At 34.8% G+C, this 144179-nt stretch overlaps 8 protein-coding genes across 13 annotated transcripts; all 8 read right to left on the reverse strand.

Moving 5' to 3' along the window:
* Positions 1-2924: 2924 nt before the first annotated feature.
* LOC128224752 (uncharacterized) lies at positions 2925-11617 on the reverse strand. Of its 2 annotated transcripts, none has more exons than XM_052934766.1 (5): positions 11427-11617; positions 7755-7927; positions 6226-6297; positions 5507-5905; positions 2925-4266 (listed from the first exon to the last, which is right to left on the reverse strand). In XM_052934766.1, the coding sequence occupies exons 1-5, from the start codon at positions 11437-11439 to the stop codon at positions 4030-4032; spliced, it is 894 nt and encodes a 297-aa protein (XP_052790726.1). In that variant the 5' UTR covers positions 11440-11617; the 3' UTR covers positions 2925-4029. The 2 variants fall into 2 exon arrangements, with proteins under 2 accessions (XP_052790726.1, XP_052790725.1); XM_052934765.1 differs by having other exon boundaries at positions 2925-4275; positions 11427-11615.
* Positions 11618-18228: 6611 nt separating this feature from the next.
* Positions 18229-24459, reverse strand: LOC128223576 (uncharacterized). The gene is made up of 5 exons (XM_052932852.1): positions 24352-24459; positions 21278-21450; positions 19989-20060; positions 19259-19639; positions 18229-18414 (listed from the first exon to the last, which is right to left on the reverse strand). The coding sequence occupies exons 1-5, from the start codon at positions 24368-24370 to the stop codon at positions 18229-18231; spliced, it is 831 nt and encodes a 276-aa protein (XP_052788812.1). The 5' UTR covers positions 24371-24459.
* A 5456-nt stretch (positions 24460-29915) lies between these two features.
* On the reverse strand, positions 29916-50557 carry LOC128223114 (uncharacterized). Of its 3 annotated transcripts, none has more exons than XM_052932371.1 (5): positions 50315-50557; positions 35737-35909; positions 33601-33672; positions 32833-33213; positions 29916-31393 (listed from the first exon to the last, which is right to left on the reverse strand). In XM_052932371.1, the coding sequence occupies exons 1-5, from the start codon at positions 50325-50327 to the stop codon at positions 31181-31183; spliced, it is 852 nt and encodes a 283-aa protein (XP_052788331.1). In that variant the 5' UTR covers positions 50328-50557; the 3' UTR covers positions 29916-31180. The 3 variants fall into 3 exon arrangements, with proteins under 3 accessions (XP_052788331.1, XP_052788329.1, XP_052788330.1); XM_052932369.1 differs by having other exon boundaries at positions 29916-31429; XM_052932370.1 differs by lacking the exon at positions 50315-50557 and adding an exon at positions 42538-42639 and having other exon boundaries at positions 29916-31429.
* Positions 50558-56099: 5542 nt separating this feature from the next.
* Positions 56100-68741, reverse strand: LOC128224461 (uncharacterized). The gene is made up of 5 exons (XM_052934300.1): positions 68313-68741; positions 65445-65614; positions 58818-58889; positions 57936-58319; positions 56100-57486 (listed from the first exon to the last, which is right to left on the reverse strand). The coding sequence occupies exons 1-5, from the start codon at positions 68323-68325 to the stop codon at positions 57478-57480; spliced, it is 648 nt and encodes a 215-aa protein (XP_052790260.1). The 5' UTR covers positions 68326-68741; the 3' UTR covers positions 56100-57477.
* Positions 68742-69385: 644 nt separating this feature from the next.
* LOC128224005 (uncharacterized) lies at positions 69386-78535 on the reverse strand. The gene is made up of 5 exons (XM_052933583.1): positions 78277-78535; positions 76250-76422; positions 73712-73783; positions 72939-73325; positions 69386-71714 (listed from the first exon to the last, which is right to left on the reverse strand). Exons 1-5 carry the CDS (start codon positions 78287-78289, stop codon positions 71631-71633), a joined length of 729 nt encoding a protein of 242 aa, XP_052789543.1. The 5' UTR covers positions 78290-78535; the 3' UTR covers positions 69386-71630.
* Positions 78536-86359: 7824 nt separating this feature from the next.
* On the reverse strand, positions 86360-93450 carry LOC128224006 (uncharacterized). Its single transcript, XM_052933584.1, has 5 exons — positions 93137-93450; positions 90858-91030; positions 89878-89949; positions 89059-89442; positions 86360-87237 (listed from the first exon to the last, which is right to left on the reverse strand). The coding sequence occupies exons 1-5, from the start codon at positions 93147-93149 to the stop codon at positions 86989-86991; spliced, it is 891 nt and encodes a 296-aa protein (XP_052789544.1). The 5' UTR covers positions 93150-93450; the 3' UTR covers positions 86360-86988.
* Positions 93451-106928: 13478 nt separating this feature from the next.
* On the reverse strand, positions 106929-114317 carry LOC128224007 (uncharacterized). Of its 2 annotated transcripts, XM_052933585.1 has the most exons (6): positions 113980-114317; positions 112928-112985; positions 111849-112021; positions 110634-110705; positions 109887-110207; positions 106929-108309 (listed from the first exon to the last, which is right to left on the reverse strand). In XM_052933585.1, exons 2-6 carry the CDS (start codon positions 112944-112946, stop codon positions 108073-108075), a joined length of 822 nt encoding a protein of 273 aa, XP_052789545.1. In that variant the 5' UTR covers positions 112947-112985; positions 113980-114317; the 3' UTR covers positions 106929-108072. The 2 variants fall into 2 exon arrangements, with proteins under 2 accessions (XP_052789545.1, XP_052789546.1); XM_052933586.1 differs by lacking the exon at positions 112928-112985 and having other exon boundaries at positions 113980-114316.
* A 10635-nt stretch (positions 114318-124952) lies between these two features.
* LOC128224008 (uncharacterized) lies at positions 124953-135020 on the reverse strand. Of its 2 annotated transcripts, none has more exons than XM_052933587.1 (5): positions 134838-135020; positions 130476-130648; positions 129563-129634; positions 128752-129135; positions 124953-127184 (listed from the first exon to the last, which is right to left on the reverse strand). In XM_052933587.1, exons 1-5 carry the CDS (start codon positions 134848-134850, stop codon positions 126936-126938), a joined length of 891 nt encoding a protein of 296 aa, XP_052789547.1. In that variant the 5' UTR covers positions 134851-135020; the 3' UTR covers positions 124953-126935. The 2 variants fall into 2 exon arrangements, with proteins under 2 accessions (XP_052789547.1, XP_052789548.1); XM_052933588.1 differs by lacking the exon at positions 134838-135020 and adding an exon at positions 132598-132802.
* Positions 135021-144179: the final 9159 nt, after the last annotated feature.

Below are 144179 nucleotides of genomic sequence, written 5' to 3' on the forward strand. Positions count from 1 at the left end.
AAAAACTATTTCAACAAATAAATTAGATTCAAATTCGGTTACTTAACGATGCGCATTGAATTATTAAATTGATGATCTGTAAAAAAGGAGTTTCATTTAATATTCCGAATGAGTGTTGATCGTGGATAATGTGCGCTGCTTTCTTGTTTTGAATGGTCAGATAGTGTTCATTTCGTCAGAATGTGAGCTTATTTCTTTAATCAAGAGGGATATATTTTTCAGTGTGCTGCAAGTATACAACGGTAATCCATTGTTTACCTCTTATTCACCATTTTATATTATATGTGAATATGGCTATTTGTACGTTTAAACCAGAGTGTACCTTATTGTAAGCTTTATCAAAAATTACCCAACTTGCAAAACAATTATAATGCACAGTTGCGAGTCTATATAAGCGGATTAAAAACAACACTCGTAAATAGTGTGTTCACATACATTCTTAATCGTTATAAATATTCCCTGGTTTAAACGAAAGAAGAACTCATACCAAATACCATAGTACTCTGTCTACATATCCCTATGAAGAGAGAATAGTCGTCGACACAGAAAGTAAAACTTTATCAACAAATCAGTTACATAAGATTCATATGTGCACTGAGCTCACGTGAGCTAATGTTACCAAAGTGTTTTGTGTTTATATGTTGCATTGCAGAGCAAACACTAAAAATTGGATTTTTAAAAAAAATATGGTACCCACAAACTTCTTAACTGACCGAGATCTGTGGTTATGTTTCTGTTTGTTATTTACCCCATTGGGATTGACCCTGTAGTTTCCGATATCTTATCAATTTGCGGCTGTTGTGCCATGCTGTCAAAATCTTATTCTGTTTACAAGTGAAATCAATTTCCCTACATAAAAATCTTTGATATTTTGATACTGTGTTGGTTTGTCATTTATTTGATTCAAGCGTTTACCCGTAGCGGCAACCAATATCAAACTAACAGCATGATGAACACATTATCAGTTCAAGAAATGTTTCAGTAAATGTTGTTGTCCGGTGAGCAAAGTTCAAATACTATGACATTTAGAATTTATTTAAAATAATGCTGTTCCTTTGTAGAGTCTATTCATGTAAATATAGTATGATACAATTTACATTTATATTTCGTATTCTGAATAGGCATAAAAATTCATGAAACTTAAACTGGAAAACCACATTTGAACAGAAAGCAAAGAACAGCAAATTATATATATGATCAAAAGTAATAAACAAACACACCTTTAGACAAATACGTCACTATTGTTTCATTTCCTTAGTACTCTTAACAGTTGCATTACGAACAGAGCTGTCGTAGGACAGCGCGCTTGACTATACGCCGATTTGTCTTAAAAATGAATACAATAGTTCGGTAATGTACAAAGTAATAAAACAGACAAATTAAAAAGTAAACAAAAAAGCCGGAATGCGACGAAATCAGGTTTTCAATGATTGGCAGGAGAACTTCAGCCTTCATTTTCGGATTCAGTTTTAACTGTTTTTACTATTTTTAGTAATAGTGACCTTGACATTGACCCTAGAGACGCCAAACGCAATCCCATGAGATCAATAATCTATTCCTTTATACTACGTTTGGTCGTAATATATCAACCCTCTCTTAAGTTCATCAGTACCAACCATTTTTTAACAGTGACCATAATCCTGGGGTTCCAAGATGCAATACAAAGAAGGGTCTCAATAAACTCTTCTTTTATACGAAGTTTGGTCATAATATGTCAACCTAGCTAAAATCTTTCAGTACTAACCATTTTTCTATATTAAGTAACAGTGAACTTGACCTTGACTATGACTGTCGGAGTCCCAAACACAATTACATGAAATGGGTCTATAAACTCTTTCTATATACCAAGTTTGGCTGCAATATGTCAACCCTAACAAAAATATTCAGAACCAACCACTTTTTTTGTTTTCAATTACAGTGAACCCAAACGAAATCCTAGGAAAATCTCTATAAACTCTTTCTATATACAAAGTTTGTCAAACCTAACTTTAATTATGCTATACAATAGGTGAGATTGACGCCGCCATCCTGCTTGCCCGCGCCATCAACGGCGTGCTTCATTCTTATAACAAGGTTTCACTTGAGTTAAAAGTGTAAACAATATGTCTGTCAAAAGCAAACAAAAGAACAGAAAAAAGTCAACCAAGAATCCATATTTTGTATTTAGGGTGAGTATGGAGTTAATTGAATAAAGGGTTAAGAAGTAATAAGTGAAAATCCCAGCTTCCCTCAAATTTTTGACCAGACACAATGTGCTTTTAAACTTTTACCTAAGTTCCTTAGTCAAGCAGGGCCCATAATTTGTATTTTTGGCGAAATGGTGTTATGTAACCTAATAGTAAGATGGTCGTCAACAAATGTGTAAAGTATAAAATCAATTAAATGAAGTAATTTGTAAAAATACCAACTTGCCCTAAAACTTTAACCCGACACAATGTGCCCTAAAACTTAAAAGTCCACAAGTAAATACGGGCCATAATTTGTGTTTAGGATAATATGGAGTTATGTAAACGCATTGTGTGGTGATGGTCCTAAGCAACTGCGTGAAGTAGTAAGTGAATTGAATAAAATTGGAGTAATAAGATAAAATGCAAGCTTGCCCTAAAACTTTAACCGGAAGACAACGCCGTGGTAAAGAATCCGTATTCTTCAAATAGACGAGCTTAAAATGTCAAATGTGTTTTTGAGCAAAACATTGTGAACATTCAGCAAAAAATCCTAAGTGTGTAGTATGGCAGATAATGAGGTTAGAAGAACATTTCACTAGCGCGTATGTTGCAGACTACATGTTTTGTTTTACCCTACCATTTTTGTTGACCAACTAATCAGATTAACAACTCTAAGAACAAACCAGAGAACAAGTTTAATTAAGTAAACAAAACACAATTTGTATTTAGCGTAAGAAATTGATATAATGCAGCAAGAAAAATGACGAAAATTACCAAAACATATCCACTGTGATATGAATGTCACACGTACGAGAATTAGAAGTAACAAATGTTACATGAACTAAATATCACTGATATAATACAAGTACAATACTAGTTATTTTTTTAAAGTAAGACAATATTTGATTCACAATCTGAGCGATTTCTTAGTACTCTGTCTTTTAAGCATAATAATTATCAACACTTTTAAACTACATGAGTATGTGTTTTTGATTAAGCAAAAGACTGGAAAACAACAGAGAACAATTTTATTAAATAAACAAAACTGAAATATTCCTTTAGCGTAAGAAATTGATATCAAGCAGAATTTTTTTACCAAAACATATCCCCTGTGATATGAATGTCAGACGTACGAGAATTAGGAGTCACAAAATAATGCGACATATACTACATATCATATACCAATATGATATGAGTTATGTTTTTAAAGTAAGACAATATCTAATTCACGATCTGGCAAAAACCTAAAATGGAACGCATAATAACAGATATAGACATAAACAATATTTCAAATGATAACAAAACATATCAAACATATATATTGACAATATTCTGAATATATTTTATACTTCAAACATAAATACGGACAGTTTGAAAGCTACATGTGCAGACAAGCATCCCACTATGTTGTTTGATGTTGTTGATCTCATTGTGTGGTCAGCATTGAAAGCTACATGTGCAGACAAGCATCCCACTATGTTGTTTGATGTTGTTGTTCTCATTGTGTGGTCAGCTTACAATAAATGTAATTTTAATTAATTTTAATGTATTTTAGAGATATATACGTCAGAAAATGATTATTTTGAGGCGTTAAGTCAAAATGAAACTTAAGCTCTATAAAGCTTTGTGAATATCATTTTACAGCACTACATACATGTATTCAAAGAAATAATACTACATATCTGTTGACAAATATGTTTTAGATATAAAGTTAAATTACACAAATAAGACACGGTTTTACGAATATAGTACAATTGTTTCACCTTTGGATTTTATTTTACAAATATGAGCTTTCATTATTATATTCTCATGTGACGATAAATCTTTGCAAGAAACAAGCTTTTTGATTCGATCACTGCGACTATTTCACATTGGGATTGGCTTCAGTGTATGGTGGAGGGCTGACTGACTGTCCACTCATTGCCTCCATAGATGATGGAATAGACGAACCCATCGAGTCAGTTGTAACACCACTAGCTTGATGGGGAGGTGCAGACATGTCATAAGGACCAGTAGTGTACGGTTGGTATTGGGGGAGCTGCATCAGTTTGCTGCTGTTTAACGTCGTTTGCTGAGTATCCACTGTAGCATTGCCGAACTGAAAACCCTAAAGCAATGACCAATACGTATTTTTCTGGTAACATCATACATTTCAGTTCAACTTACAAACCACCTTAAATTTGTACTCTTTTTAAGTTGTGCATTCTTTAATAATCAGTACCAAAAACATTGTTACAATAAGATATAAGTCATGAAAATGAGCATGGTCATATATTAAGCAGATTCAATAGTATTAAGATACGATGAGTAGTGCGTTACACCACACATACAAACAGTGTTTTTGTTTTTGCGATAAAGATACACTGTACGTCAGTAAATAGAAACGACAAAGATATGGCGACACCAGGTTTTCATTATATGCAATCAGGAAAACTGGCATATTAAGTTTTGGGCATCCAGTTATTAAGCAGAATTTATTTTATGTTTTAAGTATTAGCTTCCTGAAAGTTGTGTCCTAAACCTAATTTATGAGTAAGGTTTTTTACATAAGCCTGAAATACACTAAAATTCATCACCCTCCTAAAATATGTTTGACATACTAAGCTTCACCATTATAATGAACTGGACACTAAACTTACAGCTTTTTCTGTATTTTGATACTGCAACTTCACACTTCTGACATCAAAAGCAATGGAAATTTAAGTCCTACCACAAGCTTGTTTGTCTTGATTAGTAAAGCAATCCCAATGTATGGCTTGGCAAACGTTTGATATACAACAGGTTTTATCACTAAACATCAATTTATTAAACGGTATTGAGGTTAACATTATAAGTTTTTTATTAGTACCAATGGCCTACATTTCGGTCCTACCGACCGAAAAAGCATTCAAAATTTACCTCTTCATATTGTCTTCCTATACAACATGTCTCGTCCCTTCACTTTAGTTCAAATCAAAGTAATTGAGTATAAATACTTTTTAGAAACATTGGCATCGATCTAAATTCCGTGACAAATACAATGCCAATGTACTTATTGGTAGAACCCAGAAACCATATTTCTATTTTAGAGGCTTTGACCAGGCCAATATCAAAAGCAAGGACAAGGTGTATGTCCATATAAGTACATTAAGACCAAGTTTCATTATCGCCCGCCTATGACTGCACGCCTGACCAACGACATAGGCCAAGCTAAATACAAGGCTTATTAGGGAAAAGCCTTGTTAACAAGTCATACTACCATTTATAGGAAATTTTGTTACAGTCGAAACACCACTTAAGTTCTTTTAAACAAAACACTCATTCCTATAAATAGTAAAAATGATGTACCGCAAACTTACGTTAACCGGAAGACCGCCTCCGTTTGTAGATATATGTGGATTTATCAAGTCTGCCATTCCAACTCTTTGCTGAGAGCGATCCCTATCAACTTTATTCATGAAGCAACAACCGTACTTGTAAACTAGACAAAACGAGTAAAGGTTGCACATCGTCAGGAAGGACGTGATGATCAGCGTAAATGCAAATAGTGTGTCGAATACAGGCAGCTTATCTTTCGTGTTGGAGTAGGAGGAGCGAGAGCGATATTGGGATGAATGTGTATCGTAATACATGTCATCTCCGTAGTCATAGTATCTTTTTCTTGATTCTTCCCGAACGAGCCAGCTGTACCCAAACATAATGACGTAGCACATGTTGCTCATGAACATCCACACATAGACACCACAATGTCCAATTGCCTGAAATAAGTTGATTGCTCATAAACATTTATATGAACTCGTTAGGTTCTTTCCCACATTTTCTTTGAATTTTATTTCAAATTCCGATGAACTACAAATCTTTAAAATACCTCTGACAGTACAAAAACGACGCTTGTGATTGGTTAAATGACGTCGATTTAACAAGTGACGTCATTGACGCTGACGATGATCAAGCAGCCAAGTTCTTTTGACATCAATTTCAACACCCGGACCGAACGTTTTTTTAAAACTGATTTGCCGCAATGCCAAATTATTTTATCCTTTAATATGTAAATAATTAAAGACACAATTTAACATACTTTCTCAACTTTTGTGTTCCTTGAACAATCCGAGTAGCAGCAACAACTGAAGTTTAACGGGCTCAGGATACTCTGAAAGAATATGATCCATAAAGTAGTATCAGTGTTACTTGATAGTAGTCAAAGTGCCTGCTAAAATATTAAAAGAACAAACAATGGGTTTTACTGTTTACATGATGAGAAAAAAGCGACGAGGACGGTTGGTTGTAAAATAAACGGCAGTATTGATATGGAGGGAAATTGTATGAATTGTTTGTCAATTAAATGGTGTTTGAATCTGTACATATCATTTAAAACTTCATTTGTGACAATTAAGAATTATGAATATGAGTTTATGTTAATATATCATATAAGTGTTCAAACATATAAGTGATTATCAAAATTAATATTGTCATAATGAATAAATTACAATATAGTTCGATGATTTTGAATGGCACTATTTCAGTTCACCATTCATATATGGTAATGACAACATTTTATTGTTGTTATGTTAATACATTTGTAAACTATGTATGTGGCACAAGCAACTGTACAATTTACATGTAATCAAATCTGTTTTGTTCTTTTGTATAAAAATGGTTACATTTAATGTGAACAAAAAGTTTTGAAACAACTTGTTCTATTCAATCATTATGGATCCATATGCCCTAATTTTAGGTAACTGGTTACGGCTACATCATTAACATACAAAAACAAGTACGAAGTTTTACATATTGTCTTGAAGTGATTTTGCAAAACATATATATTTTTGCTGTTGTTTATCATTTATTATGGTCATTATTTTATCTAAACCACCAATCGATAACTGTAATGAATTTTCGAACAAATTTTAATTCTGATTTGTAAAAAAAACAATGCCAAAAATTCGAAAAGTAGGAAGAAAACTCGCAAAAGAATATATCATGTTCCTGGTGTTTATCTGTTTTTAGGTATTATCATATCTGAAACACAAAACGATAACTGTATTACATTCACGGACACAAATTAACTCGAAATTGTCAAAAATACAATGCTAAAAACTCGAAAGTATGAAGGAAGCTCGCAAAAAAAATAATGTGTTAAATGCAAAATACCATAAATATATCGCAAGAGGTTAAACTCGTTTCAAGTTGAATTATCATCACCATTTTTGCGATTAACTCGCTAAAACAGTTCAATAGTTTCAGAAATATGGATCTGAGCATTTCTATTCAAATTGATTTTCTTAAATTTGGAAAAGAAAGTCGTGATTTAATGATGAGAAACATTTGTTCTGAAAGGTTTCGAGTTCATCGACAGAAAACAAATAAAAAACAAGTCTCATTGCCAACGACACCAAATGAAGCAATAACTTGTTTCACGAAAATGCAATGTTTTGAAAAAAGGGCAAACAATGATACTTTTCAAACATATATATTGACAATAATAGACTTACTTGAAAAGTACCGTGTTGCTCTTAAAAACACAAGTTTTATAAAGAAAATATTGATTTTGTCAATGAGTGTACAATACAATACTTACACTAGATTTGACCTTCGGTCGTTACTTACAATGATTGCTGTGAAGATCAAGAATACACCAAGCATAGGTTCCTCCACTTCACTAAAAGCCACGATACAAAACACAATGCTGAGGAGAGCTAGTATTCTTGTGGCCCATGAGGTGATACGGATCCATATCTTGGTACGTATAGTTGATCTTGTGTTCTGTGCACTTCCGGCAACTGAAATATTACAATGATAGTCGTATTCGGAGTGTTAACATTCATTAAACGCTATTTGTCAGTGTAAAGTATTCAATTCATACGAACTAAACATTGATTTGTAAAATGAAAATATTTCTGTACACAAAACACAGCTACGAACGTAGCGTGACTCTTTCATCCACACACTTCTCCGATAAACGAGTTAAGAAACTTTGTTGTTATAATTATTTAATTGTAAGTTATAGAACTGAACACAGAGTACTACTGGGTTAGTTTATTTCCCCACATCACATTACACATATCAACGTCAATGAAGTAGACTATGATAACCCATGGTCATTTTCCATTATTTAACATTTGCTTGGCGGTTTATATAAGTCTTTTTAACTAGTTGAGATTTGTTACAGTTACAAAAAATGGTTTCAAAATGTAATGAAATAATCAGCAATTATATGGTTTAAAACATATTTGGATAAGTACGATAACATCTAAGAATATATTTAGATCTAATATTTGTATACAGGCTGCATTTATTCAACAAATGAAATTCGTCTTCTAAGACATAACAATGTAGGCAAAGTCTTTGTTCCAAAGTCGTAAGTTGAAAGCCGACTATTAATTATGTTTGTGAAGTGTTTTCCCACAGCACTTAATTATGTAATTCCTTTAAAATTTACAAATTCGTTTAAATTGCCCTTTTTTATGTATTGGGACTATAACGCTCAGTCCATTTTTCTGGAAATACCCTGTTATTAGTAGTTTATGAAATAGCTTTCACTGAAAAGACGATAGTCCATCTTTAAAATACATCAAAACTTCATTCAGTATCCGATCTGGATCAGCACGTTTGCCCAACCTCAAATTTGTATACCTTTAAGAACGTCTTCCTCACTGAATAAAAAATCTAGTTCAGAAACATTATATTTAATTCATTTTATAAAATAGTATTATTAACGATTAAAATGTCTTCGTCTGGCTGAAAAAACACACAACAACATTAGGATCATTCATTGCCTGTAAGTAGGCTGTAAACGATTCAAGAGATATATTGTCAGGAGCTTTATGAGTTGTTCCATCTTTTAATAATTTCCAATAGTCCTTTGCATTTTTATTTTTAGCATTTATTTATTTATCCGTCTGCTGATTTTATATTTTGGTAGTTATAATTTCGAACGCTGCTTTTGAATACAGTTTTCGCCCGAATCATTATAGCCTCATTTTCCTCAGTTTTTATATTTTCTGTAATTATTTAAAGCAGTGAAAAACAACCTTCGTAAATACCAGAAGTAGATAGATTAACATTAAAATCTGTTTTACGTGAAAACAATGGTAGGCAAATATTATCGGTAACCTTCGATAAAATTAAATTCGATAAACACGAATCAATATCAGAATTATATTCCTATTTTTCAACTGATATTTCTATCTTATTCATAAATTGCGTTATTTTCTATATTTCCGTGTATATTTGATGACCGTCCTAGTGCAGATTCAATTAAGCAGTCGTCTGTTAAAACATTCGGTCCATGAACATTGAAAATTACAAATTTATAATTGTGCCCTTTTGGGTAGGGTTTTACATTTTTTTCGCAGTAATTGAACTCTTTTGAAAGAGTGTTATATATTTGGCCTGTATATAATATATTTCCATGATTATATTCTTGGACAAATCAGGCCTTTATTCATTTCTGGTAAACTAGAACTCTTAAATAGATGGTTATCCGAGGTTTAAGGAGATATTTAAGTGCTTCATATATTCTCTCATAACAAGCTCTTACTATTTATGGTGTCTCTTGCACTCACAAAACAAGCCTAAATAAGAAAGTATAAATCACTTTCAAGCAAACTCAAACTTCATTGGATAAAATCCATCATTGCTGTCTGCGTTATAGTGTAAATATTTACTTAAACTTGTTATCAAGTGCTATTTTGTCTAATCCCAAGGGAAATAATGGTCTTGAATTATAACTTTTGAGAGTTTCGCTGTTATTTGTAATAAAGCTGCACTCTCACAGATTGAACGTTTTGACAACTTTTTTATTTGTTGTTTTGGAACGAGCCAATTTTTGCGAAAATTTAAGGAACCCAGTTATATAAGACTGTGGGCAAAAATTAGAGCGCAGATTGTTGTATTTGAAAACAAAAAATGAATGTTTAATGCATTTTTCTTAAACCGTTAGTAATGGTTTAAGCCATAAAACATTAATTTTCGAACAGAAATATATAAATCTGCGATCTGCTCTTTTGTCAGCATCTTTTATCATTGGTTTGCAGATATTTACTTAAAAATTACTCTTTCCAAGACAAAAAATAAAAAAAAGTTGTAAAAACGGTTTATCTGTGAGAGTGCAGATTTACAATATCTTATTAGATCAGAATAACAGAGTTTAACTTGTTAACTGAACACCAAATGAAGAAATTGACAAGACAGTGTAAATGTAGTGTTTGGCAAACGGTATATAACGTTCGTGTTTATGGTCAACTCTATATAAAGTTCGAGTCTATGGTCAAGACTATATAACGTTTGTGTCTATGGTCAAGTCTATATAATGTTCGTGTCTATGGTCAAGTCTAAATAACGTTCGTGTCTATGATCAGGTCTGTATAACGTTTGTGTCTATGTTCAAGTCTTTATAACGTTCGTGTCTAATGTCAAGTCTAAATAACGTTCGTGTCTATGGTCAAGTCTAAATAACGTTCGTGTCTATGATCAGGTCTGTATAACGTTTGTGTCTATGTTCAAGTCTTTATAACGTTCGTGTCTAATGTCAAGTCTCAATAACGTTCGTGTCTAATGTCGAGTCTATATAATGTTCGTGTCTATGGTCAAGTCTAAATAACGTTCGTGTCTATGATCAGGTCTGTATAACGTTTGTGTCTATGTTCAAGTCTATATAACGTTCGTGTCTAATGTCAAGTCTCAATAACGTTCGTGTCTATGGTCAAGTCTAAATAACGTTCGTGTCTAATGTCAAGTCTCAATAACGTTCGTGTCTATGGTCAAGTCTAAATAACGTTCGTGTCTATGATCAAGTCTATATAACGTTCGTGTCTATGGTCAAGTCTATATAACGTTCATGTCTATAGTCAAGTCTATATAACGTTCGTGGCTATAGTAAAGTCTATATAACGTTTGTGTCTATGGTCAAGTCTATATAACGTTCGTCTATGGTTCATACCAGAACGAAACAACCAACATAATGTGAATTAAATTCAAAAGAAAAATGCTACCGACATAATGTAACTGTGTCCCTTTTAATCATATTGATTCATCAAAATTCAACAATTGACGTCATTATCTAACATTATAGCAACATATGACATTCATCAAATAAAGCGAACGATGCGATATGTTTATGATCAAAATATGTTCGCACGATATGCCCTTCTTCGCTATTCTCAGCTATAATTATAAATTATATGTTATGAAATTATGAAGCACATGTTTTATAAACATCGAGAGTTGCCTTTATGTTAATTGTCATATAAATAAATTACAACTGTTACAGTTACTTACTTTGAGCAAGCATGATCGTTGTATCTGTAATTTTAAGACAGTATTTGTATTTGATTTAAACTGACAAATCCTTCTTAAACAATAATCCCAGTAGTTTAAGGTTTAGAACATCGTCTATTTTCTGTATACGACTTTTAGTTGTACAATACTTTACAAGTGAGTGATTAAATTGATTTCTTAAATTTTCCGCAAACTATTGTGTCGGCACTTATCGTAGTGGATACACTTAGCACGTTAATGCGTCCAATAGCTATATTTAAGCATGCATGTCACGTCATCCATTGATTATTTATACTGTAAAGACACTCGGTATAAACAACTTTACATAGTACGATGAATCATATACAGTTCATACCGAATAATGGAAGAAGTCACAAAAACATTGCAAGGACATAGCTGAGCGACATTTCGATCTGGGTACTAACTCATTTTTATGTTGAAAGTTGTGTTATGCAGGTGCCTCTGTCCGTATCGCGGCACTAAACACATAGTTAGTCTACACAAAACCCTGTGTGAATTCAGCTGGCAAGTTACAATATTAAATGTAGCACGTTAGCTATGAGTGTTTTGAAGAATATTACAGCTACAATACAACTCAATGTCTCAAATTAAGCAATATAAATTATTATAAATATATAACAGAAAAGATTACTGTAGCTTTGAAATCGCGTGCAATCGCCAATCGTCACAGCATGCAGTGGTGTCAATAACGTCGGCTAGTCTTAACATTAAGTCACTTTGTTGTGCAAAACACGACCAGTGGTAGATAAACCAGATTAGAGAGGTAATAAAAAATTATTGGCGAATTAAAATGTAGTTGCCAGATGACCTGTGATTGTTCTAGAGATTTTTCATATTCTAGATTCTATAAACGTTTTTTGTTTCGTCCGCAATAACGCAGTTTCCCAAATTATTCGGGAAAACAAGACATATAATGTGTACACTATGATCGACCTTTAAAATAAGGGAGCTTCAATGTTTGAAACTATAGAAAGGCAGAAATGATTCTGTCCGTAAAATGGCTCTGTTCTGTTATATATTGTGATACTATTTGGTATATTTAACGTGTGCAATTGTGATTGTAACAAAACCTAAAAATGAAAAAAAAAACACAGTCAGGCTCCCATCCATCAGTCAGTTAGTGACGACACTTGAATCCAACATTTTGAATAAGGACATATAGGGATCCCATTCGCTGCATTATTAAAAGCAAGTCGCATCCTTTTTTTCAGCCATTCGACTTGAGTGAGTTTGACTTCTGAAAGGATTGCCGATGAGGTTGAGAACAGAACCAATATATAAGTCAATAGAGAGTCGAGGATGACAAACAAAATAAAATGAGATGAGAAATCAATAGAGTTATGCCTTGTCGAATTGAAAGCTTGGACTAGGAGAACCAATGTAAATTTTCAAGTTTGTCTTCTGGTATTTCGAATGGTACCTAGCATTTTCAGAACAGTACGGTTAAGGCGCTAGTAACCTCCATTGCCCTGGGTAGTCCGGGTCTTCTTATACTTGCTTGCTTGCAGAGTTACTTGATGATAATACCATTAAATGTTTTGCCCTGATTTGAATAGATCTGCTCAGGAAAATAATAGTAAACAATACATTGATCCAAAGAGCTTTGGCTGTGGCAACAGCTGTAGTATTTTGTATATCGTATTGCCTTCGTTCGCAACCCTGGTTAAATCAGTAATGACTAGAACATCCCCAAAGCCACCCTTGGAAATAAGTTGTATAAGTCGAGAATTAACCTTTGGGAGTAGTGGAGAGAAACGAGTGACTGGAGTCTTGCGGCAAACACAATGCTAACAAGAGGCTCGATTGTAATCAAAATCCTTCTTCATGCCAGCCAAATAAATCTTTTTGCGTGCTAACCAGAGAGACTATTCCTAGAATAACCAACATGAACAAGAAATGCCATTAACAACTCGATAAACTGTTGGAGTAACCAATTGACGAATTTGCTGGCCATCATATTTGGCGGTCCAGATTGATCTTTTGCGTTTTATCTTAATTAAGAATTGTTGGGATAAGAGTGAGGTTTTTGCACATAAACTGGTTTAAACCCCCAGTAAATTTACATTTTACTGACCGTTCCAAGGCGGTACCTACCAATTCTTGATAAACATACCAATTATTTATATACAATGGTGCTTTCCCCTGACTGCAAATCGTCACACATCTTCGTCATGTGGTACAGGGGTAGTAGCAAGAACTTCAACATAGTTGATATAAGCAACTGCAGCTGCACAAATGGTGTTGCTAGTCTCAGTAAATATTGACATCTGATGTAACCTGCGTTACGTTGGTGGAACCTGACTTGTACTGAAAGAAGGTAAATGTAGCAAGAGAAGTCACCTGACATAATTATTGTCGGTCTTAAGAACAAACTTATTTGCATAAAGATAATCATGAAAATGTCTGTTATTGATCATTTAATTGCAGAAACCTCGAGCTTGTGGATTGGTTTGTATTCTTCGGCAGAGCGAAGACCTCTATTGGCATAAGCAACGACCATTTCAACACCAACTTAAAAAAAAAAAACGCTGTACAAAGGCCACCAGTGTTAGCCTCACAAAAGACAACAAAAGAGAAATACGTAATACCAAGTATAATATGTTCAGTAAGTTGAGAAATCAGGGTGTCAAAAGCAAGATCTTATTGGTCTCCCTCTGCCTGAGAACAGGAGTTCTGGATTTTGTCCTTTGTGACTTTTTGGACATAGGATGACCTTCTAAAATACGGTCCAAAGGCTCAGCTATCTTGGCTTTATCTTCAACAAAGCGGCACTATTACCATGTGCATCAAAGAAATGCACTTAGATCTTTGATGTTGGAAGGGACTAGTAAATTTATGACAGCTGACGTCTTTTCAGGATTTGTTTGTATTTCTTAATGACTATCGAGCATACGATGGTCTATGTAGAATCGTATTCTTCCATGCATTTTTTACTGCCAAGAATAATGTTTGAAGAGTTTGGACTATAAGAAGGACGAATGACGTGCGAATCCACACATCCGACATTAAAAACAATCAAATACCAAAGAAATATAAACCCTGAGTGACAGATTTAAAATAAATATATATTTAAACTATTGCGAGGCTTTTAAGGAGGCTTGGATTGAAATATTGGTAGTCGTAAAACGATTGTAAGTATTCATTAAACACTCTTAATATTTACACGTGCACTTGTCATGTAGACCAATGATTTTCAAATAATCCAAAACTTTTATTTATGATGTAATGAACATAATGAGTGTTTGCTGATAAACATAATATTGATTTAGACTGACAATAATACATAATAAAGTACTTTTTTTATTTCAAAATGGAAATTACAGTCATAAAATGTTCATGATTGTCGATGTGTTTAGATTTAATGGTGTTTTGAGTGAGGAAATCATTTTGATATTCTGTCATTTGCTGAAACAGGCATGTGAAATGTAAATAGTGTTCTAATATACCTGCTCTATAGCTCAACGGTAGAGCGTCTCGGAAAATCCCGGGTTTAATCCCTTACTGAGGCAAATTTCACTACGTTAACAAAATATACAAGTTCCCTGGCACCCGGCATTCGATGGTAGCAATGGGAAATATGGAGTACTCAGTACCAAATAAAGCAAAGATAGTTGTAGGTTTTTTTTGCACAACGGTTAGGCATTTCTGGTGAATTTATTCATGCTGAAAAATCCCATCTTGTTCCTCCCGATGCCAGATAAGTCAGGAGAAACAACCCGCAACTTCTTATTTATTTTATTTTTGGGTGTATGAATAGTAAATTATTTGATTTGGTTAAAGCGCAATTATATTGGTATGAATGCAAGTCTTTTAATAAACAAAATGAAAATCTTTATAGTCAGAAAACAACGTCGCATAAGGTTTTCGGTAAAATGTACAAACATGCGTTGTCTACGTCAATTATTCCACAAATTAATGATTTAAGGTATGCAAGAATAAATATCAGCATGTGTTTCCGTTTCGGATCGAAAATGCCCGCCCTCGAGCACGCAAGCCTCGTTACCGGCGTTGGGTGTGCCCTTGGGTCGGATTTGGTCGATATAAATTGTAAGTACTGTATATCAGTGCTGTACAGCGGGTACATCAAACAACCAAGATGTATCTTCGAAAAAAGTCGGATCTCCTAGTAGATTACTATGTTTCTTCAACTCTGCTTTTATCTAGATGCGAACGTTAGTTGAAGTCATTCCTGTTATATTTCGCAGAAGAAAACAAAACACTGTAATTTATGATAGCGTCACGTCGGGATCAAACCATATTGTAGTCAATCGGCAATGGTGCGCCCTTAGAAACTCTCAGAACAAGCAAGTTGGCTTACTTAGTTTAAGCTGAAGCATACAGTACGTTTTTTTTTACATTTTTAAAACTCCGTTAATTTGTTAAACTCCGCTGCGAGCTTTATTGCTATTGATCGATAATAAAGATGCCATTCAAAGCTTTATTGACATATGCGAATAAACGTTTTTCCATGCCTTTTCATATTAAAGTTATTCCCCATAAAGTTGTCGGCTTCTTTGTAGAGTCTTTATCGTGGCAATATAACAAAAAAAAACACTTAATTTCTTTTATTCTTTATTGGTAAGACAAGTAAACTTAAGCCCTTGAAAAACACAGAAAGAAAGAGAAAAGCAATATTTATGCAAAAAGCTACAAAAACAAGCTCAGTGTTATGTTTAAACATAAACCCGGTTTAGTGGCACTGGGCAAATGCTAAAGACATAGAACTAAAAATCACAAACAAGAAACATAGAAGAACATAAATTTGGACGGACATTTGGCACAAATACTAGTATATTCATGCAAAAACACAACAACAAAAACAACAAATATGTTGAAAAACAATGTAGGCGTCATGTTGTGCAATGTTTAAATCAGTTGGTTAGTTTCTACGTTAAAATCCCCATTAGGAACATGCTTTAGATATTTGTTTGGGGCTTACATAAACCTGATAAAAAGGATTAAAATGGATTATGCACATTTTTCTTTCGCTGTCGACTGTTTTTATCATCATCTTGAACTACATAAGAAGCACAAAGAAGAAGAGGAAGGATCGTTTTCATCAAGCAATTTTAACTTAGAAATAAATTCTTTAATTCTTAGTTGAATTTGATGAAATCTTACTATGTTTTACACCATAGTTATAGAAATAAACAAGGAAAAGATCCAAATAATAAAAGCATACACATACATTAAATAAAAAGGTATTGCAAACGTTTGATTTGTGTTCACTAAACTGAAAATATTCACTAAGAAGCTATATAAATACGGTCGAGGGACAATAAAAAAAATTGATAGTACAAGTACAAGCCATACAATTGTATAAAAAATCAATAAATATTGATGTTTTAACTGATCAATAATTGCAATTTCGATTATAACTAATTGCTGGAATATAACAGTGTGAATATGGTTTGTTTAGTTTAAACGTCATATGTTTAACAATGATTGTGAAGAAAGCTATGATAGCTTACACAAAGTTGATCTCGTTAGCACGATGTTGCGCGAGAGTGTGGTCTTGTGTTGTGGGGGGGGGAACCTGAGTACCCGGAGAAAACCCACATGTCCGGTATTGTGAACACTTACAAAACTCACATGCGCCCGGGCCAGGAATCGAACCCGGGTCGCCTTGGTGAGAAGCGATAAGCGGACAACCTATGTATTGTTAGGAAAGCAACAATGGATAGCAGAAGATAACGTTCGTATCTCGTTTAAATTCTTTATGTGCATACCAGTGTAATATGTATTATTTGAAAATCCTCAATGGCTTGCAGAAGATTAGGTACGTGACTATGTTAGAGTCTTTATGAATATATAACAGTGTGAACATGAAGATAACTTTCGTGTTTAGGCTAAGGTTTATACGTGTTGCTGTATCTTACCATTTAAATTGTAGAACAAATCAGAGAAACATTTAGTGAAAAGATCAGAGAAGACATAAAGGAACACATAAGAAAATAAACAGTAAACAAATCAGAGAACAAATTATATTATAGATGGATATGTTACTACTACAAAACATACGTGAATTACGAGTCACAAGTGGACATATTACAAATATCGCTGATATTTTAAAAGAAACGTGTATAAGAATTAATGAGACATCAATAAAACATTTACATTACGTCAGATCAATTTAGGAGAACTCTGTCTTTTATACAATTCAAAATATTATATAATGTGATTTCTAAAAGCAACAATAAAATGAAAAGTACAAGCCATAGGTCATACTGCAATATTCTGCATATTCAGAACAGATATAAAACACAAACAATATTTTCAACAATAGCATTACCTTTCGAACATTGACATTAAACAATCACTGAATATATAATACACACGGAAATAGGAAAGAATTGAAATATACAGGTTTGTACAAGTAAAACATTCTTTTCAGTTTTATTTTCTTTCTATGTGGTCTATTTTTGACTTCAGTGTTTAGGTTAATTTTAAAAGTTTATTATTCAAGTCAATATGCAACTTATAAACTTTAAAGGTTTGCCAATATTAAATTTCAGCGCTACACATATGTATTCACAAAGAAATATTACACACGTATTTAGACAAATGTGTTTAGATATATTAATACATTACACATATAAGGTATGTGTACACGAACTTACCTAAGAAACAGACTGGCTTGTTTAATGATATTGTTCAAATCATTAACCTTGATTTACTTTAACAAAAATAAGTCGTTTTCAATTATTCCATTGTTACTGTTCACTGTGAACTTTATCAAGAAAAGATCGTTTTGAATGGACCACCGCCATTTTTTTCACCATTATAGCAGTTTTCGCGAATGCCAACCACTTTCAACAGCCATTGTGGATGCCGAAGACACATCTACATAGTCAGTTGCAACACCAATATTTTTGGTGGAGGGTGCGGTGATGATATCAGGCCCGGCAGGACATTGCTGGTACTGAGCATATTGCACCCCTGGGCTGGTAAATGTTTGCTGAGCATTCTGCAAACCCACAAAAGATAAGTAAGAATTATCTTTTAACATCGAACAGTTTATTCAGCTAAGCCCACAGCATATATGATGTTCACCAGGCCGCGGTGAACATTATATAATAAAAAGTACCAACAATATCTGGATATAAAAGACCATTAAACCAAAGATACTAATAGTGATTGTGTTTTTGAAATAAAGATACAGTATTAGTTAATACATAGAAACGTCACGCCACAAGCCTTTGATTGATGCGACTTGAGATTACTCAGAGATCCCCAATGCAAATTAACACAACAGGTTTTATCACTATAAATCAATTTAAAGTTCATTGAGCTTGTCATATGTTCTATTTAGTAACAAAATACTAAAAGGGTAGGTCTCTAGCTTTAGCTTCTAACGCAGCAAGTTCCAATAATACACTTAAATTTGGATCGTTTTTCCATTGTTAGTAACGTTGACCTTGATATTGATATCAATGACGCCAAATGCAATTCCAGTTTACTTCACATCAGCTTGATCTATACCAACTTTCAAATCTAGAAGTTTTTTAAAGAAGATCGAGTGATTGAACGTACACCATGTTTCTTTTGTAACAATGACCTTTACAGGAATAGCAAGCTATATCGTTACTTGAGTCACACACCAAATCTACCTGATTAACGCCCAAAGCCTGCCCGCCCGATTACCGAGATACCCCAATCATATAACCAGGGATGCTTGTGAAAAAATCTGGTTAAAATGTCATATCAAACATTTTAAAGCATATTGTACATACAAGAAATATAAAGTCCCAAAATAACAAGTTATTCAACACAACATCTTTATTGTTAAAATGATTTAAACAAGGTCTTACGTTAGCCGGAAAACATCCCCCGATTGTAGATATCTGTTGATTCATCACGATTGCCATTACAACACCTTGATCAGAGTGATCGAATTTCCTCATGAAGCAACAACCGTACTTGTAGACAAGACAAAACGAGAAAAGGTTGAAAATCGAAAGAAAGAACGTAATGATTAGCGAAAATGCAAATATTGTGTCAAATAAAGCCGCCCTGTTGTATCCAAAGTTGGGGTAGTAAGGGCCATATGTGGATGAATATTCGTCGTAATATATGTCATTGTCGTATTGGTAGCTTGATACTGTCCATACGTACCAGCTGTATCCAAAGATAATAACATAGCCCATGTTGCTCATGAACATCCACACATAGACACCCCAATGTCCGATTGCCTGAAACAAGATGACTAATGTTGCTCATAAACTTGAACTCCTAATGCACTTCTTTATGTGAAAACATTTCTTGTAAATTTAATTTTAAATGATAAACCATAAATCTCCAAAATATCACTGACAGCAGAGAAACGACACTTGTTAAATGGCGTTGACGAAAAAGGGACGTTATTGACGCAAGAAAATAGCGTTAGTATAACAATTATAAACATATTTAAAATTTGCTGCTCCTCTTTGTATGAACATATTTAGTCAGTGATGAGTCGTGAATTCCTTCGAGCCGCATTTCTAAACCATTCCCTATTTAAAATTGAACACAAACAACGCATTCAGACAAAATGTTACATACTTGTTCAGTCTTTGTGTTTCTGGAACAATCCGAGTAGCAGCAACAGTTAAAGGTAAACGGGCTGATAACACTCTGCAAGAAAGTAATTAATTCATTATTATCAGTATTAGTAAATCGTCTGCTCAAAAAATATCTAAAAGAAACAAAATGTATTTAGAAGTTGACATGCAACGAATAAATGGACTGACTTATTTTCCACTTATTGAGTGGCGTGTAGGTCAATAGACCAAACGTTTTGCCAGAGGAAAGACCAATGAACTATTGATCGAAGCTGAAGGTCAGGAGTGTACAATTTTTGGTAATCATCAATAGGCTATAAAATATACCAGACAAATTCTACACCGCTCCAGTTTTTTAAGTAAGTTACACTCATTTGAATGAACCAATTACTGGCTTCATTTAATTGGGTCTTCAAACATTTCTTACATATGGTGGCTCTCAATCGATACTCAGTGTATTGTCTTTGCAAACACAGATGGTGTCATTGTTAACAATTGTAACTATTTTGGTATAACACTGAAATAAATTCATAAGTTTGGTTATTAAATCTAAATTCCCTAACATTATATGGTAAATGTTTAAAAGCAAAGGTACTAGTGTAAACCTAGAGTTTGCTGTTAGTCAATCAACTTCTTATGATGTATTTGGCGATTTGGTCGATTCAGGTATATACGTATTTTAAAGTACATGGTGAAACATATTGGTTCAGCAAGACCCTTCTCAAAAGATATTAATGAAGCACTTTAACAATAATATGTTTATATATATACCATGAATATACAGTGCACTACCTGCAAATGGTTCAATCATTTCAAATACACTGTTGTTCTAACTTTAGTCACCTATGATGGCGTCTTTTTTATCAAACTACCACTTCCCGAAACCATTTACCTAGTCCAAACTGAGTTCTTTTGTTGACGAAGCGTGTGGAGGTTATCCCGATTGTGGTTGAATTATTATTTGCGAGGTAATAGCTTAAATTTCCGATAGTGTCAAAAGGTCAATGAGGCCGTTCGATTATAATGTTTTCTCAAACATGGTGCTACTTAAGGTCTGAAAGGTTTCTTTCAAAAACAGAAGCATACCCCATAATTTCTTCGCAGAAACAAACATTTCGGGGAAAATAAAGAATTAAGCATCAATTTAACACTCGGAACATAATTTCGTAATATTGAATATAGAAACCATTACTCAAGTAAAACTTATTGAAAATAAAACAATATACTTTTTTAGCCATTGAATGTACAACAAATGTATTATAGTGTACTGGGCTTCCACATATTACTTACAAAAATTGCTGTGACAGTCATGAATATTCCGAACGTAGCTTCATTAAGTGCGGCAAACGCCACGATACAATTCACGATACTCAGGAAAGCTAGTATTCGTGTGGCCCATGTTGTGATACGAATACACCTCCTGGTACATTCTGTGAATATTGTGCTCTGCGCACACTCGGCATCTGAAATAGAGTTAAATTCGCATTCGAAATGTAAACATTCATTCAAAGCTAATTGCCAGTGTTAAGCACTCTCTTGATATTAACGAAACACAATTTATTTTGTTTGTAAAATAGAAATGTTTTAAACACAAAGCACAACTCCGATTTTAGCACATCTTCAGTGAGCAATAGTAATTCCTGCTTTACGATGTTCTATAGATTAAGTGTTAAGTCAACGATAAATGGTTTTGATCTTCTGACCGGATGAAGTTCAGGGTCATGCAATGTAATGGTTTATAGGTTTAAGTATACATTTACCTCAAGCAATGGCATGGACTATCGCAGACCCTTTTACATATTTATCTACAGTAATAAATACTCCACTTCATTTGAATACAATCATTAACGGATGTTTTATTATACAAAAGAAGAAATATATTGTTTGGAAAGAAATATTTTATTGGACACCTTATTATTTTAAAGTGAAAAGAAATAAAGAAAATCAGAGCTTCGATAACAAAAACATTATTGATTAAATGTATAATCTTCTCGTATTAAGGTTTGCTAACTATTTGCTTTCTTTCTCTTTTTTTGAACAATTATGTCATCGACAAATGAGTGTACAACTAGTCACGAAGTAATTCTTTTTCAAATTTGTGTAAAGTCGATATTGTCATCAATTAATCCTTTAAATATTTTATGTATCTAAGGGAGGTAATCTGTGGCTAGTGCCGAATACAGTTACACTTGTCTTTCATGTGAATCAATTTGTAAACAGTAACCAAGCGTTATGGTATTTAAAATGCAAGAGGTTTACATCGTAATAAAGGTATGGTTCAACTGTAATTCATTCAAACAAAGACTGTTCAAGTTTGAAGTAAATTCAATTATATGCTATTTTATACCAAGAGAGGCAATTTGCGAACAATCAGCCAGAGAGTTATGCTTTTTGAAACTCTGGAAGTAGTTATAGCAGTAACAGTAGTAGCAGTGAAATTGATAAGGCGGACATTGATTACGAATAACACGAAAACTGTCTGGTATGTTGTTATATTTATATGTAGTCAATGATTGTAACATATCGGATAGTGTTTTAAATTTGCATGTTTGTAACATATTCAGCCGATTTTTAATATAATTTAATAATCTAACTTTTGGAAATTTTCTGGCATTTATTAAAATAAAACACCCACAGTGACACGAAAACAACAGCAACCGCAATGGACCTTGTACAGAGTCAGTAATATCTGCTAAATCAAAACTCGATGGCAAATGAATATCTTTTCGGCAGTATGTATCTCGACTTCACAAGGCTAGCCTCATTAAGGAAGTACAAATCACTCACAAGAAAACTCGAACCTCATTGGATAAAATCCTTTACCATTGAAATCTGTGTACCGAGCGAAAATATTTGCTTAAACTTGTTTATTACCACTTGGGTTCATTTTATGGGTTTTATGTGATCAAGATGTTAACCATTATATTATTCTTAAAGCCTTTATTGTACTTTGTTAATATTTTAGTACTCACCAAAAAAATACGATACAAGAACTTATACACTTTTTTCCCTTCTGATATTTTTCATAAATATTGATTTAGAATTTATGTAAAAAACTATGTTTACCTCCGATAATGCAAAGATGCAATTTACAATTCAATCAGTATCAATTGTGACCACGATCTGCGTCTCTAACTGCACACAACGTCGTCTCATAGAGCGAATCAGGGTCATCAGTGATATCACTGTTCATTCTTCGTGCACAAAATATGTAATTTCATTTAAGCATTTAAGAATACGACATCGAACCTTGCGATCTAAGACGTCAAATGAATGTGCAATTGGAGACAGGTCATGCTAGAAAGCAGGTCACGGAAAAAAAACCATTGAAATATCCTTCTGAAGATAGGTGCTTGATACTCGAAGCTAAGACACCAATCATTAACTTGTTGGATCATAGTGACTGTTGCAAATACAAGCGATATTCGCCGATAAATAAAACGGTGTTTCACTGTTGTTGAGTCCAACAGTGGTGTCGACGTACCCAACCGACGTTTACGACGACGTACAGCAGTCAAGCATGGTCCAATATATTGAGATATATGGTCTCGCCCTTATTCCATGTTCGGTATGGCTATTTCTCAACGTTTGGGCACATATCCTGGCATTTGTATGTTCAGGTGTTATAGCTGCGGTAGTCGTTACCGGATAAGAAATATAATGTAGATGTGTCATCCTCATATAGCGGTATTGTGCAAGAGTCTTAACTCGCGATGTGCCAGATCTATGGCGATCATTAACTGTGCGAAACGATCGATAACTACCTGCCTGACGATATATTGGCACAAACGTGCACCTGCTTAAAGCATACTAATAGCCCGAACAAGTTCATCAGGAAACTAACGGAGCACTCTTGTAACATAAGTGACCAAATTGATAATGTGTTTTTGTACACATGAATTTAAAACCCTGCACAAAATAATCTACATACACATACACTCAACATGTAACATGCACCTCGATCCTCGAGAAGCACGTGTAATTCTAGATTTAGGTCATTCACTTATATGCGTAAATGAATTCAGGTAGTCCTATGATTAACATAAACGAAATATAGAATTTAAATTAGTTTTTAAGAATATCTACCTATTTTTAAAAAACAATAACACTATGGAAATGGTAACGTTTTTGATAATTATGAAAGTATATTCATATATTTTAACAAAACGGTGTTTTAGATTACAATCAGAACGCATTTTCTCGCTCTGTGTGCCAATAAAGCTATGTAATGGAAATATTATCATAGGCTTAAATGAGAGGATTATCGTTCATTAATATATCTAAATGTTTCAATGTGTATTGTTAACATCGAAAGTTGAACTTAATTAATTTCAAAATATATAAATGTTTTTGTTATTACTAACCTTGAGTATGCATTATCATTTCTGTGTAATCTTTCTTCCTTGTTCCCTATTCACTAGAACAAGTGAATGAAACTGCACAAATACAGTATGCACCCAATAGTAAAAATCAGATTTGAGTTTTTCAGTACTTATTTCAAATAATTATTTGATTCAAAAGCTATCCTAAGTTCCAATGCTAAGGCATTTTGTCTTCTAAAAAGGGCGTCGACTCTTTATCTTAGCGAATAACATGGATATTCTCTCTTATCAGTGGCTATCGACAAATGAGTGATAGTTTAATACTAGTTGGCATATTTTATTTTCTATTACAGTACATTTCATGTCAAACATAAAGTATTTTTAACCTAAACAAATGCAAATGAATATAAAGGATATTATTATAGGACGCTTTTCTGGTGACCTGTATGACGTCGGGTCCGGTATGTAAAGACATAAAGCGTACGTGTTTAGTCACCCTAAGATGAAGGTCATTAGAAAAAAAGTCATTTCGTAATATTGCATTTACTTTATACTTTTCTATTTAATCCTTGTATTATCTGACTTTACTGCTATCTGTCAAATTATCACCAATAGATTGGCTGGCGCGTATCAATAGTTTGTGTTTTTTGTGTATAGAAGTTAAGGGAGGCTTCTCTAGCAAAACAAGTCAACAAATGCACAATTTTACTTTACTGAGAAAAATCAAGAACATGGTTCATATCTCAGCAAAATTATTTAATTCCTTATACAAACACAACAACCAACTGACACAGAACAAAAAGATATTTAAAAAACGGTACTATTTTAAAGAGTATAAACACAAATCATTGTTTATAGTTCACACGTAACGGGCCATTTCAAAAACAGTAAATGATTTGTTGATGATCATTATATGCTGAAATGAGGGGAGTTCGTTAGTCAATCGTTATTTTTATAAATTCGCCTTCTTTTTTTATTTGGCGAGCTTTTCTATTTGTTGATGGTAATGTTACAATACATCATCCTCAAATTGGCAACCAGTTGACTTCATTATATAGATAGATCGGAAGTAAGGGTTCTTAGCTTAAAATGTTTTTCGTGCTCATCTAGTTTTTTTCGTATATATTATTTGCCTGAATATTTACCTGCTTAGTAAAATTAAGTCATGTTATGGCGAAAGCAGTTCCTTGACTACACACGGCGATTTAAAGATTAATCATAAATATCAGGTAAAATTCATTGTTGAATATAGGTGAACGACCTGGATCTAGAACACCCCAGTGCTGCTCGGGGAATGAGGTGCATGTCACATGCTGGGTGTATGTGTATGTTGATTGATTTGTGCATTGTTTTAAACTCAGTTGTAGAAAAACTTAAAAACACATTATTAATTTGGTTACTTAAGTTTCAAGCGTGCTCCATTCGTCTACTGATGAACTTCGGGCTTTTGGTATGCTTTAAGCTGCTGCACGTTCAGGTCAGTCGCATGTGTCAATATATAGTCTGGAAGATCGTTATCGATCACTTCGCTCAGTAAATGATCGTCATAGATCTGGCACATCGCGAATTAAGACCCTTGCACAATAACGATATATGAGGGTGATACATCTACGTAATATTTCTTTATTCGGTAACGAATACCGCAGCTATAACACCTGGACATACGAATGCCATGATATGTGCTCTAACGTTTAGAATTAGGCAAACCGAACATGGAATAAGGGCTAGACGTCCATTTCTAGCACACCGGATAGGCATTTCCGGTGAATTCAGCCGTGCTTGAAAACTCCATCTGGCATCCCCCATGCCAGATGAGTCACGCGCTGTGACGTAATACTTTTAATTTCTTTTATTTTACACTCTATGTGACCATAATTATGAAATTTCCACAAAAATATACCTTAAAAACAAAACAAAATGTCCCTTAAAAGACCTGATACTGAAGGAACTTCTCGACGTATGTAGTGAATAAAAATTACTGCGCGTCATGACCTCAGTTAACATTATCGCACGCGCTTTTTGTTGAAAATATAAAAATGCGCTTTACTATGTATTTTCACAGGATGAATGTAATTTAAGGTGTGCTAGAAAAATATCAATCATGTGTTTCCGTTTCGGATAAAAAATCCAACCCTCAGGCACGCTGCGTGGCCGGTAACTCGGCAAGCCTCGTTACCTGGCAACGCAGGTGCCCTCGGGTCGGATTTTTCTATCTGGAACGGAAACACATGACAGATATTATTTATACTGGACCATGCCATACAGCTGAACGTCGTCGTAATCGACTGGATTTGGTACATAAACCCATAAAATGAAGCCAAATGCTAATAAAGGATTTTATCCAATGAGGTTCGAGTTTTCTTGTGAGTGATTCTTACTTCCTTATTGATGCTAGCCATCTGAAGTAGAGATACATACAACTGATTTATCACACGCGGTTAGATAGCCGCAGATATCAATTTACCAACGTGTTTTGATTTACCAGGTATTACTGTCTCTGTACAAGGTCCAATGCAGTTTTTGTTGTTTTCGTGTCACTTTGTAATTGTTTTAAAGAAATGCCTTAATTTTCCAAGAGTTAAAATATTAAATTATTTTTAAAAGTGGCTGAATATGTAACATACATGCAAATGTATAAACATATCCAATGGGTTACAATGATTGGCAACATTTAATTATAAAAGGTACCAGACATATTTTGTCGTAATGGATATTCGTATCATAATCAATGTCCGCCTTTTCAATTTCACTGCAAATATAGTTACTGTTATAACTTCTTCTAGAGTTTCAAAGAGCATAACTCTCTGGCTGATTGTTCGCAAATTGCCTCTCTTAGCATAAAATATTTTGGCAAATAATTGACTTTACTTTAAACTTGAACAGTCTTTTTTTGAATGAATTACAGTTGAACCATAAATTAATTACGATGTAAATCTCTTGCATTTTTAATACCAAAACGCTTGGTTGTTGTTTACAAATTGATTCACATGACAGACAAGTGTAACTGTATTCGGCACTAGTCCCAGATAACCTCGCTTTGATATATACATGCTTAAAAGGATTAATTGATGGGAATATCGACACATTTGAAAAACAATTAGTTTTTGATTTGTTGTACACACATTTGTCGATGACATAATTGTTCAACAAAGAGAAAGAAAGCAAATAGTTAGCAAACCTAAATACGAGAAGATTATACATTTTATCAATAATATTAATGTTTTTATTGAAAAAGCTCTAAATTTCTTCATTTCTTTTTACTTAAAAATAATAAAGTGTCCAATGAAATATTTTGGCAATACTCACACAGCCATTATTGATTGTATTCAGGTGAATTGGAATATTTAGTTCTGTAGATAATGCATGTTAAAGGGTCTGCGATACTCCATGCACATTGATACAGGTAAATGTGTACTAAAACCTATTAACCAATACATTGCATGACCCTGAATTTCATTCGGTCACTAGATCCAAACCAATTATCGTTGACTTAACACTTATCTATAGAACATCATAAAGCAGAATTTACTATTGCTCACTGAAGTTGGGCTAAAATTGGAGTTGTGTTTTGTGTTCATAAAAATATCTATTTTACAAACAAAAATTTGTTTTGTTTATATCAAGAGAGTGCTTAACACTGGCATTTATCTTTGGATGAATGTTTACATTCAGAATACGAATTTTACTCTATTTCAGTTGCCGAGTGTGCTCAGAGCACAATATTCACAAATTACCACATTGGATGAAAAAATGTCGAAATCAATGGTCGTTATGAAGAATACCGAACGAAATGGCAGAAAACACCGTATTTCTACCTTCCGAGACGATAGTAGATCACAGTATTTTTAAGCACTCGCCAATCATTTAATACTTCTGTGATTTCAGCGATTGAAAAAGAGGATATTTGTTGAAATCAGTGTAAGATCGTATTTCATTTCACGAGGGGGCCCCCAAAAAATATTTTCAACAAATTTTATTTTTATTTCATGCATATATCGTGTTTTTTCAATATATTTTCCCACTAGAGTAAATGTCTGTGTCCTCTTTGCGAAGGGAAGTAACTGCGGCATAATCGCTATTTCAAAACTACCTCCTCTTCGCGTGAGCAGTCCGTCCACTAAAAAAAGTCCCACACTCTTTGGAAATGGTTGTTGGAATTGAAATTATGTTTAGATAAAACCCTACTTACATCAACGAAACCTATCATGTTTAACATTTTTTGAGGCACAAAACAAATATTTAAACAAAAACATTTCGGAAATAATAAAAAAGTATCGCATAGAAATACAATTCAATGAAACTTGAGCATGTGACATTTTTGAACATTCAATAACAATTTCAAAAGATTTAAATTAACAATGATGGACTTATACAAGCGTGTATTCGTAAAAGCAACGGAAGTTTAGTGTTTTTCTTGTGTATATCTAGTCAATGTTGCTCTCAGATTCTGAATCTTACGGTATTTTTTTCGGGGTGAATTTATGCTCAGTGCTGCCGAAGGATGTTTTGTTGTTGACACAGCGAATTAGTTTCTGATATATTAAAGTTGAATGCCACGTTCCCGTGTGTTTACGTAGACCCAAGAGGAAATGTCGAGGATGTGCCCGACGATGATGTTGAGAGGGATGCAGCGCAGACTTTGAAAGTTTTTAAAATGAAAAATGAATTGTTGAACTGATAAATTTAAACTGGAAATTGGTCGAATTCAAAATGCTTGTGCATGCATGTACGCGGTTAGAGTTTGTAGGAAGAAATGATCAACTTTAATATAAGCACATTTGATTTTGACAATTAAATACAATTCGGTCAATGTGTATATATAACGTAACTACAGACGACAACAAACATGTACTTGTGACATACATGTATTTTTCAAAGTCAAGAGAAGCAAATCTTATAAAAAGATGGAAAAAATAGTCCCGAGTTGTACGGAGCTAGGATTAGTAAATAATTCTGCGATTTCAATTTTCAATTTCCAATTTCCAAATTTTCAACCTCTCAAAATTCACTTGCACACCTATCCAGCCTCCTCGTGGGACTAAATCCACTCACCACCGATATTGGGTTGTAGAGTAAAAAGCCCAGAATGGACCATTTTGTAAAGAACCAAAGTTACAGTCAAAAGGTTCCGCCCCTACATGACACTGTCTGTAATGTCAATTCTAGAACCGCCCTTGAATTGGGCATTTATTTTGTTTATCGCTGAGTTTGTGAAGGTCTGCGCCCGAGCTAAAAACAATACGATCTACAAGGACAGTCCCAAAAGCGTAAACTTTAACCAGGATATTAATTAAGGGCACACTGATAAATTTCAAACAAAAAATGATCATAACGTATAAAGACAACAGACACATTACAGAAATATCAAATTATCATCATATAAAAAAAATGTCGGGGCAACCACCCTTGAAATAATCCTTGATACACCGTGAAAGTAAGATAACTCAAGGAAAGAGGACGTGATCAACCTGTTTATGAGCACCCCCCCCCCCCCCCTATCCCCCCCCAAAAAAAAACAACAAAAAAAACAAAAAAAAAAACAAAAAAAACACAACAACAACAAACAAACAAGAAACAAACACAAACAAAAACAACAACAACAAACATGCAAAACAGCACTTTATTGTGTCAGAGTCAAATTGATTGTACTAAGATATGAAAGTTTTTATGTAACACTCTAAATGTTTGAGAGGTCCTCATTACTTATCAGTAATATAAGCCGAAGTTAATCAACATCAACTTGATGGCAATAAAGTAAAATCAAATCAACTTATATATTAGATTCAATAACGCAATGAACAATCCGTTTGATTTGTTTTGATGTTTTGTGACGTTAAGGATCTGTGTGTGTGTGTGTGTTTATTTCAGGCATTTATTATTTGTCACAAACTACCAGATACATTAATCTTTATTTAAGGCTGGGTTTATGATAACAAAAACCGTTAGCGCATTGAGCTATTTGTCGACATGAACAACATACAAATATATCATAATTAAACATAACAATGAACTTGTGACACGGAAATAAAAGCTTTAAATAGGTAACATATTTGAAAAGCATTTTCGAATAATACTTATGCAGACAATTATAAAAAAGTAAGAACGATAAGGACACAGTATTCAATGATAACACCAACTAGTTTTCCAGGCTCTCCGGCCAGACCAGTCGGTGTAGGCCTGTGAATATTCAATAAATGTAAGAAAAACAAGTTTTTGTTTAGCGTATGATACAGAGGCAATAACAGTTTTAACATATTACTATCCACTCAAATATATTTTTTTTTACAAATACGAGAATGAGGAGTCACATATAACTGTAATTATACGGATATGTTATAATGGGTTTTGGAAAAGCAAAACATGGGTAACATGCAGAAACTACGTCGACTGTTAAGCGTGAGAACAGATATAATGCAAATCCAACATTTTAAAAGTTAAATATTCTGAATATAGCTCACACATGAAAAAGGAAAATCTTTGAAAGATGCAAGTGTATATAAGCTGTACACAATCTTGTCAGTTGTTTTAACCGAATGTTTTTATGTCATTTGGAGATATATTCATCGGAAAATGCTGTTTTAAGGCGTCAAGTCAAAATGCAATTTAAGCTCTGCAAATCTTTGAAAATATCAAAACAACGCAACTTAAATGTAGTCTAAAAAAGCATATCGGTTGACTCATATGTTTTAAACATATATTAATACATTTGACAAATAATACAGGAATATTATCAAATAATGCAGACTTATTTACTTTGCATCACATTGTATTAAGCGTAAGGATCAAACCTGCTCGTTTCTTTTAAAATTCTATCACTGTTATTGTCCGATTTTACAATGAATTCTGGCAAGAAACTAGCGTATTTATTAGTTCAGGGTGAGTGTTTAACATTTAGATTGGCTTCTAGATATGGTGGAGGGCTGACAGGCTGTCCACTCGTTGTCGCCATTGTTGATTGAACGGACACGCCCACCGAGTCACTTGTAACACCAATGGCTTGCTGAGGACGGGAATACATGTTATACGGTCCGGAAGTGTTCGGCTGGTATTGAGGGTACTGTGATCCATAGCTGGTAAACGGTAGCTGATCAAGAAATGTTTCATTGGTTAACTTCAAACCCTGCAAACCGTGCGGAAATTAACTGATTATCATTTTCCGATAACTGCGAACAAAGCTTACAAACTTCAATATATATTTTATTTGTACAAAATTCCTGATGTGCGTGAAATAAAGAATACCCAAAATATGTCAATGTCACATATGAGGCAGATTCGTTAATTACTTTGAACATACCGATAAGCAGTGCGTTTCATCAAACTTGTGTTATAGTGATTTAATTTTTGTGATACAGATATACTATAACGAAGTTGTAAGAAACGTCTCAATGACGTCAACACCAAGAAGGATATTGGCAAAATTATGTTTTTGTTATCAAGCTATTATTCAGAATTAATTTGATTATTTTTGTAGTTATAGCTTAACTGACCTTTATAACTCCTTAATATTACACAGGGTAGGGTTTTGCATGAGCATCATATTTTATTAAATTCATAGCCCCTAATGCAATCCCAAAATACGTTCTGATTTGCAACAAAACAAGTTTTATAACTATTATGTACTGAAAACCTTGACTTCACTGACAACAAACGCAATCGAAATATATGTCTTCACATAAGTTTCACACACAACAGAGTGCACACTATCAATTAAAACCGAACTAAACGGATGGATCAAAAACCATCTTTCTAATTTTAAGTAACAAAGGCCTTCATTACACTAGCCTTTAAAGCAACGCAAAGGCACTTATTCACCTTAGGTTCTTTTGCAACAAGGGTCATTTGTACAAATACACGGTATCTAAAATAAGTAATAAGATACCTTTGTTTATCTGATTGAAGTAACAGCGACCTTGACTTTAATCGCACAAAAACTTAAAAAAATCTAAAAGTATGTCTTCACCGGCTACCTACCCAAATGTTACGTCATTGAACATCTTTATTTTCAAAGGTATTAAGTTTAGTATAATTAATTGTTAGTTTTTAGACGCCAAATGCAATCAAAAGGTACCTCTTCAAATTAGCATCTCTTACCACACTAATGTTCTTATTCAGTTATTGAGTGAAAACACCTTTTTTGATATTATCTAGGAGCGTTGACCGGGCTTCCTGTATACCGAATTTTAAACATATACATTTTTCTAAGAACATCTCGAGTGGAAACTGTTTTTTATGTTAAGTGACTAACACCAACACGAAATAAATTACAAGCTACATGTGCACATAAGCTATATACAAACCAAATTTCATAATCGATAACCACCTATGTTACATGACGACAAATACAAATCTAATAAGCAAGAAATAATTGTTGCAAAATATTTTGATTAAAGATGATGCTATCATTTAAAGAAGATAATGATATACATGTTTTTCATTGTCGCAACGCCATAATTTGTCTATTAACAAAATGTCCATTCTTCAAAAAGATTAAAACCACGAACTTACGTTAACCGGAAGACCTACCCCATTTGTAGATATATGTTGATTCATCACGACTGCCGTTTCAACCCCTTTCTGACAGTGATCCCCATCGACTTCATTCGTGAAGCAACAACCGTACTTGTAGACAAGGCAAAACGAGAAGAGGTTCAACATCGAAAGGAAGAACGTGATGATCAGCGTAAATGCAAATATTGTGTCCAATAAAGCTATGTTGTTGCTAGGGTAGGTGTAGTAGTAGTTTGAGCGATATTGGGATGAATGTACGTCGTAATACATGTTGTCTCCGTAAGCACCGTAGTTTTTTCTTGATGCTGACCAAAAGTAACAGCTATACCCAAACAAAATGATGTAGCCCATGTTGCTTATGAACATCAAAACATGGACACTACAATGTCCAATTGCCTGAAACAAGATGACTGATGTAGCTTATACACATATATTTGAACTCCTAATGCACTTCCTAATATGCAAGTATTTTTAAATCCTTCGATGCTCAAACAGCAAACAAAAATAGAATACGTTAACATTTCATGAAACATATTTGCGCTTTTGTCGGATTATTGCAGGGAAATAGTCACATAATAAGTATAAAATATAAACATTAAGTGTTCTAGATGTGCTGCTCATCTATGTATGCCAATATAAAGTCAGTGTACATTTGTTAGGCTCTACGAATATTACTTACAACACCCTGGCCAAGCGCTTTTATACACCGATTTGCCGCAATACTAAAACATTCAATCATTGAATATGCATAAAAACAACGAGTTTAAACAAAACATTACATACTTTCTCAGTCTTAATGTTTCTTGAACAATCCGAGTAGCAGCAACAACTGAAGTTTAACGGACTCATAACACTCTGAAAGCGAGAAATAAACACATGAATCCTGTGTGACTTGATAGTTGTCTGCTGAAAAATCTGGAGAAGAAAACAAGTGAGTCTAGTTTTGGGTTAGGGTTCGTATTTTTGTATACTATATATGCTTGTGGTTTTAGCTCATTGTCGTTTGTGTCGTTGCCATAAACCTCTAAACAGGTTTTTTATTTATGTTTACTGGGATGTCCGTGTTGTTTTTATTGTATTGTTGATAAATTGGCATGAGGAGAACAAAGCGACGACGGCGATCGTTTGTAAATTTAACGGCGGACGTAATATGGAGTGAAACAGTATACGCGTATTGGCTGGCCTTTCGTTCAACAACCAATTCTATTTTCCAGAGGTTGGGGAAGGACCTATTACCTATTTTTGTAATCATTATTAGTGTTTAATTATGAAACAAAAATATTCCACCGTTCCAATATTGCACTCAATCGGGTGTATCTCTCTAGGCATTGTTTCCAAAATTGGTTACTATCAATTGCATCTTTACGCACTTGTTAAAAAGTTACAAACATTGGGGTGCTCACGTAATTATTCAGAACATAATGCAATTCAATCATTTAAGTATACACACACTTTTAGCACAATCGACGACGATGTATTACCCAGTTAATCTGGTTTAGAGGTTAAATGCAAAGGGAGATAATCCCCTCAGTAAAGGTGTATCTTTTCGTTGAATGCGAAGTGTTTTCGTAGTATTTCGTAACAAAAGGGTAGGAACCGTAATGAGAAATGGGTATAAGCAAACGAAGATGTCGACATTGATGACTCTTTTAACTGTTTGGGTGTATCAATGGATACATTCTGTAGTTATACTCTTAAAACGCAAAATTTATTTGGCAAAAGTTTAAAAGTACTTAAATCTTTGTTGTCAAATTCAACATGGTATGATTATAAACTAAGTGTAGTTTTGCAGTTATTGTGTGACTATGTTTTATTTTTATTATTTCAAATCGTTTCTACATTAGCATTGTTCCGACTTGGATCGTCTTTGATGGCATCGTTTCCATTGAACTGCAACTTCCTAAATTTCTTTTTCTCGGTAAGATAATCTTCAATGGCATAAGAAGCTAGTGTAAATTCAAGTTCAATTAAACAATAATTTCGGAATTAATTGCGATGTATCGGCTAATAACATTAGATCACGGTAGTGTCAGAAACAATTAGTTGCCAGAACACGAATTGTTAGTTAAGTGTTCATACATCAATCGTAATACAATGAGATTATCTACTCTGAAAGTGTCAAATTTAAAGGCCATGGACCAATAAACAGATGACACAATGACCCTATGCTTTGAGACAAGTGCAATAAACAAGGCATGCACAGCAGGGAATTCGCATCCCGAACATTCCTTAAACTTTGCCTGAAGTTAAACTATTATAAGATATACATCCTCAACCCTCGTTACACTGTTCTTATAATGTCATCATGTTTGGAATGACTAGACCTTTCTCAGATAGGCATATTTGTTGCTGCTTTATTTGAATACAGACTATGTATTTTAAAGACCAACACACGCTGGGTGATGAATTCCCATATCATCACATTAAAAATCAAAAGTCAATGATTATCAAACTATAATCTACTGTATTCAAGATTAATGATTTACAATTTGTTAAAAATTTGAAAATTAAGGCGACTTTCAACATATAAACACATGTTAATTATAATATTCTCCGTTCAATCAAACTAACTATTTTGTTGTTTTTGTGAAACGTATTCAAAGCTTTGGTTGATTGATGGGGCCTACAGACCGGTATTTCTTAAGTGAATATCATATTACCCAGTACCGACTGTGACGAAAAACCCGGTATCAGAATAATATGGTATCAGAAATAGTGATACAGGCTTTTTCCCAATATCGATACCAGGTACCGGATTATAACACCACCCTTATTAGGAACATGTAATACTGAATACAACCCATTTATAGAAAACTATTATCGGAATGAAAATCATAAAATAAAAAACAACAACTTTATTATGTCATTAAGTGAACAATAAAGCGCAAACACAGGAATTGACCTCTGCGTACTACTTACAAGGATAGCTGTGATCATCATGCAAATTCCATACACAGCGTCTCCTACTGCCACAAACGCCACGATACAAAACGCGATGCTGAGGAGAGCTAGAATTCGTGTAGCCCATGCTGTGATACGGATACATCTCTTGGTGCGCTCAGCGGATCTCGTGCTCTGTGCACTTCTGGCAACTGAAATATTAAGTGACAGTCGTATTCTGAATGTTAACATTCATTTTAATGTATTTGTCAGTGTTTTCTATTATCTTGATATCAAACAAAATAAGCACTATGTGTATATAAATTAAGTATTTGTTTAAAAACCACAGCTCCGAAAGTAGCATTTTTAGTCGACATTTAAACTACATATACAAATTAAGAACTACTATGTGGTTATAATAATTTATGGTTACTTTTAATTCTGAATACGATAATGTTAAATATTGTTTGTTTGAGATTTCCCGACCAATCAGTGCAAATGCACTCACTCAAATTTAAGGACATCTATAGTGAGCAATATTAAATCCTGTTATTTAATGTTATACTAACCCAGTGAACTGACAGTGTTTTCAATGTGTCAAGACTTAAACAGTGTGTAGGCCACACTTGTATCGATTTAATTAGCAGATTTTTCCACTATACATTTAACCCCTTTTAATGATATACTACAATAGTGTCATCAGGCATCACAATGTAAGATCATTGTACATCGGAAACCTTTATACCAATTCTTTCAAGTTGATGCAAGACATATTTGGATTTATAGTTCTCAATACAAGTGTATATTCAGACATTTTGTATGCGCGTAGAAGCACTCGCAAGTTTTAAGTTCTTGGACTTTTGATAAATTATTTGTTTCATGAAGTGATGAAAATGGATAATTTTATATCTACGTTCATTATTATGTTGTAATGGACTTGAAGATGCGCGTAAATTATACTTAATAATATGATAGCGAATTTGGAAAACTGAATTTCTTTGTGTATTTTTAGGCGGGATTTATAAATCGTGGTATCAATATTGGTAATTCGTGAACACTTGTCAAACTATCGGCATTATGTAGGATTTAACTGTGGGTAGTAGTGAGAACGACAAATTAACGTTCGCTAATCGATGAAAGCGAGCTGGGTATTTCCTCATTTTGACAGAACAATGTCTGGCTAGCGTGTGTGATAATTCGCATTTTGAAGCATTTTCGTATTAGACTGTTTCTCCCGACAATGATACCGGTTTTAACGTGTACATAAAGGACCACTGCATCTATGAGCCAGTTTGTCTTGTAGTTTACGAAGAAGTTATTATTTTTAACGAGAATTGATCTTTGTTTACTTTTTCGCCGGGCGAATATTCTTCACTTGTTTTATATTACAGTATAGGGTACTTTTGAATTTTGACAAACTTCATTTTATGTTTATGGCAATGTTTTATATTGATGCTATACATGTTCAAATATGTGTAGAATATAATTTTAGCTTGTTGAACTGATTTATTATAACTTTAATGAGCCTTTCTTCATCAAGTCACTGTGTATGCGCTCACTAGCGCTCTGGTAGGCCGTGTTACGCAATTCGAAGAGAGTAGGAGGCACATGGACCGTCTTTTGATACTGATACAGATCACCTTGTAACTGTTTCTAACCTGGCACCGGATTGTGATAAAGTGTCTCTCGGCGATAAAAACGATGCAGTGCAAAATCATCTCAATTTCGACGACCGTTTCCAAGACACCAAACGGAGGCTACAGAAGTTGACATGGAGCCTTTTTCACTTAAGCAATCGGATGAGGAAGAGTCGGGGAATCAAAATTCCGTGATTACTATGTTATGGATATTGAGTGGGATGGCTTCCATATTGTTCGTAGGAAACACCACACTGAACGGTACTGTGCTTTTGGTTTAAACAGTAATTTAAACACATAGCTTTCAGTATCTGTGGTTCCAAAGAAAAGTCCGGATTTGAAATCGATCCAGGTGTTCCCTTTACGTAAAATGTCTTGGAAAGCGTTCTTAAAACTTTGCCTCGCGGACGACGAAAACACTCGGACGGATTTTGGCAAAACTATGTGACATTGAAGCCTTGGTAGGCACATGTTTCTCAATCGGGAAACGGACGCCATCAGACGGTCATGGGTACTTAATTTCGGGTATCCGGAAACAAGATACGCATGCGCGGTGGCCTACAGGACGTCCTACCTAGAGTTCGTACGAGAGGAGCGGCGAAGACCGCAAAACGGGACGACGGACGGAGCGGTGGCCGGAAGAAGAGATCACGGACAATCGCATTAATTCTCATCGATCGTACTTGTAAATTCACTGTGCATTCATGATAATGTATTTTTTAAAAATGTGTGCCGATTTATGTATGACTGTATTTGTGTGTTTCTGTATGACTGTATTTGTGTGTTTCTGTATGTTTATGTGTCGAGAGGCGGTAGGTACCAAATGCTGTGCGGGGGGCTCAGCGCAGCGGCCAAACCGATCATCAGCGCGCGCGAGCCGGGCACCGGGTACGCCGCCATGCCGGGGCTCCCGTTTTATTTTTGCACAAGTGCCAGGCTCGCAGCTGCTTGCTACTCGGGTGTAGAAGTGGACGGAAAACGCGAGAAAATGACAAAGTCTCAACGCGTGCACACACCGTCGGAAATACTCTAAGACGCACAGACGCTAAATAACAGGGACAGACGGTTGCTCAGTTTTGGTAATGATTGTGATATATGGGCATGCAATTTTATTTAACAATACTTAATAATTGCATAATTATGGGTAACAACACATTTGTTTCATACGGACGGTCAACATGAAATGCTTGACTGTATTGTTGACTATGAGATTGCAGATGATTGTTTTTTAATGTTTCAAGGTTTATTGGGAAAAGGCCCGCTCAGAGCATATTGAACGGTATACGTTATGAAGTGAAAATGATCTAGACTCGTATATAACGATGGCATTGATAGTATGTATAATCGTTTTATGTGAAAATTTAAATGCATGCTTAGATAAGGCTCTTTCAAAGAAAACGTTTGAGGCTCATTTGAAACCGTACTGGTTAAATGAACTTTTTAATCTCCATGCGCGCGATAAATAGTGCGGGGCAAGTAGGCCTCAAATGCCAAGTGTGATGAGAACGTTAACTATAAGGCGGCCGAAGCTCTATTTAGGAGGATTTAGGCGTGTAGCCAATGAGTACATGATAATGCTTGATAAAAACCTGAAACTAGCTGCTAAAACTGGCAATGTTCGATTTTGGTAAAAAGCAAACTCAAGTAAAAAACCGTCCCAACCTAAGATAGGATGCAGTTTGAAATTCGGTGATAAGGTATGGTTTAGCGGAGAATAAATTGTTGAAAAGTGGGGATTGTACTTCAAAGACCTTTATTCACCAACCGATTGACCTACGAAACCTGGTGAATTACGAAAAGAAACTCTAGAGCGCGCTGTCGAGCAGAAATTTAATGATGTTTTATTATGTACCTGTGTAATAGTCCCGCTTGGGGTAGTGACATTATCAATGAAATCCCTTCATCGCGATAAAGCCTTTGGGACAGACAGGATCACTCATGAACATTTGTTACATGCAAACTACATTGTATCCCCTTTGTCTTGCACATATATTTACCAGTATGCTGCGGGCCGTACATAAACCAGATAAAATGAAACGGGGAGTTGTAATAACTTTACATAAGGGAGGCAACAGGAGCAGAGATAACAAAAATACCTACCGCGAGATCACTTTATCTTCGACGGTGTTTAAGGAATATGAAATGGTGTTACTAGACAGATGCATAGATAAAATAATGTCTACTTTTCACATACAGCAGGGTGGATTTCAAAAACAACTTGGCTGTTTGATGACGTCGTTTTCCCTCCGTGAATCCTTAAGCTTACCGGGTACGTTAGTTTCAAGGTCAATCCCAACTGATTGTAAAGCGTGTAATCTGATTGTCGAAGGTCATATTGAAAACTTAATTTTGTTTTTTCCACAAAAGACAAGAAGAACGTAGGGCTTTGTGGGATAGCAACATTCACTGTTGTGGCATGGAAGTTTTTAACAAATTGTCATAATTGTTTGATGTTTCACCCAATTGCTAAGGCGTTAATTCATATTATTGCAGTTAAGAACTCGTGAGTTGAGTGCATATCAGACCCTTGCTACTGGTATTAGTGATGTTCTAATAATACTGTTTTAGGCTCATGTAACCATGTAACATGTCGTTTTCGTGTAACTTGTTGCCACGCTATGTATGCTATGATTATTGTAAATTAACGTTTACTATGTTCATAATATCTGTATATCTATGTATTATAGTCTACTTGTAAATATGTTATGCCCTTCATTACTAGAGGAATAAAACGTATCTATCTATCTACCAAACGCTTTTTGGAGATTCAGAGTTCCTTTAAGCATGCATAAATTACGCGTGTAATAAACGGAATTGATTACTTCAGAATTTAAACGTCTGTTTTGAGGGTACGTTTGATCAAGGTATTAAGTACTGACTGTCCACACAGTGCGCAATGATTTAGTTAATTAAGATTTGAAGGTTGCCGTGCACTCTTAATTGCTGGAATGCAACATTGCTCTTACTTTTCATACCTTAATATTGATTTTAAAGGAAAGAATAACTATTGCATAGCAACCAAATTACCTAAAGATGTATAATTTTAATTGAGGCTTGCTCTATGTTTCTTGTCTGTGAATTTGTGTTCTATGTCTTTGGCGTTGCCACTAAACCGGGTTTATGTTTAAACTTTTTGCTACTGAGCATGTTTCTGTAACTTTTTGCATATATATTGTTAATTATTTGCTTATTTTCATTTCTGAACAATTGTCAGCAACAAATTTGAATACAACGGGTCACAAAGTATTTCTTCACATGGGTAAAGTTAATTATGCCATCAATCAATTCAGCAAGATTAAGTTTGTAAGTTGGGGGATTTCCGGACTTAAGGCGGTTTCAGTTGTACTTTTCGATCATGAAAATCAATACGTGAATAACAGAGTTATATAACACATTTTATAACATTTACATTGTCATCATTAAAAACTTCATATTCAATCAATTCCGTCTAAAACCAAATTATTGAGCAAAATAAATTAACTGCTAACATACGTTTTACCATGGGAGGTAATTTCATTTCAATAAGCCAGCGAGTTATGCTTCTTGAAATTAGTAATAGTTAGCTTTCAATATGTCGAGCAGTATTGATTACGATGAAACTGTACAATATAACCTGCTGTTACATTGGTAGCCTATCATTTTAACGTTTTGGACATTGGTTTGCAGTTCACAACATATTGTTCTTGTTTGCAAGTGTGTGACATATTTTGACAGTTTGAAATATAATTGAATAATATAAAACTTCAGGAAATTCAGGTTTATTTAAAAGCTTCTTCAAATAATATTTGACAACACAGTGACACATACCACGCCATTCGCATAGGAGCTTACAAAATTACAGAGGCTGCTTTATCTGGTAAATCAGAATTCATAGGCCGATTGAAATATGTGGTTTTATAGACATATGCAAGACGCTTACACATTTCCTCATAGCAGTCGTCACCTGTTTCGTAGTTTTAACAAAATGCAATGTGTTTCTCAACTTCACAGGCCTAGCCTCAATCAGAAAGTACATGTTAATCAAAAACAATCAAAAACCTCATCGGGTAGAACTAATCAACACTGTTTTCGTAGCGTTGATATTTGCTTAAACTAATTTATTACCACTTTGCTTTATATGGGTTTTATGCGATCATGCTATTTTACAATATACCACTTTTTTGGTCTTAAGGACTAATATCTTCTGAAATAACCCTCTGCAATGTAATCATTAGTTTGCCATGTTTGTTTTATTCTTGCATTCTACGTTTCATTTTATACATGCAATGAAAACAATTGCATGGATACTAGTTATAATTATTATTATAATATTTTGAGATTGTTTAACAGTCGGTATTTTATCCAGTATTATTACAAATATATTTCTTATTTAATTAACATTTGTAAAAGTCCGTTTCAGCGCTTCCGTTCTAGTGATATAACATCGATGTTTAGGTACTACTATGGGCATTGTTTCCATTTACAAACAATTACGAAATATATATATAAAAGGCATCGTTGCCACGACGAAATGCGAGAAGTGTGGTCTTGTGGAATGGAGGGAAGTGGGGCTGGCTCAGTGCAAGAAGAAAACCCAACAAGTATGTACACCAAGGCCGGGTGATCGTTGTAAAATGAAACAATTACTGTAGTTCTATCTTAGTTAGTCGACTTATATATACGTCAAAGATGGATGCTTAGTGAGCCCGTTTTATTATAGTTTATTTGAAAATCACATAACGCAATCATTCTTACCAGCAAGACATTTTGGCATAGAAAGAATATCACTTATCTTATTTCAGTTGTTATGTAGAACCAAAACCACAAACTGTGAACACATTCACTATGTTTCACTTGTTTTGCATATTCGTAATAAGTATTTGATGCCTTTCCAAATGCTTCCATGCGCTAACCCGGCTTCACAATTCCACTTTGCTATAAAAGTTATGATGAAATGGCAAGCTTTGTTGAACATCTGATATCTTGAAATATTATTTGATGAGCCGAATAAAACCATGAAGATGGAATAACTAAATAACCTTACAAAGCTGCAAATTAATTCAAACCATCACAAAAAAGGTACAAGCAAAAGTAGTGTTCAAAATGATTTCGCTCCTTTCGATCTATTTATTATTTATTTACTCAAACTCATATTGTTAACATCGAGTGTTGAACTCACTTATTTATTATACAGAATATCAAAATGATCAGTGTAATTTCTTACCTTGATAAATCATAATTCGGCGTAATTTGTCTTCCTTGCTCCTTAATAAGTAGCAATTTTTGAATGAAACTGCACTAATTCTTTTTCAACAATGTACCCAGAATAAAAACAAATCAGAATATGTCCTATGCACTTAAGGTTTGATACCAAAATGGTGTGGTAACTCACAATCTTAGTTAGCGGATACAATTGTTGATTTTCTCTTATCAATTGCACTAGCTCAAAAGCTAAGTATATTACTATGGGAAAGTGGGTACATGAAAATCCTATCAGTTAGGCAAAGACTAGCATAACATTTAAAGCTTTCTGTTTCATTCCATTACATTCCAAACATAAATAATGTATTAAGGATAATAATGCAAAGTGAGCAAAGAGTTAGGTGTGCAATAGATGGGATACTTTTATCGAAATTGCACTCACATACAAGGCAAATGATTCCCAAAACAAGTATGTCAGTTAAAGCACTTGGGCCATATTTAATAAGAAACTAAGATTGAACATAAACTTAAGATTCTAAACTAAGTGTTTTAATTCGGCTATATATTTAGCTGACCGATATGCTAAATGGAAACACCATCTGTCTTAAACATAATCTGAATTTAGAAAAAAAAACAACAAAAAAAAAACACTGCAGTAAAGCAGTCGAAAGTTGCCCATAACAACTGATTCACCCGTATTCTGGTTCGAAATCACTTGCACTGCAAAGGTAATAGAAATATATCCAACTGGAAAGATAAATGAGCATGAGTAAGAGACCAAAAATGATGTACTGGTTAGCGACCTATTATTCGCCCGTACCACTTTTTCGCCCACCCATTAAAAGCAGTCAAAACGAAATATTTTACACAAATCAGTATGGCGTTTCATTGCGGCATCATTTTTGACAGAAATCAGCTGTTTTTTTTGCGTTCAAATGTAAGTAGTATGTGGAATTTGACCCAAATAAACATTGTTTACACTTCTGACCTTGTAAGTTGAATGCGGGGATTACGTCATCACGCGCGCGCTCATTTGCATGAGGCCCTGTAAGGATTTTTTAATTTTCATTATACCTTGCACTATCAGACGACATTATTGATTTGTCATTATAAAGTAAAAATAAGGTGTTAAATTATACAAATACAATAAATTGCTGTATTTTACGTTCAATTTTAGAAAAAGCAAATGGTAAAACCTGAAAACGGTGAAGTAATCGCTGGATTTTTCGTCTAAGGGAAGCAACTCAAATTTGAATTAATGATTACATTCTTATACGGACATGCGTTGTCCCTCTTCGGAAGTCTATAAATAACCATACATAGTGTAGGTCATGTTTCAAGAAGGAATCCCGGTAGCTTTTTCAATTTCTGCAAAGAGGTGGCTTACCGAGTAGGTGCTGTATCATTTTAAACATACATAAACAGTATGTAATAGTTAACATATTATATTTATTGATCGATTGTCGTTTGAAACGGTCGCTAGACTGGTAAAATAAAATAAACATGTTTAAAGATATAGTTTAGAGAGAAATACGAGAATTAGAACACATGTCTAAGAACTGTAAGAGACAAATAGTGTGTAAATACCGCTATGCACATTTCACAACAAATCTCTGGCTCGAATTCCACAGACCAAAGTGACGGCGGGGAGCCGCTTAGACTAGATAGGGAAAAGTTGGCACCTTGTGTTACGGCTCGTTGCACAGCACTTTGTGGAGACCAGTATATTGGAAGATCTCGTAGCAAAACTGTGCTAGTTGACGTTTACAACGCAGAAAATGAAAGTGATGTGTTTAGAGTTTACGATTTAATAGACGACCAGAGTAATACGACTCTAGGAACAACAACATTGTTTGACAAGTTGTGTGCCAAATCAGAATTTACAGTCTATACATATTTGTCGTGCTCGGGTCGTACGTCCAGAATGGAAAGAATATCTAAAAATCTTCGCATACGTTCTGTGAAAGGATAAACAGATATGGAAATCCCGTCTGTCATAGAGTTTGATGAAATTCCACACGAGTCGTCTGAGGTACATACAGCTGACATGGCTAGATCTTACAGACACTTACGGCATTTAGCCAGTGAAATACTAGAGCTTGAAGACGACTGCAAAGTGCAACTCTAAATTGGTAGAGATGCTCCAGAGATTCACCACGTGATAAGCCAAGTTACCGGAGACCGTGGTATGCCATTTGCTCAACAGTTATGCTTGGGCTGGGTTATTGTGGGTGAAGTTTGTTTGGGTAGAATGCACGTTCTGGACGTGTCTGCTCGTAAGACATATGTGTTACTGAATTGAAGGCCATCCCGTCTGCAACCTTGCAAGAACAACTTTAACGTAAAAGAAGAGAAACTTTTTACTTCTCTTACCTCCTTTCCACAACAAGATTACGAATGTTGTAACATTTTTATACGCACCCATGACGATGATAAACCAGGACTGTCTTGCGAGGACGGAGAATTCATTGGTGTGATGGACCAGACAATGACTAAAGATGAGGAATGTTACTTCACTGCTCCCTTGCCCTTCAAGCCCGACAGAACAAGTCTACCATACAACAGACAGTAAGCCTGGCACAGAGCCCAGATTTTAGACAGAAGCCTCAAACGAGATGCAGTTGAAAGAGAACCTTTTAGTAATTTCATGACAAAGGTATTGAATACTGGAGCCGCCTGCACGAGACCTTTCCAAGTCCTTTGAATAAGGAAGTGACGATAATTGTTCTCTACATCGTAGTCTAGGTGTGTCTTGGGATATACTAAAAGATGTTTTGACATTCCGAATTTCCCGCGTCAGTACTAACCTGTATCCCCAGAGAATGCAACTTGGAAAGAACTGCATGTCTACTGCAACGCTTCTGAGAAGGCAATCGCGGCGTCAGCTTACATAATTTACAGATCTCTGAAAGGCGAAGATCGCTCTAGCTTTGTGATGGGGAAGGCAAAAGTTGCACCTACTAGTGGACATACGATACCCAGATTGGAGCTTTTAGGAGCTGTGTTAGCTGTCGAAAATTACTAGTACTATTCTAGAACAAATAGACTTAAACTTCAATCAAATAAAATACTACAGTATGTGCCAACTCACCTGAATCCAGCTGATTGTGCTACTAGAGGTGTGGCAGCGATAAACATGGCTGAAAGTCAGTCGTTGAAGGGTCCTACTCAGATGCATCTTGAAGAAGATAGTGACTTTCCTTTGGTAAACCCCGAGTTAGATCAGAAAATTCGCATAAATGTCGCAGCGAAAAAAGTATCCTGTGCTGAACAGAATATAAGACGTAGTACCTTAGAGACCAAAAGGTTCGAACGTTTCTCTAGTTGGGCTAGTATCAAGTGTGCTATAGCATTCCTACAAAGACGAGTAAACGTAGGCCGCCGTCAATCGCCGTCTTAACATGGTGAAGAGATAATGGACTTTAGAGATAGAGCAGAAAGTCTGATCCTCCGGTCTGTTCAGATAAAAGGTTACCCAGAATAGTATCAGTGCCTAGATGGAGGAAAGTCCATACCAAAGAAAAGTACGATAGCTGCACTCAATCAGTTCATTGATGCTAAAGGAGTTCTACGTGTGGGCGGTAGACTAGAAAGGTCCGACTTCACCAGTTATGAGAAACACCCCGCTATTGTTCCAAAGAAGCATCACATCGCAACTCTACTTGTACGATATTACCACGAACATGTTAAACATCAAGGCAGACACTTGACAGAAGGAGCCCTTAGTGGTTACTGGATTGTCGGAGCAAAACGTCTGATCAACAGTGTCATACATAGTTGTGTCCAGTGTAGAAAACTCCGTGGTAATCATGCCAAACAGATCATGAGTGACTTTCCGCGAGATCCCTTAGAACCACCACCTCCGTTTACCTACGTTGGAGTCGATGCCTTCGGACCCTGGAACGTTACTGCCCGTCGAACAAGAGGTGGCACAGCTAACAGTAAGCGATGGGGTTTATTGTTTACATGTCTCACAATCAGGGCAAACCATATAGAGGTAGTAGAAGAAATGTCAACTTCTGCATTTATGAACGCGCTACGAAAATTCATAGCTCAACATGGGAATATCAAACTCTTCAGGTCGGTCATAGGCACAAATTTCATTTGAGCCATTCCGGATCTTAACGTGAATGTCATCAATGTTGAAGACGGCTGTGTGAACAAATTGTTAAAACAAAAGGGAGTACTATTGGTATTCAACCCACTCCATGCTTCGCATATGGGCGGAGCATGAGAGAGGATGATTGTTGTAGTCCGGCGCATCTTAGATTCTATTCTGTCAGAGGCATCCTGTAAAACCCTAACTTCCGACGTTCTTACAACTGGCGGAAGTCTGTGCTATCGTGAACGCGAGACCCATAGTGCCTATATCGACAGATAGTAGTGAACCGGAAGTTCTCAGCCCTTCTTCAATATTGACCCAGAAGATTGACTTCTGTACTCCTAACTTCGAAAGTATGAGTTTGAAAGATATCTACAGAGCTGAATGGAAACGTGTACAGGTTCTTGCGGACAGATTTTGGAGAAGGTGGAAGAACGAATATTTACAGAACCTTCAGCCTAGACGGAAATGGCAACAGGAAGTGGAAGATATTCGTGTAGGAGATGTTGTTTTAGATGTTGAAGCGATTCAAAACCAGTGGCCATTAGGAATCGTTGAACATGTTTCCCCCAGCAAAGTAAAGTGAGAAAACTGAATGTACGCATGCGTCGCGAAATAAAAAAATGTTGTTCTAATAAGGCCAGTTTCGGAGATCGTGCTGTTGTTGCGCATTTAAAAAGTTTTCAGATATTATTTCAGAGTTGAAGGAGATAAGTGATGATGACATTTTTCTAGTTGTGTGATATAACTGAAAAAAAGTTTGTATTTGTCTGTTGAAACTATCAGGGGAATAAGGCGTAATTTCATGTTTTGGTGATATATTAATATGTTTGCCTTAAATATTTGTCGTTATAAGTTCATCTAGTCAAGTTTAAGTCAAGTGAATTTTTGAATATAGTTATTCACTTGTCATTTGTATAATTTTTACACTTAGATCTTGTGATTAAAATTAGAAAGCTACTTGAGATACTACTGATAATAGTATGTAATATATAGCTTGGCGGACAATATACATGTTAAGTATTTTTTGAAGATTTAATATATTTGCTGTTAAACTTCATATAAGAATATCGTTAAAGAAATTAATTGTTTTTTTTATTCGAAAATGCTCATTATTAGTTTTAAGAATCATAGAGACAGTGTTTTGCTTAGTTTAATGGTAATGGCATTTGTATTAAGATAGTTTTAGTTTTATTTCATAATACAATAGACAATATGTCCATGAGTATACATATTATAAAACGTACATTAATTGCAAAATAAGTCATAGGTCGTAAGACATGATGTATTAACAGCGAAGAGGGTATGTTTTTTACTCATAATACATATGAAACGTTTTTCGTAATTCAAACGCTTTATACACATACATCGCTAAATTTCTATTCACAACAGCTTTCTGAGAGGTCATCAACTCAATAAACTTAAACATATTCCGTCTTTTAAAGTAATATGGTTTGATATACATTTCTCGTAGTTCAGCATACAATTGACATTGTATTAAGATATGACCCTGTATTATTGTATGTTTTGCTATAATTTTGAAACTTTTAAGTACATATTCGTACTAGATTTGTACTGATATATTTTGTATGGGTATTTGAATTTGAGAATATCAGAATATGTTGCATATTGTAAGTCGTTTCGGTAAAGTATAAGTCTTTACTATGTATTTGCCTTATTTGATGTCGTATTACATATATGGGTGTACTTGAGGTTTTATCTTTTTCGGATGTTATTATGACGAATGTAAGTTATTCCTTTACATGTCGCAACGTTCTGGATTTTTTTACTCTGGCTATTTTTTTATTAATATTGTTCAGGTTATTCGTTCTAATTGTTTTAGAATATGTAGCGATATGTTACCATATCAGACGGGGAGAATGTTGTAATACAAGGGAAGTAACTCTGCCTACTGATTGTTAGTTTCGGATCTTTAGGTTCGTTATTTTCTTTAGGTTCATTGTTTTTGCTTATCGTACTTACTCGTCGGACGTTATTCCTGGCGCCTTGTCAATTTTTCAACTTGTTTCTGTCGTGTAGTTCCCCACGGTGGAAGTTTATGCATTTCTATTGTTCATTTACATCTAGTTATTCATTTCCCGTAGTTTTCTGTTTAATATTTAAGCTTGCATTAAAAACTCCCTCGTGGAATTTGTTTTTAGGTCGAGATTCGTCCTAATACCTTTCGTACGAATGTGTTTTTGCTCCATGTAAATAACTTAAACTTATTTGTTCAGCTTCTTACTAAACTTATGATGTGCGCAAGTAACATGAATAAATGGTTCATCTGTACTGATGTTCAGATGTTTTATCCTGCAACAGCCAGTACAACAACCCTCCTTTAAATATCATTGTCAGCAATTTGCCGACCCGCTGGTGAATTATTCCGATCTTAAGGACATATACAGTAACATTAGTAAATTCATTTTCATGATGATCTAAGTCAACGATAAGTTTTGATCTACTGACCGCATGTGACCCTTTGATCTTACAACGCAGTGATTAGGGGTAATTAGTATGCAAAGAAAATGGACGCGCAGTGTGAATCTTATCCTTTTAACCAGTAAAGTGTTTGATATTATATTTTTCTACTGGCCGAGCCATCGTTTAAGTCTGAAAAATCACCTATTTACTCATTAAAACAATAATAACTTACTGCTGATTCAGCACAAAATACGTACGGCTGATTTAAATTATAATTGGACAAAACAGTATTTTGACTACTAACGCTGATAAAACATCATTGGATGTAAACGTAACTGACGTGTCTTAACGATTCAAATAAAACATTCGACTAATAGAGTTTTTCATCAAAAGAGAAATTTCCGAATATTAAAGTTTCGTAAAGCGGTATTTTTAGCAACGCGAAAGTCGTTCTGAGGCTACACACGGTACTAGCATGATGCGGGATATGAAAACGACAGTATGGTGAGACAGACTTTTCAATACGGCGTGCTAATTTTTCACTGTTGGATATGGAAAAGGAAATTGATAGGCATATAATACATAGGAATCTTATACGAAATTTTTCGTGGCCTTGAATTTGGAGCACCTAAGGTCAAGGTCAAGCTATAATATGTAGGATGATTTGAAGGAGAAATTTCATGGGTTTGCATTTAGGGCACCTAGATTCAAGTCAGTATCACTGAAAGTATATAAGGACAAAACAGCTGAATTTAAATCTCACAACCAATGCTGAATTCCTTCAGCCAATTATTAAAAACCTGGTTTCCTCGTATTGTTCAGATTTAAACTCACATTGAATAAACTGTAAAAAAACTAAATATGGTTGAGTAGCTAATGCCGTGTTCCACTCCTGTGTGTACTGATCTTTTTAAACGTAGGTAAATAAACAGCACTAAAAGCAGTCAAAGTACCAATCAATACCATGTTGTGTAACAATGTTTTTAAAAGTATTATTTCTATTCAAATGTAAAACTATCACGGCTCTAAATGAAATATATGAAACGGTTTATCAGTATTTTTCATTATCTGAAACCGATACCTCAGTGTATGTTCCTAACATTTCCATTTCCTAACATTTACATTTCCATTTCCTAACATTTACATTTCCTAACATTTACATTTAACAAACAAAGGATATCTATCCAATTCGAACAGAACTGCTGCTCTTGGCGTTTAAGATTTGATGTGTTTACAAAATTTAAGGTATAAAAATTGAGTTAAAAAAACTTACATTGATTGTGCATTCCTAATTCGGTGTATTTAACTTCCTTGATCCCTTTATAAAGTACTTGGATTTGTAAAACTGCTTAATTCCGTCTTAAATCAATTGTTATTAAAACAACTGCTTTTCAACCGATTCTTTTATCTAAGGCACAAATGAATTGTCACTTGCATTCGATCTTATTACAAAATGCCGCGTAAAATTTGTTTCATAAGGTTAGTTGAACAAGCGGTGTCTATTTATAATCAGATGGTCACGTGACAGCGCAAAAAAGCCTGATCGTTTTTATTTTTCTGAATATACATGAAGTGAATTTAATAATAAGCATGACCTCCTCTTTGAATTGTAGTTTTGTTTCCACAATACATGTGTATTTTAAATTAATTTAGAATAATTCCTTTCAACCGATAGATTATTAAATAAGATACAAATGGATATTATGTCACTTGCATTCGATCCAATAACAAGATGCCGTGTAAATTTTGCTTTATAAGGTTTGATGAACACGCGCTATTTTTCTGCAATCAGTTGGTCACGTGACCGCGCAAAGGGGACAAACTTGTTTGTATTTTTTGTATATACATGAAGTGTAGTGTATTTAAAACCTTGCATGACCTTCTCTTTGTATTACAGTAATGTTTCCACAAAACCTGTGTATCTTAATTACTTAATAATTAATTGCTGGATTGAAAATTTTAAGATCGTTTTGTTTCAAGTCACTCAGTAAACATGAACGTTTGTAAACAAGCAGTTGCATCATAACGATCAGTTGATTTATTACATTCGTTCAATAGCTAACTATAGTACTATCGAAAAATGGCTGACAGTTAAAACTACTAGAGGGAAGAATCAAGACTAACACTGAGAAAATGTCATGGTTATCTTATTCGGATGTACATGTACCTCTATTTAGATTTAAGTTAATGCTTCATGGAAATTACAAGGGCGGCTCCAGGATTTGGCGTTTGAGGGGGCGTACTTTAGGTGCGGTTCATTTGACGCCTGTCCCCTTCCCCAGAAGCCAAATAAATCGGCTCTGAACATGGTAGAAGGGTGGTGGAGGACGTCCATAAGATTTATTTCGGATACTTTCAGTCTTAAATAGTTGGTTTGAAGTATTTTACGCGTATTTTTTGTACCATATTGACATATAACGCGCCCTTCCCCCCTCCCTTAACACTTAGACCAGCTTGTGAGTCGCTTCTTATTCTCGTCATGCAAATCGTTATATATATGGGTGAAATGATATAATATAATATGATATAATTGACCTGGTATGGGGCAACCAAGTATGTCAAATTCTAAATCATATTCCAACATTGAAAAGCACTTATCTCTCAAAAGCTGAGTTACAGGTTATAGTAACAGGTAGAAAATGTGGATCACGATCAAGCTTATGCTGACCATTGCATTGCGGGACGGTTTGAGACATCACCAATCAAGGTTCGTGTAGTAGCCGGAAAGGTGGCTTTGGTTTACGCCTTAACCTTGTGCCTCTAAACAGCGATAATGATTGATTTTTGACGAGTGGGCTTGGTCCAGTACATTGCGTTGTATCAGTTCGATCCATCCGCACACTTGGGAAGGGCGCTTCTGTATGCATATATAAAACTGACTAAAAGTTGCAGTTGTAAATACTCATTCATACACTTCACCAAAAAGCGTGCATATTATATAATTATAGCAGGAAATGTCCCAACCGAGTGTAGTCAATTATGTGAATAATGCATGGAGGTCCGGCTATACGTAGACAATTTTGTGAATAATGCAGGGAGGTCTGACCGCTTGCAGCCAGTTTTGTGAATAATGCATGAAGGCCCGGCCATGCGTAGCCAATTATGTGAATAATGCATGGAGACCTACCGTTTGCAGCCAGTCTTGTGAATAATACATGGAGATCCGGCCATGCGTAGCCAATTTTGTGAATAATGCATGGATACCTAACCGTTTGCAGCCAGTTTTGTGAATAATGCATGGAGACCCGGCCATGCGTAGCCGAATTTGTGAATAATGCATTGAGATCTGACCGTTTGCAGCCAGTTTTGAAAATAATACATGGAGATGTGACCGTGTGTAGCCGGTTTTGTGAATAATGCATGGAGACCAAACCGAGGGTAGCCGGTTTTGTGAATAATGCATGGAGATCTGACCGTGTGTTGCCAGTTTTGTAATTAATGCATGGAGATTTGACCGTGTGTAGCCAGTTTTGTGAATAATGCATAAAGATCTGACCGTGTGTAGCCAGTTTTGTGAATAATGCAAAGAGATCAGACCGTATGTTACATGTTTTGTGAATAATTCATGGAGATCTGACCGTGTGTAGCCTGTTTTTGTGAATAATGCATAGATATATGGTAGCCAGTTTTGAAAGTAATGCATGGAGATATTACCGTTTGTAGCTACTTTTGTGAATAATGCATGGATATCTGACCGTGTGTAGCTAGTTTTGTGAATAATGCATGGATATTTTACCGTGTTTAGCCAGTTTTGTGAATAATGCATGGAGACCAAACCAACTGTAACCAGGTTTGTGAATAATGCATGGAGACTAAACCGAGTGAAGCCGGTTATGTGAATAATGCATGGAAAGCCGACCGAGTGTAGTCATGTTTTTAATTATGCATGGAGATCTGATCTTGTGTAGCCAGTTTTGTGAGTAATGCATGGAGATCTGACCGTGTTTAGCAAGGTTTTGTGAATAATTTATTTATACCAAACAAAGTGTAGCCAGTTTTGTGAATAATACATTAAGATATGACCATGTGTTGCCAGTTTTGTGAATAATACATGGAGGTCTGACCGTGTGTAGCTAGGTTTGTGAATAATGCATGGAGAACAAACCGAGTGTAGCCTGTTTTGTGAAGAATACATTGATATCCGACCGAGTGTAGCCTGTTTTTTTTAATTATGCACTGAGATCTTACTTTGTGTAGCCAGTTTTGTGAATAATGCAAGGAGATCCGAACGTGTGTAGCCTGTTTTGTGAATAATGCATGGATATCCGACCGAGTGTAGCAAGCTTTTTAAATTATGCATTGAGATCTGACCTTGTACAGTCAGTTTTCGGAATAATGCATGGAGATTCGAACGTGTGTAGCCAGTTTTGTGAATATAGCATGGAGATACGACCGTGTGTAACCAGTTTTGTGAATTATGCATGGAGATCTGACCGTGTGTAGCTAGTTTTATGAATACTGCATGGAGACAAAACCGAATGTAGCCAGTTTTGTGAATAATGCATTGAGATCCGACCGAGTGTAGCCAGTTTTTTTAATTATGCATTGAAATCTGACCTTGTGTAGCCAGTTTTGTGAATAATGCATGGAGATCCGAACGTGTGTAGCCTGTTTCGTGAATAATGCATGGAGATCCGACCTTGTGTAGCCAGTGTTTTTTTAAATTATGCATGGAGATCCGACCGAGTGTAGCCTGTTTTGTGAATAATGCATGGAGACCCGTTCGAATTCGATTGAATACGCATACTCAGAATTACTCGGCTGTTAGATACCAACTAATAGGCTTGCTATTAGTTGGTATCTAACACAGTCTCTCATGATTGAAAATCACAAAGGTCATTTTTTTACGTAGACCTGATTCCATCGCTGATAAATGAGTTCCATTACAAGAACGAAATAATACAGTGCACAAACAAATGATTACATTGTAAATGTATTCTAATCAAATTATGTTGTTTTGGTCATTTCGAACCCACAGGGAAATTTACTGAGGGCAATCCCCAACCACTATACACGTGAAGGGTGTGCGAGATGTTTTATTAATTCTACAGTTTAAAGTAACACTTGGACAATTTTTGTTCGGTGTGTGTGAGGGGGGTGGGGGTGGGGAGTTATTAAATATCGATAATAAAACAAAGATTGGACTATTTAAGCGGCATAGACTGCCCTTTGTTTTATTTAAAATGGTCTTGTAAACGAAAAGTCATCTTTTATCTTATTTAAGCCTTTATTTAAAGCTAAATGTTGCCTTCCGAAGTAGCATATATGACGTAATTTATCACGTGGTATACACACACTGATTTAAAGACTTATAATCGCAGACGTGTGTACCGTTTATCAAGATTGATGCTACTATATTTTTAAAGGTATTCACAGTTATGAAACCTTCGAAGACGAGTGCAGATGAAAGGTCAGTATCAATTTTTGTTAGTTTGCTAAAATGCCTATCAAGAATTGATTATGCATATTGTACTAATTCACAAAATGTTTATTCATTTCTGTCTGAAAATATCTTTTTCGTATTATTAATTTGATGATGTATTTCTGCTCATGTCTGCAATTACATAATAAAGCAATACTTGTGAAAGGTTTGTCAATATTACCCAAATAACTCAATAGTCACATTGGAATACAACAATTGATTTTTCATAATAATGAAGCTTACTATCTAACTATTTTTTAATATTGGGATATAAAATTATTGCCTAAACTTGCGTTTTTATGCAAGCATTGTTTAATGAGATTGCAATCTTACTTTGTTTTTTGAAAAAGGATTTGATATCGGTTATAACAAACAACTTGTTATACAATCTTAGCATTTGTTCACACGCTTAGCACAAATCATGCAATGTAAAACATATAGCTAAAACCCGAATGTACAGCAGTCTTTTTCTCTTAGAGAGTACTCTGTTGCGTTAAAATTTATATTAAGATAAAGAACCTACAGTAACTTACCTTTTCGGAATCTGTGGCTTTTTGCTCTATACAATATACAAGTGTGACGTCGCAAACCACGTGACATGAACACGCTTATTTCATAGTCTCATTGAAGTGATGTTGATGCGAAGATGTATTAATTAAACAGTTCTTTAAGCTGCACTCTCACAAATTTACCATTTTCACGACTTTTTATTTTTTGTCTTGGAAAGGGCAGATGTTTGCGTAACTATCTGCAAACCAGCTATATAAGACTGCTTACAAAAGATCTGATCGCAGATTTTCATATTTCCGCACAAAAATTGGATCATGTTAAAACGTTCAATCTGTAAGAGTGCAGCTTTAAAAGCTTATTGAGATTCTAAATGAACTAATGAACATGAACTAGGAGAAGACCCATCCTACGATTTCACACAGTGGCTTGAAGGATAGAAATATGCGTTTGTGTATAGAGGGCAAATCTTTTACATCAAAGCAAGGTCATTAATCTATTGTGGTTGGTTATGTATCACATTACACCACTTATTGAATAATACCTGTTTTAATTGAATGCAGAACTTATTTAAAATCATATTGCCTCATAGAAGTGATGTCGAGGCGGGGAAGTAATTCTTAAACTATTTAGAAAATCTTATCATGCAGACTTTAGTCATGCGATCTTAACTGAAATTTCCAATGCAGCTGTCAATATTGATGCGAAAAGTTATACATCATAACCATCGGTCAATCTAATGTCGTGGAAACTACTTTCAATGTTTACAGTAGTTTTGAATAGTTCACGTGTTGAACTTGTACAGGCACTTATGACCAATTATGCAGACATTACTCACACGATTTTAGCTGAAAATATCATTTCGACTGTATGCACCAAAAATATCGTATGGTTTAAAACTGAAAAGGTACATTTGAGTCACCCGTTTATACGACATAAATAGCTCGTTACATGATATGTTTACAACTACTGATAAATGTATTGCGGGTATGTTCATAAATTCGTTGAAAAGGTGTAAATCATATTTCTTGATAAAAAACTAAACTGAGACTGACATTTGAGTATCCCGGAGCGTGTGAAAATTAAAGAAGCGCCCGAAATTTAAAACGCTAGATTTATCTCTCAATACATCTTGTCTGAAGTTAATACATGCAACCTTGCATTTCTATTTATAAATGGGTTGCCAAATGACCTGTACAAGTCACATGCAATTAAATGAAATACAATTCAACAGTTTAATATAAACACAACTTAAAACAAACGTAAGTTCATCAAAAGGTCTAGTAAACAGAATTGGTTTGCTCGCTTCGGGTCAAGTCTTTTCTTGATATATGTTTCCATTTTATTATGTCGTAGCTTAAAATTATATTGAGCGTATCTTTCGACAATTGCCACACTTAATAAAAGTAATGGAAACGTTTATTGAACTTGTGTATCTGTTTCGGGTTTGTCTTTTTTTACTTCATTGTGTTATAGTTATGTATTTATTTATGAATACGCTGCAGGTCAGCTTATATGCTACTGATATAAGTGTTGTACAGAACTAAGATACTCAATGAGTTCAACAAATAAGTTTGTACTCTTTCATTGTAGATACTAATGTTTATTTAACCTTTTCAAGTACAATGCTTGAGAATTATTCAATACGTATGATAAGATTTTAACCGTTAATAGCTGCAAACACAAAAATATTAAATAATTGGTGAGTGCAAAAATATTTACTGTGATCTTCTATCTTCTCATAAGGAAGAAATACCATGTTTTCTGTACATTTCTTCAAGTTCTACTCGGTATCCTTCATAAAAACCACTGGTGTCGACACGTATTCATCGTTTGTGGTAAATTTTATTTGGGAGAAAGCGTGCATCTTTAAGATAATTGATCGTTTCTTAAATTAACAAAGTAACAAGATACATAGAAGACTCGGTTAGTGCCGTAGATGGAGAAATTTTATTTAGCTAGGCTACGGAACTAATCGGGTTCGCATTCGGCTCACCGGATATATTCCTCAGACGTGCCAGAATAACTCGCTCTATCCACAGCACTAACCTAGTATTCTCTAATTATATATACTGATGAATAAAGCGTGTATTTAAACAAATAAATGACCAACCATCACGAAACAAGAGTGCCATGAGGCCAACGCCAACGATTGCCTGTTGTTTTAAACTTTTTTTCAGTTAAAGGCGAGGTCAAAATTAAGCACAACGACCACGCCGACATTGACACCAAGGGCACGCGCGCTCAATATTTTTCTACAACACAAAAATACTTATAATGAGAAGCGTTTATTTCGATCTCTGGGATGAATTTCCAATTGGATCAATTCTCGCGTAAGGCGGTGGACTATTAGGCTGTCCACTTGTCGTACAGTCAGTTGTTACACTAACAGCTTGCTGTGGAGGTACAGCTATGCATAAAGGTTCAGCATGATATGGTTGATATTGAGGGTACTGCACCAAAGGGCTGGTAACCGTTTCTTGAGCACCCCCTGTATCATCGGGGAACTACAAACCCTGCAAAAATGGTCTGATAAGCATTCTCTAATATCATTAAACAGTTCTATTCAGATAACAAACCACCATATTTTATTGTTATAGACCAAGTTTCAAATCCATTGAAAGCCTTTCCATGAAGCTCAAATTATTAAGCGTAAACTATTCTTTCTTTTTATAGTAACAGTGGCCGTTAACAATCCATCGTCAAAGCAATAGCAAGCTACATCATCATAAAAGTAATAAACATACACATATCATAATCGGAATTTGCATTGTTAATGCATGCCGGTCAGTGCGCAAGACTGGCGAACGACGTATGCAAATCTAATATCATGGATTGTGTGTGTGAAAAACCTGGTTAAAATATCGCGCCGAATATCTCACGAAAATTGCGATATACTGGTAATACATTGCCACAGCACTGCATGTTTTTGAAAGTTTACAAAAGGATAAAAACACGAACTTACGATAACCGGAAGACCTTCTTCCATTCTAGAAATCTGTTGATTCATCACGACTGCCGTTTCGACCCCTTGCTGAGAGTGAGCCCTATCTATTTCAGCCATAAAGCAACAACCGTACTTGTAGACAAGGCAAAACGAGTAAAGGTTGACCAACGAAAGGAAAAAGGTGATAATCAGGGACATTGCAAATACTGTGTCCAGCAAGGCATGGTCGTGTTCCGGGTAGTAGTAGGCATAACTGTAATAATAATAGTTGTCATATCTGGAACCTCTATAGTTGAAGCTATATCTAGATGATTTCCAAAAGTACCAGCTGTACCCAAACATTATGACGTATCCCATGTTGCTTATAAATATCCACATACAGATACATAGCTTTCCGATTGTCTGAAATAAAAAGAAGACTTATGATGCTCATTTACATGTATTTGAATTTTTATGCACTTACTCATATGGACACATTTCGTTTATATTATTTTATTTCAAAATCCAATGAACCAAAGCCATTGAAAAAAAACTCTAACAGTAAAGGAACGTCGAATGTGTTAAGTCAAATGCCGTTGATGAAACCAATAACGCCATTGACGCTGCCAATGTTCAAACAGCCAGACACTTCGTCATACTTTTCCGGAAGCGATATCTCAGCAATTTAGTTTGATTTCAGATCATTTTGCATTTTGTTTACATTAAGTGTTTATATAAACTTTGAGTATTTTAGATTTGCTGCTCATCTGTGTATGAACACATTTTGTCAGTGATCAGAGAGGAGGGCGCCAAATGTTTACAAACAACGATGACCTGCACTTCTTAAACATGTAATCCCTTAAAGTGTACACAAAACACGATAAAATACTAAACAATGCTTCAAGACCAAAGCGTTCATACTTTCTCAGTCTTTGTGTTTCTTGAACAATCGAAAAAGCAGCAACTGCTGAAGTTTAACGGGCTCAAAGCACTCTGAAAGAAAATAATTTATATATTGTTATAAGGATTAATTTATATAAAGTATTGGGTTTAAAAGGTTACATGAGGGGAAAACAGTGACGACGATGACGACGGTAATAGTGTGTAAATATGGAGCGAAACACTTAAAACACATTCAATGGCTTGTCTGTCATCATAAAAACTTTTTGCTGGTGGTCAGCGAAGAACCAGGGTGCCATTGCCTGTGGCCGATCGGCATAGTATTATTTGGCAATTCTAAATTAGTCACTAAAAATAAAAAACATATAAGCAAGACAAAATAACTACACTAATCTTTAAATGTAACTGATTATATAATGGCTGCATCTAAACGTATCCAAAATAATTTTACACAATGATTGCACTCGATCGGGTCTCAAGGCACGGCCAACAATAATTGTATGTAAAACTACAGGAAAAAGCTCAGTAGCCAAGAGTTAAACTATAAACTGCATACAATAATTCGCGTCTTTTTACACTTTTTAAAAACAAGTTGTTACATCATTTGTTTACGTAATTATCTATAAAATGCAATTCAATCACACGCAATTTGAGCAAAAGTTGCGAAGGTACGGTATCCATATATTACTTGTACATGTGTACCTTATCAAACAATGACAAAACGATGTGTAAATTCTTACAGTGGACTCCACGCTATATACATCGTTAATTTTACAATCACCCGAACACGTGTTTTGTCCGTGCAGTAAAGATGTCGGCCAAAAATCACATTTTGTTTAGTTCAGAGAACATTGTTTCCAGAAAATTATGGTCTTTTAGAAAGCGGATTTTGGATAAGCAACAATTGTCGCAGTCGCAGGTGTCTTCTTTCTAGAAGTATCTAGAAGTATTTTGAAAGGGATGAGTCATTTTCTTTCCGAAAAGAATGCGAACGATGCAGTGTAAAAGTCAATGTTTATTTTTTAGGCAAAATAAAAGAAGCTAAATGTTTTTGTTCATGAATATTATGCTCATCCGTTAGCTGATGACGATGAAAAGAAAATCTATAAACCCGAAGTGAAAGCGGACCGTAATAGTTGCGTCAGGAGAGATAGTCCCGACGGCGTCGCATTGTATCATATTCATGTTGACACCAGGCAACAACAGTGTCAGAGCTACATTTTCGATTTATGTTGTCAGTGGAGGCGTCCGGAACTATGTTTTCGCTGCGGGCGTTCGGAACATTTAAGGGGTCGCCTATACGGCTGCGATTCCCGGTGGTGGTGTCACGACATTAAATGAAATTAAGCTGATTAAACTTTTGTTGTGGAGAACTTTCGATAAATAAAATATGTCAATTCAGTTGAAACACCGGTCGGTAGGTTACATTCATATTACGAACATTGGAAGGATGCAGATACCAGTCAATATATTTTAGATGTTGTTTGGAATGGTTATAAATTATGTACGTGAAGTTAGCGGCCTAGCGGCCTAGCGGCGTGAAGTTAGCGGCCTAGCGGCCTAGCGGCGTGAAGTTAGCGGCCTGGCGGCCTAGCGGCCTAGCGGCGTGAAGTTGGCGGCCTAGCGGCCTAGCGGCCTGGCGGCCTGGCGGCCTAATTATATTTTCTATTTCCAAGCAATTTTTAATGAGTTTTTTTTAGACAATGATAAATCAAGGTTTTTTATTCATATAGTTACATAGCGGCCTTAAATTGTTATCTATTCAGAATATTTTTCTTTACCTTTTATTCTAAAACAATTTTAAATTAACTGTTTTATGCACAAATTATTACTCTGAAGCGCTTTTCAACTTTTTTTCAAAAAAGTCGATCGAGCGCTTCAGCGGCCTAGCGGCCAAGCGGCGTGAAGTTAGCGGCCTGGCGGCCTAGCGGCCTAGCGGCCTAGCGGCCTAAAATGGTATCCTATTTCAAAGCATGTATACATGCATTTTCTTCTAAAACAATGACATTTTAACTGTTTTTATGCACAAATTAACACTTTGAAGCTATTAGCGAATATCAACAGTCTTCTTTTAAGAGCGTCGATAAAGCAGTCAGCTATTTCAAAGCATTAAACATGCCTGATCTTCTTAATCAATGATATATTTACTGTTTATATGCACAAATTATCACTCTGAAGCGTTTTTCAACTTTTTTTTCAAAAAAGTCGATCGAGCACTTCAGCGGCCTAGCGGCCTAGCGGCGTGAAGTTAGCGGCCTGGCGGCCTAGCGGCCTAGCGGCCTAAAATGGATTCCTATTTCAAAGCATGTATACATGCATTTTCTTCTAAAACAATGACATATTAACTGTTTTTATGCACAAATTAACACTTTGAAGCTATTAGCGATTATCAACAGTCTTCTTTTAAGAGCGTCGATAAAGCAATCAGCTATTTCAAAGCATTAAACATGCCTGTTCTTCTAAAACAATGATGTATTTACTGTTTTTATGCACAAATTATCACTCTGAAGCGTTTTTCATTTTTTTCGCCCAAAAAAAGTTGATCGAGCACTTCAGCGGCCTGGCGGCCTAGCGGCCTAGCGGCCTAGCGGCGTGAAGTTAGCGGCCTGGCGGCCTAGCGGCCTAGCGGCCTAAAATGGTTTCCTATTTCAAAGCATGTATACATGCATTTTCTTCTTAAACAATGACATATTAACTGTTTGCATGCACAAATTAACACTTTGAAGCTATTAGCGATAATCAACATATTTTTTTCAAAAAAGTCGATTAAGCAGTCAGCTATTTCAAAGCATTAAACATGCCTGATCTTCTGAATCAATGATATATTTACTGTTTATATGCACAAATTATCACTCTGAAGCGTTTTTCAACTTTTTTCAAAAAAGTCGATCGAGCACTTCAGCGGCCTAGCGGCCTAGCGGCCTAGCGGCGTGAAGTTAGCGGCCTGGCGGCCTAGCGGCCTAAAATGGTTTCCTATTTCAAAGCATGTATACATGCATTTTCTTCTAAAACAATGACATATTAACTGTTTGAATGCACAAATTAACACTTTGAAGCTATAAGCGATAATCAACATATTTTTTTTCCAAAAAAGTCGATTAAGCAGTCAGCTATTTCAAAGCATTAAACATGCCTGATCTTCTGAATCAATGATATATTTACTGTTTATATGCACAAATTATCACTCTGAACCGTTTTTCAACTTTAAAAAAAAAAGTCGATCAAGCACTTCAGCGGCCTAGCGGCTTAGCGGCGTGAAGTTAGCGGCCTGGCGGCCTAGCGGCCTGGCGGCCTAAAATGCTATCCTATTTCAAAGCATGTATACATGCATTTTCTTCTAAGAAAATGATATGTTAACTGTTTTTATGCACAGACTAGGCATGTTCACATGCTTTGAAAAGCTGACTGCTTGTTTGACTTTTTGAAAAAAAGGTTGATAATCGCCTCAGAGTGATAGTGTGTGCTTAAAACAGTTAATATATCATTGTTTTAGAAGAAAATACATGGATACATGCTTTGAAATATGAAAACATCTTAGGCCGCTAGGCCGCTAGGCCGCCAGGCCGCTAACTTCACGCCGCTAGGCCGCCAGGCCGCTAGGCCGCTGAAGTGCTCGATCGACTTTTTTGAAAAAAAAGTTGAAAAACGCTTCAGAGTGATAATTTGTGCATATAAACAGTAAATATATCATTGTTTTAGAAGAAAATGCATGTATACATGCTTTGAAATAGGAAACCATTTTAGGCCGCTAGGCCGCTAGGCCGCCAGGCCGCTAACTTCACGCCGCTAGGCCGCTAGGCCGCTAGGCCGCTGAAGTGCTCGATCGACTTTTTTGAAAAAAAGTTGAAAAACGCTTCAGAGTGATAATTTGTGCATATAAACAGTAAATATTTTATTGATTCAGAAGATCAGGCATGTTTAATGCTTTGAAATAGCTGACTGCTTAATCGACTTTTTTGGAAAAAAATATGTTGATTATCGCTTATAGCTTCAAAGTGTTAATTTGTGCATTCAGACAGTTAATATGTCATTGTTTTAGAAGAAAATGCATGTATACATGCTTTGAAATAGGAAACCATTTTAGGCCGCTAGGCCGCTAGGCCGCCAGGCCGCTAACTTCACGCCGCTAGGCCGCTAGGCCGCTAGGCCGCTGAAGTGCTCGATCGACTTTTTTGAAAAAAAGTTGAAAAACGCTTCAGAGTGATAAGTTTTGCATATAAACAGTAAATATATCATTGATTAAGTATATCAGGCATGTTTAATGCTTTGAAATAGCTGACTGCTTAATCGACTTTTTTGAAAAAATATGTCGATTATCGCTAATAGCTTCAAAGTGTTAATTTGTGCATTCAAACAGTTAATATGTCATTGTTTTAGAAGAAAATGCATGTATACATGCTTTGAAATAGGAAACCATTTTAGGCCGCTAGGCCGCTAGGCCGCCAGACCGCTTACTTCACGCCGCTAGGCCACTAGGCCGCTGAAGTGCTCGATCGACTTTTTTGGGGGAAAAAATGAAAAACGCTTCAGAGTGATAATTTGTGCATAAAAACAGTAAATACATCATTGTCTTAGAAGAACAGGCATGTTTAATGCTTTGAAATAGCTGACTGCTTTATCGACGCTCTTAAAAGAAGACTGTTGATAATCGCTAATAGCTTCAAAGTGTTAATTTGTGCATAAAAACAGTTAATATGTCATTGTTTTAGAAGAAAATGCATGTATACATGCTTTGAAATAGGATACCATTTTAGGCCGCTAGGCCGACAGGCCGCTAACTTCACGCCGCTAGGCCGCTAGGCCGCTGAAGTGCTCGAACGACTTTTTTGAAAAAAAGTTGAAAAACGCTTCAGAGTGATAATTTGTGCATAAAACAGTTAATTTAAAATTGTTTTAGAATAAAAGGTAAAGAAAAATATTCTGAATAGATAACAATTTAAGGCCGCTATGTAACTATATGAATAAAAAACCTTGATTTATCATTGTTTAAAAAAAAAACGCATTAAAAATTGCTTGGAAATAGAAAATATAATTAGGCCGCCAGGCCGCTAGGCCGCTAGGCCGCCAACTTCACGCCGCTAGGCCGCTAGGCCGCTAGGCCGCCAGGCCGCTAACTTCACGCCGCTAGGCCGCTAGGCCGCTAACTTCACGCCGCAAGGCCGCTAGGCCGCTAGGCCGCTAACTTCACGTACATTTATAAACTGCCATTAAGATATTTTCAAAATCTGTATTTTGAAATAATAATAAGTGAGCGAAGGACAATTAAGGATTTGATACAAGTAAATTTAAAACTTGAAAAAGGGCTTAATGTGAGCCTCTTTTTGTGGTAAATCTGTTCACAAATGCGTGCGGAAAAAAGGATAAAACAAGACTTGTACTTAATCGTCGTCACATAAATCCAGAATTATTTAAGTACAAATGTTGCTTAAATGATCAATCAGCAGCAAAACGAATGTGATTTTTTATTTGCATTTGATTTTCGGAGTACATAGCCATTAGTGCATCTGTGTTGTGCAAATTTCTCTTAGTTTTTTTTGCTAGACCATTCAACTAATCCTTTTGTGACTAATTTACTTTGTTTAAATTGAGGGAGGTAGTCGGCAATTAAAACAAAGGTTATCGCTTTTTACTCGCAAGGAGCGCAATGTGTGCAGTCAAGGCAGGCATAAAGGATCGCTGTCTGAAGCGTCCGCGTGTGGCAAATTCTTTTAAGGCCTCTTCTGTTTGACTATTTTGAAAAACTTCGAAATAATGATATAACCAGCCCCTTTTGTTTCGTAAACGTCTGGTGTTGCATTTGTCCGCTCCCATGGATTCCGATCAATATCATATGGACGCTTCGGCCCAAGTTTCTTAAACTTTGTAGGCAGGTCGGTGTGACCAGCACCTAAAGCCTTTTGATTTTAAGGTCATTTGGTCATAGTCGTGGTGACCTTTCAGCTCAGGGATCTTACACGTTCATGACCATGATACGAATTGTATTTATTTTGAGGTCAGTGGGTCATGTCGACCTTTAGTGGAAAATCACTTTACATTCATTATCTGAAGAATACTTTGGCTCAAGGACCTTGGACTTGGTATTATTCTTGGTCATGATCAACAGATAAACAATTTCAGTTTTGAGATCAGTGGGCAGTCTTGTTATGACTAGCAAATAAACCTTATTGTTTTCGAGGTCAATAATTGAAAAAGAAGTGTACCTGAAGATTTCGACATTTGAAGCAATACCTCAACCATGACAAACACCCGAGTTATTATATCACAATTAATTGCAATTTACAAGCACACAGCATAACGCCGTTAGTGTCAGATACTGAGCCCGTACTACTTATTCATTTAAATTTATTCGAGAGTAAATAATGTTAGTGTGCTGTAATTATTTAAAAACAATGACAGAAAATTAAAAGAAAACATCAACATTTTTAACGACATAAAGTTAAAACAAATATTTAAACACATTTTATGGAAAAATGATCAAAGCATGCATACATCAATTACCATCCGGACAAAAACCAGGTCATATAATTATGATATATATATAAAAAAACATTATCTGAATGAACACTTCTAGAACTAAAAACAATGAAGTTTTATGACTGAGTGAACAATAAAACTCTTTCACTGACTAATACTACACGCACTACTTACAAGGAATGCTGTGACAATCATGAAGATTGCAAATGCAGTTTCATTGATCACAAAGGCCAAGATACAAAACACGATACTTAGGAAAGCTAGTATTCGTGTGGCCCATGCTGTGATACGGATCCATCCCTTGGTCTGTTTATTGGATCTTGTGCCCGGTGCACGTCCGGAAACTGAAATATTACAGAAATATAAAGAAAAAAAATCGAACTAGGAATGTTTACTTTTATTAAAACTCTTTGTAAGTGAATTCACTTCATATAAACTTAACATGGTTTGATTAAATTGAAAAAAAACAACAGTTGTCAATGGGGCAATGATAAAATATTCGTTAATGGAGAACAGACTATAAGTATCTTCCATGGCCGAGAGTGTAAGATAGGTTCATTTCGACCCGAGCGTAGGGTGTTTTGCGGAAACGAGGTTTACCAAGTTTCCGCAAAACTCCCTGCGCGGGGGTCGGGATGAATCTATCTCCCACCTCAGTTAAACAAAATTAAGTAAAAATGTATTTTTTGCTGGAACTATTTTGTGCTTAGTGAAAATATTGCGTATGGATATGCGGTAATTCCTGGTTGTCATGGATATGCGCACAGTGATTCAGATAATGATAATAGTCAAATCGGTATTTAAATAGTTCTAAGAAGGGTAGAGCAGTATTTCCTGAAAGATGCGTGAAAACTGTTTTATGGTGTCATTTTAAGCGAGAAATAATTAATCAGAGTTCCATACGTGCATCCGTGGGCAAGCTAAAAATTTCTAGCATGGTTAAATTATTGGATCTACTTATCTGAGGTGGGAGAAAAAAAATACAATCATGGTCGGTCAACAGAGACTTCTACTGGACTGACAGTTCTACATAGTGGTTTGGAGAAAGGATTTGTTTAGAGTTTTGATTTGAATTATAACTGGACAAAATATTATTTTGAATACAAATGTGGAGTAAACCTCGTTGGGTGTTAGCGTAACAAACGTGTCTTAAAAAATGTTGAAATAAAACTAATAAAGACTTTTTCATAAAATCTTAAATTTCCGAGCATCATACTTTCGGCTAAATTTGTAATAATTGATTTTTAATTAGTATGCCATGCTTTAATGTACATTTTGGAGACATGTACAATAAAGCATGTCATTTCATCCAACAATTGCCAATACTGTGAACTGTTGACGCATGAACTTATGATTTAAATGTTTGTCCCAATGTATTTGAGTTTAACCTGCATTGACTTATTGTATTGTTACCTAATAAGCCTATATGAATTGTTTATTCCATGAATGGACTTCGGAGTTGTTCCAAGAATGAACTTCGGAGGTGGGAGAGCGTAAATATAAAAGGATATGCCGATCATTTAATTTGTGCCGATTGTAAAGCTTCTAGCCGTATCATCCGTGTTATTAGTTCAAGCTATAAGCAAAAGTTATATGACCTGATTTGTTTTAAGAAGAGATCTTTCGTTCCTACTGCAGTATTGTTGCATTTCGTTGAAAAAATAAATAACCCAATTTCAAAGTGGTTATTTTAAACGTGATTGAACAAACTCGAGTTAAAATGAGTAGAAGTGGTAGCTAAGTACATTTTTGATCACTCTGGTAATTTTGCCATGACTTTACCTTTATATATTTTGGAAAAATTGGGAATAATACATGTATACAGTATTGTAATATAAAGTGGGGAACATAAAATGAAACTATGTTTGGGTTGACATATTGCGATCAAACTTGGTATACGGGATGAATTAATGGAGATCTTTGAAGGGATTGTGTTTTAGGCCACTGGGGTCATGGTAAAGGTCAATATTACTTAATAATAGAACTGTTCGTACTGAATAAAGTCAGTTACGGTTGAAACATTGCGACCAAATTTAGTATAAAGGAAGCGACAATGAAGATCTTTCGTAAGATTGTGTTTTTGCCGAACGGTCAAGGACAATTTCACTGTTATAAAGGAAATAAAATGGAGGACTTTCATTGAATTGCATTTTTGGCCCTTAGGGTCAAGGTCAATGTCACTAAAACGAACAAAAACAGGAAAAATTCACGTTGAATAATCTATAAAAGTCTAATTTTGGTTGACTAGCTGCGGTTGAGTTTGAATCCTGGTGTATACGAATTTTTTGTTTTAATGGAGGTATACAATCAGCATTGAAAGCAGTGGAAATACCACTTAATCCCATGTTGTGTAACACTTTTTTTAAGGTAAAACTAATTATTTCTATGCAGTTGTACAGCTTGTGACTGTTCTAAATAACATATGTGAATAGGGTAAGCAGCATTTCTTTAAATTTAAAACCGATACCTCAGTACACTGTCCTGACGAACAACGGATATCTATTCAGTTCCACCAGAACTTTACTAGACTCTTGAGGTTTGACACCCATAACGTGTTTACAAAATTTAATATATAATGTATGAACTTCTTTATAACTGTAAAATCCTAATATTTCTGAATCTTTTATTAAATACACACATCTTGTTCTTGTTTACATTACCGATTTCAAAACTCATGTATGAGAATGATTTTAAACATTATCTTAAATACTTGAAAACAGCTATTGGGATCCTTAATAATTCGTATGATGAAATGATATCATCGTATATCTTAACACGTGCTTTAGCGAATCAAAATAAAGCAATTTAGGAATAGTAAGAAACGTAAAACAGATTAATCCTGTCTCAAATATACCGTATAATTATGGCGCGCAATACAGTTTACACATGTATATTTAATTTTAACATGTTCGCACGCTTTGTTTGATCTGCCATTCTAAATTTTATTTTAATGTATTTACTAAAACACATAACGTGTGTTGCCATTGATAGTTGATCTTATGTAATGGATATATATTTAAATACTGTGTTAAAAAAACTTACTCTGAGTGTGCATTCCTAATGCGGTGTATTTAATAACTTCCTTGATCCCTTTGTAAAGTACTTTTATTAAATACACTTTTAAAATCTGTCTTAAATAAACTGTTATTAAAATAATTGTTTTAAAATAATTCCTTCCAACTGATGAATTGCGACAGAAGATACAACTGTTTATCTTGTCTTGCAAACGATCCCAATAACAAGATGCCGTGTAAATATTCCTGTATAAGGTTTGTTGAACACGCGGTGTTTATCCACAATCAGTGGTCACGTGACCGCACAAAGGGGACTTACTTTTTTACTTTTTATATACATGAAGTGTATTCAAAACTAAGCATGATCTTCTCTTTGTATTGTAGTTTTGTTTCCACAGTACATATGTATTTTAAATTTATTAAATTCATAGCAGGGTTAGACCCGTTTGAAGATGGAGTTGTTTAGTTTCAATCTACTCAGTATACATGAATGTTTGTAAACAAGCAGTTGCGTCATCACGATCAGTTAAATAAAGTGAACGCTAGCTATAGTTCTATTGAATGCTTGTTGACAGGTAAAACTAATAGAGGGAAGAATCTAGCATAACATTGGGTAGTTTTCATGGTTAGCTGATTAAGGTATACCTATATTGAGTGTCTTAAGTTATTGCTGCTGGAAGATTACAGGGGCGGCTCCAGGATTTGAAGTTTGAGGGGCGCATCTTAGATGCGCGTAATTGTGCGCTCGTCCCCCTCCCCAGAAGCCCCATACATGTGAACTGAACATAGGAGGGAGAAGAGTGAGGAAGTCCTCCCATTAGATTTGTTTCGGCTGCTTGCAGTATCAAATGGTGCTTAAGTGAAAATATACATACTTTCCATTCCATATTGACATAAAAGCGACCCTTCCCACCTTTATATCCCGAATCCGCTCATGATCATCATAAAAAGCCTTAAACATATCGGTTAAATCTCTGTAATATTACTGAGCTGTCATGCTCTAAACCGGGTTTGAAATTTATACCGGATGTTGTTATATGATAAAACAAACACTAAAACAGGAGAAAATTGCTTTAATACAATTATATCGATATAGTCAGATAGTGGTTATCTGTGTAATAAGGTCAATTTGTTCAATGTATTCATGCCCAGTTCAATTGCAATAATGCACTAGTTGTTATTTGGAGTATCAATACATTCCATTAATTTATTTCATGTTTATTAATTATATACGCTAAAACACAAGTAAATAATTAATAATAAAAATAGAAATATTGGTGAACTATTTATTTACAAGTGTATCATTGACAGTCTACGTCTTTGGCGAAAGCAACTGTGCGTCTAAGGCGTCCGAGAGTAAGTAAATGGGTATTTTAAATAGAGGTGTTTGGTAAAAATAAATTAAAATTTAATAAGTATCCACAATAGCATGAACAAATCTGATAAGGTTTTGATTTTTTTAAAAATGACCATTCTTAAAATATTTTTTTCGTATGACACCATTCCAAAATATGCTCTATTTAAGATCTCTGTGATGCCCATATATGACTTTACACTCACATACTCATGAACAATGATAATTACATGTTTTGTTAGGTAAACATTGTACGGTTTGTATAATTCCAAATTCTTACAGCATATACGAAACAGCATATAACATTACAATGTCACTAAAAGGAAGTTAAATACAGATAAAAAACATATGGAGAGCCGTGAATTATTTAAAGCCGATACGATTTTTATCAAGTAGTGAGTGCTTCAAGTAAATGTTTGAGCATATATTCGAACCATTTGTGAAATATGTTTTTCTTTGATAAGAAAACGATTGAAATATTGGATGACAATAAGCCAAACGTTCTTTTAGGTTTTTTCCGAAGTCATTTTTAATTATATAAACGCAATATTTTTGTTAATATCAAATGAATGTGTTTGGCATGATGTGCTCTTTAAAAAGTGAGTTCATTAGTCTTTATCAATGGGAAATGTCAACAATTCATTTAAAACGCAATTCTTAAAGCTGATCGATTTTCCAAGTACTGTGCTTTCATATAAATATGATCATAATATCATATTATGTGTTTTAATAGCAAACAAAAGGTCACATGCAGATCTGAAACAAACACAAGAAATTAATGTGTATACAAATAAAAACAAATGAAATCAAACTTAAACACGAGCATTATATAAAAAAATACAAATATTTTTATATAAAACTGACATCACATTGATTATTTATTCGATCACTGCGATAGCTTCACACTTGGATAGTTTTCCGCGTATGGCACAGGATTGACCGGCCGCAAAAATATTGAAACCACTGTCAGATCAATGTTTAAAAAGCGGGCCGAATGTTACATAGTGCAACAAGGTTACATGTGACGCTTAAGAACACTATATAATGCATAAACAGTACATTCATTATTTTACAATTATATAAAAATGATTTCTGACGTTTTCACAGAACAAATTTAAATATTCTCTGATAATAGTTGATAGTTCAATAGTTTTTTGTTCAGGCATATCCAAAAATAAGGTGGTAATATTAATTTTCACCGCCTAGGTCAATTTGATACAACTTTAAAGAATAGTTAATCAGAAAAATGGTTGTTTTTATTTGTATAGAAATTTCAATAAACATCACAAGCACTATAAAACATGAACAAATACCACATAACAGGTATTTACAAAGAAAATGTTACGATTTAAAACATAAATAAAACAAAAGCAATATAGTCATGTGCTAGCAAGGAAAACAATCGTACAAAACATATAAACATTGAACATATACCAATAACATGTCTTACAAAGTACTAAAATAAATGACAAAAAATTGAAAGATAAAGAATAACACATTTTTGTTTTGTTATTTGCTTACCCAGTGATCAATTCAAGACTATGTTGTTTATATTTAACTTTATAGAAACGTAGAAATATTATGTATATAATATGACAACTATGTTTTAAATATCGTATAACACCAATAACTTACGTTTAATCGGTTTAATATAAAACCTCAGATATGTTGTTTTTGCCATCACAATGTTTTAAACAAAAATATAAGATTTGCATGTTTAATAAATATCTTTAAATCATTGGCATTGTTTCAACTTTGGAGTCTTTGTAAGTTATATCTATTGTCACATGTTCCGGTTTAATTTTGCTCGAAACGAGCATTGGGATTCGATCACTGTAAAGGTTTCACATTTGGATCGGTTTCAGCGTATGGTGGAGGGCTGATTCGCTGTCCACTTGTCACCGTCATTGTTGGTGGAAAAGACACGCCGACAGTATCAGTTGCACCAACAGCTTGCTGGGAAGGTGCAGCCATGTAATAAGGGCCGGCAAGCTATGGCTGGTATTGAAGGTACTGCACCCCAGTGCTGGTAAACGGCTGCTGAGCATCAACTCTAGCATTTGTAAACTGCACACCCTGCAAACATTGATGAACATAAATAATTATTTCCTAACACCAACCACTCCTTCTCGGCTAACAACCCGCTATGATTGTTATGCGTTCCAAGTTCGTGTTGTAAATTATATGATTGTTAGTATTAAAGGTATGTCAAATTTAAACAGAAATTCATTTAAGTGATATATTAAACAGATTCACCATTGTCTTGCATTACGATAAAAAGTACGTTACACCAAACATATTTATGGAGATTTTATTATTTGACTATAATATAATATAATATAATATAATATAATATAATATAATATAATATAATATAATATAATATGACCTCATAACGGTGAATCTAGGAAATATTGCAATTTAAATTTTGAATATCAAGTTATTAAGTCATTCATAACCACATGTTATTCTTAACTAAAGTTTTCACAGAAGTCTTCACATACGCTTCCAAAACAACAAATTTTAACTATCGATCAATTTTAACTATGGGTAATGATCAAAAACATTTTTTTCTTTATTCTAGCAACAGCGACCGTTATCTTGCTAAGCCGGTAAGCAACTCCATAACACCTTTCATCTGAGGTTCCAACGCAACAAATTTAATTAATATGCATCGACCTTGTCTAAAGACGTTAAGCTTAAACGCATTATTACTAATTATTACTAGTATCAAACCTTAACTGAACACATGTGTTTCTTTTACTACAGGTTTCTTCACTTAACATCGATTATATGGTTATTAACTAAGTTATTTAGCTTACCAATTTTCATTTATTAATAACAGTGATCTTGACCTTGACACTCAAAACGCAATTCTAAGGTATTACTTGACTTGAGCTTTATACTCACCAAATTGCATCTTTATTACGTGAAACTCTTCCTAATTTAAGTAATATTCACGTTGATCTTTATCTAAATGACCCGATTTTTAATCAAAATGTAATTAGCTTGCTATATACCAAGTTTCAAATCTGAAGTTGTTTAAAATTAACTCAGGTTGTTTTAGTTACAGTAGCTTTGACCAGACCAACACCAAAAGTAATCAAAGTCTGTATTCTACATGGTCACTAAGCTTCATAATAGGAAACCACGGTCGCCCGCCTGACCAACGACGCACCCAAGTCTAATTACCCGGATTTGTCGTGGAAAAATCGGGTAAAATTGCCGAGCTTAACAATTGAGATTGGGACCTACTACGTCTGTTTTTAAATGCTAAAACGATTAAGAACACGAACTTACATTAACCGGAAGACCTCCTCTTGCTGATATATGTTGACTGATCACGACTGCCGTTTCAATGTTTTGCTGTGAACAGTTCTTATACACTTCATTCATGAAGCAACAACCGTATTTGTAGACAAGGCAAAACGTGTAAAGATTTAAAATCGATAGGAAGAAAGTAATGATCAAAGTAAATGCAAATATTGCGTCCAACAACGCCTTGTTGTCTTTGGAATATGAGTTGTAAGAGCGACTTCGTTGTGGATATTGATCATAATCTGTGTAATCTATGGGGTAGTTATTGTATTTGGATGCTATCCAGAAATACCAGCTGTACCCAAACATCATGACGTATCCCATGTTGCTCATAAACATCCACACATAGACACCACAATGTCCGATTGCCTGAAATAAGATAACTGATTTGACTTTGAACTATTTCCATTTTTAATGAACTTCTAAAAACAGTACTTTATTTGTTAATTGGTATCGATAAAACAATTGACGTCCATTATGCTGCCGATATTCAATCAAACAAATATAAACTACGTCCAAATGAATTGGAATTGATAGTTTTCAGCAATTTAGTTGGACTAGATTTACAATTATATAATATTCTAGATTTCTTTTTCAAATATTTAGTCCTAATTAATTGATTTAGATATGTTGCCCTTGAGACATCACAAGCAGGGCCCTGATAACATGTTTTCAAACACAGATGAACCGCAACTTAAAGCATTCAATCTTTCAATGGGTACATAAACAACGATTGAAGACCAAATAATACATACTTTATCAGTCTTTGTGTTTCTTGAACAATCTGAGTAGCAGCAACAGTTGAAGTTTAACGGGCTCATAACACTCTGAAAATAAAAAGATTTATACATTTTTATCAGTATTACTTTATGGTAGTGTAGTTGTCTGTTGGGGTATTTAAAAAATGAAAGCGTAGTAGGTTTTTTGTTAATTGACATTAGAAGAAAAAGCGACAACGAAGATAGTTTGCGGAAATCAATATGGAGTGAAATGGTGTACACTTATTGAATGGCGTGTCGGTGTACAGTAAAATATATTACAAGTTGTCAGCAAAAAACCTTTAGTGTACGATTGTCCGATGCCCATGGGTATTTGTGCCCCGTATTTGATCATTTATTGAAACTTAAAAAATCAACATACAATGCAATGGATATCACCGCCCGAAAAAACAACAACAACCGTTATCATGACTTCTTTAAAAATGGCTGCACTTCAATTTTTTTCTACCATTTCTTAACCAATAGTTGCACTCGATCGGTCTCAATGCACTATCACACAAAACTGGTTACACTCAATTGCCCTTCTACTCACAAAATGTGTACTTAATCAGAGAACAACAAAATGGAAAGAAAATAATATTATTTCTAACGCACAATTTGGTTCAGGAGAAGGTAGGTCTACACTCGCTGCAAGTTTATATGTCACTCAATTGTTTAGGTGTGACTTTGAATTACACTTGTAGCTTTAATCTTATTACCCAAACTTTATTTATTTTGGCGAAATGGGTATATGCCTTTTACTGATAAGTAAGTATGCATATATTTTAAATCTGATCCAAACTGAGGAAAAGTGGTTATTTAGTTATTCCATGGCTAATAGAAGATTTTATGTTGAAACTCTACTTTTGTTAAAGGAAATAGGTTGTGCAAAGTTAAGAACCTTCTCACAAGATCATAAATGATGTAAAGATTCACAGTTAAACCAATCATTTGGTCGGTATTATTGAGGAATGTCTGAATGATGAATATTTACATCAACGAAAACGAAATGTCAATGAAAATGCGTTTTAAATCGTGTACAGAGTTTTTAAAACTGTATTCGAGCTTTCGTTGATGTCAGACATGTAATATGTAAAATAAATTGTATAATATATATTCGTTTAAGAGAAACCGATTTAAAAGCTGTTGACCTATTTCGTTTGAACTTGCAAAGCTGCCTTATACACAGAACAGAATTGATCGTTTTACGTAAAGCAATTATAAATCGGAAGCATTCAAGATTCTTTAAAGTTACTTAATAAATGAATATAATTTTTATATAAGACATGAGACACATTCAAGTTCTGTAATCAATAGTTTATAACGCTAACGTTTACAACTTTAACGACATGCTTCTCCTCTTTCATATTTTGAATATTTAGCGTAAGATTTGTTTATGTTAGGGACTCATATATAATAAATAGAGTGTTCTTACATCTACGTGATAATCAAACATCAGGGTTTTTTCATAAAAAATACTTTGTACAATGGTGAATAATTGCAATGATTAAGGTCATTACTTATTATAATAGTTTTGATGTCGCCCACGGTATTGTAGAATCGTAATGTTAATATATTTATAAATTATTGAATAGTTATGAAACTAAATATTATGTTTGTTAAACACAACAAACTATTAAGTTAAGTCGTTCTAAAATAGGTTTCTGGTCTCTTATGAATAAAACAGAAGGTTATATGGGATGACCACGCAGTGTTTAAACAAGTGTTTATTACAGTATACAACAATATCCAGAGCTACCTCCATAACTTGTTGGAATAAATAGGGTCCATAATTTTACTAATGGCCTTGAAGTAATGTTGGTCTGTTTAGTTCTGCTAGTGTTATTTATTGTTATGGGTATTATTATGTTTGAAACACAGATCGACAACGCAGAATGTATAATTCATGTTTGATTTTCAAACAAAATTTAGTTCGATTTTGTAAAAGAATATTAAAAGCTCGAACATCAGGAAGCCAGTTGAACAAAACTTTGTCACTAGCGTAATACCATCGGTATATCGTGCCGGATCCGTAAAATGGTTTAAATCGTTTCCACAACAAAGTTGTTCTATTTGTTTCCCCTTTGGTTGCTAATCATCATAGGAGTAACACTTCTTGGTTACATTGACCTAGTGTGTTTTCTGCAGACGCTTGTGGAAACTGTCCAGAGCAGTTAAATGATCATTTCACAGTATTTGCGATTTACCAGCCTAAATATTACAGTAGTGTCAGAAGTCAAAATCTGAGCCAATCTGATCATGATGGTTTCTTTTAATTTTAGAATTAAATATCCTTTTAAATTAAATGGTTTATTTATTCTGAATGAATTCATTTCACAAAACAGAACATTAACAGGAAAGGGTGTGATTTTCAACGAAAGAAAATAAAAACATGACTCCTGTCCAAAATAATACATTTTTCGCAAGTACGCACCATTCATAGAATACATTTCTTTTTTTGTAATATACTTTATTTTAACATTGAGTGTACAATAAAACGCATTTCAAAGAGTTCGGTCTGCGCACAGTACTTACAAGGATTGCTGTGACCATCAGTAATATTCCGAACTCAATTTCTCCCAGTGTCACAAACGCCACAATACAATACACAATGCTGAGAATAGCTAGTATTCTTGTGGCCCATGCGGTGATACGGATACATCTTTTGGTACGTTTAGTGGTTCTTGTATACTGTGCACTTCTTTCAACTGAAAAAATAAAGTGATAGTCGTATTCGAAATGTAAGTATTTATTTAAAGCTGTTTGTCTGTGTTAAAGATGCACACTTACTCTCAAATAAGATGATTTACTATTAGTACAATTGTTTTCATTTACTGACAACGGTTCTTATGAAGGATACTTAGTTGAATTTAAAGTAAAGGTGCATAAACACTGTATTTCTACCTTATGAGTTGATATTTGATCACTGTAAATATTTTAGCACTCATCAGTCATTTTGTATGTGTGCGTTTCAGCGACTATATGCACGGTTACAAGCTTGATATCAGTAATTAATATTTTCCATAAATTCATTATTTAGTAAGTAGTAAAGCCTTATTACTCAAAATGTTTGTTATATACATGTGTGTGTATTGATTTTAAGTACGAGTGTCACTTTAAGTATTCATTTGATATAAATTAAACTTAATTTGAATTGTTTAATTTATAGAAACATGTACGTGCACAAAACACAGTTCCGAAGGCAGCATGGCTCCTTATCAACGGGGCAAAACAAATACTAAAATCGTATTCTAAACGGGTTCTAGTCGAAAAATGACGAGCCTTGTGTCAGAAACGGTGACGTTATTTCAATCCAATTCAATTCATTTTATTTAAGTAAATAAAGGCCACCGGCCCAAAATACACAAAATGTACAGAAAACAAACATAGTTTAGTAGTTGCAACATACGATTGACACATTTATCATGTCTAACAGATGGTATACATAGATTGTTAACTTCAATATTGTATTATCATTTTCAGTAGACATTAAAGAGTAGAAATCATTTAAACTATTACCAGATGAATACCAGTTAAAAAGATATTGTCTACGAATAATATCGAATTTAGGACATTGAAAGAATGCATGATATTCACAATCAATAACTGTCAAATGTTGATTCAGACAATATATACAAAGTCTCTCATCTTGCGGAGTATTTATATATCTTCCAAGTTCAATATTCAAGTTAATTAGACAGACTGACAATCCTTTAATGGAGGTTAGGAGATAGCAATAAGATTTGAAGTAAAACTGAAAAATTATTTTTTTAAATGACCTCGTTGCTTTTTTTTCATTGTTCATTAAATCGATATATATGATGCCGATGTGTCTAGATTAGGCAAAACTCTATAAATGCTTTTCGAACAACTCTAATAATATAGCTTATATATGATTACTTTTATTTCTAAATAAAATCTGCGTCTCAAATATTAAAACAAATTCTTCAAAACCAAATAACCATCATTCGAATATCGTTTGTATGGGTTTGTCCGATCAAGTTAACACGATATTGGGTTATATATAGTGAGCAATAGTTCTATGGTGTTGTATTATAGTTAAGTATAAAGTCAACTATTTTTTCATCTACTGACCGAATGGCCACGCCACGTAATTATTAAATGTTATTTATATGCATTTACCAAAGTAAATGGGCATGGTGTGTCGCTTACCTTTTACCCAGCTTAGTGTCTGATATTATATTATCACTACTGACCTAGCCACTGTCTTTACCTAAATCTCACCTGATTAAAATCAGGAACAATTGACTGCTTATTTATCAAAATAAATAAATAGGTGATCTGATGGATAAAAATCAATTAAGCAGAAATTAAGTAAAGCAACTGAATTCGCTCTTAATATTTATGCAAAAAACTACAAAAACAAGCTAAGTAGCAAAATGTTTAAACATAAACCCGCTTTAATGGCACTGGGCAACCGCCAAAGACATAGAACATAAAATCAAAAAAATCACAAACAAGAAACATGCAAGAATTCCATTATATTTTTAAGATCACATATATTACACACTTATTAAATTATATTTAGTAAAATTACTCACCTTGAGTATGCATTTTTAATTCGGTGTATTTCGTCTTCCTTGTTCCTTGTTATGTTGGACTTGTATTTAAAAGACTGCTTTAATCCGTCTTAAACAATAAACCCGGTAGTTAAAATAAAATGTTAATTTAAGTATATGCTCTAATATTATTTTTTAATGTCTGTTTAAAAATAAATTCCTTCCACTGAAATATTTTGCAAGTTGATATCAATGAGTATTCTCTCGTATGAATGGGGACCAATAGCTAAATATAAAACTATCGGAGAATAGGTGTTTTGTGAAACCTACCAGTAATCGGATACTTGCTTTACATTGTATAGCATACTTCGATCGCCTGAGTTTATTTAAGATAAAGCGCTAATCGATAAATAGCAGAGACAATCAAGGCTTTTACGTTAAAGAGGGTGCACTTTCAATGCGCAATTTAGGGCGCTCGGCCTCTTTCACATAAATCCCCCAAAGTGGATGTGATTATGGTAGTTGGTGGGCCAGTTTCCACCGTTGGCTAATTTAAGTTCAAAGTGGTGCTTTTGATGTAATTCATAAATATCTTTCATTCTATACTGACAAAAAAGCGCCCCATCCCCTCCAATCCTGAAGCCGCTTATGAGTCTCTTCGTAGTTTCGCTATTGTACAAATCGTAACACATATCGGTTCATAATCTTTCTTTGGATGCCGATTATATAAATCACAAGGTATAGTTATAGCGCCGCTTACTTATTATTGGCGCTTTATGTATGATTTTAGTGAAGAAGTGTGTTAAACAGCGTAAATAACGCAATCATTTGTGCTGTTCCATATTGATATTGTCTGAGCCATCTGCAAATCTCACTTGTTTGGTGTTATAACCCAAAACTACGACTGTGTAACAGGTTTCACATGCGAAACCGAAGTTCTGATTAGCGCAAATCACCCTTTCTTTAACATACATACAAAGAATAGAAAGTTCGATTGAGACTAGTATAATACTGTATACCACATCAAAATAATTTTGGACATTGCTTAGTAAGCAATAGTGTCGTTGCCAATTGCAGGAAATATATAATTGTCCCTCGACGTCAAATATTGTTTACAGCAATAACACGTAGTTTTTGAAACCACAACGTCGCCACAATGTAGTTTCAACGAATATAAGTGAAACTGAAATGATATGAGTTGATCTAAAGAAGCGGCCACAGTAGGAGTAAACACATAAAACGTTGACAACCACGAGCAATGGTACAGAACATGTTTTGTATCAGGGTTGCCTTCCTCTGAAATCGATGCGAAATCAAATTGTTCTTTACAGAGTGCTGTTGTTTTTTAATTAAGTTTATTTACTTGGATATATTATTATAACCAATAACGACAAACATAATATCTTGACAAAATAGAGCTTTCCATTTAATTCATTTTCATTTAAACTTCTAATTTAAACTCTTAAGTCGACTTTGCATTGTTAAAAATGCTTCTTATTCAATTTCCAATTTTATATTCATTTTATACGAATACGACAAGAGGTGTAAAAATTATATTAAATTTAGGATCGATGAATATATCTATTCACAGCATGAAGCGACAGTGTTACGAAGGTTTTCTTGTTCATACAGAATGCCTATTCAATAACCTCCTATAGAAAAGAATACCACTTCAATGTTCTCATTTTGAAATCCCACAAAGAAGTAGTGGGAAACAGATGAAATTTAAGAAACGGGTAAACTAATATGAATAATGAATTGTTCTTAATATAATGAAAGAAAATCTTTTCAAATAAACTCGTTGTTCACTGGTAATGACATCTTAAACCTTTATTTACAAACTAAATGCCAAAGACAGTATTTCTTTTAAAGCAACCTTTAAACATATTATCATTCTTTTAACAGATTCAGTCCATGTTTTTGACATTCATTTTTCCTACGTTCTTGTCAGTATACGTTTCGCGAGCTGATCTCTAAGTTTTTACTTAATGTTTTAAATAGCATTAGGTTTTCTATTTCATTAAATATTTTGCCAAACATATTTATTATCTTTACCTAATGTAAAAACAGAGGAAAAGGTATAGGTGTTCCAACAAGCGGGGTATTTTATTTTGTGTACACTGACAATTCAATAACATTCACACAGGCACTGATTCCCTGATAAGCCATAACATGATGAATGGCTCAAAGTTCCTTTACACAGTGATGAATGTTTTTGCATTGTAGTAATGTCCGGAGTCAATGCCACTCACAGCCCTCTACACGAGTAAACTCCCATTCGTACGTCGGTAGAACAAACAATACCGAACTGAAAAATAAATATTCGTTAACTTCACAGAAACAATCGTCTATTTGTATTTACTTTTAATAATGATAATAATAACAAAAAATAAATAAATACCGCTAAAGGTTTACAATGAGACGATCTTCACTGTACCCCGTTTGCTAATCGAATAAATTTCAGAATCAGTACATAACCCAATACTTGTAATTTCATCGAGGCAAATATAAAACTAATATAAACTACAGTGCCATATAAAAGCTACCTTACATTCGTGTTTAACACTATCAATTTCGATAATAAATACATTCAATATGAGGAACAAGTGTCCTAAAGAATTCATCTCAAATATTCGATATCGATAACAGCATAACCATGTAAAGTCAATATCAAATAAAAAAATAAAATAAAAAAAAAAACATTTTTCATTCAGTCAGTAGTTGACCTGGACATAAGAAGGACCAGTTCTAGTAGGATAGTAGTCCTTGAAATGTCACTCTATGTGTGGACATTGTTTTTATGTTTTTATAAAAATGTACGAAATACATTGTTATTAACATTCACTTACTATGTACTACAGATGAAACCAGCAGAATCCTCTCAACGTTTGCCCTTAAAGCACTTTGTGCAATCAATATATTGCAATAGTGAAAGCTTTAGCATACACAATATTCCATCTCCCTGAACCGTTATTTTAAGCCGATTTTTCCAACTTAATAAAACTGCTTTCGTATTGACGAATGATACTTGTGCCCATCCACTGTTGTAGCAGTTCCGGAAACGATCCACTTTGTCAACCAAGCATTCTGGTAAAGCATCTAGTAAGCATCTAGTAAAGTAAATATTCGTATATATATATATATATATATATATATATATATATATATATATATATATATATATATATATATATATATATATATATATATATATATATATATATATATACATACATATATATATATATATATATATATATATATATATATATCATTATTTACATATTTGCTAGTACTGGTGAAGCCACCGTGTACTCTTATTCACATTTGACGATGCAATGATTAATCAGCGATGCCGCTTTTAATATCTTTGTAGCATTATTGACATATTTACTAATACTGCTGATGCCACCGTGTACTATCATTATTCATCTCTGGCCATGTCGCTATGTGTCAGCGATGCCGCTATTTCTTTTTAACAATATCTACATATTTACTAGTACTGGTAATGCCACCATGTACTATCATTATTCATCTCTGGCCATGCGGCTATGTGTCAGCGATGCCGCTTTTAATTTTTAACAATATCTACATATTTACCAGTACTGGTAATGCCACCGTGTACTATCATTATTCATCTCTGGCCATGTCGCTATGTGTCAGCGATGCCGCTTTTTATATACAACAATATCTACATATTTACTAGTACTGGTAATGCCACCGTGTACTGTCATTATTCATCTCTGGCCGCTATGTGTCAGCGATGTCGCTTTTTATTTTTAACAATATCTACATATTTACTAGTACTGGTAATGCCACCGTGTACTATCATTATTCATCTCTGGCCATGCCGCTATGTGTCAGCGATGCCGCTTTTTATTTTTAACAATATCTACATATTTACTAGTACTGGTAATGCCACCGTGTACTATCATTATTCACTTCTGGCCATGTCGCTATGTGTCAGCGATGCCGCTTTTTATTTTTAACAATATCTACATATTTACTAATAGTGGTGATGCCACCGTGTACTATCATTATTCATCTCTGGCCATGCCGCTATGTATCAGCGATGCCGCTTGTTATTTTTAACAATATCTACATATTTACTAGTACTGGTAATGCCACCGTGTACTATCATTATTCATCTATGGCCAGGCCGCTATGTATCAGCGATGCCGCTTGTTATTTTTAACAATATCTGTATATTTACCAGTACTGGTGATGCCACCGTGTACTATCATTATTCATCTCTGGCCATGCCGCTATGTGTCAGTGATGCCGCTTGTTATTTTTAACAATATCTACAAATTTACTAGTACTGGTAATGTCACCGTCTACTATCATTATTCATCTCTGGCCATGCCGCCATGTGTCAGCGATGCCGCTTTTATTTTTAACAATATCTGTATATTTACTAGTACTGATAAAGCCACCGTGTACTATCATTATTCAACTCTGGCCATGCCGCCATGTGTCAGCGATGCCGCTTTTTATTTTTAACAATATCTGTATATTTACTAGTACTGGTAATGTCACCGTGTACTATCATTATTCATCTCTGGCCATGCCGCTATGTGTCAGCGATGCCACTTTTTATTTTTAACAATATCTACATATTCACCAGTACTGGTAATGCCACCGTGTACTATCATTATTCATCTCTGGCCATGCCGCTATGTGTCAGTGATGCCGCTTGTTATTTTTAACAATATCTACATATTTACTAGTACTGGTAATGTCACCGTGTACTATCATTATTCATCTCTGGCCATGCCGCCATGTGTCAGCGATGCCGCTTTTATTTTTAACAATATCTGTATATTTACTAGTACTGATAAAGCCACCGTCTACTATCATTATTCAACTCTGGCCATGCCGCCATGTGTCAGCGATGCCGCTTTTTATTTTTAACAATATCTGTATATTTACCAGTACTGGTAATGTCACCGTGTACTATCATTATTCATCTCTGGCCATGCCGCTATGTGTCAGCGATGCCACTTTTTATTTTTAACAATATCTACATATTCACCAGTACTGGTAATGCCACCGTGTACTATCATTATTCATATCTGGCCATGCCGCTATGTGTCAGCGATGCCGCTATTTCTTTTTAACAATATCTACATATTTACTAGTACTGGTAATGCCACAGTGTACTATCATTATTCATCTCTGGCCATGCCGCTATGTGTCAGCGATGCCGCTTTTAATTTTTAACAATATCTGTATATTTAGTAATACTGGTAATGGCACCGTGTACTATCATTATTCATCTATGGCCATGCCTCCATGTATCAGCGATGCCGCTTGTTATTTTTAACAATATTTGTATATTTACTAGTACTGGTAATGTCACCGTGTACTATCATTATTCATCTCTGGCCATGCCGCCATGTGTCAGCGATGCCGCTTTTTATTTTTAACAATATCTACATATTTACTAGTACTGGTAATGCCACCGTGTACTATCATTATTCATTTCTGGCCATGCCTCCATTTATCAGCGATGCCGCTTTTTATTTTTAACAATATCTACATATTTACTAGTACTGGTAATGCCACCGTGTACTATCATTATTCATCTCTGGCCATGCCGCTATGTATCAGCGATGCCGCTTTTTATTTTTAACAATATCTGTATATTTAGTAATACTGGTAATGGCACCGTGTACTATCATTATTCATCTATGGCCATGCCGCTATGTATCAGCGATGCCGCTTTTTATTTTTAACAATATCTGTATATTTAGTAATACTGGTAATGGCACCGTGTACTATCATTATTCATCTATGGCCATGCCTCCATGTATCAGCGATGCCGCTTGTTATTTTTAACAATATCTGTATATTTACTAGTACTGGTAATGTCACCGTGTACTATCATTATTCATCTCTGGCCATGCCGCCATGTGTCAGCGATGCCGCTTTTTATCTTTAACAATATCTACATATTTACTAGTACTGGTAATGCCACCGTGTACTATCATTATTCATCTCTGGCCATGCCTCCATGTATCAGCGATGCCGCTTTTTATTTTTAACAACATCTACATATTTACTAGTACTGGTAATGCCACCGTGTACTATCATTATTCATCTCTGGCCATGCCGCTATGTATCAGCGATGCCGCTTTTTATTTTTAACAATATCTAAATATTTACTAGTACTGGTAATGCCACCGTGTACTATTATAATACAGCCCTGGCGATGCCGCCATGAATTAGGCATGCCGTGTCGTACATACACATCGACATAATATGTAAAATATGTATGTTTACCTTGGGGATGAACATTGTGCAAGTATGATTAAAATATCTGTTTTGTAACATTCGGAATGCCGCCATTAACCAGCGATGACGCTTTTTATAACATCTTTTGCGCTACTGCTATTTACATGAATAATTGCTTGTGAAAATACAAAGTAGTCTTCATTTAAAATGACACGTATACTTCCTCTAAAATGGGAAGCAAAACATGCAAACTCAAATGATCTTCAAATTGTCTTCCTTTATTTTTCATCAATAATGCAAGCATTCTGAGATGCCAAAACACCTCTGGTGTTGATACATTTAACACATTAACTCTTTTCAATTTTATTACTATTGAAAAATAAATCACGTCTATTAAGTTAAAAATTAAATATAAACTTCCATTTTGATAGGGAGCCGCCTTTTAACAGCAAAAGCTGACTTGTAATCTTCTAACGGAAACCTGCAACAGTCGGTGTTACACCATCGAAGGCGCAGCACGTGAACAGGAAGTGACGTCAGTGAAGAACAATAGCTTCCTCCAGGTGATACTGTTTGACCTGTTTATGTGTTTACGGGCAGGTGGTGAAACCGTCGAGTCCGTATAGCTCCGGGCTCGTTGGTTTGAATTTTCTCCTACATGTGTAGCTTGCAAACCAGAGAAATAAACAAAGGCTGTCTATTGCTCCGGTCTCGTTGGTTTGAATTTTTTCCTACATGTGTAGCTTGCAAACCAAAGAAATAAACAAAGGCTGTCTATCGCTCCGGTCTCGTTGGTGTGAATTTTCTCCTACATGTGTAGCTTGCAAACCAGAGAAATAAACAAAGGCTGTCATAGAGACAGCACGCTTGACTTTAAAGTCGAATAGTAAAGGTGCAAAATTATAATTGTATGCAAGATAGAACATATTTTTAAGAAGGTTGAATGGCTCGGAGTTCTTGCATAATGTTTATATGCAATACATGATGTATTTGATGAGATATTGACTTAAATCTGGTAACACGCAAAACCTTAACCTGTTTTTATAAATATAATTTTAAAGGGCCAAAGTTAGCATGGAATGCAAAAGAGAGTTATCTCAATCGGTAATTCAAGTAAGTTGGATGTTTGAGTACCGTTCAATAAAATCTCAATGTAGCACAGTTGTTCCTGAGACCAGTTACCCTTTAAATTCTTATGTAAATATTTACCTTCAATATCTGTCTAATGTAATATGTTACGACACCTTTCAAATATTTGAAGGAGTGTGTATAAAGAATGATGACACAACACATTGATTATATCACTGGGTTATCAATATTCCAGTACTGTGTATTTTATGTGAACATTACATAAAAGCTCTACATTCACGAAGAAATATAAACATATCATTTGACTAAAATCTTGTAGTATATAACACAAATAAGGTACATTTACACGTAATTTATATACAAATGCAGATCTATTAATTTAAAATTGGCATCACATTGTTTTTGATTCGATCACTGCGATTGTTTCACATTTGGATTGTCTTTCACTTATCATTGGGTGATCAATTTTTAAAATAGCAAAGCCACAGGTAACATACAAAAAAACCTAACATGCAAAGCTGGATTGATATAAAACATCAACATAATCATGATTTAACAATAATATAAAATATAAAAACAGACGTTTACAGGGGACATTTTATAAATATGCATAAATTGTTGAAACATACAGACCTTCATAAAAGGCGCATGGTGTTATTTGTTGTTGTTTTTCACCGCCGAATATTTGGTATATCTTATAGATACAATTGTTAGAATGTGCGTATTCTTAGATATAAAGAAATGCCAACATTTGTTAATCTACAGAAGCTTGAACAAATATAACTATCACACAACAGCGGTATGTACGGATATTTATGTACACATGTGCAATTTAGAACATGTATAAAATAAAAGAAATATAGTCACGTGTTTGCAATCATATACATTGAACATATTCTGAATAACATAGATTACTTCACAATTTAAAAAACAATCGAAAGATCCAGATTAACATTATGTTTTCACTCATTGTTTTTCACCGTCTGGTCAATGTCCGACTAAGTTGTTTATACTTCCCTTTAGTGATAAATATATACATCGGAGAAAAGTAATTTCCAGGGGTAATGTCAATATGAAACAAAAGTACTTTTATATAGTTTGGGACATTTTTCTATCGCATGACAGTGCTTCCTTCACGAAGAAATATTATACATATATTTGACGGATATGTTTTAGATGTATAGATATACATTACGCAAATAAGGTAAAGTTTACGCCGATAATATATATACTATTATAATCCAGATCAATTTATTTGGCATCACTTTGTTTTAAACAAACAGAGTCGATTGTCTCGTTAAATAAATGTTGTTTGAATAAATAACTTTGTTTCAATATTGAATTTAAACAATTTTTTTTTTAGTTTTATCAATGTTATCGTCTTAAATTCCTCTGAATATTTGGCAAGATACGAGGTTTGGTATTCGATCACTGTGGTTGTTTTTCATTCGGATCGGCTTCAGCGTATGGTGGAGGGCTGGAAGCCTGTGCAGATGCAGCCGCCATTGTTGGTAGAAAAGACACGCCAACTGAGTCCGTTGTAACACCAATTGCTTGCTGGGGAGGTGCAGCCATGTAATAAGGTCCAGCAGGATATGGCTGGTATTGTGGGTATTGCATCCCAGGGCTTGTAAACGGTTGCTGAGCACCCACTGCAGCATTTGTGAACTGCACACCCTGAAAAGATGAGCTAATTTGCATTCTCTGTTTATTTCTATTCAACTTACACATTACTTTGTATGTTATGCGATCCGAGTTAGTATTGAACTATGTAATAAGTAGTACAAAAATATGTCAATATTAAATAGAAGTCAATTGAAGTTATATCTCGGCAGATTTGTCAAATACTTTTAGTATTAGGATGAGTAATGCGAAACACCAAACATGTGTATACTAATTACATTTGGTGATATAGGTACATCATAAATAAGTAACCAGGACATGTGGCATTTTAAGTTTTTGATATCAAGTTATTATGCCAATTATGTAACCAATTCCTTGACTACATTTATTCATTAATATAGAATCACAGACTAAAATGCGTTAACAAAGTGTTGAGTTTTCTTTTTCAATTATCAATGACTCTGAATTCAACTTTAATTACTCAAAAGTACGTCTTCATTTGCAATACCCCAAATTTCATCAGTATAATAAATTGACAAATAGTAGTATTGAGCAATAAATATTGTTTCTATCTTTACAAACACCGTCTTTAACCCTACTGATACAGTGTTGTATCCACTGTGCTACGAAGGCTTATCCTAGGCGTGGAATATTTAACCTATATACCTAACTTTGTAATTATAGTTATTATTAAGATTACCGTTTTTCTATTCTGTTTGTAACAACGACCTTGCGATTCATCTTATCTAAAGCTATAAAGCAGGGTGGCATTTTGTCATGAGTTTCCTTTGCAACAGGTTTTATTATTATACTTCGAGTTTGTTCGAGTTATTGAGCTAAACAGTTTTACATTCTGTCCTCGCTAATGTCAGCGACCTTGAGCATGAACCTACCGAATCCAAAAGCACTTCCCAGCTAAGTCTTAAATTTAGCTTCATGCACAACAAGTTTCATCACTATGTTTAAGTTCCAAGGTCATTGAGTGAATTTTCTTTTATAACATTAATCTTTGATCTTTATCGCAATGACACCATATACAAACCAAATGTACTTCAAATCAGCTTGCTATATACCAAGTTTTAAATCTAAAGCCTTCGCCAAATTATATTCTTAAGTTAGTTTTCGTAACAGTGACAAAAACCAAACCAACGTCAAAGAAATCACATTTTATATTTTAACATAAGCTATTAACATGCCTACTGTATTAATAGAAAACAAACTGGCCCCAATATCACAAAAAAACTCAAGTCAAAATTCAATGTCAATCTCAACTCATTTTCCAACTCATATTTTGTTTCAAATCCTGGCATGTTTTTATCCTGTTTGAAAACGTGTTGTCTCATAGAATCTTTGAATAAAAACATTTTGTAAATATTTCTATTTTATAAGATAACTAATACTAGAGCAAAAATGTGCTTAAGTTATTGATAAAATGCAATGAATTGTATTCAAGTATATTTCTGCCTGTATGTGTTTTCCTTTGAATCTAGACCAAAGGTTTTAATCAACACATTCAAAGACAGAATGTGCTATTACCAGGCATACCCACGCATACGATGTTAAATAATTCATAGTGAAATGAGATAAAATGAGTTGAGTCAGAGAATCAATGAGATTGAGATTTGAATAACGTATTTTTATGATTTCGGGACCTGTGTAGCGTCCGTTCTTTCGCGTGCCCTCCCGCCCGACCAACAGGATACACTTATCTATTAACCAGGATTTGTTGTGAAAAACCTTAAACAAAATTTCATGCTAAACAATTAAAGAAGAGTGAGATATACTTGTCCTACCTTGTCGCAAAACCACAAGGTATTCAACATCATACGCATGTTCTTATAAATTTGTTAAAAACGATTAAAACCACGAACTTACGTTAATTGGAAGACCAACTCCGATCGTAGATATTTGCTGATTCATCACGACTGCCGTTTCAACGCTTTGCTGGGAATGTTCCTTATCGACTTCATTCATGAAGCAACATCCGTACTTGTAGACAAGGCAAAACGAGTAAAGGTTGAATATCGATAGGAAGAAAGTGATAAGCAGAGACATTGCAAATACTGTGTCCAGCAAAGCAAGGTCGTGTTTCGCGTAGTAGTAGCTATAATCGTAGTTATAATTGTCATAATATCTGGAACCTCTATAGTAGTAGCTATCTCTAGATGCTAGCCAGAAGTACCAGCTGTACCCAAACATTATGACATATCCCATGTTGCTCATGAACATCCACACAATGACAGCCCAATGTCCAATTGCCTGAAATAAGATGTTGCTCATAAACACATAATTTCACTCATATTACAGTCTCTTATATAACCTTTTCCGTCCAGTTTCAATTCCTATTCCGAAGAACGAAATACAACAATGTATCACAGAGACCCTTGTTATTACCCGTATGACGTTATTTCGGATAAATGCATTTAAAGTCGATGAAACAAGAGACGCCATTGACGCTGCCAATGTTCAAACCTATGCTACGTTTAATTGTATCTAAATTGTTATTTTTCAGTGATTCCATTGAAAATAGTGCTGTTATGTATTAGGTTTGTACACGGTCTATTGTGAAGTCGTTCGGTATTTACTAATAGTGCACTGACCAAATGTTTTAATTAACCTATGAGCCGCACAAAATGTAACATTCAATCATTACATATGTTCATAAACAGCGATTTAAGACAAACAGATACATACTTTCTCAGTCCTCGTGTTTCTTGAACAATCCGAATAGCAGCAACAGTTGAAGTTTAACGGGCTCATAACGCTCTGAAAGGAAAACCATCACGTTATTTTTAGTGCTTGGGCTGATTCATTAAACCTCCTGTCAGCAATTACCTACCTAGGAGAGATTTATAACATTAAAGATTCTTAAATACTCATCGGCATATCTACATTGATGAGTGTGTTATCTGTGTATTGTGTTTGTTTTGATGTGTTTGGTGTTTGTACGTTTGTGTCTCTAGTCCACTGGCGTTTGAGTCCTTACCTTGAGTTTCAAAACAGGGTTTGTTTCAGACTACTTGGCATATGCATGTTGTTTTCATTGTTATTGTATTATATTGGCCTAGCTTCGTCTTTATATTCAATATAACGTGACCTTAAAAACATAGTCATACGTATATCTATAATTCCTTTGCAAGGACAGCATACCATTACGGTTTATTAAAAACTAAAGTTGCATGCAATAATGATAAGCAAATATGCTACTATATATAGTTTTAGACTAATTCTGAAAATTATTTAAAATAATAGAACATTATCAGAATAATTGCCTTCAAACGAATAGCTCGTGCGGTATTTCGTGAGGAATGGCCAGTTTTTTAGGTGTAATCTGGAGTCAATCTCCCAAAACTCTGGGTCTAAACTGTCAAAGAGACTAAAATTCTCCCTAACACTTCAAGTGTATAATGACCACATTATATTTCCCAGTAGATACGATATGTCCGAAACATCATGGTTTGATTCGAACGTATGTCAACAATGTACATTGTTACGAAATGTTTACAGTACAAAACGTATAGGTGCAAGTGCAAATACAATATAACTTCTATTTTTTCCTAGCTCATAATCAATTGGATTATGTATGGCTTCGTGAGTAAGAGAGGGTCTTTCTTTTTCAACTGAGATTTACAATTGTCTGCTTACATTCAATTGTTCCTCTCTGAACTACTTACAAGGATTATTGTGACAATCATGAAGATTCCAAACACAACTTCTCCTATGGTCACAAACGCCACGATGCAAAACACGATGCTGAGAAGAGCTAGTAATCGCGTGGCCCATGCTGAGATACGGATACATCTCTTGGTGCGTTCAGCAGATCTCGTGCTCTGTGCACTTCCGGCAACTGAAATACAGTACAAAATTGTATTAGCAATAGTTTGATGACATGAAATACCATTGTAAAGATAAAGAATGGGGGGAGTGAGATAATTCACAAGCCATTCTTAATCATGAAATGTTACTTCAGGTCATTTTACTGTTTTAAAATAATACATTGTCAATGCAGAGTTCGATGCAGGGAGCGCGTAACGTGGCAGTAGGCGGACCTTTAAATACCCACAAAAGTTAAAGTCTTAATGGTTTAGCCTAGTACTTAGTTATTGCCCGTCTACAGTTCCATTGACTGAAAATGTAGGTTGTATTCTAAAAAATCTAAAAATTCACTAAAAGTATTGTTCAGTGTTATGATTGCACTTTATATAAACTAGACTCAATTTGTAAAATAATATAGTTTTATGTAATACATAACACAGCTTTGAAAGCAGCTTGCTTATTTGTTCACGGGACTATCATTCAATATTTCAATTGATAACAGAGGACAGTCGTAAGTAGACGGGTCTTAACGATAAACAGATTCAGAAATTACAATCTGTAAGAATTGCTCTGCAAATGGGGTGGGGGGGGGTAAATAAGAAACGGTACCTTACACCCTCCCTCGGAACCGTAATAAATATGGTTTCAAATGTCGGATTTAACAATTTCTAGTCCGAATAGGTGCACTGTATGCGTATTTTATTCTTTTCGTTTTCGTTTCGCCTATTTTGATAATAAAAAAAATCTTGGACCGTTTCAAGGGTGGGGGGATGATGTTAAGCCCCTACCCGCGATCAACTAGATGTGCTGGCATTTGTGCCTCTAACAGTATTTACCAGTATACACGGTTTGGATTTAATACGAAAGAAAACCCAATGTCAGGGATATCTGCCTTTTAGTGAATATAACAAACTATCAATGCATCCTATCGTTCGACAAATGTAATATAAATGGAGTAACATTTGACAAGTCTACGCGGTCATCCGCGTCGTACCAACTCGTATTATACTGCGGTTTAAGTTTTGATAATGTTAAACACATCCGCGGAAATTTGGTTTATTTGGGTACATGACCTAGTTCTTACGTTAAACTATATATAAATGTAACATTTAACACGTTTAATGATGTAGGGCATTAATATAAAGAGAGTTCGGGTGTTATCGATAGGAATAACTCAATATATATATATATATATATATATATATATATATATATATATATATATATATATATATATATATATATATATATATATATATATATATATACGTTTAAGGAAATTTTATAACGCACTTTATTCAACTGTGACTAAACTTTCTAATTGCAATTTAAACTTCAAAGACTAAATAAAATAACGAGTCACACTTGGCCAATTCGCCAAGTGCTCCGATAAGATAGTTTGTCATTTTATATTTTTGGAGCATAGTGCACAGACAGAATGTAACCTTGGTTAGAGCAACCGTGGTTATTTAACGTGCATCAGTGTATAGCGCTGCCCAATGGACCCCAATTTAACGTCACTCCCAGAAGGCGATTATAATGTATATTGATGAGGCGTGGAATCGAACGTGCGACCCCTGGATTGATGGTCAGGTGTGTTACTTCTAGACCACGGATCCACCACATATTGACCTTCTGTCTATAAATATGGTCATCTTGAATCGTTTGTTTATTGGGGTTGTCCATGTAGTTGTCATTGTATGATTGAATGATATAACTTTAGATTTCTACATGTTTATCGCAACGTTATTTAAGTGGCTTGCATGTACATTTTGTTCTAACCCTGAAGTCTTTAACAACGGAATAACCTTTGGTCTTCGTGATATTTTCATGTTGCATACATTGTAATTTCATTCACATTGTGCCATATAATTCGTAGTTTAAACGGTATAATATATTTTACAGTCGGACACCATAAAACGTGCTCTGGTGAATCATTTTACAACAACTAACAAAGTTAACTGAATTCACTCATAAAACTACCAATTAATTCAATTCATGTCATTCATCAGTTATTGATTAAAATGGGTTTTTTCTCGCTTTATTCGAGCTGTCATTCTAAAGTAATTTCATTAATTTACTTAAATTTATATTGTTAACATCGATAATTGAAATTAATCCAGTGCAAATTACCTACCTTGAGTATGCATTTTAAATCCGGCTTAATAAATTGTCTTCCTTGTTCCTTATTAAAAATATTGCTTTAAATGACACTGCTTTAAGCCTTCTTAGTCAGCAAACGCAGTACTTAAACTAGGAGGAAGATCACCTCAACTGATTCAACCTATAAAAGTTGTTTAATATTAAATGAATCGTTGTTTTAAGTTAATTCCTTTTACACTTAAACCTTCTTAAAAAGAAGGCGCTGACATTTAAACCTAGCGGATATAAATGTTTATTTTCTCTTATCAGGTGCATGCGTTCAATAGCTAAATATAGCACCGAGCTAGATGTAGGACTATCGGAAAATGGGTGACAGGTAAAGCCTTGCAGTTATGTTAACACAAGCAGAGCACTGTAGGCTCAAAACCGCAGTTATCTGCCCCCCGTTGATCCGGATGTGAATACAGAAAAAAGTGCTTGTGTTCAAGTATCAATATTTTATTAAAATTGAATGAAAAAGAAGAAAAAAATGTTATTTTTGCAGAGAACTTGACTGAATTAGACACTATTGCAGAAATTGATAGTTTTCAGTGTAAATATTGGAAAAAATCATAGCCTGTGGAATTGACTCCTTGGCGGAAGGGTTATGTATTTGAACTCAATTTTGACAGTCGGTCAATGGTCAACATGGTGTTTTCTTGTAATTATATTTTGTGTCTTGAATTGTTCTAGAGATGCCATGTCCTTGTTTTTCTATTGGGATGTGTATAAAGTCAAAAGCCAGGTTAGTGTCTATATGAAACATAAAGTAAAAATATCTGTGGTCTCACGCCTGTATAGCACACCTTGATATCTGATTTAAAGGGACAAGACAACATATGGTCCAAAACCTGCAACTGTAGTATTTTCTCAAAACGAGCCTTATATTCACCAATACCGCTGTTTCATCTGAGTTTCTCCGTTTGTAAAAAGCGCATAATTGATTAATGGTGTCTCAGTTTTAATTGTATCTGTTTACATATACATATGCCGACGCTTTTTTAAACTTACCGTGATCTACGGCTTAGATAACCCTTGTAAATTTCGATTTGGAAAAAAAGCACAAATCCGCGAAAGATGCATGTGCCGTAAGCAATGGGATACATCAGTATGTATGACTCAATGCACTTTACATAACGATGTAAATTTTATGTAAGTTTTTGACAATTTAATTGTTAATCAGACTTACGGTATATCGTGTGATAAAATGGTGTATCATCAGTAATTGGCATCAGCCCTCCTATGCATTAAAGCGACTGACAAGACACTTGTCGATAGAAATGCAATAAAAAAGGAAATTGTCAGAAAATTATACAAAATTGACATCATTCTGGACAGCGCATTGAATCCAACATACTGATGTATCACATCGCTTACGACGCATGCATCTCGGTATTAAACTTGTGCAATTCCTACGTTTATAAATAAGCAAATCCAACAATATGAAAAATACACTGAAAAATATACTGCAGGTAGCATGCCTCATAATTAACAAATACATCGGACACGCATCATTTTAAGCTAACCTACACCTTTTGAAGTGGGCGAAGCTGGATTTGGGAATCACAATACAACAATATTTATACATTCGCACTTGATTTTCAGTAAGATTAAATTTGCGTTCATTTTGCATTGGCCATTCGACCTTTGTGACCTCTATAGGCGGAGTTTGGCAAGAAAGTAACGTCCTGATTGTACGCTGGCGAATCGCCGCGCATAAATATTTTACTACGATCTACTGTACTTCACAATGTAGCATCGTACATGTATTGTCGTATGCCGGTTATTTCACATTGTTTTTTATGCTCAGTGACTATTATTTTTGTAATTGGTACTCTAAAACGCAAAGAGCAATGCCGTCGTTTTTACAGCTTTTACTATAAAATACATAAATTTATTTATATATATATTTTCCCGTTGAACAAGCTCAGGGATAGTTGCCTTTAAAGTATCAAAAACTCAATAATGTGCATTTTGGATACATGGTGACTTTTTTTTTCATTTGTCGTTCTATGAGTAGCACAATTACATAAAAGAGGCGTATGGACTCCGAAATGTTGCACAACTATAGTTCATTTCAATTTCGATTTTAGTTCAAACAAAGAAACAAACAACACACTTAAATTTCTCGATAATGTGCAGTTGTATATTTTGTTTTACTTCTGAAAAATCAGTGAAATACCATTTCAAATAATACAAAAGTTATATAAACATATTAACCAGGCATCACACTTTACCATAACGGGCAATGACACAGTAAAAGGAAAGCATTATTTGTATAGTCGGTTATTTAAAGTGTACATATACAATCATAAACTTTATTGTTGTGCGCGTCACGTAATTTTCGAAAAACGTCGTTAAAATTGTGTTAAGAAGCAACAACATTTCTTGCAACTACATACCAACAATCTTTTATCATATATTTTAATCATTAACGCGATGTTTATTACGTTTTAATGGGTCGTCTTTTTATGTATTTTTATCAATAGCTAGAGGCCCCTCGTCCCTCTTAATTAATTTCATATTTATAACCAAAATTGATATTGCTAAACTCGACAGTTGACCCTATTTAATTGCAATACATTTAAAGCTTCAGAATAATTACATATCTTGTGAGGGCATTTCAAGATCGGCGTAGATTATTATCTCGTTATGAAGTTCGTTAGTGAATATAAACTGTTCTTCAACACTTATATCCTTTCAATATTATAGTCGTAAAATTCTTAAACCGAAACTGTGTTAAATAGATTAATTCGTTCTTAAATCATATGAAAAAGATGGCGTCGGAATTGTTAATTTTTATGTTAGCGGATATAACTTTACATTCTCTCCTATCAGACTGCATGCCTTCCATAGCTATATATGGTAATATCGGAAAATACCACAGTGGCATGACCTGGGTTACAGGTACATGTATAACCAACAATAAAGTAGATAAGCTAGTATCACCAACAGAATGTCTTATTTGACTGTATCTAACGAGTATGTTGACTTCAAAAAATGTCTTTAAACACAAACAGTCAATGGAGTTAATGGTAAAGAGGTTGCATCTTAAATCATTTCCTTACTTAAGTCGATTTCATAAAACAATCATAACCAAAGTAAAAGATATTAACAAATGCTTTGAAGAATACAGCGTTTTTTTTCAATAAGGTCAATGAAAATAATAAGATTTTAATTAAAAGTAATTGAATTCTTAAATCATATGATTAATGAGGTACTAACATTAGCAATTTAGGCAGATCAAAAAAGGCCATCGTGATACTTTGTGAACAACATCTTTCTGCTTTCTTCATACATCTCATGACTACACGAGATTTTGATCAGACTGGGTTCAGAATATTCTTTTACAAGAACTCGATTGCTCTGAAACGGACTTGGTCATGCTTTGGCACCAAAATTAGATTTCCCGGTTGTGCATCTGGAAACATTACATAACCATTAGTTTTCTCTTTGATACAGAAATTGCCAAAAAAAATGAAGTATAAAATGACAAATTTGGTTAAAGGCCGCAGCTTGTGCAATCAAGAAAATATAAGCAAAACTGATAGGATAACCTCTCAAATACAGGGATTCATACAAAACGATCTTACACTGAAACAAACAATTTCCCTCTATATAGTATGAAACCATGTCTTAATTAGTCTGTTCTTGTTTCCAAAGTACACCCATGGGTTTCATTGTTAATTTATTTACAAGAATCAAATTACATTTCTGTGATAAACTATATTTTTCTCGGCCAATTTCATACACACAATTTGAAATTTCAAAAAACTGTTCATTCATTTCCATATATTTTCCTTCAATAACTACCTTGTGTATGTTGTTGCACATATGATATAAAGGTTTCAAAAAAGGAATTACACACTGTAAAATATTTACAAAATAAAAACACGTAGAATACATTTTTTACGAATATGTGAGTACAATGTCAAAAATGGAACAAATGTTACCAGAGATCTATTTAAAATAGTGTGTATAAAGAATAATAGAACAAAAGATTGAATAAATCACTATCAATAGTCCAGTACTGTGTATACTGTGTAAAATGTATATAACATATAATTTGACCAGGAATTATTCAGAATTTTATTAACAACATTGATGTGACAACATATTTTATGTATGCTCATCATCAATTAATTTCTTATAATAAAAAGGGAAGTAAATATTCCCTTTAATTTTCCAGTGGTCTGTTTGAGTTATATTCCTGTGTTTACATATGAGTAGACGCCCTTTAGAGTTAAGTGTTTAAATGAATGCATTTGAGAAAATAAAGACTGTTTATGAACTCTATAGTGATGGGATTACAACTGCAAGTACCATTTCAGAAACTGAAGACATTCCTGTATATACTGTATATAGGGTTGTGAGAAATATTGAGAATGGACAGAGGATAAAGCATTAGAAAAGAGCAGATATGCCTCGAAGTTTGACAGTTGGTGATCGGAAGAGGGTGGGTTTAGTCACATCCAAAAAAAGAGATGGAGTATTTCCAATATCAGAGATGAATTGATTTACAGGGGTGCTGATATCCATATAAAGCATGAAGAAAGAGCTTCATTCCATAGGTTGGGGAAAAATGCATCGTTATCCCAACTCATGAGGCTAGAGTAAAACAGAAGATGTTGGATTGGTGTTTGCGTCATAGAAACTGTTACTGGGATAAGGTGATATCACTGATAATCTCTTTCCGACTCTACCCAAATGGAATGAAAACCAGCAGCCAAAACACAGTCCCAAGTTCCATGTGTGGGGTGTGTAAGTCTCTTTGGAGTGATGCCACTGTGTGTCTTCGAGGATAATCTTACCAGTGAGAGCTATACAGACATTTTTCATGGATATTTGCTTCCAACAGCCCAGGTTTTGTATGGAAATGAAAGGGTTTTGCAACAGGATGATCCCAAACATACTGCCAAACATGAAAAATCTTGGTATTTAGAGGAAAATGTGAAAGTTTTGGAGTGGCAAAGCTACAGTCCTGATCTGAATAATATGATGAACATTTGGGGGTTAATGAAAAACAATATCAACCAGAAACACCTGTTCACGATAGATGCTATAAATCAGGAGGGTCAGTTTCTGGGACACTATGCCATCACTTAGTTTGAATTTTACATGTTCCGAATCTGTTTCTATGGAAACTTGACTGAGACAGTAAGAAACCTTTAGACATAATAAAGTCAAAACTACGAGTGTGAAAATACCTACTAAACATGTTTGTTGCGAAGGTTTATCTACATGTATTCTACAGGTAGCATTAAAATGTAATGGAATAACAGCCCTATCAAAATGGTGCCGTAAACCCTTTATATTATCATGATACATTTGATTACATAATTACCCCCGATAACGAAGCTAAAAAATGGCATAACTTTTCACATAGTTTACCGAATTGGACGAAATAAATAGTTATCAGTTTATCAAAGAGGGTAGTTTAACAATACCTAACGTCATGTATACTAAAACCAATAAGTTAAAATCAGCTGAACCTCCTAACTATGGGCCCTGACTTGATAACTGTTTAGATAGAGAGTATGCCCAGGAGAATTGAAGCATGTATTACTCAGGAAGGAGGACTTATTGAAAGTATATTAGAACATTTTTAATAGAAAATTGAAAGCTGGTGATTTTATAATGTGAATATATTATCAATAAAATGGTATGCACAAATAATTGATGCTATGGTTTGTTTTAGTTTAATGCATGACTTATAATTCTCAATAATTTCTTGTCAAAATGTTAAAACTCCACATCCATGAAGAAATATTAAACAAAACATTTGACTAAGATGTTCTACTGGTTAAATGTTAGTACAATACACAATAAGAAACCATTTGCATGGAACTATATCTAAAGACAGACTTATTAAATTGGCTTCACATTGTTTTTTATTCGAACCATGCGCTTGTTTTACATTTGGATTGTCTTCCGCTTATGACCGCAATCATATTTCAAATCATTGTTGGATCAATGTTAAAAAAAGCAAGCTATAGGAAAATAAATAACAACTTACAAGTTAAGTTGGACAGATATACACCATAAACAATATACTCATGGTTTACAGCTAAATCCTAAATGAAATCAAATGTTTCCAGAGAACATAAATTTTGAAACAAATAGTCCTTTACATAAGTAACACGGTGTTATTGGTTGTTGTTTTATATCAATTTCATATATCTTAAATTATCAGTGGTGCATACAGGTATTTACGAACACATGTTGAATTTCAAACATAAATAAAATAAAAAAAATAAAATATAGTCATGTATTTCAGTTACATACATTTAACATATTCCGAATAAATAGTTTACTTCACACTCAAAATGGCACACTTGAAGAATCCAGCATATCATTATGTTTTTCAGTTTTTAGTTTGTCACCGTTTGGTCAATTTACGTCTGAGATTTGTTTTATATTTCACTTAAGAGATAATTATATATCGAAAAAAATGCTATTTTGCAGGCGTAAGGTCATAATGCATTTTAGGTACTATAAAGATTTGGACATAACACATAACATCGCTTCATTCACGAAGAAATAGTATGCATATATGTTGACAAATATGTTTAAGGTATAAAGTTATACGTAATGCAAATAAGGTAAGTTACATGAATATATTACAAAAATGCACATTTATCCATTTGGCATCATTTTATTTGAAACACTATTCACATATTTGCTCGTCAAATAAAGTTCTTTTAAACAATGTTATTGATTAAATTCTGAAAATTAACACTTATTGGTATTTTCAGTTCTATCACTGTTTTTGTATCACGTTCCTGTGAACATTTTGGCAAGAAACGACCTTTTTGATCCGATCACTATGGTTGTTTCACTTTCGAATCTGCTTCAGCGTATGGCGGATGGCTGGAAGCCTGTCCACCTTCAACCGCCAGTGTTGGTGGAAAAGACACGCCAACTGAGTCAGTTGTAACACCAACAGTATGCAGCCATGTAATAAGGTCCAGCAGGATATGCTGGTATTGAGGGTTCTACATGCCAGGGCTGGTAAAGGATTGCTGAGCACCCACTGCAGCATTTATGAACTGCACATCCTGCGAAAATGAACATGAAAGCATTCGCTATTAACTTATACACTACTATGTATGTTATGCGTTTCAAAATTGGTTAGTTAGTTTTAAACTAAGTTAGTTAGTTAGTTTTAAAGTTATGTTATAAGTACTACAAAAAGTATGTCAATATTAAGCAGGAGTTGATTAAAGTCCTATACTAAGCAGATTTGTCATATTCTTTTAGCTTTAGGATAAGTAATTCGAAACAACAAACATGTGTTTTTTTAATTACTTTTGGCGATATAGATACATTATAAATACGTAACCACCATCAAGCGACGATACCAGGACATTTGACATTTTAAGTTTTGTGTACCAACCATGTTATTATGCCTATTATGTAACCAATTTCTTGACAACACGGATTCCTAAAAATATAATCCTAGACTTAAATACATTACCAAGTGTTTTCTTTAACATAAATTGTTCAGTAAAACTTAGCTATTTCTTTTGTTAATGACTCTGAATTCAACTTAAGTGACAGTTCGTGTGTTTTTATAAATTGCTTTAAAACGATTAAAACCACGAACTTAAGTTAATTGGAAGACCAACTCCGATTGTAGATATCTGCTCATTCATAACGACTGCCGTTTCCACGCTATGCTTGGAATGGTCCTTTTCGACTTCATTCATGAAGCAACATCCGTACTTGTAGACAAGGCAAAACCAGTAAAGGTTGCATATCGATAGGAAGAACATGATGATCAGAAAAATTACAAATACTGTGTCGAGCAAAGCAATCTCGCGTTTAGGGTAGTAGTAGTAGCTATAATCGTAGTAATAATGTCTGCCATTTCTAGAACTTTTAGAGTAGTAGCTATATCTAGATATTGTCCAAATGTACCAGCTGTACCCAAACATAATAACGTATCCCATGTTGCTCATTAATATCCAAATATAGACAACCCATTGTCCGATTGCCTGAAATAAGATGTTGCTCATAAACAAATAAGTTCACTCATATTGCAGTCCCTTATATAGTAGACGTGTTTCCGTTCAGTTTCAATTCCTTTTCCGAAATACGAAATACATTCTAAACACTTTAGTATCACAGAGACCCTTACTCTTATGACGTTATTTCGGATTAACGTTTGGACGTCGATGAAGCAAGCAACGTCATTTACGCTAACAATCAAATCTACATAGCGTTCAATTGTATCCAAATTGTGTATTTTTCAGTGATTTTCTTGGCAAAAACGCTGTAATGTATTAGGTTTGACAGGGTTTCCGATATTTTGAATTAAAGAAAACTTTCTCAAAATGTGTTAATGGTCATTATAATCTCATATCAAAGTACAATAGTAGTCTTAAATCGCTCATTGCTGATAGTATTGCTCGTCCCGATTTTTATGGTGATGTTTTAAAGAAAATTCGTAAAATAGTAGGTAAATGAGCAGATAGACTTAATTAATTACTAGGATTTTATTTAAACCGTGGATATAAAGGCAATATTTTGAAGAGCACTTACCTTCTTGTTTTTGAAGATGAATACCTGAAACAAAATATTGGGTTGAATATAGCACCCTTTCATAACTAAACCTTCAGTGCTTTGTTTTTTATGAAGAATTTCCGAGTGTATTGGCTGTGACTTAAATTTCTTCAAATATATTTCGTTTTCAAATCATTTGGAAGGAGAGAATAGCATATACTGGTCGCTTTTATATTTAATAATGTTTTTCTTTATTTGTTCCCAGTTTTAGTACAATGGTGCTTTTTATTATGAAACTCTATGATCACACAGTTTTAAACCTTTTAAGGCAGACTGTGTGTGATGTTTTTGGTTTCTAACGATGACTGCATCGTATCTTTAAAAAGTATTTGCATTAGGTGCTCTGAATTGTTTCCCTCCGTCTGCAGATAGAGTTGGGATCTCTAATCATTAAAATACTTGGGGTTTACCTTTTCGTTTATTATTATTATTTGTTTTATTGATAAGTTTCCTCAAGTTAATGTATACTTTTATAAGATTTATCTTTTGCGTTTTATCTTTAGTAAGAATATTTGGGATAAGAGTGAGGTTTGTGCACATAAACTGGTTTAAACCGCCAGTAAATTTACATTTTACTGACCGTTCCAAGGCGGTACCTAACAATTTTTGATAAACATACCAATTATATATATATATATATATATATATATATATATATATATATATATATATATATATATATATAGTATTTATGCACTGTGCTGTTTGTAGAGTTGTGTGCTGTTCTATGTTTCTTGTCTGTGAATTTGTGTTCTATGTCTTTGGCGTTGCCCATTGCCACTAAACAGGGTTTATGTTTAAACATTTTGCTACTGAGCATGTTTCTGTAGCTTTATGCATATAATTTATATTGAACACGGTATATTGTGAAGTCGTTCGGTATTTACTTACAGTACAATGACCAAATGTTTTAAACACCTACGATCTGTCATACTGTAACATTTAATCATAAACAGCGATTTTTGACAAACAGTTACTCACTGTCTCAGTCTTTATGTTGCTTGAACCATTCGAATAGCAGCAGCATTAGAAGTTTAATGGGCTCATAACACTCAGAAAGGGAAGTAGCAGCAACATTTAAAGTTGATCGGGCTCATAACACTCTGAAAGAGAAGTAGCAGTAATAGTTAAAGTAAATTGGGCTCATAACACTCTGAAAGGGAAGTAACACTCTGAACGGGCTCATAACACTCTGAAAGGGAAGTAGCAGCAACAGTTAAAGTTAATCGGGCTCATAACACTCTAAAAGGGAAGTAGCAGCATCAGTTCAAGTTAACCGGGTTAATAGCACTCTGAAAGGGAAGTAGCAGCAACAGTTAAAGTTAATTGGGCTCAAAACACTCTGAAAGGGAAGTAGCAGCAGCAGCAGTAGAAGTTTAATGGGCTCATAACACTCTAAAAGGGAAGTAGCAGCAATAGTCAAAGTAAATTGGGCTCATAACACTCTGAAAGGGAAGTAGCAGCAATAGTTCAAGTAAATTGGGCTCATAACACTCTGGAAGGGAAGTAGCAGCAACAGTTCAAGTTAACCGGGCTCATAACACTCTGAAAGGGAAGTAGCAGCAACAGTTAAAGTTAATCGGGCTCATAGAACTCGGAAATGGAAGTAGTAGCAACAAATGATGTTTAACAGGCTCATAGCACTCTGAAAGGGAAGTAGCAGCAACAGTTAAAATTAATCGGGCTCAGAAAACTCTGAAAGGGAAGTAGTAGCAACAAGTGAAGTTTAACAGGCTCATAACACTCTAGCAGCAATAGTTAAAGTTAATCGGGCTCATAACACTCTGAAAAAACAAGTTATTTTATAGGGCATGAACTGTTTCATCACTACCACTGGCAACCATTGCTAACCTAGAAGAGATTGATAACATTAATCATGTAAATTCTAGGACTCTACATGAATTTGCTGCTAGTTTTATCAAACTAATTTGTAAAAACGAGAGATGTTTGATCACACATATGTGTCAAGCTAATTTTGATGATTTGTTTTGTCGAAATAGAGATAATTTCGGATAAACTGTGTTCGGAGTAGTGGTTTGCAACTGTAGCAGTAATAGTTAAAGTAAAACGGGCTCACTACACTCTGAAAGGGAACTAGCAGCAGCAGTAGAAGTTTAATGGGCTCATAACACTCTGAAAGGGAAGTAGCAGCAACAGTTAAAGTTAATCGGGCTCATAACACTCTGAAAGGGAAGTAGCAGCAGCAGCAGTAGAAGTTTAATGGGCTCATAACACTCTAAAAGGGAAGTAGCAGCAATAGTCAAAGTAAATTGGGCTCATAACACTCTGAAAGGGAAGTAGCAGCAATAGTTCAAGTAAATTGCGCTCATAACACTCTGGAAGGGAAGTAGCAGCAACAGTTCAAGTTAACCGGGCTCATAACACTCTGAAAGGGAAGTAGCAGCAACAGTTAAAGTTAATCGGGCTCATAACACTCGGAAAGGGAATTAGCAGCAGCAATAGAAGCTTAATGGTCTCATAACACTCTAAAAGGGAAGTAGCTGCAACATCTAAAGTAAATGGGGCTCACAACACTCGGAAAGGGAAGTTGTAGCAATAGTTAAAGTCAATTGGGCTCATAGCACTCTGAAAGGGAAGTAGCAGCAACAGTTAAAGTAAATTGGGCTAATAACACTCTGAAAGTGAAGTAGCAGATACAGTTAAAGTTAAACAGGCTCATAGCACTCTGAAAGGGAAGTAGCAGCAACAGTTAAAGTTAATTGATTTCATAACACTCCGAAAGGGAAGTAGCAGCAACAATTAAAATTAATCGGTCTCATAGAACTCTGAAAGGGAAGTAGTAGCAACAAGTGAAGTTTAACAGGCTCATAATACCCTGGGAGGGAAGAAGCAGTAACAATTAAAGTTAATCGGGCTCGGAAAACTCTGGAAGAGAAAATCACATTATTTTATAGGGCATGAACTGTTTCATCACAACCACTGGCAACCATTGCTAACCTAGAAGAGATTGATGACATTAATCATGTAAATTCTAGGACTCTACGTGAATTTGCTGCTAGTTTTATCAAACTAATTTGTAAAAAAACGAGAGATGTTGGATCACACTTATGTGTCAAGCTAATTTTGATGATTTGTTTTGTCGAAATAGCGATAATTTTGGATAAACTGTGTTCGGAGTAGTGGTTTGCAACTGTAGCAGTAATAGTAAAAGTAAATTGGGCTCATTACAATCTGAAAGGGAAGTAGCAGCAGTAGAAGTTTAACAGGCTCATAACACTCTAAAAGGGAAGTAGCAGCAACAATTGAAATTAATCGGGCTATAAATCTGAAAGGGAAATAGTAGCAACAAGTGAAGTTTAACAGGCTCATAACATTCTGGGAGGGAAGGAGCAGCAACAGTTAAAGTTAATCGGGCTCATAACACTCTGGAAGGGAAGAAGCAGCAACAGTTAAAGTTAATCGGGCTCATAACACTCTTAAATCGAAGTAGCAACAATAGTCAAAGTAAATCGGGCTCATTACACTCTGAAAGAGAAGTAGCAGCAGTAGAAGTTAAATGGGCTCATAACACTCTAAAAGAGAAGTAGCAGCAACAGTTAAAGTTAATCGGGCTCATAACACTCGTAAATCGAAGTAGCAACAATAGTCAAAGTAAATTGGGCTCATAATACTCTGAAAGGGAGGTAGCAGCAACAGTTAAAGTTTATCGGGCTCATAACACTCTTAAATCGAAGTAGCAACAATAGTCAAAGTAAATCGGGCTCATAACACTCTGAAAGGGAAGTATCAGCAATAGTTAAAGTTAATTGGGCTCATAACACTCTGAAAGGGAAGTAGCAGAAGCAGTAGAAGTTTAAGGGCTCATAAGACTCTAAAAGTGAAGTAGCAGCAACAATTAAAATTAATCGGGCTCATAGAACTCTGAAAGGGAAGTAGCAGCAACAAGTGAAGTTTAACAGGCTCATAACACTCTGGGAGGGAAGAAGCAGCAACAATTGAAATTAATCGGGCTCATAAATCTGAAAGGGAAATAGTAGCAACAAGTGAAGTTTAACAGGCTCATAACATTCTGGGAGGGAAGTAGCAGCAACAGTTAAAGTTAATCGGGCTCATAACACTCTGGAAGGGAAGTAGCAGCAACAGTTAAAGTTTATCGGGCTCATAACACTCTTAAATCGAAGTAGCAACAATAGTCAAAGTAAATTGGGCTCATAATACTCTGAAAGGGAAGTAGCAGCAACAGTTAAAGTTTATCGGGCTCATAACACTCTTAAATCGAAGTAGCAACAATAGTCAAAGTAAATCGGGCTCATAACACTCTGAAAGGGAAGTATCAGCAATAGTTAAAGTTAATTGGGCTCATAACACTCTGAAAGGGAAGTAGCAGAAGCAGTAGAAGTTTAAGGGCTCATAACATTCTGAAAGGGAAGTAGCAGCAACAGTTAAAGTTAATCGGGCTCATAACACTCTGAAAGGGAAGTAGCAGAAATAGTTTAAGTTAATTCGGCTCAAAACACTCTGAAAGGGAAGTAGCAGCAACAATTAAAGTTAATTGATATCATAACACCCTGAAAGGGAAGTAGAAGCAACAGTTAAAATTAATCGGGCTCATTAAACTCTGAAAGGGAAGTAGTAGCAACAAGTGAAGTTTAACAGGCTCATAATACTCTGGGAGGGAAGAAGCAGCAACAATTAAAGTTAATCGGGCTCATAAACTCTTGAAGGGAAGTAGCAGCAACAGTTAAAGTTAATCGGGCTCATAACACTCTGGAAGGTAAGGTCACGTTATTTTATAGGGCATGAACTGTTTCATCACAACCACTGGCAACCATTGCTAACCTAGAAGAGATTGATAACATTTATCATGTACATTCTAGGACTCTACATGAAATTGCTGCTAGTTTTATCAAACTAATGTGTAACAAACGAGAGATGTTTGATCTCACTTATGTGTCAAGCTAATTTTGATGATTTGTTTTGTCGAGATAGCGATAATTTCGGATAAACTGTGTTCGGAGTAGTGGTTTGCAACTGTATATCTGAATATAATATTATCGGAAAATGGATGACAAGTTAAGCCTACAATTTATAAAGATATAAAAAGAACACTGTTAAGCACACCTTGATTTCTAATTTAAGGGACCACACAACTGATGATCATTGATTTAAACAAATATAATTACATCAATGTTATAAACTATTTTGTCAATGGCCAATTTAATGCACAGTATTTGAAATAAATAAAACTGAAGTTCCTTTTTTAATTTTTAATTTTGCAGACATAATTTGATCAAACTCGTATTGGCTTTCAATTATTCACGGCTCGTCAATTGTTTTTATATTTTCCTTCAATAACTATCTTGTGTTAGATGTTGTTGCATATATAATATGTAGGATTTCACACAGAATATTAAACAAACCATTTGACTAAGATGTTTAAAGGCCTAGTTTAAGGAATGATTGGCATAATAATTCCCTGCTGTGCATTTCCTGCTAATTGCACTGGTGTCACAGTTTGGTGAGAGGTCAATTATAGCAGGCTTAAACTAGGCCTTTAAGACAAATGTAAGTATATTATACAAAAAAGAAATATTTACACAGAAAGTATATACAAATGTAGGTCTATGTAATTGGCATCAACATGGTTTTTGATTTGATCACCGCGATTGTTTCATATTTCGATTGTCTTCCGCGTATGCCCGCAATCTTATTTCAAATCATTGTGGGATCAATATTTAAAGAGCTAGCTATAAGAATGTATCAAATATTACATGTAAAGCTGTACACATATACACCATAAACAATACATTCATGATTTATGCATTCATGATTTATGAGTAAATCATAAATGAAATCAGACGTTTGCAGACATAACACGTAAATTGTTCAAACAAACATACCTTTACAAAAGTAGCACGGCGTTATTGGTTGGTTTTGATCAATTTTATATATCTCTTAGAAACATATGTAGAAAATGCTCATTCTTAGACGTAAAAATCAACATCAGTTAAACTAAAAAGCTTGAAATAAACAAATATCACATAACAGCGGTTACATACAGGTATTAACCAACACATGTATAAAACAAATAGCAATTATAGTCATGCGTTGAAATTACATACATTTAACATATTCCGATTAAATAGTATATTTCACACTCAAAAGGGGTACAATTGAAAGATCCATCATAATATTTTGTTTTCAGTTTTTTGTTTTTTAACTCTTTGGTTAATTTATATTTTGTTTGAAACACTAATAACAGATTTGCTCGTTAAATAATTTTCTTTTAAACAAAGTAATTGTTTAAATTATGAACATGAACAATTATTGGTATTTTTTGTTATATCATTGTTATTGTATCATGTTACTTTTAACATTTGGCAGGAAACGAGCATTGTAATTCGATCACTGTGGTTGTTTCTCATTCGGATCAGCTTCAGCGTATGGTGGAGGGCCACCTGCGTCCGCCATTGTTTGTGGAAAAGATACGCCAACTGAGTCAGTTGTTACACCAACAGCTTGTGGGAAAGGTGCAGCCATGTAAAAAGGTCCGGCAGGATATGGCTGGTATTGAGGGTACTGTATCCCAGGGCTGGTAAACGGTTGCTGAGCACCCATTGCAGCATTTGTAAACTGTACACCCTGCAAAAATAAGCTGATTTGCATTCTGTGTTTATTTCTATTCAACTTACACAACTACTGTGTATGTTATGCGTTCCAAGTTCATATTGAACTTATGTAATATTTAGTACAAAGAAGTAGGTCAATATATGAAAAAAGTCAATTAAAGTCATATATATGAAGCAGATTCGTCAATTACTTTTAGCAACACGATAGGTACTGCTATAAAAACTATAAGAAAGTATCTAGATAACCCACAAAGCGGCAAAACAAGGAAATTTGGCACTTTGTTTGGAATCAAGTTATTATGCCGATTATTCCTATTTGTTAATTTAACAAATTCCTCGAACACATTGATTCCTGAATATAATCCCCAAGTGAAATGCATAACAAGTTATTGAGTAAAACGTTTTCGATTTATATTATTAATGACCCTAAATTTAATCTCACTGACTTTCAAAATGCGTCTTTATTAAAAAAATATACCAAGTTTCATCACATTAATGAATTGACAAACAGAAGTATTGAGCAGCAAATATTGTTTTTATTTGTACAAACTGCGACATTGACCATCTTAAACAAAAGCAGCTGACAGCTAAGTCTACACAAAAACCTCAAACACAACCAAAATTACACTATTCTTAATTCTCAATGTTTGTATATTATCTGCAATGTTACATACAACTTATGTTTTATATGAAATTATGCTCCATATACCGCCGATATATAGATGACTTATCGGCCCGATGGGCCGGGTGTAAATGTAAAAGTATTCATGATAATGAAATGTTATTATGCTATGTACACATGTCACTATAATAAACAATTTACTTACTTACTTTCTCTAGCTAAAGTTATAATTTAGAAACCATTTTTCTAATTTTTAGAAACAATGATCAAACGATTCATCTTATCTCGAGCAATTTAGCAGGAACGCAATTTTTGTTCTTAATTTTGACCGAACACAACGATTCCTTTACTACAGGTTTCATAACGTTACATCGAGCATATTTAAAGTTATTTAGCTAACAAGTTTGTTTCTTTTTTCCCCATTTAATGTCAGCGACCTTGAACTTGACCATACCGAATCCAAAAGCAATCACCAACTTACACTTGAATTTAGCTTCAAACACAAAAAGTTTTATCACTAAACTTAAGCTCTACAGCAATTGATTGGAAACATGTTTGTTTCTATTGTTAACAACATTGACCTTTATCTTTAGCGCAATAGCCATAATTACAAATCAAATGTACTTCAGATCAGCTTGTTATAAACCAAGTATCAAATCTAAAGCCATTAAAAATAATCCTATTCACTCAAGTCTTTTTTCGTAACAGTAACTTTAAGCACACCAATACCAAAGTTTCATAATCGTAGACTGTGCCCGCTCGTACACCCGCGAACCCGATCAACTACGTACATTTATCTTTAACCTAGGATATGTATTGAAAAGCCTATTTAAAATGTCATGCTAAACAATAAATGAAGGTTGTGAAATACTAGTAATACCTTGTCGCAACATCAGAAGTTATTTAGTAAAGTAAAGAAAAACGGTTGTTCTTATGAATTGAGATTACGATCAAAATTACGGACTTACGTTAACCGGAATACCGCTTCCGATCGTGGATATCTGTTGATTCATCACGACAGCTGTTTCAACCCCTTGCTGAGAGTTGTCCTTATCGATTTCATTCATGAAGCAACAGCCGTACTTGTAGACAAGGCAAAACGAGTAAAGGTTGAATATCGATAGGAAGAAAGTGATGATCAGGGACATTGCAAATAATGTGTCCAGTAACTGGGCAGCTTTATAGTAGTGGCTAGTTGCCATCCAATAGTACCAGCTGTACCCAAACATCATGCCGTATCCCATGTTGCTCATGAACATCCACAAATAGACACCCCAATGTCCGATTGCCTGAAATAAGATGTTGCCCATACACTCGCAATTTTACTTATAAATACTGCCGTTTCTAATATAAACGAGTTTCCGTTCAGTTTCAATTCCAATTTTGATGAACGAAACACTGTAACAGTATCGCAGCGCCCCTTGTGATTACTCGTATGACGTTTTCATTCGGTTAAATGAACGTGACCTCGATGGAATAGTTGACGTCATTGACGCTGCCATTTTTTAGTGATTTTAAGGGATTATCCAGATAATCATTACATAATCGTAGAATCGCTATTCTGTTTTTGGCCAGTACACAGTCTATCGTGAAATCGTTCGGTATTTCAAACACAAAAACATAAATGTTTTCATACACCTATGAGCCTAAATACTAAAACATTTAATCCTTAACTAATGTACACATACAGCGATTTAAGATAAAATGTTACTCACTTTTGCAGCGTTTGTGTATCTTGAACAATCCGAATTGCAGCCACAGTAGAAGTTTAACGGGCTCATAACACTCTGAAAGGTAATTAAGCGTTATGTTATAGTGTATGGACTGTTTCATCACAACTCCTGGCAGCCATTGACTACCTGGGATATATTTGTTATAGTATTATTGAACATGTCTAGAAGTCTTGATGAAATTTCTGTTAGTTTTATATAAAAACTGTAGTACATACGAAGAATGTTTGACATCGTTTATCGGTCAAACTATCTTGATGAGTCTTTTTTATTTTGATGAGTCTCAAAACAGGGTTGGGATAAGAGTGACGTTGTACACATAAACTGGTTTAACCCCCCAGTAAATTTACATTTTACTGACTGTTCCAGGGCGGTACCTGCATAACAATTCTTGATAAACATACCAATTATTTATATATATATTGCCACTAAACCGGGTTAATGTTTAAACTTTTTGCTACTGAGCACGTTTCTGTAGCTCTTTGCATATATATTGCTTTTGAATTTCCGGCATCTGAGCTTATCCATGTTGTGTTCATTCGCCTTAGTATTGGTTATAATGTGACCGTAAAAATATAGTCATAAAGACATCTATAATACCTTTGCTAGGAATGCAAAATATTACCCAACCATAACCCTTCAAAGGCTTAAGATGCATTCGATGATGATAATCACAAATGATTGTAAAAAGGGACAATACACATGCTACTATATAGAGTTTAAAACTTGTTTTAAAAACATATTTGAACGAGCGATGTATGCTCAAAATGATTGCCTTCCAATGAATAGCTCTCGCACTGTAACGTCACTAATGGTCGCATTGAGGCGTATACTAAGGAAATTAGCCATAAAATAAATCGATATAAACTGTAAGAGAGACGAAAAATCTCTGAACTTCAGGTGTATAAGGGCTTGTGAGTGGGCACATTATATTTCACAGTAAATACGATATGTCCGAAACATGATGGTTTAAATCGAACGTATGTCCACAATGTACATAGTTACATTTGTTTTACGGTACAAAACGTCTAGGTTCAAGTGTAAAGACATTCTAACTTTTATCGTTTTGATTCTATTAATCAATCTGAATATGTATTGCTCCGTGAGTAAGGTTGGCACTTGTTTTGTTTTTCTTTTAAACTGATGTTTACAACTAAACACTTAAATTCAATATATAATTGGCCTCTGTTAACCACTTACAAGGATGGATATGACAATCAAGAAGACTCCAAACACATATCCATTTGTCGACTTAAACGCCACGATACAAAACACGATGCTGAGGAGAGCTAGAATTCGTGTGGCCCATGCTGTGATACGGATACATCTCTTGGTGCGCTCAGCCGATCTCGTGCTCTGTGCACTTCCAGCAACTGAAATATAATAGTAACTGTAATATAATTATAGGTTATCTGAAATTGTTCTATTCAATACGGAGATATATTTAGACTTGTGCGCAGCTAGGACCATATTAGAAGAGCCGTTAAACTGTATATAAATGTGATACTAAATACGTTTAATTGTGTCGAACATTTATATAAAAGGACGGTTATCGTTATGAACTAGTCTACCACATTTTCGTCAAGAATATTTTAAAGTTTCTATAGAATTATGTTAGACGAGATGTTTTAACCATTTCGCTTACTTCAATGTTTATGCATAAAACTACAGAATCAAGCTCAGTAGCAAAACGTATAAACATAAACCCGGTTTAGTGGCAATGGGCAAACGCCAACGACATAGAACACAAAATCACAAACAAGAAACATAAAAGAACAGCACAAAAGTCCACAAACAGCACAGTGCATATATATATATATATATATATAAAAAATAGGTATGTTTATCAAGAATTGTTAGATACCGCCTTGGAACGGTCACCAAAATGTAAACTTACTTGTAAGGCTTAGAATATAATAACAAATAGTTTTTAACAATAGCCTGTTGATATACTGTGAAGAATAGGACAACAACACCAGTCCAAACATTGTCCATGAAAATAAACGAGGTCAGTCTAAAACAGTTTTGAGTCTGAGCTTGTGTCTTTGTATAAATTAATGACAAGACAATGCGTATATCATTCTAAAGATCATCATTCAGGTATCACTGCTGATTTTAAAATTAAGTTCATGGGTAGTAAAGGCTGATACATAGACAACTATATCTGGTTAATCAGATTCTACGCAGAGAGAAGCGTACGGCTTTCAACAGAAATTTACAAGTTCGAATACATTTTCCCACAATAAGGCATCACCATGGTGATATTGGTTATGTTATACCTTCCATAATCCTAACCATGTGCAAGATATCGGTTGTGAGATTCTCATTTTCGCAAACCTATCCAAAAGAAGGAAGTACAGATCACACATAAACTCACTTAATCAGTAAATGTTGATGTTTTACAGACAAAATATTATGCCTTGAGTGTCCAATGATCTGGAATGTCTTTGTTGAACTGTACGTTCGGTTTCTCTCGTTGAGAGTTTGTTGAGTGTTTGTAAGCGTATTTATAATCGCATTCAGGAAATGCCCATTTGTCGAGTGCTCCGATAAGAGTTTTAATCATTTTATGTTTTGGAGCATAGTGCATTGTGTATTATTGCTTGATAAATCTTTAAATTACTACATGATTATCGCAACGTAATTTAAGTGTCTTGTGGGTACCTTTGTCTAACCCTCAAAGTCCCTAAAGTCATTAACAACGGTATGATTCATTTTTCTTCTTTAAACTGTCTGATTTTTTATGTGCTTCATAAAAAATGAAATATCTACAATGACAAACAAATAATAACAGTTTTCATACAGGAGTGACATTTTATCTTTTTATTTTTTTTATTTTCCTAGTTGACCGTTTCACCGCAGAACATGTGCTCATGCTCCCTTTAGTGCAAAGGGAACCATATAATTTCTTGTATTTCTAGACGAGTCACGAACACGTTCATAACAATTCCCTTTTGTCCATGAGATTTTTACATCGAAACCGTAGGCATGAATTAACGCCGTTCTCGAACAGAACCGGACCGATAAGCAAATACAGAACCTAGTTCAACATTTTTATTTGAATCCAATACAATTTAAGGGCGGCGGAAAAAGGAGAGGACGGGCAGGGATAAAAATCTAGCAATAATTTATAATCGCCTAAAGTAAAAAATGCTGAAATCACTCCAAAAACTACCATTCAATTCATGTTGTTTATCAAAATCTAGCCATGATATTGATAAAAATGGTTTCGCTCGCTTTATTCGAGCCAGACTCAAGTAATTTTACTAATTTACTTAAACTTATATTGTAAACATCGATAGTTGAACTTATTTCAGTGCAAATTACTTACCTTGAGTATGCATTTTAAACGTCCTTGCTCCTTAAATAGTAAAGTTAGAATGACACTGCATTGCACCTTCTAAATCACAGTACTTAAACTAGCGGTAAGTTCACCTCAAATGCTCCAACTATTAAAAAGTGTTTAACAGTTAATGAATTATTGTTTAGAATATATTCCTTCTACACTAAACCCGTCTGAAAAAGATGGCGTCAACACTTTGAACCTAGTGGATACAAATTTTAATTTCTCTTCCTTATCAGCTGTATGCGTTTAATACGGGCTCTAAACCGAACGAAGCTCGGCAGAGCCCATTACGGTCACACATAACACTACTTTCGTTCAAAAGTTGCACATACTATCAGCCTGAAAAAAAAGACGTAAAGGTGATGGAACCAGTATTTTTCTGTTCATAAACTATATTGAGCGCGTGCATGCGGGACACCAAAATCATCAGAGCGTGACAATATGAAAACAGACGGATGAAAACGGATGAAAACAGGCTCATGAAATTTTAAACTATGAGATGCGAAATAGCGCCCAACTAGTTATTAAAATAATTCAAAATATGCTTATAAACAATTACAATGAATTCATTTGGTAAACTCACAAAGACAAATAAAACATATTTCTATAGATTGTCTGAGATATATACTTTGTTTTCAATTGTTTATTAAAGATATTCATACGCATTGTTTACCATTTTATACGAAGGTCACACATGACAGTTAGTAGTTGTCATATTAGGCTTTACAATATCGATACTATTTAGATGTTTGACAGTTGTTGATCGGATAGAAATTGCGAAGAATTAATTCCTGTTGGATTACCGATTTAATTACGACCATGGATTATACCGGTACACATAGCAGAGCTTGTCACGTTAGTCAGGTACAGTATGATTATTTTGTATAAAACACTTTTCAGTAAATCATACAATGAAGATATCAATTTCATAAACTTATGACATGCGGTTGACCAGTTCAAAAATCGTTATGGCAGAGCGAAATATTGTCAATGAAAAGATGAATGGGGTGTACCGTCTGTGAGCCTCAGCAATAGATGAGTGAGCTGTTTTGACTGAGATCAAAGGATGGGAACACCTTTCAATTACCAACACGCTGGTTGAGAGATTGAAAATAAAAAGATATACAGGAATTGTGTGACATGTGAACTCTTTTGCCATGCAACACCACTTTTGTGTAAATTAAGAAGTTGGGCGGGGAGGGTGCGGGAGGGGTATCCCCTCCTTCCAAGTGAAATCATGGCGGAGCGCAAGATTATAACTGAAAAGATCAATGGACGGTTGCGGTCCGATACCATGTGAATGATAAAGATTGTATGTAATATTAAAAAAAATAATATGTAAAAATATACGACCAAAAGTGGATCATTTGTTTATTATGTGTAACATAGAGTACACAAACACATTTTTTTTATAATTCTCAGACCAAGAGATCACCCAAGGGACCGAATCGCCCCAGTCAGATAGCTCGACTAGCCACAACTGCAGTCCAAATACCAGGTAACTGAAATGCAACACCACTTTTTTGTGACAGATGTTATTAAATTAAGAAGTTGGAAGGGGAGGGTGCGGGAGGGGTAACCCCTCCTGCCAAAATAAACCCATGGCGGAGCGCAAGATCATGACTGAAAAGATAAATGGATGGTTGCGGTCCAACACCATGGCTTTGTGAGCTATTGTGACTGTAAAGATGAATGGTTTTGCTTTGATCCACAGATTGTGTGAACGATTGTAAATAAATAGTGCCGAGTGACTACTCGTGCCAAGCAACACTATGGGAGATGAGAGATTGTGACTGAATATGTTGAGAGGATTGCTGACACCATTAGAGTGCAAAAATTGTGATTGAAAGACAAATCGGCAAATGCGGGTTGAAGGTTTTGGTGTGGGCCACAGATCGTGTGAAATTTTGTAACTATATAGTCAGTCCAGGGTGTGGAGATGACAAACCATCCTGCCAAACAACCCCCATGACTGAGTGAGAGTTGCCTAAAGAGGTTTGTGTTGTTGACAGTAAATACTGTAAACACCCTCTACGATTCACTCAAATCTGCATGCGATAATGCACCAGTCAATTGTAACCACGCACCCCCCCCCCCCCAGGTCCGGGGAGAATAATGGGGAGTTTGACATTTAGTCCAGCCAACCCCGGCTAAAATCCCCGCCCTTAGGGGACAAACAGATGGTAAAATCCCCGCCAAATGCCCCTTCACCCCAGGGACCCTAGGTAAGGCCCATTCCCCGCTATATTTAAAGCGAAGACAAAACCACCGCATTAACCCGGCACTGTGGGCCATCTGAAAGGTAAACACACGACCCATTTCCCCGTCTATCCCCTGTATACCCCCGGACCTGTGGGGGCGTGGTTACAATTGACTGGTGCATAAGACCCAAGCTCCTCGATAAATCTTAAGCGTAACCACTTAAAAAAGCTTGAACCTGTTATAAAATATTTCCATAAATTGGGGCAAAGAAACATGACATACAAAATAAAATAGTCCTGTACATACAGTGTACTAATGCTCAATAGCAATATGTTTGGTCATAAAGAAGTTGTGTTACTATAGTTTAGAACAATTAGATTTCAGTGTAAATCACTTTTAAATGGGATATGTAAGATTAGCACAAATTACAGACTTTTTTGTATTTCAGAATGCATCAATGCCACCGGGTTTTTGACATTACTGCTGTGGACAGATTTTCAGCAATGCAGATATTGCCATGTTATGTATTACTGGAGGCAATACGTTTGGAAATAAACCAGACTTTGGTCAAGGTTTCCCTGAAATAAATTGCCAGGATGTTTCTTGCTCTTTGATATTAACATTCGCTTGTTATGACATCATGATAAGTGTTTATTTCAATAGCTCATTGATGAACTGTTTCTTTCCGAACTGAATTTCTTTCATGCCGTTTTTGTTGGGCTTTGAGATAATATCATTTTCTAATAAAACTGCTGACCTTCATTGGTCTTTAAACTGTATTGTGCATCTATTCGCCCATTTACTTTGCTCTTTCAATCAAACATTGCATTAATTACAAACAAGTATCACAACTTACTACACATGATGCAGAATTATGTTTCATTTAGTTTGCATATGATTTTTAGCTTATGAACATGAAAAACATCTACTTAAGCAATCACAACAACACAGTGAGATCCCTATCTAAAGAAATATTGCTACTTTTCATTCATTCATACTATCAATCATTCATGAATATATTCATTTACTTGAAGTTAATACATTGCAAAAATGTTCATCTCTGATGGCAAAATCAATAAAAAGTGAGCAGGGGGTTGAGATAAGAACTCTTCCCCTTTATACATTAAAGAAAAAACCTAAATACACTCAAAATACCTTAAAGGATACACCAGATTGGCACCAAAAAGATTTTTTTCTGTAGCGAATCTCGGGACAATTGTTTAATAAAATTTGATCAAAACGTTCAATCTGTGAGAGTGCAGCTTTAATAAATTAAAAACACAAATTTATTGTTTATTTAATATAGCCAGCCTGGTTGCTGAAGCCACAGAGGTATTTTCAAGGACAAGAACCAATGCTGATCAAATCATGGTCTAGTGATGGAATTCCATACCCGTTCTTGGCAAGGATTTTTTAGAAAGAAATATTGTCTGCAAGTAAGAAAGATTTCTAAGAAAGTCTGGTTTAAAGGCTTTCAAAATGCATCTGGGTACTCATTTAGTAACGATTAACCTTTTAGTTGTTAAAAAAGTTATTGCAAATCGTCCAAAAGACTATATATTTAATATTTTTGTCATAATTTTTTTGGAATTAATGAACTTTTTACATTTATCGCATTAATGCACCAGTCAATTGTAACCTTGGACCCTCCAGGTCCAGTGGTAAACCGGGGATAGCCCGTGAAAAGGGCTGTGTTTTTACCATTCAGGTGACCCTGCAGTGCCGGGTGAATGCGATGGTTTTGTCTAGGCGCAAAATATAGCAGTGCGGGGGCATTTGGCGGGCATTTTAACATCATTTCTTCCCTGCAGGGTGGGGGTTTTACCCTGGGTTGGCTAGACTGAAAGTCAAAGTCCCCGCTATTCCCCGGGCTTGGGGGGGGGTGTTTACAATTGACTGAAGCATAATACCTACATAAAAGGTTATGTATGTCTCAAATGAGTGTTTACAGGCATTTTTCATACTTTTACAGTAGAAGAAGATAGTCTTATTCTGTGTCAAACATTGATTTTGTGTCTTGCTTGCAGAATTTGATGTGCCAATAAGCTCCAGTTTGCTGCGGCTTTTCGCCCATGGCAGTAGGTCCTGCAATCTAGATCCAGGAGTTTGAGCTCTGAATCTAATATTTCAGAATGAAGATGTAAGTTAACTTTGTAGTACTTGTTTGTGTGTAAATGATTCCAAAGAGTGAACTTTATACCAATCAGTTGTAAATAAGCAACTTATAGACACTGGTTAAGAGCTGTAATTTTAATTTTAAGGCAAATCTAGCCTTCAAAACAGATACTTAAAGCAATTTGTTTTTAAACTTAGCATAATTATGCTATCACTGCATTTTCTACATCATGTAGCCAACTCATACATGAAAACACTAGCAGTTTTCATGAATCTTTCAGTTTTGGTGTTTTTTTGGCATTCCCTTTGCTGCGCCATTTGTCCCTGGAAGCATTTCAGTTTGGCTCTATGTCATTTTTTATATAAACGCTAAACTGATAATGTGGAAAAATCTTATTTTGCTTTGAAAAAATCTTAATACAGTAGGAAGGCCATTTTTATGCTGCTGTCTAATATATATATAAACTTTACTTGGTCAGATTATTCCAATGCATGAGAAAATAATGGCTCTTTAAAGGTTTGCGGCTTACCGATTGATGGAAGTGGCTATTTCTGCTTTTTATGAAAACACCACAGGTGTTTATACTCCTTCTAAAAGTGTTTAAAATATCATTGCCAATCTTTCAGTATGTGTTGCATACAGCCTGAAATTGAACTATAGTAGTTTTGAAGTCTGTTTTTGCAAAAATATAATATGAAAAAATTTTTTTGAAGAGATACATTGTAAGCTCAAGGTTAGTGGCTATATGAAACATAAAGTTAGAATAACTGTGGTATTAGGCCATATGTACATATTTTTAACAACGGTGACTTCTTTTGTTAGTGTGATAGTCTCTTCATCTGCGTCAATGTAAACAAATTGACCCTTGTTTATTATATTCTGAGTTAGGTGTTAATCTGTTTCAGATAGGAATTCATCACTATAGTACCGTATTCACCAGTAAGGTTTACCAGAGTGGCATCTGGGATTGATCTCTTCAGTAAGTTGGATTCACCAGTAACGTTTAATCCAGGATACCAGAGTGGCATCAGGATTTAATCACTTCAGTACTGTATTCACCAGTAACATTTTATCCAGGATACCAGAGTTGGCATATGGGACGATCACTTCAGTACCCTATACCAGAGTGCATTATGTATCTTGGATCGATGACTTCAGTACTGTAATCATCATGAACAATTGAAATAAGAGACAAGAATTGCATATGTATCAAATGCAGAGAAATGTGTCAATTTTCTTGCAGAGTATTCACCTATCAATAGATCAATACATCATAGTTTATTACAGTCATCTTGTCAGTAGGCTGCTAAACTCTTGCTGGGGGGGGGGGAATTTACTATGTCTAAAATACAGTGACATTGTTAAAATTAAAACAAAGCCTAATAAGTTCTGAACAATTAAGTGTATTGGCAAAGGATATACATTTTGTAGTTTTAAACTGAATGAGCTAATGAATGAGCTAATGTAAGCATAATTATAGTACATTTTTGTTCTACATATATATATGCGTATCAATATCAATAACTAATGTTTTGTTGAATAATCTATGTGCTCAAGGTGAGCATTTGTGATCCCCCTGTGTCCGTCATCCGTCGTAGTCGTCGTCCGTCGTCAACAATTTGACTGTTAACACTCTAGAAGTCACAGTTCGGGCACTATCTTAATGAAACTTGGTCAGAATGTTACCCTAAATAAAATCTTGGACGAGTTCGATATTGGGTCAGCTGGGGTTAAAAACTAGGTCACCAGGTCAAATTAAAGGAAAAGCTTGTTAACACTATAGAAGTCACATTTATGACAGTATCTTCAGGAAACTTGGTCAGAATGTTAATATTGATAATCTCTCGGTCAAGTTCGAATCAGGGTCAAGTGTGGTCAAAAACTAGGTCACCTGGTCGAATTGAAGGAAAAGCTTGTTAATACTCTAGGCCCCAATTTCCCGAAACTTCTTAAGCTTAACAAGATTAAGTAGCTTATTTCAATTACTCAAAATACATATTTGAATGGAATTTTGATAAATGAAAAATGGTTTAATTTAACTAACATATAGATAATTCCTATCTAAATTATAAAAACTCTTAAAGAAGTAAATATTATCCAAATTATTGAAAACCAAAAATAGTGAGTTTAGCTTAATCCTGTTATAAGGGACTTAAGAAGTTTCGAGAAATTGAGGCCTGAGGTCTCATTTACAACTGTATCTTCCTGAAAGTTGGTCAGAATGTTTATATTGATTAGTTCTAGGCCAAGTTCGATCTTGGTCATGTGCGGTCAAAAACTAGGTCATAAGGTCAAATCATAGAAAACGCTTGTTAGCTCTCTAGAGGTCACATTTATGACTGTTTGTTCATTATACTTAGTCAGAATGTTTATATTGAATAGCTCTAGGCCAAGTTCGAATCTGGGTCATGTGCAGTCAAAAACTAGGTCACCAGGTCAAGTAATAGGAAAAGCATGTTAACACTCTAGAGGCCACATTTATGACCATATGTTCATGGAACTTGATCAGATTGATATTCTTGATGATCTGTATTGGATCAGATGAGCGATACAGGGCCTTCAGGGCCCTCTTGTTTTTTTAAAATGTTATAGATGTATAATTCAGTTTAAAGACTCATACTTTAAATAATTAAATACTTTGACACTTTCTGCATACATTGTTATATTCAATGATGGAATGGTGCTTACAACATCAACTACACGGAATTTAAATTCATTTCAAACTTCTGAGGTGGTCAAACCATTTTTCCAGGTTATTTGCAGAACCTTAAACATCTAAAATAAAAACAATGCTGTTTTACATATTGAAATAGTTTAGTACAGGTTAGTTGTCAGATAACTGTAAAAATTAGTTTCAATTAAACTCAATCTGTTTCGTTTACCTTGTTATGTTTAAAGTAGGAATCATTTATTTGTACTGTAAATGCTTGTATGATATTCAGTATTAGGTGAATTAATATACTTGTGTTTGTTATTATGAGTTTTTTCAAGCATTAAAATATTATATTTGCTTTGCATTGCCTTAACCTTACTTGTTATGTACCTTTATAATCTAATTGGTGTAGTCAAAGTCATAGTATGTCATATAAAATGAATTTTGCCTTTGACTCTTGTTTGCCTAAGAAAAAATGTACTGCATTAGCAGTTTCTGCAGTTGATAACATACCTAGAGCCCGTCTAAGGCAGTGCTTTATTTCATATTAGCTAGATATAGTATTATCGGAAAATGGGTGACAGGTAAACCTACCATTTACGTTAAAACGTGAAGCGCACGATAACACACCTTGGTATCTGATTTAATATATGAGAGAACAAGAACGAATTACTGATGACTATAATGATATAAAAATGCAGAGAACATCAACGTTGATACAGTATTTCATCACATGATACACCTTGCTTCCGGTTCAATATAGCTATCACGTACTTTTTCTGTATTACAGATTTGTAATAAAGCAATATTACTCCGCACATTTTTAGCCATTTAATCTGGACCAATTATTGCTTAATGGGTAATATTCCTGCAAGACGTACATTTATAACCTGATCTTACTATAAGAAAATTCCAGGGAGCATACCTCTAAATAAACTAACAAATACATCTGCTTACACATCATTTTTATCAAACTACGCTTCTGAAAGCGGGCTTTGTTGGATTTAAGAATATCAATACAACCATTGATTTACATTCGCACTTTATTTTCTGTACGATAAAATTTGCGTTCATTTTGCACGAACTTTTCTCTGACCTTTCGTGACTTCTGTAGCAGAGATTTGCAAAAAAGCAACGCTCTTATTGGACGCTGGCGAATCACCGCGCGCAGAGATCTGACTACGATATACTTTATTTCTATATATAGCATCGCACGTGTGCTGTTAAATGCAATCTTGTTCACGTATTCATTTTTATGCTCACTGACCTTGGTAATGCATATGTAAAACGACAATTAAAATCTCAATAATGTATATATATTAAAGCATTTATTATTATGCGCGTTCTTGGGGAACTTGCAAAATCGCGGCCAAACGTTCATACTATATGAACGCACAAACAATGAACGCCATTTTAGTATTTCCAAATTGCAATATGCTATTAATGTATTTAATGAAAGCAACACTTCTCCAAATTGAATTATGATGTATTAAATCATAAACATTGTACAGAGTTTCCTAGAATAAGCATATATCCCTGAGATTGTTTTTATTTAAGATTATTCATAACTTTAAATAAAATGCGCATGCTGTGTATTGTCATAGTTACTCCAAAACGCAAAAAGTAATGGTGTCGCCTTTTTTAAAAAGGGTGAAATTCGTTTGATTATAAAATATATAAGCTCATTATATCCGTATCGTCGCTTTAGTTCCAGATTGTTTGAAAATCATCTGTGGGAAAAATTGAGTTTAAAGTTTTTGTTTTTAAACGTAATATCATTTTTTACAGACAATTTTAAATGCAATGTATCGATGATATATAAAAAATCATTAATTGCAGTTATTTATTTTTTAGAATATTCGTTTACTTTTATAGAAACGAAAATGCCCTGCTATTGTTAAGTTCAATGACTTCTCTATACTGTTCTAATTAAGATAGAACCGTTTGTGTATGTGATATTGTACTACATGATTGTTTTATTAACTGTGTTTGTCAAGTGTTTAAGCTTTTGGAATTTCTTAAGAAAATCAATCACCTGTCGTTGACACCATTACTTTCTGTTTAAAAATAAATCTTTGAAAAGGCATATTATTTTTATAACTGCGTTGCACTTTTCCCTTAGTTTATACTAATTTCTTAAATTCTTTTCATTTCGATCGTGACCAAAGCTGATAGTTTGTATAATCCCTGTCGAGTCTATTCCCAATGTAGAAACCAGTACTTGTGTGTCCTTTTGAGAGGTCATGAGAAAGTACCCTAGTTGGGATCAAACCCACAGCCTATTGGGTAAAAGATGGGCATATATATCACTAGACCATTCTCATCAATTTAGTCAATGGACATAGCTTACTGTCAATAACTTTCAAAGCAGCGAATATACAAATATACGATGTTTTCCGATATTGTGGTGTTGGTATTTGTTTAACAAACAGTTTTTACCTTGTATTTACTGTTTGAATTAAGTACAAAAGAAAATCCAATTCCAGAGCTACTTGCCTTTCAGTCAATATGACATAAACTATTAATGCACCCCCGCGTTCAACATTCATATAAAAGGAGTTTAGACGTCATAGTTTTGGATTATACTACCATATGTTCGAAAAATGAAATTACTCGCTTTATTTAACTGTGATTAAACTTTCTACATGTGTTTTAAACTTCAAAGTCTAACAAAAGATTAACAAAATCTATATAATTATGTTACACATGACTTTTTCACCTTTTCGCTCATGAATCCTAGAATAAATAAACATAGAAACAATATTTCTGAGTACTCTCTTAAAAGTATGAGTTGAGTTCATTTGTTTCGAGTAATTGACAAACCAGGATGAAAATTGAAAAAGAGCGAAATGAGACGGTTAAATAAAACTATTAAAATTGTAAACTCGGTACAAATAATTTCCCGCATAACGAGTTATATCCCTTGAAAGTATCATAAATAAATTTATTTCTTAGGCAATAGATTAAATGATAAATATATATAACATATGTACAAACAAATAGTTTGTAACAATAGCTAGCGAGTTGATGCGCTGCAAAGAACAGAATAATACCAACAACCCAAACATTGTCCATGAATATGCACGAGCTAAGTCTGAAAAGCTTTTAGACTGTGCTTGAGTATTTGTACAAATGAATGACATACATACGTATATGTATATCATGATGTATATCACCATACAGGTATCATTGCTGATTATAAAATCAAGTTCATGGGTAGTAGGAGCTGATACACATGCACTTCTATCTGGCCAACTAGAATCCACGCATAGAAAAACATTCGAATTCAACAGGTCTCGCATACATTTTCTCACAACAAGGCATCACTATGGTAATATTGGTTGTGTACCACCTTTCATTATCCTAAGCATGTGAAAGATACTGGTTGTGTGTCTCTTACCTTCGCACACTTAGCCCCACTTAAGCTACATACCACTCACAAAAAGTGATCGGTCAGTGTTTATTCTAAGAACTCATTTGGTTTGATTCCGGAAACATTTAACATGTTCTGGTGAATCATATACAACGAATTATAAATATTTTTTTTAAATGCATTCACTCCAAAAACTTCCAATTCATTCAATTCATGCCGTTCATAAAAACCGACACAGGATCATTGATTAAAATGGTTTCGCTAGCTTTATCCGTGCTGTCATTCTAAATGATTTTCATTTATTTACTTAAACTCATCGAGGGTTGAGCTTAAATCAGTGCAAATTACTTACCTTGAGCTATGCATTTAAAATTCGGCTTAATTTATCTCCCTTGTTCGTTATTTCAACATATAACAATTTGAATAACACTCCTTTAAGCCTTTTTATTCAGAATACGCAGTACTTATACTAGGAGAAAGATCACCTCAAATGATTCAACCTTTAAAAGATGTTCAATGTTAAAGGAATTGTTGTTCTAAATAATTTCCTTTAACACTTACGATACATTCGGTTTCGTATACATGTTTGTTGAACTTTTGTTTAATAAATAACAAACAAATATACTTCTTTATTAAAACAACATTAAACAGTTTAAACAATAGCACATGCATGCATTCGGAACATAGCTCAAGTTTTATAAAGCATGTTTAAATAGCACTGAAATTCCAAGCTTTTAGCGAGTCGAGTGAGCAGTGCGGCGATCGAATGTGATAGCGCCTTAATGCATTATAGGTGCATTCGCATTATGATGTGTTAAACTATGAGATGGTCGAGTTCGAAATAAGAATTTACAAAAAGGTGTGAAGTACCAAATCGGGACCGTATTCTTTTACTTCGGAATAGCGATTAATTCGGACAAGCGATAACTGTTTAAAGATTAAACAATAGGAAGGATTAAAAAGGAAGGATTTAAACTATATACCTAAATATATTTTAATCGGAAAATGGATGACATGTTAAGCCGACCAGTTATAAAGATGTGATACGAACACTGTTAAGCACACCTTATATCTGAATTAAATGTTCCTTTTTTCATTTTTTATTTTGCACACATAATTTGATCAAACTCTTATTGGCTTTCAATTATTCACGGCTCGCCAATTGTTTTTATATTTTCCTTCAAAAACTTGTGTAAGATGCTGTTGCATGTATGATATGTAGGATTCCACACAGAATATTAAACAAATCATTTGACTAAGATGTTTAAAGGCCTAGTTTAAGGAATGATTGGCATTATAATCCCCTGCTGTGCATCTCCTTATGGTCAATTTCTTGTGTATTCGTTAATTGGCTCAGGGCCATTTAGGGTCCATTTTTATAATAAAATATCCAAAACTGCACAGCAGGATACTCAGAATCGAGATCTGATAAGACGATTAGGCAATTATATTAAGATTTATTAACAGAAGTTGTGTACAAATACACTTTTTTGGGGGGGGGGGGGTGAGGGGGGGGGGGTCACTTATAGCAGGCTTAAACTAGGCCTTCAAGATAAATGTAAGTACGTTACACAAAAAAGAAATATTTACACAGAAAGTATATACAAATGCAGATCTATGTAATTGGCATCAACATTGTTTTTGGTTCGATTACTGCGATTGTTTCATATTTCGATTGTCTTCCGCGCATGCCCGCAATCTTATTTCAAATTATTGTGGGATCAATCTGTAAAAAGCTAGCTATAGGAACATATAAAAAAATACATGTAAGTCTGGACACATATACACCATAAACAATACCCTCATGATTTATGATTAAATTATAAATGAAATCAGACGTTTGCAAATAACTTTAATAAATTGTTAAAACAAAAAGTAGCGCGCCGATTTTGGTTGGTTTTTATCAATTTTATATATATATTATAAACATTTTTTAGACAATACTCATTCTTAGACGTAAAAATCAACATCAGTTAAACTTAAAAGCTTGAAATAAAAAAATAACACATAACAGCGACGACATACAGGTATTTACGAACACATGTTTAAAACACATAGCAATTATAGTCATGCGTTGAAATGACATACTTAACATATTCCGAATAAATAATATATTTCACACTCAAAAAGGGTACAATTGAAAGATCCATCATAATATTTTGTTTTAAGTTTTTGGTTTTTAACTCTTGGTTAATTTACAAAGAGTTTTTTTTTTGTATATCATTTAAGAGATAATTATTCACATCGGAAAATGCTAAATTTGTACAGTACAAATTTGGACATATCACGTAACAGCGCTTGAACATTTATAATGAAATTGTATACATATATGTTGACAAATATGTTTAGATATATAGTTATACGTTATGCAAATAAGGTAATTTTACATGGATGTTATATAGATATGCAGATCTATTCATTTGGCATCATTTTGTTTGAAAGACTAATAACAGATTTGCTCGTAAAATGATATTCTTTTAAACAATGTTATTTTTTAAATTATGAACATTAACACTTATTGGTATGTTTTAGTTATATCATTGTTATTGTATCATGTTACTGTGACAATTTGGCAAGAAACGAGCTTTGTGATTCGATCACTGTGGTTGTTTCTCATTCGGATCAGCTTCAGCGTATGGTGGAGGGCTAGAAGCCTGTCCAACTGGTTCCGCCATTGTTGGTGGAAAAGATACGCCAACTGAGTCAGTTGTTACACCAACAGCTTGTGGTAAAGGTGTAGCCATGTAATGAGGTCCGGCAGGATATGGCTGGTATTGAGGGTACTGCATCCCAGGGTTGGTAAACGGTTGCTGAGCACCCACTGCAGCATTTGTAAACTGTACACCCTGCAAAAATAAGCTGATTTGCATTCTGTGATTATTTCTATTCAACTTACACAACTACTGTGTATGTTATGCGTTCCAAGTTGATATTGAACTTATGTAATATTTATTACAAAGAAGTAGGTCAATATATGCACAAAAGTCAATTAAAGTCATATATGAAGCAGATTCGTCAATCACTTTTAGCAATACGACAGGTACCGCTATAAAAACTATAAGAAAGTATCTAGATAACCCACAAAGCGGCAAAACAAGGAAATTTGGCACTTGGTTTGGGATCAAGTTATTATGCCGATTATTCCTATTTGTTTATGTAACATATTCCTCAAACACATTGATTCCTGAATATCATCCCCAAGTGAAATGCATAACAAGTTATTGAGTAAACGTTTTCGATTTATATTGTGAATGACCCTAAATTTAATCTCACCGACTCCAAAATGCGTCTTTATTAAAAAATATACCAAGTTTCATCACATTAATGTATTGACAAACACAAGTATTGAGCAGCAAATATTGTTTCTATCTGTTAAAACAGCGACATTTACCATCTTAAACAAAAGTAGCTGAAAGCTAAGTCTACACATAAACCTCAAACACAACCAAATTTACACTATCCTAAATTCTCAATGTTTGTATATCCGCACTGTTACATAAAACTTATGTTTTGTATGAAACTATGCTCCATATATAGGTGACTTATAGGCCCGATGTGCCTGTTGTAAATGTAAAAATATTCATAATGAACTGTTAATATGCTATGAATACATGTCACTATGATAAACAATGTGTTTACTCTAGCTTCAGTTATAATTTAGAAACCATTTTTCTAATTTTTAGAAACAATGATCAAACGATTCATCTTATCTCGAGCTAATTTACCAGGAAGGTTTTTCTTCACAACAGGTTTCATAACGTTACATCGAGCATATTTAAAGTTATTTAGCTAAAAAGTTTGTTTCTTTTTCCCCATTTAATATCAGCGACCTTGAACTTGACCATACCGCATCCAAAAGCAATCACCACCTTACACTTGAATTTAGCTACATACACAAAAAGTGCTATCACTAAACTTAAGTTCTACAGCAATTGATTGGAAACATGTTTGTTTCTATATTTAACAACATTGACCTTTATCTTTAGCGCAATAGCCATAATTACAAATCAAATGTACTTCAGATCAGCTTGTTATAAACCAAGTATCAAATCTAAAGCCTTTAAAAATAATCCTATTCACTCAAGTCTTTTTCCGTAACAGTCACATTAAGCACTCCAATACCACAGTAATCGCAATGTTTATGTTTACATAAGCTACAAACATGCCTAATTTCAAGATAAGAAATAGACAATTTAGCGCCCGCTCGTACACCCGCGAGCCCGACCAACTACGTACATTTATCTTTTAACTAGGATATGTATTGAAAAACCTATTTAAAATGTCATGCTAAACAATACATGAAGGTTGTGAAATACTAGTAATACATTGTCGCAACATCAGAAGTTATTCAGTAAAGTAAAGAAAAACGGTTGTTCTTATGAATTGAGATTACGATCAAAATCAGGGACTTACGTTAACCGGAATACCGCCTCCGATCGTGGATATATGTTGATTCATCACGACTACTGTTTCAACGCTTTGCTGAGAGTGTTCCTTATCGACTTCATTCATGAAGCAACAACCGTACTTGTAGACAAGGCAAAGCGAGTAAAGGTTGAATATCGATAGGAAGAACGTGATAAGCAGAGACATTGCAAATACTGTGTCCAGCAAAGAAATGTCGTGATTAGGGTAGTAGTAGCTATAATTCTTGTTATAATTGTTGTCATATCTGGAACCTCTATAGTAATAGCTATCTCTAGATGCCACCCAATAGTACCAGCTGTACCCAAACATAACGATGTATCCAATGTTGCTCAAGAACATCCACACAATGACACCCCAATGTCCGATTGCCTGAAAAAGATGTTGCTCATAAACACGCAGTTTTACTTATAAATATTGCCGTTTCTAATTTAAACGAGTTTCCGTTCAGTTTCAATTCCAATTATGTTAACGAAACACTGTAATAGTATTACAGATCCGGTTTTGATTACTCTTATGACGTTTTAGTTCGGTTAAATGAACGTGAACTCGATGGAATAGATGAAGTCATTGACGCTGCCGATGATATTCAGTTATTTCATTGGATTATACGGATAAGCACTGCATAATCGAATGAAATTTTATTCTGTATTCGGTCAGTACACAGTATATCGTGAAGTCGTTAGGTATTCCAAACACAAATACATTAAGATTTTTGAACACATACGAGACTCATTACAAAAACATTTAATCCTTAACAAATGAACACATACAGCGATTTAAGACAAAATGTACTTACTTTCTCAGCCTTTGTGTTTCTTGAACAATCCGAGTAGCAGCAACAGTTGAAGTTTAACGGGCTCATAACACTCTGAAAGGTAAATAACCGTTAATTTTAGTGCATGCATTGTTTCATCACAACTCATGGCAGCCATTGCCTACCTAGGAGAGATTAGAATTGTAGTATTGTACATGTCTAGGATTCTTGAGGAAATTGAAACTAGTTATATCTAAGTAATGTTTTACATACGAAGGATGTTTGACATCATTTATCAGTAAAGCTGTTTTTATGAGTGCGTGGCCAATGTGTGATGTTTGTTTTATTCATTTTCGTTTTAGCCATTGCCTTGAGTCTCAAACAGGTTCATTGTTATAGAATAACGTATTTTTGCAAGGAAAACAAATCATTGCATTTGATGATGATTATCACATTTAATTGTAAAAAGGGACAATACACATGCTTCTATGTAGAGTTTTAAGCTTACTCTAAAACTATTTTAACTAGAAGGTGTATTATGAGAATAATTGCCTTCCAGGCAATAGCTCATACAATATAACGTCACTTATGGCCGCTTTTGAGGCGGATACTGAAGAAGTTTGCTAAAAAACTAAATGGATCTGAGCTGTAAAAATCTTCCTATCTCTTCAGGTGTGTAAGGAATTACGAGTGCCCACATTATAATTCCCAGTGCATACGATATGTCCGAACATCACGGTTTGATTCGAACGTATGCCCATAATGTAGATGGTTTCAATATTTTCACGGTACAAAACGTCTAGGTTCCACTGCAAATACATTCTTTAATCTGTTTATTCTATTGATAATCTGAATATGTTGGGCTCCGTAAGTATAGTTTGTACGTGGTAATTCCTTTTCACTGAGGTTTACAACTCAATGCTTACATTTAATTGTGCCTCGGTGAACTACTTACAAGGATTGCTGTGACCATCATGAAGATTCCAAACACATATTCTCCTATTGTCACAAAGGCCACGATACAAAACACGATGCTGAGGAGAGCTAGAATTCGTGTGGCCCATGCTGTGATACGGATACATCTCTTGGTGCGCTCAGCGGATCTCGTGCTTTGTGCACTTCCAGCAACTGAAATATTAAATTAACTGTAATATAAGTATAGGTTATCTAACAGTGTACAATACGGAGATGTATTTTGACTCGAATGCAGCTGGGTAAACCATATTAGACGAGCAGTTAAACTGTATATAAATGTGATACTTAACACGTTTTATGGTGTCGAACATTTATACAAAAGAATTAGTCTACCACTTCTTCGTCTAGAATAACTATGTTTCTATAGTGTTATGTTACATGAGATGTTTTTAACAATTTCGCTTGCTTGTCGTTAGGCTTAGAATATAGAAGCAAAAAGTTTGATGTTGATATACTATGAAAAATAGGACAATACCACTGGCTCAAACATTGTCCATGAAAATGAACAAGATTTGTCTAAAATGTTTTGAGTCTGAGCTTGTGTCTTTGTATAAATTAATGACAACACAATGCGTATGTCATGCCCAAAATCATTATTTAGGTATCACTACTAGTTTTAACTTCAAAGGTAGTAAGAGCTGGTACACTTACAATTATATCTGTTTAACCAGAATCTACACAGAGAGAAGCATACGGCTTTCAACAGATATTTGTAAGGCTCGAATACATTTTCCCACGATAAGGCATCACCATGGTGATATTGGTTGTGTAATACCTTCCATAATCCTAACCATGTGCAAGATATCGGTTGTGTGACTCTCATATACGCAAACCTATCCCATAGAAGGAAGAAAGATCACCCATAAACACACTATGTCAAACCTCTGTGTACATAGTATAGATATTAGTTCAAATGAGATTTTGCCATATTTAATAATTTTATTGCTGATGTTTTACAGACAAAATATTATGCCTTGAGTGTCAAATGATCTGCGCGTGTGGAATGTCTTTGTTGAACTGTACATACAGTTTCTCTCGTTGAGTGTTTGTTTAGTGTTTGTAAGCGAATTTATAATCGCATTCAGGCAAGGCCCATTCGTCGAGAGCTCCGATAAGAGTTTTAGTCATTTAATGTTTTGGGAGCATAGTGCATTGTGCATTATTGCTTGATATATCTTTAAATTACTGCATGGTTATCGCAACGTATTTGACCTGCCTTGTGAGTGCCTATAGTCTACCCCTAAAAGTTACTAAAGTCTTTATCAAGGGTATGATTTATTATTGTTCTTTATACTGGTCTGATTTTTTATGTGCTTCAAAAAATGAAATATCTACAATGACAAAAAAAACATAAATATTTTGGTATTGAATATTTATTAAATAGTGTGTAATAATAACAGTTTTCATACTTTAATTATTTACTGTTTTGAAATGTTTAACACAGTGATAACTCATTCTTAATACTGATTTATAGTCTTATCATCGAACAAATTAAAACCTCTTGTGGTGAATCAATAAAGAACAACTCATGGTTAAGGCCAACACAAATGAATTATTAGATATTCATTCATTTTAGAAGGGGACCAGGAGTGACATTTTATCCTCAAGATGACTGTTTCACCGCTGAACATGTGCTCATGCTCCTTTTAACGCATATGGGACTATATAATTACATGTATTTCTAGACGAGTCACAAACACGATCGTAACAATTCTCCTTTTTTTCCATGAGAATTTTACACCAAAACCGTAGGTATGAATAAAAGCCGTTCTCGGACAGAACCGTGCCGATCAGCAAATACAGAACCAAGTTCAATGGTGGTTTTAATTGAATCCAATACAATTTTAGGGCGGCGGAAAAGCGAGTGGACGGACAGGGATAAACATCCAGCAATAAATTTATAGTCGCCTAAAGTAAAAAACACAACTGAATTTACTCACAAAACTACCATTTTATTCAATTTATTGTTGTTTATCAAAATCGACACATGATTATTGATCAAAATGGTTTTCGAGCTATCATTTTAAATTAATTTCACTAATTTACTTAAACTTATATTGTAAACATCGATAGTTGAACTTATACCAGTGCAAATTACTTACCTTGAGTATGCATTTTAAACTCCCTTTCTCCTTAAAAAGTAAAGTTAGAATGATACTGCTTGATACCTATTGAAATAGTTTTCACAGAACTAAAACTATGTTCACCTCAAATGTTCCAACTACTAAAAATTGTTTAGTATGTTATGAATCTTTGTTTAGAATATATTCCTTCTACACGTAATCCGTCTGAAAAAGATGGCGTCAACACTTTAAACCTTGCGGATACAAATGTTAATTTATCCTCTCTTATCAGTAGCATGCGTTCAATAGTTAAATATAGTATTATCGGAAAATGGGTAACAGGTAAATCTTACTGGTTACGTTATTACGTGAAGGGCACGATAACACACCCTGGAATCTGATTTGATATATAATAGTACAAAAACGAATTATTGATGACGAAAGATATACACATTTCACTGCTTTGAAATTTAAACCAGCTCCAAATCAAACGTCAGCGCTGGGACACAATATCAACGACGTAATTTCGCTTTTTTCTAAACAATGTGATTTAATGATCTTTAAATTCAATTGTAGGCATAAAAACAAAACAAAAATAGTTGGTTTCAATATAAGATAGCAATATATTTCATCTCGTGAACACGAAAAGTAAATATTTCACTCATGGCTAATACATTAAAGTACGTGATAGCTATATTGAACCGAATTAAGATATTAGAATGCTATATGTTTAATAGTATTAGGCAAACACTGTTTGATGTTGCAATTTTTGAACCAAACTTTGAGCTCTTAACATCTCGTTAGCAAAAGCCTGTGGTAAAAATTAAAACAAAAACACACAAGAAGAAACAATGTTTTATTTAGTAAATATATGCTTTGTATTTGATTATATGTTGAGATATAATCACGTGAGTTTTTATCCAGCAAAACTTATAATTTAGTTATTTCTGGAACATCTTGTAACGTGTGAGAATAAAGACGCAATTGTAGATCCCTTCAGAGAAAAGCATGCTCAACTCTTAAGGGGTCGACTTGCCTTATTTACATGGCCCTGAACCTCAACGTAGTACTGGTTATGCCAATTTGCATAGTACCAATTATATGAGCGGACTATGAACGCATATTCAGCTACAACGGAACGTTTCATTACTTTCCGTTCCGAGAGGACACGACCCGAGTCTTCGTCTGGGAAACTCGTGGGTAAGGCAACTCCGATCCGGCAGTTGTCTTCATCCTACTGCTGCCACCATTTGTAACGTGCGAGGCCAAAGACGCAACAGATTTCGGTTGTTCGGTTAGCGCAGTGGTTAGCGCACTCGCTTCTCACCTAGTCGACCCGGGTTCGATTCCCGGCTTGGGCGCATGTGAGTCTGGTTTGTAGTCACCAAGCCGGACAAGTGGGTTTTCTCCGGGTTCTTCGGTTTCCCCCACAACACAAGACCACACTCTCGCGTAAAATCGTGCCAACGAGAGAGATTAATATAATGTTGTAATAACTTGTTTCACAATTGTTGTAAAATAAATATGCTTAAACTAACAGATTTCTTCAGAAAAAAAAAACATGCTCGACCCTGATGGGACTGAACCTCGACATGGAGAACTGGTTATGCCAGTGTGCATAATACAAAGTACATGAACGTGCTATGAACGCATTTCCACCTACAGAGGAACGTCACATCAATATGTGTTTACCATATTACATAGACTTACTTATATTACTAAAAGAATACTTGGGGCAACTTTATACTTTTTTTATAACTTTATAATGTACGCGCAAGACAAATGTTTTTATATAGTCTTTTATAATTCTTTGAAAGAATGGTTGTGTGCTTTATGTTGTATGTGAAGATTTGTTATTGTATTATATTGTACATAGATGAGACAGAATAAACTATAAATCCTTTATTTTGGTTAATCAGAATTACGAATTAAATCAGGTGAAGCGGTAGATGTAAACAGTGGGTGACAACGTTGGAGGGTAATTTACACATTGTGATATAGACCACTAAATAGATTGTTAGAGATTATTACTATGTACTTACACAACATAAATCGCATCTAATCACTTTTGTCATATGTACAAACTAACAATCTTTAATAGTTATTTTACCATTTACGTGATTTTTACTTCCTAATTTATCATTTGTATGTACATTTATCAATAGTCCCTCCGCCCCTCTTGATTAAATTGATAATTATAACCAAAACTGACTTTGTTAGACTCGAGAGTGGACCCTATTTAATTGGAATATATTTAAAGCTTAAGAAAGATTACATACCTTGTGAGAGCATTTCAAGTTCGGCGTAGATTATAACCTCGGTATGTAGTCCTTGTATTTAAAAATAAACTGTTTTTAACACTGATATCCTTAAATATTACTGTTGTAAAATTCTTAATAGATACTGTGTTAAATGAATTTATGCGAACTTAAATGATCTTGGTCGGAATTTTTGTTCTGAAGTTAAAGATACAGTTATGTGATCTCTCTTGTCAGGTGCATGTGATTCACGGCTTTATATGGTAATATCGGAAAATACCTCCGTAGCTTGAACTTGGTTACAGGTATGCAATTAGGTAGATAAGAAAGTATCACAAGCAGGATGTCTAATTTCTCTGTATCAGACGGTGTGATCGACTTCAAAATGCTATATGTCATACTTAAATGACACGGAATAAATTCGAACGAGCCCCTTTTTAATCATTAAGATATTACTTCATGTCATCTTTGTTACAGGTATACAATTTGGTATATAAGAAAGTATCACCAGCAGGATGTTTAATTTCTCTGTATCAGACGATGTGATCGAATTCAAAAAGCTATATGTAATACGCAAATGACATGGAATATATTCGAACGACCCCCTTTTAATAATTAAGATATTACTTCAGGTCATCTTGGTTACAGGTTTACAATTAGGTAGATTAGATAGTTTCACCAGCAGGATGTCTTAATATACTGTATCAGACGAAATGATCGACTTTAAAAAAGGTATTTGTAATACTTTAATGACATGAACTATATTCGAACGAGCCCTTTCTTGATCAATAAGATATTACTTTATGTCATCTTTAACGTTTAAAATCATAAAACGATAAAACAATATTTTTAGGCATCCATGCTTGGGACTAGAGGTGGGTTAATGGCGGCTTCACAACAGGTTTGGCGTTCATCATTATACAAAACAAAAATAATTAGTAAGGGGAATGTGGTTACTTAAACAGTATTATTTTTATCACAAAACAAATTCACTCGGCGAATACAAATGTGGGACCACGTACACCATGATGACCACACTGGCCACAGTACTCACTGATATCTGGACATGTGTCCGGACATGATGAAGCACTTGTTCCTCTACGTTTGCGCTTCTTTTCATTTTGCCACAAAGGAGAAAACCTGTTAGAAGTGCTGGCCATTGTGACATTTCCGGTTCCGCTTTCAGTAAAGTTGTGATAAATTTTAGGAAAGAAAAACTAATATTTACAATGTGAATTGTGGATTTAAATGGTCAATTTTTGGATATTATTACTAAGATAAGTTTTTGCTACACACCGAAGAAACGTTCTTAAAAAAGGGATTAATTGGAGCAAGTTATTTGATAAAACGTTGATGGCTCATTGTGTAAATATGATAACAAAGACATATTGTTGAGCAGTTGTCATAGTAGCCTATGCTTATGTTTATACACGAAGACTTGCCTAGGGGCCACGCTCCTCGGTTCTCTTGATAGCCCCAGGGCATGATTAAATAGAGGGACATCAATCAATTGTACATCTAACATAACGGGACAATAGTGTATTCAAGATGTCAACCGATGAAACGGATCTTAAAGTACTGGTAAACGAAAGCATATTGCGCATTAAACGTGAACGGACTGCTAGCCAGTGCAACAGCATCTTCGAGGATGACGCTTCGTTCGAGGACCCTGATGTTGATTTATCACAGCCCCCGCTTCCCCAGCAGTTCTTTCAGGAACTTGATTACAAACTCGCTAGATTGTGTTGTGAGGATTATATACGTGAACTATTAAGATTATGCTGCAATGATTATACAAAGATTGATGAGTACAGGCATCGGCTTGCGGATAGAGCACGTGCACTTCCGGATTGCCCGCGCACCCGCCTTGTAAACCGTAGGAACTCGTCGCAAGCCACCAGGGAAAAGAAATACGCCAATGACTGCTATGTGATAAATGCATACTTATGCGGAGAACAAACAAAAGAAATTTCTGAGATATTTGCAAGCGCTGGAAATGACACTATAATCTTGTGTAATGACTGTCCATCGCCGAAAGAAAGCATCGTCCAACCTGACTTATTTGTACTCATTGCAAATATGAATTCTGAAATTCTCAAGATATCGGCACAACAAGCTAAAGACTCAGTGCTTGTCGCAGCTACTCAAACTGACATGGCACAGATAGCGAATAATTACAGAGTGCTTAACGGAACGTTTAGAAGTGTACTTGCGAGGCTACCGGAAGCAACCGCTACTTCCGAAATCAGTAAGCTTCAGACTGAGGTGAAGCGTCTTGGCTCGTCCATAGCGACCGTAAATCAACGACTTGTCGACGGTGCTTGGAATAAAACCGATGATACATCCGTGAGCTATAGTGGTCACGATGCAGGAGCTGACGCTGTTCAGCCAAAAACATACGCCGATGCTATTACGCTGGGAAGTGATGTGCGCTCTAGAAAGCAGGACATGCATACATGTATAACTTCAGATAACTCCAAAATGACGACACTAATCGCACAGGACAATACGAAATCATTGCCGTCAACAAAGCGACCGGGAGCAGCGCCCTTAAAAGGCTCTATACAGCCCGAATCGTACGCCGATGCCATTACGCTCGAAAGTGCCCTGCGCGTACCAGGAAACACGTAAGGCTACAACTACGTTAGACCCACAAGACTACACGAAACCGTCGTCACCCGAGAAGCATCATGAAGCAGCGCCTGCACAACGTTCTAAAAAAGAAAACGAGCATTCAAACGTCGATGCAACAAATAGACGTGAAAAGTACAGTGCACATTCGAGACAGGAAGAACCCGTAGAAGACGAGTGCCAGAAGGAAATGAACTTCAGTGACGAAAATATGAATAAGTTCATATCTGTGCGAAGGCGGCGTAATGTGTCATATTTCATTGGTAACATTGATCGTGACGTTGTAGAAAAGGACATATACGAATACTTTAAACAAAACAATGTGTATCTTTCGTACGCCCGGGTTTTCCACGGTAAATCAGGCTCATCGGCAAAGTTAAACGTACCGGAGGAACTTGAGCCAATCATAGACGATGACAGGTTTTGGCCGGACGGGATTACCTACCGGAAGTGGGTTACTAAGGAGGAGTGGGATGAACAGCGACAGTCCTCGCGAGTGGCCTCTAGACGTGAGCGCCGTGACAGACGGTACCAACACAAGAAGCGGGGCTTCGCGGCGACGCGTAACGATTACGAAAGGGATTACAGGCTCGACACGGGAAACGACGTTCGCTACAATAGTGACGACCAGAATAGCACACGTTGGGACCAGCGTAGCGAAACCCGGGAATCAGACGATAATTGGGACCCAACGGGCGATTATTGGAGGTCACAAGAAGCCCGGGACGACTGTTTTGAGAGATACCGATACTAATCGTGGTTTCTTAATTTGATGTTAACGTTGCCTATCACACCTAAACATGATGGCTAAGTTTATCATTTTGTATGCAATAGTTATGATAGTTAATATGTTATGTTGGAACTGCCGTGGCATTATGTCCTCGGCATACCCGCTTTCTGAAATGTTTGACAAAAATGACATTGATATTTGTTTAATCACTGAGCATAAGTTACTTCAACGATCTGCATCTTTTTTCGACTCGATACATCACAACTATAATTCGTTCGTAACTGTTGATAAAAGTACAGATCAGTATGGACCCTTAAAATGTGGAAAATCTGGGGTTGCAATAGTGTGTAAAAAATCTCTCTCATATTGTATAGAAACTATTATGAGTGATAGAATTATTGGCATAGAAGTTAAGTGTACTAATTCGACCCCATTGTATATATTTTGTGCGTATTTACCAGCATGTAACGATTTAGATCTTTATCAGTTTGAACTGAGTAATTTAGAGTCATTATTATCGCATTATACCAAGGTGGGGAACGTTATTGCCGCAGGTGACTTTAACGGACATTATCTAACGAATGGATATAAAGGGAACGGTAAATCACGGCTTCTTACAAATTTCATTGCCAAGAACAATCTTTTATCTGTTCAACTATCATGTAGCAAAGGGGATGCTTACACATTTGTGCCCAACCAGTCTACATTGGACTATATTTTCATTGAGGGAACATTCTTAGAAAATGTCAAATCATTCCAAATAACGAATAGTGCTGAGATAATGACGTCCGACCACTTACCGATGATAATGAAATTTGCCATTAAGCCGCGACTGCAGGAGATAAGGCTGAACAGGTCGGGCATAGCATGGAACAAATGTACAAATGAAAATATTGAACGCTATAATTGTGCAATTCAAGATGGCCTTAAGTGTATCTTAGACACAGAAATCGACAATTGCAAACCGGACTTCTTAAACGCACTTATCACTGACACGTTACATACGGCATCGTCTTGTCTACCAGTCAGCAAATTTAATAAGCGTGCGAAACCGTATTGGGATCATGAAGTAAAAGCCTCTCACACCGCTGCGCGAGGATTACGAAGAATCTGGATGGCAGCAGGGCGACTAAGAGGTAACGAGTACGATACCTATCGTGAATATAAGCAGGCTAAATCAAAGTTCAGGAACATTCAGAGACAAAAACAAAGAGAAAGTGAAAACAAATACTTAGATGAACTGAATCGCACCGCAGAGCTTGACTATAGACAGTTCTGGAAAACATTAAAGAGTAAGAGTGGGAAAAATACTGAAATTTGTAACGAACTGATATTTGATGATGTGAAATATTCTGATGAAAATGTCGTTAAAGGCTTCCAAAAATATTTTGAAAATGTGTTCGATCACAACTATCATCTTTCGCGTAAAGATGAAGCAATAAATATGCGTGTACAAGACTTTGCTAGCAATGACAGTCGCCAAGACATAATGCTGTTGTGCGAAATACTACCAGTTGAGGTCGAATCAGTTGTAAAAACGCTTAAGAAGCAAAAATCACCAGGAATCGACAATATACTAAATGAACATGTCATACACGGAGGGAAAATGTTACAAACCGCCCTCTTGAAGCTGTTTAACTCAGCCCTGCGTAACGAAACAATACCTGAGACGTGGAAGACAAGTATTATAATAGCTCTTTATAAGGGAAAAGGAAAAGCAAAGAATGACCCCAACAGCTTCCGGCCAGTGTCGCTATTGCCTTGTTTTTGTAAAATCTTTGAACGAATCTTATTGAACAGAATAAATAACCACATCAAAATGCATCGCCTACAATTTCCGTCGCCACAGCAACAGGGTTTTCAGACAGGACTCAGCTGTCTCACAACCGCCTTCAACTTCCAGGAAACAGTCTACACGCAGATAGAAACCGGAAGTAACGTGTACACGGCGTGTTTAGACCAGAAAGCCGTGTTTGATTCTGTATGGCACACCGGTTTGTTTTACAAACTCGGTCAGTTAGGACTGACTGAAAAATTTCTACGGATCATTATGAGCACGTATGACAATCTGAAATGTGTGGTACGCACAAACGGACTGAACTCAGATATCATTAACGTTAGCAGATCAGTACGCCAAGGAGGAGTACTTTCGACATTTCTCTATCTTGTTTAAGTCGATCAGTTGTTATTGGACTTAGAGAATAGCAATAGCGGTTGCACGGTGATGTCCGTAAAGGCGGGAAACCCATCATTCGCAGACGACATTGTGCTAGTCGCTGTAGCCCCCCTCTTTCTTCAGATTATGATCGACATTGTTTACAAGTATTGTAAAACTTGGAAGATGGACATTAGTGTTGCCAAATCGAATATCATCGTATTTTCAAAGCGCAGGTCCATACCTGTCGCAGGGATCATATACGGAGACAAATTATTACAACAAGTAAATAACGTGAACCACTTGGGTATAAGGCATGACTCGAATTTGAACTATACCATGCGGATACAAGATAGGATACAAAAGGCCAGAAACGCCTTTTTCTCTATGGCAGCTCAAGGTGTCAACCCGTATGGTGCAAACCCCTTAGTTTGTGTCAATTTGTTTTCAAAGATAGTAAAACCAATTGTATTATATGGATCTGAGCTATGGTGTAATTTAACTAACCACAACGTGTACTTGATTGACAAATTCCAACATTTCATTGTTAAGAAAATACAGGGATTCCATGTTCGTACAAGGTCAGATATGTGTGAATCAATGGTTGGGTTGCACAAACTTAGTTGTGATGTTACTGTAAGGAAGCTTATGTTTCTACACAAACTTCTAAGCCTAGATTGTAAATGCACCTGTCGTAACATTTTTATTCGACGATACTTGTTATTTCTATCATGTAGTACAAACGTGCGGTACGGATTCGTACCCGATAAATGTAACATTCTTTGCCAACTTGGCCTCCATTCTCTTATTAATAATGTTCTCATCAATCCTTCTTCGTTACCTACCAAGTTGTTGTGGAAAAGGACTGTCAGACAGCTTGTGTACTCGGTGGGAGCTCACAGTTGGAAACATAGGGTAATGACGGACTCCGACTTTGCCTACTTCAGGGTACTACAGCCTACCATCACTCCATCTATTGTATACAAAGTGTGGAACAGGGCTGATCATAGGAACATGATGCATGCGGTTGCGAAAATATGGTGCCGTGGAAATCAATGGACGGACTTGGTCGTCTGTGAACGCTGCAACCTCCAGATATCGGACATAATTGTGCATGTTATTAGCGAATGCAAATCGACAGCCTTATTGGGGTCTCAACTACTGAGCGACAGTTTGTTTTGTGGCAGTGACTTTGTATCAGGGTTATTGAACTTGAGCCAAACTATGTTTGCGTTAAGGCTCATGGGTGCTCCGATACAGCCATTACTTGAAGATGACGCGAACATGACATTCTTACTGATATCATTTCAGTACATCTCCAAATGTGTTCATGGAGTTTAAGTTGAATATGACACATATGTGACTCAATGAAGAGTACATATGGTAGACTAATCACCCTAATTGGGCACATGTTGTACATATTTGTAATGCTCCATTATAATTTTGAATATTGACTTTTCTATGTGTATATAAAATGCATATCTCCTGCAAGGAGGAAATAAAGATATTGAATTGAATTGACATCGACTTTTACCTCCATTATTGTATATAATTAACTTATAATGTCTTAGATTGATATTGGCGTCACAAGCAGCTAGCAAAAAGCTGTTGATTTTAAACGTTAAATGCAAAGCAATCGGGGAAATGCCTTTCATGCACAGCAGAAACCCTGTATGCGACCACCCCGTGTTCACGACCAACCCGCTAATGAGGCCGACTTTTTTCATAAGCGATCTTTTTTCTCTTTATTTCAATGGTCGTTAACCCCGAGTTTTCATGTTACTTAAATTGAATTTTGATATTCAAGGCATGAAAAGACAGATGTCAGTGATTCTTACAGGAAAAAAATCGGATAGACGTTCATAGCAATTTTCAAGGTGAACAATCAAAATTGATGGGAACATGAAATGACAACAAACTGTTGTTTGCCTTTTTGGCTTTCACCCAAAAACTAAATTCGATTTGAGTGTGAGTTTACCCATCGTAGTCAAGTAAACGAAAAATAAATGCACAACTGGTTTTCAGGTAAATTTAAAAATACTACTTAAAACTTACACTAAAGAGGTTAATACACGGCGTTTTTTTAAATACTTAAAACTTACATAAGTATTAAAGGGGTAGATACACGGTGTAGTTCGACTACGTCTCGGGCCATTATCAGTTACTCGGGCCAAATATCATTCAACGGCCCGGCTACGCCGTGGATTGACCTCTAAACCCATCAATAGTTTAATTATTCCCTTCCATAATTGTTAAATAAGTATTCACCCAGTGCCATTTAATCGGGTTTATTTTAAATCTTTTTGCTTCTGAACTTGTTTCTGTAGCTTTTCGCATAAATAGTTCAATATAATTTAAGAAAACCTTACAGTAGTTATTTCTCAATCTGTAAAAGAACGTCCAGACATTACCGGTAACAGTTTATCACATGACGTCATTAAACGCGGGAAAATATCATTTCAAAGGTGATACGTTTTAACACTTTATTTAACTTAAAATTGAAAGGCTTTAATGCTAGCCATACATTTAAAGACACATTATGTTTCAGTGATGTATTTTTTTTTTTAGTCCATTCAAACTCTCTTCACCTTTTTCACGTTTTTAACCAAAAAAGAATGCCTTTATCGCAATTAGAAATTGCAACAAACCCGAAAGTTACATTTAGTATAATCTAAATTTACGTCGCACAATATCACGTGGCTTTCTGTATACCTGATGGTTTGCATTTTTTAACTAAGACGTTTTGACTTTAAATAGTATTCCCGATAATTCATCTGAAAACACTTATTTCATCAATATTTTACTCGAAATTGGAGAAATAATATGTTATAGTATTAAAATGTATGTTGGTTGTGGCGGGGAGCAAAACCAGGCCGGAAAAGTCGAGAAACCATAACAGCATTTGAATCACTAGACCGTCACGACTTCATAAAAGACAAATATTTTAATCATACATTGATAAAACCACGTGATGATGTTAATCCACCTATTATGCAAATAAAATGCATTTACGCTTATATGAAATATATGTGGTCTTACAAAACGATATTTGAGCAAAGCTCAACATTTGCTGAAGGGTTCCATCTTTTGTAGACTATGAGTGGAAAAGGATTTTGCTCCCCCTCCAATGGGGGAATTATGTACGCCATGATTTTATGAAAGGGTATCATCTTACAAACATTTGAAGACAGGTTTACGCCTTGACGGTTGGGGCGTTTGGAAGTTACAGCATCTAAAGTCCTTTACCAGTTAATTCGGAACTTTCGAACATAGCTTTCACTTGTTAAATACTGTCATTTTGTAAAAGAAGGTGTAGAAAACGGTTTAATTCAATATTATGTTATGTGATTTTACACACCAAGAGTTTTTCAGCTGAAACCAAAGATGTTAACTGGCTTACTATACTGTAATTTACGTTACTTCATCAGAAAGAATGATGGCTGTTTATACAAATTAAACAAAGTATGGCTACAATGAGCATTTATTGTCATTTTGCAATCCTATCTACACAGTCATCCTTGTTTATGGCAGGCACAAAAGCAAATCACAAATATTATTCAGAGAAACAATAACATTTGCTTATGGAAAAAAATACGTTACAAACAATTTTTAATGTAAAAAACACTAGTTTTGTTAACGTCACACTTTTCACTTTACAATTCTAATCTGTTATGCAAGATTAAATTGCAAAAACAAAATGAACGACCTTTAAATTTAGATTAAATATATATATATGACAAAAATACTCATCTACAAATAAAATACTTAACTTCAAATTTCAATTACATGACTTGACATTTTGACTCAAGTAGTAATAAAATAACACTCCTTAATAGTTTATGTTTAA

Source organism: Mya arenaria, chromosome 17 (genome assembly GCF_026914265.1).
Source record: "Mya arenaria isolate MELC-2E11 chromosome 17, ASM2691426v1".
Taxonomy (NCBI): Eukaryota; Metazoa; Mollusca; class Bivalvia; order Myida; family Myidae; genus Mya; species Mya arenaria.

Excerpts from the sequence above, each read along its gene's own strand:
- LOC128224008 (XM_052933587.1), bottom strand. Across the intron at positions 129,635-130,475 it reads TGATGGTCACAGCAATCCTT|AGTGTTATGAGCCCGTTAAA; the intron begins GTAAGTAGTTCA and ends TTTACCTTTCAG. Across the intron at positions 127,185-128,751 it reads GAGGCGGTATTCCGGTTAAC|GGTGTACAGTTTACAAATGC; the intron begins GTAAGTCCCTGA and ends TTATTTTTGCAG.
- LOC128223576 (XM_052932852.1), bottom strand. Across the intron at positions 20,061-21,277 it reads TGACTGTCACAGCAATTTTT|AGTGTTATCAGCCCGTTTAC; the intron begins GTAAGTAATATG and ends ACTTTCTTGCAG. Across the intron at positions 19,640-19,988 it reads GAAACACAAAGACTGAACAA|GCAATCGGACATTGGGGTGT; the intron begins GTATGTAACATT and ends ATCTTGTTTCAG.
- LOC128224752 (XM_052934765.1), bottom strand. Across the intron at positions 6,298-7,754 it reads TGATCTTCACAGCAATCATT|AGTATCCTGAGCCCGTTAAA; the intron begins GTAAGTAACGAC and ends ATATTCTTTCAG. Across the intron at positions 5,906-6,225 it reads GGAACACAAAAGTTGAGAAA|GCAATTGGACATTGTGGTGT; the intron begins GTATGTTAAATT and ends AACTTATTTCAG.
- LOC128224461 (XM_052934300.1), bottom strand. Across the intron at positions 58,890-65,444 it reads TGATTGTCACAGCATTCCTT|AGTGCTTTGAGCCCGTTAAA; the intron begins GTAAGTAGTGCG and ends ATTTTCTTTCAG. Across the intron at positions 58,320-58,817 it reads GAAACACAAAGACTGAGAAA|ACAATCGGAAAGCTATGTAT; the intron begins GTATGAACGCTT and ends TTTTTATTTCAG.
- LOC128224007 (XM_052933585.1), bottom strand. Across the intron at positions 110,706-111,848 it reads TGATTGTCATATCCATCCTT|AGTGTTATGAGCCCGTTAAA; the intron begins GTAAGTGGTTAA and ends ATTACCTTTCAG. Across the intron at positions 108,310-109,886 it reads GAAGCGGTATTCCGGTTAAC|GGTGTACAGTTTACAAATGC; the intron begins GTAAGTCCGTAA and ends TTATTTTTGCAG.
- LOC128224006 (XM_052933584.1), bottom strand. Across the intron at positions 89,950-90,857 it reads TGATTGTCACAATAATCCTT|AGCGTTATGAGCCCGTTAAA; the intron begins GTAAGTAGTTCA and ends TTTTCCTTTCAG. Across the intron at positions 89,443-89,877 it reads GAAACACGAGGACTGAGAAA|GCAATTGGACATTGGGCTGT; the intron begins GTATGTATCTGT and ends ATCTTATTTCAG.
- LOC128223114 (XM_052932369.1), bottom strand. Across the intron at positions 33,214-33,600 it reads GAAACATTAAGACTGAGAAA|GCAATTGGACATTGTAGTGT; the intron begins GTATGTAATGTT and ends ATCTTGTTTCAG. Across the intron at positions 31,430-32,832 it reads AACATATATCTACAAATGGG|GGTTTGAAGTTAACCAATGA; the intron begins GTAGGTCTTCCG and ends CACGGTTTGCAG.
- LOC128224005 (XM_052933583.1), bottom strand. Across the intron at positions 73,784-76,249 it reads TGATGGTCACAGCAATCCTT|AGTGTTATGAGCCCGTTAAA; the intron begins GTAAGTACTGTG and ends TTTTATTTTCAG. Across the intron at positions 73,326-73,711 it reads GAAACACAAAGACTGATAAA|GCAATCGGACATTGTGGTGT; the intron begins GTATGTATTATT and ends ATCTTATTTCAG.